General features: G+C 36.2%; 3 protein-coding genes across 3 annotated transcripts; 2 read left to right on the top strand and 1 right to left on the bottom strand.

The window, feature by feature from the left end:
- Nucleotides 1-7,632: 7,632 nt before the first annotated feature.
- LOC121407777 (palmitoyltransferase ZDHHC3-like) lies at nucleotides 7,633-90,761 on the bottom strand. Its single transcript, XM_041598973.1, has 8 exons — nucleotides 90,581-90,761; nucleotides 88,438-88,634; nucleotides 76,931-77,116; nucleotides 55,938-56,083; nucleotides 46,746-46,821; nucleotides 38,432-38,513; nucleotides 20,156-20,289; nucleotides 7,633-14,462 (listed from the first exon to the last, which is right to left on the bottom strand). The coding sequence occupies exons 2-8, from the start codon at nucleotides 88,597-88,599 to the stop codon at nucleotides 14,298-14,300; spliced, it is 951 nt and encodes a 316-aa protein (XP_041454907.1). The 5' UTR covers nucleotides 88,600-88,634; nucleotides 90,581-90,761; the 3' UTR covers nucleotides 7,633-14,297.
- A 3,180-nt stretch (nucleotides 90,762-93,941) lies between these two features.
- Nucleotides 93,942-96,857, top strand: LOC121407778 (transmembrane protein 70, mitochondrial-like). Its single transcript, XM_041598974.1, has 2 exons — nucleotides 93,942-94,261; nucleotides 95,596-96,857. The coding sequence occupies exons 1-2, from the start codon at nucleotides 94,055-94,057 to the stop codon at nucleotides 96,226-96,228; spliced, it is 840 nt and encodes a 279-aa protein (XP_041454908.1). The 5' UTR covers nucleotides 93,942-94,054; the 3' UTR covers nucleotides 96,229-96,857.
- Nucleotides 96,858-102,718: 5,861 nt separating this feature from the next.
- LOC121407779 (catechol O-methyltransferase A-like) lies at nucleotides 102,719-117,183 on the top strand. Its single transcript, XM_041598976.1, has 4 exons — nucleotides 102,719-103,063; nucleotides 114,098-114,262; nucleotides 116,184-116,377; nucleotides 116,731-117,183. Exons 1-4 carry the CDS (start codon nucleotides 102,901-102,903, stop codon nucleotides 117,037-117,039), a joined length of 831 nt encoding a protein of 276 aa, XP_041454910.1. The 5' UTR covers nucleotides 102,719-102,900; the 3' UTR covers nucleotides 117,040-117,183.
- The last annotated feature ends 1,370 nt before the right edge of the window (nucleotides 117,184-118,553 follow it).

Below are 118,553 nucleotides of genomic sequence, written 5' to 3' on the forward strand. Positions count from 1 at the left end.
TGGTAAACATTTACAGTACAGTCATGACAATATCTATTCCTGGGGTGATACCAATCGACCATTAGCACATCTGACTTCAATTGTTGCTGTGTAAACAAAGAAAGGCCTTGACTCCTTTAGCTCTCAGGTTTTTTAGTCTTGGTAGTTTCACCTTCCTCGTCTCTTGGATCTTCTTGCTAAAAACATCTGCAACAAACATCTTGACGTCTGTTTTCTCCTTGAAAATCTTCATAGGCTTCTTAGCAGCCTCCTCCCTGTATGAACCGAAGCTGACATGGATTGGATGCAGATTCCTTTCAACCTCTCACAGGAATTGGACCAGAGCGATGGGCTCGCTGTGGGCGGGCAGTCCCGTCAAGAAAGCTTTCAATGAAGCGCCTACAATCACCTTTCTCCTTATTCTCTGGGGCCCCCAGATTACAAGATTGTTTCTTGTTCTCCTGTTCTCTAGATCGTCTATTTTCTTGTTTGCTTTTAGAGCCTCTTTCAGCTTTTCTATGTCTTCCTTGCAGGTATCAACATTGAAGCGAATCAAGGAATTCTTTGAGCCCAGAATTATGAATTAAGTCTTATTTTTATTTATCTTCAGACTGTTGGAATTCATCCATCTCTTCATTTTGTGAATACATGTTGCAATATTTCCAAAGCTTCAGAAATTGCATCTAAGGATGGACTACCAGAGACAAAAATCTGAATCTCATCAGCGTAGCAATGGTAGTTATTAATATACTTCTTAATTATTGTACTTATCGTTCGAAGATATATAGAAAACCCCAAAAGAACCTTTTAGTACACTATAAGAGAGACAACACTTACCAGATTTAGAGTTATTTACAGAGACATACTGGGTTCTATTTTCTATGTATGATGTAAACCACATCTCCAGATGCACATTTGTGGCTTGTAAAGAACAAGTAACAAAATTGAAATCTTGCATGTCATGCCAACTGTCAGACTGGAAGGGAGAGTATGATGGCTCCCATTACCAGTAGTACTTATCTAAGTGCACACTCATGTTAGATTACCAGTGGTTGTTTTAGGATTTCCCTTATGAAACTCATAGTCATCAGATGAAACGACCTTCAAAGCTCTAGATGGCGTTGACCGGAAACTTCTTTCTAAAGGAAAAGTATGATGGTTCCCATTACCAGTAGTACTTATTTAAGTGCACAACATGTTAGATTAACAGTGGTTTCTTTGTTGATTTTGGATTGCTTTTGTGGTATTCATAGTCATCAGATGAAACGACCTTCAAAACTCTTGATGGCATTGACCAGAAACTTCTTTATAAAGGAAGAGTATTATGGTTCCCAATACCAGTAGTACTTATTTAAGTGCACACCATGTTAGATTAACAGTGCTTACTGGTGAACTGGGCTATGATTATGTATTTCCTTGCAGTGCCCACAATCAAGATGACAGATGCTTAAATCAGGTGTCTTCATCTTCACTCCTTCAAGCTGTTGAAGACATAATGGACACTTTGCACGATCGACCAGCTCCAATCGGTCTCAATTTTCCTTGGTTGAATTTGCTAATGATATTCCTTGTTCTGGCAATTCTCTGCAGAATGAAGCAAATTGTTGGCACGATGTGGTCTGTGGTGACTAAATCCGCTGGAGAAAAGAATGGCAGGTCATCCTCTAAAGAGATCTGTGCTGATCTTCAATGGCCATCAGAGTGCTGCCTGTAGCATCAAATTTGTAGATAAAGCTGACCTATAGCACATTGTCTCAAGCTGATCCCTACAGCAAAGGTGAATGATGAAATGGGTCAGCTGATATGTACTGCACAAAACCAGAATTATTTTGGGATATGACTTTTTTTAGAATGGTCATTTCCTGTACTGGGTCTCTGTGTCGTAGCTCAGTTGCGTTAACTTCGGCCACCGCTTTGTGTAGCACCTCTTTCGATGGACAGGTTGTAAAATTGCCTCGCTGAATTTGGTCTTCTGGGATCTCTGCAATGTTATCATAATAGGCGTTTACTGTCCTCTCCTTCTTTGTAGCCTCAGCAACTTCGCTCCTTTCCACTAAGTTGCCGTCTGTTTGGCTCTTCTGGTGAATGGGAAATCTTTCCTGTCCTTGATATTTGTATGCATACCGTGTCACCTGGCTTTGGTTGCACACTCATGCTGGAGCCATATAGAGGACATTGTTTAATATTCATGAAAGAAGGATTTTCATATATCAGAGTGACAACGGTAATACTGTACTAAGCGCTGGGGTTTTGTGTATTGGTCACCCCTGCAAACAGAGTTGCAAAAATTTCCCCCTTGATGGATGGCTTATTCCTCAATTCTTTTGTTTCATCAATGATTCCTTTGCTTTTTTTTCATGGTGTAATGGGCTATGATTATGTATTTCCTGCAGCGCCAATAACCAAGCTGACAAGATGCTTGAATCAGGTGTCTTAATATTCACTCCTGTATCTTTTGCCACTTACAAGACATCACCCGTGTTCTCTTTCGCCACATCTATCACACCACAGATCTTGATATTTTCCTTTCATTTATACTGCTTCAGCCTCTCCTATTCCAATTGGTTTTCCTGAACATTCTTCTTGATTTTTTAAATTTTGCTATGTTGATATCTTCTTAAGCTTTGATCAATATTACCTGGCTTGCTTGCATTCAAGTACTTCGCCATCTCCGCTGACTGCCTCTCAATCCTATGCTGAATGTGCAGATGATTGTCTAATCGCTGGACAACAGTTTGACATAGAGGACAGGTTTTTAAAGGCCTTTTTCTCTTTGGTGTTTTCTTTCTGCATACTGGTACCCAACAAAAATGGACATGCATTCATAAATAAGATTCAGTGGGTATCAATACTTCAGGAGGAATGAAGAAAAACTTGAGCCAATTGAATATAAAATTATGCAACGTCCTATATGGACACTGCTTTTCATCAATGATTCCGTTGCCTTTTTCCTGGTGAACTGGGCTGTGATTATGTATTTCCCTGCAGCCCTCATAACCAAGAAGACATGATGGGCACCTTGCACGATCGACCAGCCCCAATCAGTCTCAATTTTCCTTGGTTTGATTTCTATCTGCTAATGATATTCTCTCTTCTGACAATTCTCTGCAGAATGAAGCACATTGTTGGCACGATGTGGTCTGTGGTGACTAAATCCGCTAGAGAAAAGAATGGCAGGTCATCCTCGTTTCTGACTACCACCGAATAATAAAGAGATCTGTGCTGATCTTCAATGGCCATCAGAATGCTGCCTGTAGCATCAAATTTATAGATAAAGCTGACCTTTATATTTATAACACATTGTCTCAAGCTGTTCCCTACAATAAAGATGAATGCTGAAATGGGTCAGCTGATATATGTTCTGCACAAAACCAGAATTATCTTGGGATAAGTTTGACTTTTTTAGAATGGTCATTTCCTGTACTGGGTCTCTGTGTCGTAGCTCAGTTGCGACAACTTCGGCCACCGCTTTGTGTAGCACCTCTTTTGATGGACAGGTTGTAAAATTGCCTTGCTGAATTTGATCTTCTGGGATCTCTCCAATGTTATCATAATAGGCGTTTACTCTCCCCTCCTTCTATGTGGCCTCGGCACTCCTTTCCACTAAGTTGCCATCTGTTTGGCTCTTCTGGTGAATGGGAAATCTTTCCTGTCCTTGATATTTGTATGCGTATCATGTTACCAGGCTTTGGTTGCACACTCATACTGGGGTCATATAGAGGACATTGTTTAATATTCATGAAAGAAGGATTTTCATATATCATATGTTATTCTTTTGTTTCATCAATGAGTCCTTTGCCTTTTTCCTGGTGAATTTCCTGGATTCTTCTTTTGCCCAAAGTTATGTTATTTGGGGTAAAATTACGCATTTTCATGATCCAAATATACGTAGTCATCTGCAGGTCCATAACATGGCCGTATGACTGTAGCATTACCCAGGCCCTTTATCAGGGATGTAATTGGAGTTTTGTATAAAAACCTGAAAATGCGAAGCGGAGCGAGCGAAGCTCTCGTGCCTTACGGCCGGGGGTCCAGGGGCAACGCCCCGGTGGAGGTGGGGGGGCAAAGCCCCCCGAAGCCAGAGCATTATTGCACATTTCAGGGTTTAAATTGTAAAAAAAATTACCTTTTGTGTAGGTTTCTATAGACTCTTTCTTGCAGATGACAAGCTTGAGGATCGCTTTGGTGTCAACTCCCTAGTCCTCCTTGGTATCCTATTAGATGTGACTGAGCTTGAAGGTGGCTTTGGTGCTGACTTGGCTTCAACATTTGCTTTCTTCACTTTCATGAGTTTCTGTCGCTGGAAGATTTGCTTTTTAGCCAAGGCAGCAGCTTTGTGGACATGGGCTGTGGCTCTCTATTTGGGTTGAGATGACACTTCACTTGATTTATGTCTTTTTCTAATGACTGGTGGCTTATTGCTGGACTGCCTCTTCCTCTTTGCATTTAGTCTGGATTTTGCAGTGAGCATGTGGTAACAGACAGATTTGTCCACTGGGGATTTGAGTATGTTGTCTCTGCGGTAGAGTTCAACAGATGTCACTCCTTTATTCATTAGATCATATCTGACTGTTTGTATGGAGGCAAATGTTGTGACATCTAACCTGTTTGTCTTCTTTGTGATGATATTATTCATCATACTGAACGACTGTTCAATTCTTGGACCTGTGAATATGGATAATGCTGCACTAATAGTTCTCTTCAGAGCTGGGTAGTGCTGAAATACCTCTCCCCACCATTTATCCACTCGAGCGCCATCATTAAATGGTGGCAGTTTTGAGTCAAGCTGGTACTGGGTGCATTGGAGTTTGTATTCATCCATGTCATCAGCCTGAATATCTACATTAAGCAGCTTTGGAAGCTTCGTCATATATTCGTTTGTAACAGAATGTCCCCTGGCTTTTGGATCTATTGATGATAGAATTCGCAAGGCACGATTTGTGAGGGGCAGTTTTTGCTGCATGTACTTTCCAACCTCTGTATAAGCATCTCTGACTAGTTGCAAGAATGTCTTGACAGCATCTGGCTTCATATCCTTCACGATCTCTTCCGTACGTGTACCAATGACAAGTTGCGATAACTTACAAGTGATGTTCTCATTGATCTTGAGATTAGCTAACTGGTGTGCATTCATATCAACCAAATTCTCATGCTTGATGAAGCGTGCAAGGAAAGTCCGAAACAAGTCAGTAATAATAATAATAGGCATTTATATAGCGCCATCTATCTAGAAATATTCTATTCCGAGGCGCACAAGAAAAGAAAGAGAAAGTTTGGATGAGTGTCAAAGTGCCAATAACTAATACTGTTAGAAAAGATAAGATTTCAGTTTTGATTTAAAGGTCTCCAGTGATTGTATAATTCTTAAATTTAATGGCAAATTATTCCAGAGAGAAGGTGCTGAGGCAGAGAAAGCTCGTGCACCATATGCAACACGTGTCTTGGGAGTCTTAAGAAGTTGCTGGTGTGATGATCTCAGGCTTCTAGCTGGTGCATAAGGCGTGACAAGCTCTTGTAGATATTTTGGTGCCAAACCATTACACACTTTCCAAGTGAGAAGAAGTATTTTAAATTCTATACGCTTCCGGATTGGCAACCAATGTAACTTTTGGAGAATTGGTGAGATGTGTTGATATTTTGATGTACCAGTTAAAACCCTGGCAGCTGTATTCTGAGCATACTGAAGTTTATTAACATTGCGTGAGGTTATATTAAAAAGAAGAGCATTTCCAACATCTAATCGAGATAATACAAATGAGTGTATAAGCATAGCAGCAGACTTATGGTCAAGGACTTTCCTCATGCTGTTAACATTATGAATATTATAGTATACTGATTGACATATTTTCTTTACTTGTGCATCCATAGACATATGTTCGTCAAATACGACACCGAGATTTCGAACTGATGACAAGGCTTTAATCAAGGAGTCCCCAACCTGTATAGTCCGGTCCTTAATCAAATGACTTTGTGATTTAGAACTAATAATCAACAAGTCTGTTTTACTTTCATTTAATTTCAACTTATTCTTTATCATCCATGACCGCATATCATCTATTGTATTTTGTAAATGAAGCCTGGCAGACAACTCACTAGCAGGGTCAGTTGGATCAAATGACACATACAACTGTGTATCATCCGCATACATATGAATGTCTATGCCATGTTTATGCGCAATTTTTGCAAGAGGACTGGAATAGATGGCAAAAAACAACGGCCCGAGAACTGAACCTCATCATGTAGTTTATGGACTAATGGTTCCTTCTGTTCAAATATCAACACAAATGACTTGAACGAGGGTAGTACCGCCACATACAATTCTATATACAAGATGGTAAGCTGATAGAGATGAAACAATTTGTGAACAATTCTCTTCTTTTTAGATTCTGTGCTATCTGAAGAATTTGATTGGTCCAGTGCTTTGACCTGGCAATGGTCTTTTTATCTGCATTATCAATATGGGTTGTTCTTCTCAAGAAAATGTTGCAATTCATTCAAATCACAATATGGCCATCTTTTGGCCCACACCCACTCAAGAAGGAACAGGGATCCACTTTCAGTGACCAGCAACTCCAAGAACCAATTGCAATGGATGCTAAGTAATGTTATTTGTATTAAATGTTACTTGTTTTATATTTCATTCTTAAGTATCACTGGCCACCAAGAACATCTGGGGTGCAATGGCCAACCATTCGTGTTACTACTGAAATTAAAAAAAAAACTTACGGAAATCATGCCAGATTGCGAGGTAACATGTCGAAAGATGTAAGGGACATCGAGTTGTGACATTTTTCTGAGAGTGAATTACATGAAGATTATGTAATTTGTTGTGCCATTTCTGAACAACCATTTATGCATTCATATGGTCCTCTTGCATTATAAGTAACTGTGACATAAGATTCAATGCAAGACAGAATCCTTGCATTTGATTGCCTTTGTTACCATGGATGTTACTTTCAGATGAAAAAGTTACCAATAAACAGAAACTTTTATGCTTTGGGGCCCCAGTAGATGTATCATATTGTGCAACTGAATATACCAGTCATGTGTAATAACAGTCGAGCACTGTCATTTCTATTCATTGTATTGCATTTAAAACAGGTCATAATGATATACATGTATTTTATTTTACTTTGTTAACATGATGCAAGACTTATGTTATTTAATCATTGTCACAACAAAACCAGAATTGAATTAAATTGAATGAAATACCATACTGCTTTTGCATGCCTGAATTCCCATACTATTTATCATCACTCGGGCAGCAAGATCTGGGATCTCATGTTTTGGGGCGATTTACCAAATGTTAATTCTGGCCCTCAACCTGAACAAAGGAAGCCCCTACACCACGCCAAAGAGGAGATATTCTCATTGGATGCAGTGCCATGGGAAGTTTTTCTTCCTCGCAAAGCATTTACCTCTTAAAAACCAGAAGGTTTTGTTTTTGCATCAGCAGCAGATCAATTCATTACTTTCATTCATTCATTTTTGTATATCAATGTGAAACACGAGTCCATATAAAAACATTGAAAAACTAGTTGATGATATTTCTTAGAAATCTGTTTTATTACAATAGTATTGATGCAATCATAGTTTATGAACTTGTAAATATGAAGATCAAATATATACAAATCATATATTTACTGTATTTACTTTAGTGTTGAAATAAAATGTGACATACTGTATACTACTACTGGAATCAATCGTGTGACATATAGAGTGAATACTTAGAATATGAAATTTGAAATATGGTTTCTGAGATTCACTAAAAGTAAAATTGTAAAAGTGAAATTGTAAAAGTGAAATTGGTTACATGACATTCGCTTCGGCGACAATTGCTCTGATGTAAAATCTGCACGTTAAGCAAAACAGGAGACCTCGCCTCCAAAAGTAAATAAACCCTTATCTTATTCTTTACATTATTCTGAACCAAAAACTCTATTACAATCTTAGCTCTAACCCTATACCGTCCTAGATAAGACCGGAGCATATGTCACAGGAGCACTTGTGGTGTCACCGTGAAATCACATAAACCTTCACACATGTTATTCATATCCCAGGGGAAGGTGAAAGGGAAAGGCATTTCATGAAATAGCCCATTTCAAATTGGCCATTCTTGGTCACGTGTGTGACCGAAATAATGACAAATCTTGACTTTTAGTTAATTAGAAATCTGCATATTGGAGACAGTAAAAAATATTTCCAAATGATAGCTGACTACAGATGTTAATGTCATACACCCTTTAATTTACTAAATCCCTAATTTTTTTTAGATTTATAACTAATTAAAGTCATGATTTGTCCATAATTTCAGTCACACACCTGACCAAGAATGGCCCAAATTTTATTTGTTATTACATTCTATACCAGGATACGATACAATTCTGTTGCGTGACGAAGGAGATTGCAATATTTCTAGTTATTTTCACAAGTGGGCGAGACACAATATGCTAATGCCTTGTTTAAGAAAATTACAAAGCTGAAAGTTGACAGTCAATTCTAATAGAACAAAGATTCATATATATTATAAATTTGTCAAAATACTTTTTTTTTCTTCAAGGCCTATTTCACAAGAAGTTGAGTTTAAAAGCATTGACAAAAATAAATAGATAACAAATATTTCTTCAGATTTCATTAGTTCCATACTATTCATTGTCAACTTTCTACCAATCACTCTCTATTGCAGTAGCAATTCTTTGGAGTCCCAATTTTTGCTTTAATTTTCTTCTAGATATCTCTTTTAAAAAAAAAGTAGTTTTCAAAGATTGTTAGGATGGCTTTAGAGCTATTGAAATGTCACAAACTCAATATATCATTCTTTATACTAATAAATGATAATGAAATATTTCAAGAATCCTACAGGAAAATATTTTCTTGGCAGTAGCCAAATAAACATCAATATTGAACACAAAAGTATGAATAGAAAAAAAACATATTTCAAAGTAGTGAATTCATTACAAAGCTATTTTTTTATGCTACACTGAATAACCTTTACAAATTGTAGTACTATCCTAGAGACAAAAGTCCACATTTTCACACCTTGAATAGGTCAAATGTATTACTCGAATTTGAGGCATGATTTCTACTGTCAGTATTATGAAAATATTAGCATTTGGCTATTTTCATTTTCAAACAAATATATTCTCATTTTTTTAAATCACACTGATAAATATACCATAAAGCTAGATATCACAATGAAATGTCTGCATGTAAAACTATATTTACCAATTGTAATAATAAAGTTTTCATGGGAACATAACAATTCAAAGTTAAATAGATTGATTCCAGAATATGATGATATAGCTTTGCAAGAGTAGAAAAACTAAAGTGGAATGTGAACTGAAGTTATCCAGTTTCATTGTAATTTCAATTCTTTAGACGGGTTAAGAACCTTTACATGATGAAAATGAAATGAAGAATAAAACTATCTAAATATGTTTTAATCAATTATAAATTCATCTTTCAAACCACTCAGATATTTAAATTGTTCTATATAGTCAACTTTGTGATAAGGCAAATTGTGGGTTTCTCCCAATTTAGTTATACAGTCAATTCATTCTACACATTAATATACAGATATATATATATGCCTCTTGCATGAAAGACTGACGGCGATAGGTAACCTATCACAATAATATCATAATAAAACAAGAATAATAACACATCTTCGCATGGTTAAAGCCTTTCCATAAATGCTGTATAAGCCCCCCCCCCCCATTCTTCCTATATTTTTTTATACAGAGTCAAAGTACCTGTACATTATACAACAAAATTCTTTAGTTGCCAATCGTAAAACATTAGACATGTGTTCACAAGGTAATTTATCCAGCATTAATGTCTTCCATGCCAATTGTCATTAATTGTTTGCAACAGCTCTATCTGATATCTACTGTACAATGCCAACTCTATCATTACGCCAACTTGAGATAATCAACATGCAAGCCAAAGCACATGGGGATGAATGGCTCTTATCTATAAATACAAGCCAATGCTTTACTAAGGCTTCAGATATCAAAGTTGAGTGATTGCTTTAAGGTGAACAAATGCATAAAAAATATGTTAATAAAAGGAATACACTTCCATAAATTTCCTATTCAAGTGATACCTATAGTATAATAAAGGGTTTTGTCAAACCAAATTCAGTCCAAGTAACCAAATTCCTAATCAAAACTGACAGTGCAATTGCATGATAACTACTCTGAGCATTGATTGGTATTGGTTAGAATATCTGCAAGACACAATTTATTTTGCCCCATCAGTGAAATACTGTTCCTAAAGGGAATTCTGTTATAAATCAATATAATAAAGAAACAAATGAAATCACATGAATTTACAATAAAGAAAGAGTGTATTTTTTAGCCTGTATTTAGTTTTCAGTATCAAAGGCTGTGTACTTGCAAATAGATGAGATGACACATTGGTAAGTTGAATTGGGAATGTAAAACTGACTTGCAAGTTTTGTGTCACCTGCTGCATGTTTTCATAATAGACCAGTTCGGAGTTACGTCATGGGCAACTGACTTTCATTTCTTTCATTATGATAGGAAGATTTCAAAACAAGATATCATGTAAGTATTCCTTACATAGCAGGATGCAGAAATTGCACAGACCAGGTGACTAGAACAGCACACCAATGAAGATATTTGTTGCACTAATTTGAATGCATTAGCAGATTATAATAATGTATTTCGCTGTCAAATACTAGTGGATAGTTGACATTGTTGTTTTTTGTGGAAAAATAAACACAATTCAAAAGAATATATGAATAATTGAGACATCAAAGCTGGTGCTTATGTCATGAAATATTAAACCACCATGTCACTTTAGTACAAATGACCTTTGTCTGATCAGGCGTAGAATCTTCTGATCATGCGCATAATGGAACTCCAAACTAGCTTATTAGCTACAGGGTCTGTACGTACCACAAATTCATAACAAATGTTACATGCGAAATGGGGAGAGAAAAAGGGAAAAAAGTGAAAATTACTACACAGACAAATGCTTCAAACCCATCACCATCCAAAATATTATTATGAAACCAAAATTCAGAGAAAATACATTCTTCAGCCAATAATTCAGTAGATTTTGAAATGAAACACATTATAATCCTGCATAGATCTATTAATCACCTACGCAGTGGTTTGTATTCAAATATAAAATACCACTATTTCATTATTCATATCTATATATTCCCACAAAAAGGATTATTCACAAAATAAATTTAGTTTCCAAAATCTTGTTGGCACATTATTTGTTCGTGTAATCAAATAATGCACATTATTCCACTGCATAATTTTGATAAAGAAAAATATATTCTCAATCACGTTTTATTAGAGACATGTACATTGAGTCTCTTCTTGTATCTCCACCCACTATGGAGATGTTCATATAACTCTCAATATCAATATGAATAATAAAGCCTACATATATATTTCAATGTCATTTCTGCAAATTTCTAGTACAAAATATGTACATGTAGCTGAAATGACAGACGACATCAGGTCTATTTCAAATAAGTTTTTCCTTATAAAATTCTAAAATGTTTGGTCATTTTTTTTTACATTTCTATATCACCATTGCACCTCAAGCTTGTCATATACTTACATATGGCCACATAACACAAAACTTAGTGATCGATTGAACGGCTGATTTTATGAATGATCACATTTATTATTATGTGCAATCAATTATACTAATCAACGTTATGATCAATTGCTAAGCTTTGTGTTATGGGCATGACCAGGAGTTTGTGCATGAAGCACTAATCAAAATCAAATACATACAAAATGCTACATGCTTTTTCCCCCTCTACCAAAATGCAAAGTTTCAAAGCTCAAAGTTTGGTTCATAACAAAAAAAACTTCCATAAAACATGACAAATAGATAATCTTGAATTACTCTCTTCACAACAAAAGCTAGAAAAATACCATCTTCTGATATCCTTATTTCTGGTAAATTTGTTGCAAATGGATATAGATTCCACAAACTAGGGATGTCATATGAGTTGCCTAATTTACATGAAACTAAAAACTGTAATAACAGCCGAATCCTAAGGAAATAGTGTATTAAATCTTTCATTTGTGTATCATCAAAATGGTACATGTTTCACTTTAACTTTAAAATATAAAAAAAAATTATCATTTCTCACATCCTATTTTAATAATATTTTTAGCATTATGCTTGTTTAATATTTCTCTACTTATTCAAACCACTTTCTTCTTCTTCCATTACATCCTTCTTGTAGAGTATTGTCGGGGATGGCTTAACTTTTAAACTAGTTAGTTTATCTTTCTTTGCTATTATGAATTATTCTAATAAAGTGGTTGGCCTGAATAATTTAGTTCTGTGCTAAGAGATTAAAAAAGTTCCAAATATGCCCTCCATGCTGATCCCAATCAAGGAATCGTTCCCCCCAAAAGAGGGGAAGGGAATGTTAAGTCATGACATACATACTGTACATAACCCTGCCATCACTGCTACATGGAAAGATAAGAGGCCCTTTGCACAAAACTGACTCTCCTGATAACTTTTAACTTTATAACATTTATTGCAATTACCATTGAATCCCCCACTTCAATTTGTGACCGAGCCATGTTACCAAAGTCATTACCATCATAATTTTTATGTTTAAGCCCGAGGTATTACTAAAATAACCCTCCTTGGTATTAATAATATAAGTAAATTTTAGCATTTCAGTCTCAGGACACGCATACAAATTTCATGCCTCCGATTTGTTTTACTGGAGGAGGAGAGAACCGTTTTTTTTTTATTGCTCATATTCCTATTCACAGGCAAATACAACATTGACTTGCCAAATTCCAATACATCCCATAAGATGCTGAGTGCTATACTGATATTTCTCTTATAACTTAGTTCTGATGTTGTTTAAAGGTTTGCATGGTGGCATGTAATATGATGATTCTCTCACATCCTACATATCAAAGCACACAAATTTGCATCATGTTTGAGAGTTCAAACCACTAGCATTCATCTGCAAATTGTTATTATTTCCATTAGTAGACCATATATTTATGATGCAGGAGTACCGTAAGATACAATTTGAAGACAGTATATCTTGAGCCTTGTTCCATAAAACTTGTTATCAATAATAAATGCTAGAATTCTATTACAATTTTCTCTTGACCAATCAAACTACATCATTTTAATAGCTCGAAACATTCGCATTTAACTTGCCACTTGTAATGTCATGAAACATGGCAGTGCATCTCATCTTAATGAAACTACATGTTGTTTCATAAAGCTCTTTGTAAATTACAAAGGATTTTACAAATCCTTGGTTTTGTAAAATCCTTGGTTTCAAAATGAAGGGAGTGCATTTCCAGTAACCCTAATAAATTTTTTTAAAATATATTTTAATTGTTCATACAAATGCTGGATTACAAATTTAGTTCCGAAAGACCTGGGGCTCCCCTTACAAAGAGTTGCGATTGATCTGATCTGTCGTAACTATGGAAAGCCAGCAACATCAACATAAAAAAACGTGTTTGTTCAAAATAATTACTAGAAATGATGTACATCTACACATTATCTGTTTTCTTGACATTTCAGTATGCTTCTTTTTGTTTTCAAAGGACATCAACAAAATTTTCGGGAAAAAAAAAATTATGACATTGTTGGATTTCCATATATTTGAGAATGATCTGATCAATTGTAACTCTTTTTAAGACAGGACCCCGTCCTACAGAGGGTTGCGATTGCTCCTATCAACCGCAACTATGGAAAGCTAGCAATCCCAACATCTAAAATGCCTGTAATTGTCCACAAGGCTTTCTCAATATGATGTATACACATGCATACATCATTGCCTTGACAATACACAGTGTTCTTCCTTGTTTACAAAAGAACACTGTGCACATTTCATGTATGAAAGATTATGACATCCATGGATTTCCATTGTTGAGATTGATAGGATCAATCATAACTCTTTGTAAGACGGGGACCAGATTTCAAATTTAGCGGATGGAAATAAGAGGAAATGGTCACCAGTCATGCGCAAAGATGAGTGTAACTTACAAATAATTTAAACACTACCAAATATTCTCAAAGCAACCATTACAGGGCCAACCGAGGTCAAAGTTCAATGTCGTAGGTCATTCATTCATTCATTATCCATGACAACCACAGGCACTTCAATCGGTGTAGGAGAAAAATGTCGCCATATCAGGGTATCCTTGGACATCCTTCACAATGATCAGCTGGGCAAGGCTGCAATTCACAACATAATGGCAATGGGTCTATCCCACTGAAGCACGCACCCTGAGAGAAAGCGATGACTGCGATGACATCATCGGCGGAGGCTATACATGGTACAAGTAGGTGAGTTCCTTGCCTACATTATGGTTGGGTGTGACGAAAGGGTTGAGCCAACCTAATGACAGCTTACTGCCACAGACCATCCGGAATGCCAGGCATCGTGTCTTCTTCTGCCACGTGGCCTTCTGTTTCTTCAGCTGCTCAATACCCTGAAAGATTCACCAAAGGAAATAAATTATCACTGGAAGAAACAGACGAATGGATTAAAGTACATTGAGTTGAATATATTGCAAGGATCAAGTCCTAACTTAAAAAATTAAACAGCTAGTGTTGAAATTATATAAGATACTTTATATGAATTAAACCAGATTTAACCAAATTAAACTATAAAAAGTAAAAGGTTAGGATATAAACCATTAAAAACTAGCCTGAGATATGTAAATAGATGACCATCATTTCTAGCCATTCAATAGCAGTAGGGATTTATTCAGGAAATGGAGTTCATTCTCATATTTATGATGTGTGTGTGTGGGGGGGGGGTAGTTAGCAATTATGATTCCATCTACTTAAATCGCTCAATAATTATCCTGTCTGGAGATCCTCTCCACTTACAATCCCCTAATATGGAGGCCATAAGAGAATATCACCACAATTTTCTTATCATACAACAGCAGAATGGAATAAGAATGAATTGCCCCAATTTAAGAGCCACGAGATATATCAATTACACGATGGGTTCCCTTGCCAGTGGATGATGCCCAAAATATAAGACCTTCTGAGCCCCTAATACTTCTCAATCCATAAACCAATATTCAGAGTCATTTGTTTATTCAACTGAAAACCCTCACCATCACGTTTTCATCTGTTTCTCTTCTTCTCATAATTCTCTCTCTTTCAATCATGTGCATTTGCTAATTTATAAATATTAAAGACCTCTCTCTCTCTCTCTCTCTGTCTCTGTTTCTTTCATTTACTTATACTCTCCAACACAAATGCATTTGCTGACCAAAGAAATCTAATACATTGTCAGTATTATCACTCTCTCCCACTCTTTCCCGTACTCTTTTTAGTAGATCACTAGTCCTGATGACATTCATGCTGGCTTTTATGCATTTTACCCACTCACATCCTAGGTAAACATCAATAACTCGAAACATGATGTTGGTGTGGATTACAGTGCAAATGTCTTGAATTCCCCCCTTGTATGATGCTTAGTCAATGGCTAAACATACCGACTTGAATTCACACAAATAACTTCTACTTTCATTAATTCATTTATCAGCTATTACAATGTTTAAATCATGAGTAGATAATTCATGAACTGACTGGTTTTCAATTGGTTTGCAAAGAAAACAATGAATTCTTCAACAGATGACTGACAGCATTAAGTACCCTAAGGACTGGATTCTGGTGGTAAAAAAACACTCAACATTAGTTTGTTCACAAAACCTGTATTTTCAATTATGTCTCTAACCACTTTGAATTATGGATTAATTGATTGATTGATTTCTTTATTGATTTTAATGATTTGATTCATATCAGACAACTAAAAAGCAATAGATAAAACAATGTATTTGATTAACAGCTTTAAATCCTATCAGAGGGACTGGGTTATGAGGGCACCTACATACCAAATTTAAATTCCCACAAAGTCTTGTATTTATATATTTCTTAAACCACTTTCAATAAATGCATTAGATAAATTCTTGATTGATTGATTGATTGATTGATTGGCTGGTTTGATTCATATCAGATTACTTAAAAGAAAGCAAAATATGCTTAAAATGTACAAAAAGATGACTGACAGCTTTTGAGTCCTCTCAGAAGAATTAGGTAATGAGGGCAGGAGTGCATTGGATTCCACTCTAAATTCTTGGATCACACATCCACTGCTCCACAGAAAAGTATTGCTGATGAATGCGCCATAATCACACCTGACAAACACTACATTGAAAATGATTATGCTTTAAATCATCGCTAATGCTTACTTACAGAATGTAAACATGCCCAACATGAGGGGCACAAGGGCCTGTCAAATCAACAGACAGTCTGGAGCCCTTCTTAGCACCAATGTCTCATGACAATTTAAAGAACTACGAGCAAAAATTGACTATCGCTCTATATCTCTCGCCGTCTGAAACGTGACATTCTGAAAGAAGTGCAAAAAACTAGAAGCCGAGTCAAGAACTACTCCCGAGAGAGAGAAAAGAGGCTCATGTTACCCACATCTAATGTATGTAAATGAATGCCCAAGAGATTCAAATTGAAGGAATGGTGATGGTAGTCTATGAGATGGTGAGAAACGGTGAAAGATAAAGGATGGGGGGGGAGACAAACAGAACTTGAAACAAGGTAGAATTCAAGATGGCAAAACACCCAAACAAGAGCACAAAACAGGAGAGTGGATCTCATGAGAAGTTGAGACAATTAAGTTAGGTAAATAAATCATAAGCAATCTTGAAAAAATAGACAAAGAACTGTAAATTGCAGTCTTCTGTGCAGAAGAGGAAAGATTGAGAAGGAAAGAAGAGAGAGAGAAAGGAGAGTGAGAAATGAAAGGAAAGAAGGTAGGTGAAGGATGAAAGGAGATTGAGGGGAGAAGGATGGAGAAAGAGAGAGGGCAATTAAGACTATAAAAAGTATAAAAAGTGAAAACAATACACACTGTTATTGGACATTTGGAGGTACCATCACAAATATGGAGTACAACATAAGAGACTAAAAAAAGAGAGGCATGTAGATAGTGTAAAGGGGGGCCTAGATACAAATAAAAAAAAGGTCGGGTTGAAATTGAATGGAAAAAGAGAAAGTAAAAGGGAAAAATTCAAGTAAAATAAACAATCAACCGCATAAAAAAGAGAAGAAAGATGGTTGCAATAGAAATACATATATAGGGACTTTTCACACGTGAATCTTGAATCATCATTGTAATGATGACTGCTATTGTAATCATGACTGATTAACGTTCGTGATTCTAATCATGTTCTAGTTTGGTTTCACACGTGTTAAATATTCATCATTAGGGCGATTCCACACTAGAACTTCAAAAAAATATCATAAATTTCAACATGCTTTCAATAAGTCGTAAGTAGTGTAATATTTTACTATGATACCTAAATAAAGGGGCAATGCTCCTTCTGATTGATGAAAAGTTCATTTTTTTTATTCAGGCTGCCCAGTACAACACGCAAGTGCCTGTACAACACATAAGTGTCCCGTACAACACACAAGTGTCCCGTACAACACAGAAGTGTCCTGTACGACACACAATTGTCCCGTACGACACATTATTTTGTTTATGATATTTTGACAGAAATATTCAACTTATAGCGGTTTCTAACCTAATGAATGTCTTAGTTTGATAGGATTATCATTATCATCAGCCAAATAATGTGATTGAAGAAGTCAAAGTGACATAAAGTAAGAAATTTTGACTTCAATTTAGAGATGTCCCGTACGACACATTTTGAATGTCCCGTACGCCACAATGTTCTAAAAAATTATAATTTGCTTTATTTATTCATGAATGTTTATTTTGCTTTCTTTTATAAATGTGTTCGTTCTTGGGTAATTGAATGTCAATTTGAGTTCAGTTTCTATGAAATTTATCTGCCCAACTCACAGATTTTTGAGTACAAACTTGAGGTTTCTAAAAAAGCCACTTTTTCTGCGTCCGTACGACACATTACTATTTTAAATCTGTATTATACAGGATGTGAATTCAAGTCATGTTAAGTCTTGGTTGTTCTAACACTCTGGTAGTACTTGATGATCACCTATAGTTACTAGAATATTTTTTTTTTTTGGTCTGTCAAAAAAACTGTCAAATGCTCTCTAAATGTCCCGTACGACACGTATGGAATCACCCATTAGCCTTATTTTTCACTGGAATCATCATTCAAATTACAAATTTTTTTTTCGTATGAAATGGTGGGATGGTCATTGAAGATAACTTTTATCAATGGTTCCCATGCCCTTATCAAGACAGCATTGCCTAGATGAGGAATTTTCCTCAAGATTGTGATATTCAGGTTAATCAATTGAAGAAGATCTTATGAGAAGGGATTTGATCACAGGTAATATGAGAGAGCACTCAATTGCAGTTTAAAAGTGGTCACAGGAGTCATTAACTTCAATATAACGAGAGGTACTTCATCTATGGGTCAGAAAGCAAGTAAAAACTATGCTATGTGCACAAAGAACTACAAACAGAGTGTTTTTCAGAAATTTCAAACTGCCTATAAATTTGCGATCAGTTGCATCTCAAACTGAAACAAAAGTCTTAAACAAATGCCTCAGATTATTTAAAAGTAGAGCTTGTAACAAATTTCGGAGTTGTGTTTGAACTCAAAGTTTTTACTAACAGGCTACTGAATAAAGTATTTAGTGTTTCCTCTCACACAAATCAATCAGTTATAATTTACAGGTACATACAATACCAGTGACTACATTTCAATTTTAGCAAAATAGATTCTAACACTCTAGAGCATTAGATCTACCCGGTAAATAATATTTACTGCTTGCTTATTTGGGGGGACCAAAGTTGGAAGAATGCGGTGCCTATGGAAAATGAGGGGGGTAATATTGTATAATAATTTGTATTTCAGTTTGGTTGTTGTTGTCTTCTCAATCATTTATAGTGTTAGTGGTAATTTGGTTGCCAGACTTATTTGAAAATACTACTGTGTAATTATTCACAGCATAGAGATCTTGATTTTTTAATGAAAATATCCACACATCTGTACCACCATCACCTGAACAATATTTTTATTTTACCATGACCCTTTCAATATACCGTATTCTGAAACCAATGAATCTATGTGCATAGTGCAGGTAAGCTGCCTCTTCTTCTCAATGAAACATTCATGAAGCCAAAGCTTTCAAGAACATGTCTCCCCAAACAAAAGGACTAAAATTGGCTGCACCATTTACATCAGATCTCGTGACAATGTGATAGGGTTTACGCGAGACCGAGGTATCCTCTTGAATTCCGACATCCTTTCTGGATCTTCTGTAATGTGACACCTGTCATTGAAAACCTGAATGTGCATGAACAAAGTGTCATGAAGGAGGATATGGTGTACAGGTATTATGCTGACAGGTACAGAGACGGAAATGTGACCTGGCTAACTGAGCCTTGAGCTTCCATTAAACACGAAGGACATTCATATCACATTCTTAGCTTCTTTCAGGTATGACGTACTGTCACGCAGGTGTGACATGTAGAATTAAGTATAATTTTTGTCTCCTTTTTCAATGAATGTCATTTTGTCATGGCAAGGTGACTTTTTTATTCTTTGAATCAAAGAGAAAAAAATTGATATTTATAGAGTGAAAGAAGGTACGGCAGATGGCTGCAAGTGTGAGGTAAATCCATCTATCTCCATTCAAGGGAACAAAACTATGGAGTGATGACCATGATGAAAGAATGATAGTAAGATGTTTTGTAGGATTATACATCAAACCATACACATTTTTTGCACTTTCTCTGCTTTTCTTTCAGTTTGACTCATTCCATACTTTCCATTATAATGGAAGGGTACAGAGCAATTCTCGCCACTTCTTGTCATAAAATAAATCATCAAAACAAAAATGGAAGATCTTGGTATTATTGAAACCAGAAAAGGGATGGTAAATAATGAAGCCCAATACACCTAGAGCTATACTTGAAATCATCCAGTGAAAATTCCTATTCCAATGTTTAGGGGACACCAGGCGGATTCACAAAGAGTTAAGGTGCCTCAAAGTTTGTTATGAGTAATGCAATGGTATTTAATATGCAATCTCACTGATTGCTATGTAGCCTCTTTGCATGATCTGACTAATTCTACAAAATTATGTTTAACTTAACTGTTTGTGCAACAGCCCCCTGGTAAAATGTATAAATGGAACTGGATCTTACCGTTTCATCTGTACAGATAGCATGAACCTGTGTGCCAAACATGATCGCTGTGAAGAGTACAAATAGCATGGCTTCTACAGTCAGTGCTAACATAAATATAACCGTGGCTGGTGGCGAGTAATAGCTGCATTCACCTGATGAAACAGAAAGATAAAGTCACAAAATGGTATTAATTATTTAATTTGAAAGTGAAAAAAAAATTAAAATAGAAATCAGAATAGAAATTCATTTTGCCCAATTGATCTTGGGCCCGGCAGCCACTGTGCAGTGCCAAATCAACGTAGCTCTAACCCTTTTAACCGGTGTGTTGACTCAGTTGGTAGAGCGTCCGTCTCACAACCGGGAGGTCAAGGTTCAAATCCCGGCTGCGTCAGACCAAAAGATGTTAAAAGATGGGAGTTGCTGCTACCCTGTTTGGCATTCAACGATTAAAGGGATAGAGCCTTGTTGATCTGCCGGGCCCACGATCAATTGGGCGAAGCAAATTTTCGGAGTATTTCATTTCCAACAATAAAATATGGATTTTCATCATCATTTATTGTTGAACGTCAAACAGGATAGCAGCTACTCCCATCTTTGATGCAGCAGGTTATTGAACTCCCGACTTCACAGTTGTGAGATGGACGCTCTACCAACTGAGCCAGCACATTTCATAATGCATACAAGTAGGCATAAACATGACATGAACATAAATGGCATGAATCAAGAGCTAAGACCTGTAAACTAAACAGTAAGTTATTTTATTTTTTTAAAGCGAGAAAACAAAAGAGATGAAAGAATATTTGAGCTTAAATGTGTGAATTTGGCTGTGTGAAGTGGAGACTTTGGTACATGAAGAATTTAATCTGGAAGTCATATTGGAGGTACTATCACAAATTTGTGCATTTGAAACATTCAATACATGAAATGACCCATTTCATGTTGTTTATCTGTATTTCCAATTCCCTTTTCACTAGATCTTTTGTCGAATGCAAAAAATAATATTTATATCTTATACTTTATTATCTTTCTTATAATCATTCCATACTGTCCTCTTTCCTATGTAAATAAGACAAATGGGTTTTGGCTAATTCTGTCATCAATATGGCATGGAGAGATACGCGGAGGGGAGAGAGAAGAGGAGAAAAAGGAGAGAGGGGGGGGGGGATCTGATGGTCTATCATCCAAAAACAAAAGCAAGGCAAACTGAGCTTGTTTTGCAAACACAGTTGAAAGTTGATTCTTTGTATTTAAACTGGAGTCCCAGTAAAAATATAACTCAAAGCCAAACGGATCACATGTCTTGCCTCCAATTATTGTAAAGAATAACAAACAATGCAATTGCACTATGAGGTTGATACTCCAACGATCTATCTCTTTACTGGACTATCAGCACCGAGGCAGTTTGGGATACCACTTTGCGATCCCTCTCCAAATAACATTCATACGTGAGCGTCACTCTGACAAACAAAGCCTACTTTTCAATGACACTTTGGCTTAAGTGCCTCTACTCACCCCCCCCCCCCACCTCTCACTCTTTCCTCTCTCATTCACTCTCACTACCTTCCCATTCTATCTGCCGGACTAGATCTTTGCTATCATCCATCCTCAGGGCCTAGGATAGGCTGAAGCTGTCCTGGTTATTGCTCTCCCCGACATCTATTCCCCCCATTTTGTTCTTTTTATCTCCTTCTCCATCTTAACTTTAAATTTTCTCTCTCAAGTCTCTCATCATATTCAACTTCATCCTACTCCTCTCCTTTAAATCTCACTTTCTTTCAAATGATTTCCACCCTTGTTTTTTTTTTACTTTTTTTCTGTATATTCTTTTAAGAGCAAAACATTCTTTATTTTACATAAAAAGCAAAGCAAAAAAAAATCAATATGATCTAGTTTCATCCCAGTCGTGCAGCCATAATTCACACTTGCATAATCTTCACACCATTAAGCTTGTGAGTGGAATTACGTCTTCTTTATAAGGAAACAACAATTACCACACATCCCTAAAACCATCAACTCATCATTAAAAGTTAGCATTTTGATAATACCACCAACATCTCCCTGAGCATGATAACACGTTTTGCTTATCCATCCTGCCGTATTCAACGCAACCCGAATCTAATTGACATTAAACTAAATCGAATGATCTCGTAAAAGTCCATTAATAATATTTTACTTCTTCAAATGGCAGGCAAGCTTCCACCATCATCATTGCAAGATCTATCTAAACCCATGGCCCTGTGTCATAAAACTTAGTGATGGATCCCAAGCTGACTTCTATGTTTAAGTTCATTGATTATTGTGTACAATCAATCGTAAGTTCAGCCGAATGATCAATTGCTAAGCTTTATCATACAGTGCCCAGGTCTCATCTGTCACTACGTAGACCATATCCCATCCATCTCTAATGATCACATTTATCCCCTCTCATTAGGGGAAAGAAGACAAAGTATGGGATGAATAACAGATAATGGGCAGAAAAACAAGATGACGAGCAAAGATTTTATTCCAAGGCAGCATCCATAATCTCCCTCGGTAGAGGCATTAATGTCCCTCCCGTTACTCTCCTAATGAGCATTTTGTGTAGATGGATCGGAAAACAGCATCATGATGAAAATCTACAAAATATTACAAAAGCATGTTTGTACAACGGCGTGGGGTAACAAGGCCTAGACATAGTCAGAGTTGGTATACAACACATTGTATATCGTTGGAGTCATGGTGTCGTGGTTCTGACTCTTACCTTGCAATCAGAGGGTCGTGTGTTCACATCCTACAGTGACACATCCTCTGGCAAGGCGTTTATCTACAGTTTGCCACTCTATACCCAGGTGTTAACAGGGTGCCGATAGGATGCAAAGGTCAAATATGTGCCCTTAAGAAATTGATGATTTGAGCTTAGCTCTAACTGCAATACTCCCTAGGGAGTGTAGGAAGTGCTTGGATCATAATTATGCAAGCAACCCATAACCTAATGGCATGGATGATGATATATTTTGGTAAATTGCTTCAAGATGTCCCAATGTATAGGTGTAATAAAAACAACCAAGAATATTGTTTGTTATCATTCTTTTCAGTTATAATATACTATCCTATAACTTAGCACCATCTGCCATGGTGCAAACAACTATTCTCAGTTGACCACTGATTCAAATCAACAGATGGAAAGCCAGCATCAAAGTGCCAATCAGAAATAATAGCCCTATGGAATCAATGAGAAGGCAGATGCAGCTATGAACATCTTTCTACAGTACTAAGCTGAATCCTAATGACATCTCTGGCTTTCCATTGTCAGGACTGATTTGAATATATCACATTATTTAAAAGAAGGGATCCAGGGAGGGTTTCACAAAGACTTTAAGGTAAAAGAAAGTAGTTGCAAACAATTATTTCATCAGAAAGTCTTTTAAATTATGGATAATTGTCACCATATTATTATTTATCTAGATCTGGTACATGAATTTAAACTTATCTTTGTGAAATCATATCTTAGCTTAAAACCGGTAATTCTGATGATCACTGACACAGAAAAGGATATGTGAGACAGTGTATTAATATTGCTTGGGAAAATACCCGAGATTAAAGTTTAGATGAAATTCCGTGCTTATTTCGCTCATTTCTCAGCAATCACACATTTTCTTCCAAAGCCATTTGGCACATATTTTTCATTTATATAAACACTTGGGTGCAGGTAATTTCATTGGATTCTGTTTAAACTCATTTTGAAGAGCCAATATGCACATGATGTTTAACTTGTGATTTAACTAATGGCTGCATGGTAGCATGTATCCCCTGATCTTGCTTACACCGATCCCATTCACTGATGAAATATTCACAACAATGACACGCAATTCCAAATGCAAGTGTGATTTTCACCCACAGTCAGACTTGATCTTTGTGAAACCCAAGCCTGGTCAATGTTATCATGCATTCATGTCATAATGCGGCTGCACGGAAGCTTTCTTAACCTCATGAGTGTTTGCGTGGGTGGACGAGCCGCTTACACAAACAGAAAAATTAGAGTAAATGTGCGAAGATATGACAAGCCAAATGGAAGGGCGAGGAAACCCAACCACCAAACACATAGCAATAATTGAAGGACGGATTGAGGACTAACTTAACCAAAGTCACCTAACTGATCACTCCTTGGCGATTGACTGATGAAACAAAGCAATCACCCGGTGCTGCCGCAAGAATCTTCAGAAATGAAGAGGTGGTGTAACTCGATGGAGAAGAATGTAAGAATTACATGCAGAGGCCAATTGGCTTCACAGTTTATGTCATCAAAGAAAGATCTATATATTTGGTCTCGTAGGTCACAAATCAGTTTCTGCTTTGCAAGTTTAATCTTACGATTACGTTTCTAATAGGTATAGTGACCGTTCATGGCTGAAGAAAAATGCTATGTTAGTGAAGGATTGTAAATGAATCTTGTACTGTATTACTATTAGATTTTTTAAGTCATACTCAACAGTACCATGCACAATGTCAAGAAGAATTTGCAGAAAATTGTAACAGTTAAAAATAAGAGTTTCACTCAAGTAAGAGATCTGCATAAGATATGAACTCCCCCAAGATATATTTGCTTGAATAATATATCTTAGACTAATATGATATACCAAGTATATTTCAGCGCCTTAAGCACATAATCAATGTGGATTTGGCGCTTTAGAAATACTCTATATTATTATTATTATTATAAAACAGAAATACATATTTGCTGTTTTGAAATAAAGTACCTGATGCCTATCAAAAGTAACTGTGTTGAAAAAAAGTGAATCACGTGACAAATTGTAAATTTGCCCATCGAACACACACAGCAAAAACTGTGGTGTTAACCGGTGTACATAGAGGACCACACCAGTTATTTTACACCGGTGTTAAATTGGTGGTGTTAGTTTTACACCTAAAGGTGTTATCACAACACCTTTGGTTGTTACATTTACACTCTTTGGTGTTATGTTCAATCTCTAGGGTGGAATTTTAACACCTCAGGGTGTGGTCCTCTATTAACACCAATTTGTGTCAGTATTAACACCACAGTTTTTACAGTGCACTTTGATTTATTAGAGTCACACAACAAGCATTGAAACAATCCTTTTCAAACTAAAAGGGTATTGCAGTGTGTACTATCTTTGATAGAAGTGCATTCAACTTTGTTATCTGTCTTACTTATAAGTTTGCTTATATAAGCATCAGCAAATGTGCTTGACCACCATGCCTGATAAAGGAACAAAAGGGTTATTACTAGCTTTGCCTCATTTTGTCATGTTGATTTCATTTTAGGTGTCGTTTTTTTTTAGAGAGAGAAATATGCTCCCTTTTCTTTTATAATAAATCAGATCATTTCCAACGTGGATTGACATCTAAATAACCTAGAAAATGATGGTTTTCCTTCCATCACTGATGCCAATTATGTACTTACTATCTAAGCAAGATATGAACTACCTAAAAAGATACATTAGTTTTAAATAAAACATGTTCAGCAAGTTTTCAGAAAAAAGGGAACCATTTTCATCATCATGGAATATATATATATATATTCCATCTTTGAAATATAAAGACATGACACAGATGAAAATGTACTATATGAAGTATCTTGTACATGTAGGTAGCATCTGTTTGTGATGACATTCCTTTGTGATCGAAAGTGCAAGGTTATCTCCATCTAATTCTAAATGAATAAAATATAAATGCTCTAAGCTCTCAAGCTCTTAAAATGACTCTCCTCTTGAAGCATGTTCCTTTACATGTATATTTAAGTCTTTCTGCTCGACTCTTTGCGTATGTTCCAACTGTTTTGTACCCGTCCTCATTTTTAACATGCCCATGGATTTCTGATTAAATCCAACTTATGCCTGCTGACTTCCATCTTTATTTGTGTCAGCATCTATAACTCGCTAGCCGACAGCCTGTTACTTTTTTTTATTACTGTCTGTATTATTATAGTATTTTTTTTCATTCGATTACTGTCTATCTCTATGCTTCTCTATAAGTCTATCTCTGCTCCTTCTTTATCTGTTATATTACCCCTCTCTAACCCCTTCCCACTCTTTTTATCACTCTCCCTGTCCTCCTCTCCCTCCTTTTTATTTTCTCTTGTCTTTTCCTCAATCATCAGTTTTCCTTCAGTAAACCTCACACAAACAACAAAACGAGATCTCATGTATATATATATATATATATATATATATATATAAAGAGGGCGTACCATTTTAAGCAAACCAAGATGACAAATTCATCATCTGCATCTCAAGCTCCACCTAATACCTTCAGATTGTATAATTAACCCACTGCCTACTTAGTGATTCCTGTAGCAATGCCATTTTAGTGGGATATTTCACCACTTCAAATAGATCAAATTCTAGGTAGAAGACGTACCTACACAAAAATAAATAGAATACAGAATTAAAAATTCCAAAGTGGAAATTTAAAAAAATATAGATGTACAATTTGGATATTGCTTGGGCAATAAAATTATATACCCCATCCTTCGAATAATCCTAGTCCATGAAGAAGAATATCATGGCCATAAAATATTCAAGGGCACCATGTCTGTAGAAAAAAAAGAGAAGCGTATTTGGAGTGATATTCTACACCATCTGAAGTTTGAGAATAACAAGTTTAAGAGCAGATTCTTAGTGAAATCCATAATTTATTGTTTGACAGAGACATGAAATACTCCGAAAATTTACTTTGCCATTTGATCGTGGGCCCGGCAGCCGCTGTGCAGCACCAGATCGGCGAGGCTCTATCCCTTTCATCGTTGAACGCCAAACAGGGTAGCAGCAACTCCCATCTTTTGGTCTGACGCAGCCGGGGTTTGAACCACCAACCTCCCGGTTGTGAGACGGACGCTCTCCGGTCACCAGAATGACACTCCCCTTTCAAAGCTAAGCACACAGCTGCAACCTAACGATTTATTGAGATTTCATATTTCATTTATTCCACACTGACCATGATGGCATAAAGGGTTTCAAGATATTGCCTTTTAGAGATCTTGAAGCTGATCTGCAAAGGTTATGCTATAAAGGTCAGCAATGACTCAGGAAGGCTTTGGGGCTACTTCAGTTGGAATCAAGGTTGGCTGGAAGTAGGTTGATACTTCAAGGTTCTACACTGGACAAATGACAGCATATCTCCTGGCTGGGTTTCTGAACTTATTTGTTACAAACCACAATGAAGGAGTCTAATGATTTGTTTCAATGGCAATGCATTTTTTTAATGATATGATGGTTGATTTCTATTATGCTTCTTGATTTTATTCATTCTTTCAAATTTAATCTTATTTTACAGTTTTACAATTATATTCCATATCATTCGTCTGATTTATTCATTCAATCATTTCAATTTATTATCTTTTCATCCACTATTCCAAAGAAAGTCTAAATGAATTATGATCATGTCTTTTTCTTCACAATATCTTAGAGGTTTGATGTCATTTTCCCCATTTTTTGTAAGCAATACACCCACCTCCCCTTCTCCTCCCCTCCCCCCCTCTCTCTCATTTGTATTTTAGCACTCTTCTCTCTTTCCTTATGTAAACCTTCATTTAACAGATTGCCACATTCCACTGGAGGGTAGAAAGTGATACAGGTACTTCACTCAAGTTTTTCATTTTCTGAGTTGATCATTTCCGTGAGGTGGATTTCAGCAGATGCTATAAATCATCCTGAGGTCATTACAAAGATGTGCTTTCAAAAAACATTAATAGTCACAGCTCCAGGTGGGATTAGCTCCCTCAAAAATTAATGAAGCTCAATATTGATCCTAGTTAACAATGGTAAATAAATTGAATTAATACAATTTTCAAATGAAGGGCAGTTTAATTTAAGAAAGGTTAAAAGGCCAGAACTGTAGGCAATAGTCTGCAATGTATCTAATACATAACACACACTTATAAAACACACCTGCAAGTGCTGGAATTAAATGGAAAAATATAAGGTTTTATGTAAAATAATCCAATCACATCAATAATTCTATAACTTACAATTCATTATTCAGTTTTTCAACCATTCATATTTTTTCTCTTTGGTTGTTTCATTCTTGCAATAAAACTTGCAGTGCACCAAAGCAAATATCTCTACTGCTGTGTAATGAATGCAAAAAAAATACAAGTAGGACATATATATATCAATAACAAATATGGAATAGTGAAAATGGTTGTAGACCAAAAAAATAATGGTTGCAGAGATACTTAATATCAATCCATCTATCAGAGAGAATGAAAATAGGTATCTGTGTGTGACTATTATTAAGACAATTCCATGACAAAATATAATTCTATCCAATCAAATGTGATGATTATAGTAGTTTTTAACAGCATCTTGTAACTTACGATTGATAACAAGCTTTATGAAACAGGGTATACTGCTCACAAAGTTCTGCAAACTTGTAATACAGGTATGTGTTCAGAAAGTTTGACCAAAATACCAGTACAAACTTCCAAAACTTTTCTACCTCTGTGACACACATAACCATCTCTCTGTATATAAGCTGGTGTTTCTGAAGAGAATGAGCAAAACATATTGCTGTAGAGATAGCGATCATCCAATTCGCCGAGGGTGCCGGATATCAAATTTCCTCAGTGGAGCAAGTGTCTCTAACATTTCACCGCAAGGGGGCTTTTATCATTTCAAAATGTAAATGCATGACAACTTAATGGAGCTTAAAGGTGAAGAGTCTCAAATATATACTTACAAGATGGAATTTGCAGGAATTGAAGATGAAAATAAGGTTATGAGAAGTCTGAGGCTCAACTTTTAATGATAGTTCCTTTGCCTTAGTGGTTCACGAAAGTATATCATGAGTTGGAAGTATAATGAAACATGCCAGGAAGTTCACTCAGCAATATTAACAGCAGTCCCACCTATTCGGTTTATTGTCATTTTATATGGGCAGCAAAAAGGAAACTCATATTCAGTAATACCATGTTTTAATCATCAAACCAAATTCTAACTGAAAAACCTGACACTCAAAGAAATAATTTTGCCTGAAAAACTAAACAATTTTGTATGTAATGCTAGAATTCCACTGAGCCGGCACCAGTTGGTACCAGTTTGCACCAATGCAAAGCGGCCGTGGCGCCTAGTGTCACCAATAAGGTGCCTTTTTGCGTGCAGTGGCTCAAACTGCCCTCCAACTGGCACGTGGTATCGTGTAATGGCGAAAAAAATTCAAAACACACAACAGCGGCACAGATTGAATGTTCGAAATTTTTGTTGCACCAAATTCATTTTTAGGCACCATTACACATCACATACCAGTTGGGAGGCAGTTTGAACCACCGCACACCACTAGGCATGTTATTGGTGACACGAGGTGCCACGCCATTTTGCACTCGTAGTATAAACATTTCTAATCATTTGAAAATAACTATCATATTAACCACATAGCACTAATTTGCAACAAAGAAGTGCGACATGTCAAGAGCGAATCACCCTTATCCCTCATGTCTTTTTTATTCCTTCTATTAAAGTGGTTATATTCTATCTTTAGTTTTTTTTTAGAGAGGGGGGGGGGTGCTTAAAAGTTAAAATCATTTAATAGATGAGAAAATGATGAAAAGTGGCATTCTGTAACACTAAAATACCTTTATACATCTTAATTTGGTATATCAATCAGTTTTACAGCTCAATTACTCATGTTGTCTCTACACTGCCAGTGCAATAAGTACTTACAGCATTTATAGCACAGCATATTATACAGTACTTAACACACACCAACACTCTGATTGAACAACAAACAATCATGACAATGTCTGAAAACAATTTCCATCAGGGTTTAATTGTTTGAATAAATTTAGGCTTGGAAACCGAAATACTGATGCATGGCTCTAAGGCTTCTGCATCCTCCTCTTTATGTTACCGTAATTGACCAGACAAAATCAAATAAAAAGAGAGATATTCTCAAGCGATATTAAGATCGATGGTCTGAATGTCTAGAGACGGAGCTTTGGGAATCTGAATTCTAACCAAATCAATATTCTCCCGTTCTCAATGTCCGGAGGAGGTTGTAATGGGCGAACGTAATGTCTTTAACGCTCGAGAAATATCCCAGATAATTACACCCCATCGGCTATTTTGCCAAGTTTATCTTGCTAGACATGGAATTACCAAAAAAAAGAATATACATGTAGTGTGAAAACAATCTCTGTTTTTTCAGGTTTCATCATTAAGTATCGCCTATAACTACAATCATAGTTATGTTAGATTTTGAATGGTGTTATTGAATGTATTTCCCAAATGCTAAATATCTTTTGAAGTAGTTTGTCAAGTGTTAAAAGCTTGTCACGTCTTAATTGTCCCTATCAACATATAATACATGTATGGCCACTGTTACTCATTAATGCAAGCAAGTATAAACAAAATTGTGTATTTAACATCTAGTGCAGTATTCATTTAATATGTATTATTCTACATCAAATATAACATATCTTGTTGTGGGTTTTGCCCCTTTCCTCCTTCCAATTTCTTGATATCATGAAGTCAGTATAGTGGAAGATAGACTGGTACTGGTTATATGGCGATGTGTGGTTTCAGCAGGTAAAGGTATTAATGAGAGCATGGGCAAGTAAAGGATTGGTCAGGGTTAAACTTTTCCTTTTGGAGCTCCTCAGATTTCTGTAAATTTGACTTGAAAGAGTTTATGGAAGTGCTCTTCACAAGGGAGGCCTTCCAAGAAGCTCACAAATTCCGGTCCATGGTAAAAACCTCTTTGCTCGTATATATCTAAAAAAAATTCCTTATAAGATATTAGAATGATCTATAAAAAGTACACAAATCATTTAGTGGCTTGGATTTTTCCAAAGTTTTACAATGCAAGCTTTGGGAAGAGAGAAAGAAAGCACACACATCATAAAATTTACCAAATGCTTTTCTTTTTTATAGAGATGAATATTGCAAAAAATATGACACAACATCAATATGAATCTCATATCTCCTACCATCAAAACAAAAAACATATTGTGTTCCCATGGAACCTAAACATCAGAGCCAGGGAAACTGGCAGTTATTACATATTTCCCTCCAAAAGATAAGAGATGCCCCCTCATAAAGTTTCAATATTCTGCAATTTGTTTACTCAGGAAGATATGAAATAATATTTGTGGCCGCTTTATTTTCCATGTTGTCAAAGCTTTCATTTTGACCTGCTACAGATATTTCCAATATCTGAGAGCATACTTGTACCTGCTGCAATATTGAACAAAGACAAACTTAGTATCTGTAGATCAAAACGATTCAATCGAATATTCAGAGTTGGCAACACAGTTCCCGTACATGATTTTGACCAAATTGTCCCATGTTGGGGGTAATGGAAGCTAACATGGGAGGGTCTTCTGCAAATCACTAAAAGCCCAACTTCTTGGAGATGTGATAATTGAACGGTATAAAATTAACATGCATTCATACATAATGTCTACAATCTTAATATGCTTTTCAAACAAAAAGACAAAGCACTGTCCATTTTGTAGCATATAGCTTTTATCAAGAGACCATGCACACTTGACCAAAGCTAACTAGTGGGTACCTATTTACCATTTACTTAAATACAATATTCTTTGTGAAGAACGAATACCACATGATGGTTTACAAACAATCCCATTGTAAATTTCAAAGGGAATTTATTAATCTCATAAGAAATTAGAATTCAAAAGAAATTTGAAAATGTTAATAGACACAAGTTTCATGTTTTGAAACAATCATTCAGGATTTCAAATGCCATTGACATAAATTGCTAAAAGTGCATCAATATCCAATACCAAAAAAATTGCTAAAAAGACATCAATATCCAATACCATTAATATTAAACAAAACTTATTACAAGACCATATCCAAAAAGGGGCACCTCTAAAAAGCTCAACTTTTTCGTGTTTTAAGACAAAGATGTTTTATGCTTTCTAGGAGAGGAAAGAAAGTCAGCAATATCCTAACAAGCTTTGCAGTTTGCAGAGTACATGATACATTTGCCTGTAATAATGCTTCACTTGCACGCAAGCACCTCATTTCTGCCCATTAGCCGATTAAGATAAAAGTTTTTGCCGCCAAGCCTCTGTGAAAACATAAAACGTAATTGGTGAACGTTAGCCGAGTTGTGTTGATTGCAACACATGATTGATCAAGCGTATGGGACACAGTACTGATTATGGTGTGTTCATCGTCCACTGTTAGTCATGCCGCTGTATGCTCACAAGGAACACGGTATAACATGTGCACTATTTAATTTTTTTATGCCAATGAAACAAAAGCCCTATTATTTTTTATCTATAAAATCAAATCCAATACTATTGAGAAGCATGCAGACATATTACAGCATTGCCTAAATTTTGGAAACATCCCCCATATTGTTATTCATATAGTTTACCGTAAAAGATCTGAAAACAAACTGAGTTTCCTTTCACATGGGAAAGGAAGCCAGCTCCACTTTTCCGCTAAACTGACTACAGTAAATTTGAATTTGAAATGAGAGAAAATTCAAACAACACCTATGGGCTCTGGCCACATCATTACAAAAATGTAAACTTAAGCTTACTAAGTAGACTTGAGGGCAAGAAATACTCTAAAAGTTTTTATAAATGTCTTCAAAATGATTCATTTATTATGCGATTCACTGATTAGGAGTAGAAGCTTTACTGAATCGAAGATGCATTGCTAATGCAAAGTTCTCCATTTCAACGATAAAGTAGCTCAGTTAAAAGTACATAACCTGATCTTTATAGATTACCAAGCAAAATGACAATTTAAAAAAAAAATATTCAGGTCAAATATTCCTTGACGTTCCTTGATCTCCTTAAAGGTCAATGATGTGGAATTCATCGCTGATAAAAACAACAAATAATGCATGCACAATAATACAGAGTAATGACTTGGTTTCTTGGCATGGATGGCGACTTAGCCCTGGTCATGGGTAATTCAATTTGCCTCAAGATGGATAACTCATGTCTGAGCTGAATATATCATGTGCTCAACCCAGAGCAACAAGGACATTTTAATAGACATGTGCAGAGAAAAGAGATCCTTCTGCATCTAAATCATATCACATCAGCAAATCTGAAGTGCATTTTGGAAAAACAATATTGAATATTCTGCAATGCCAATCCACTGCTTGGCTAGAACATAAAGAAACATAAACAAACTGTACTTTCACGAATCCAGAATATACAGGAATCGGTTGGAAATTTTTTTAAATATGATTTTCTTTGAGAGACCGCAGAAGAAAGCAATGGCAAAGGGAGATTAGATAGAAGTTAAATGGACAAACAAGATGAAGGAAAGGAAGAGAAGAGGGGTAAAATAAGAAGAAAAAGTAGAAAGAGGACAAACAGGATGTGGAGGAGAAGTATATGTATAGCTTTAGCAGGGGGAATGAGGAGAAGATGAAATAATAGTAGGAAAAAGAAGAAAGGGGAAGAGGGGGAAGGGGAAAAGGAGGAGGGGAAGAAGAAGTAAAAGAAGAAAAAGATGAATAAGAAGGAGAACAAGCAGGAAGAGGGAAAGGAAGAAGAATAACAATAAGAAGAAACAGAAGAAGAAGAAGACAAGATAAGTGGAAGAAGGAGAAAAAGAAGAAGAGAAGATAAGTGGAAGAAGAAGAAAAATAAGAAGAGAAGAAGTGGGAGAGGAAGAGGTAGAAAAAAAAGAAGAATAAGAGAAAAAGTAAGGAGGAGAAGAAGAATTAGAAGTGGAAGATGAAGAAGGAGGAGGAGAAGAAGAAGAAGACAATGATAATGGAGGACAAGAAGAAAAATAATCAGAAGAAGTGGAAGAGAAAGAGGAAGGAAGAGAAGTAGAAGAAGTGGAGGAGGATAAGAAGAAGTTGAAGAGGAAGAAGAAGAGAAAGAAGGAGGAAGAGGAGGAGGTAGAAGGAGAAGGGGAAGTAATGGGAGAAACGAAAAGAGAAGTTCACATCTACCTTAGATGTTAAACATCCATGAAAAAGGGATATGATTTTAATGCAAGATGGTGAACAGGGGCAACAGGAGAAAAATGCAAATGCACATTCTTACCCCCCCCCCCCATTAACTACACCCCTATAAACCTGAGTACTGCACTGTATCTATTTAGTCCTTTGTCGATGACACATTTTGGCCAGATCTGCATTCACATCATCAAAGTGTATTAACCCCTAATAACTATACTCTCACCACTTGACTATGAGAGGATCTCATACATTCATGAAGGGAGATTTAATAAAAGTTTGATGGTGGGGGGGGGTCTGTAAACTTCATTACATGGGAGGGATCAGTTTAGTTCATTACAAAGAGATCTCTTCAGTGACTAGACAGGATGGCAATTATTCAACCGACTGAATGGATAGGACATGACTACTACCACTATGTACTCAGGCCAGGGTTATTATATTTGCATGTACAGAGAAGAAGAACCTTATTACCCCTCATCTCAAACCACCATATTGCAGGACATTGCTTGTAATTTGTTCAATGAAATCATTACAAAATACATTTAGACCATCTCGATTATTGATAATTATTCCAAAATTAATTCCATGTTTGACGCAATGAAGTATCGAGAACTTAATCAGAACTAATCATTAATATTCATGCATCTGAATGATACACTTCTCGGCAATGATTAAATAACAAGGTATTGAATCCAGAATTCTCGTGTTCTAGTACCCAAGCATTATCAACCCCAGGTTAATTTTTCTCTCATTACCGCCGAAATCACTTATGGAAGCGATCGCGCCAATTGCTACTTGCATATATTCCTGTGAAAGTCAATATCCTTTTTCCTCCATGATCGGGTGGTTAAGCTCCCCTGGCGGGTTAATATCACCCCGATCACATTATGTGTGCTGATTAGTTGTGGGATTATGGGGCAGCCCAATCCGCTAAAGTGCCCCCACATTACACATTCAAAATAGACATTTCTCTACATAGAGGAGAGTGGGAGTAAGAAGAGAGGAAGGAAGAGGGAGAAAGAGAGAGAGTAAGGGAAAATGAGCATGTGAGAGACAGAAAGAGAGAATTGGAATAGAGATGAGAAAGCAGGAGAAAGAAAACATGTCATTTTTAATGCAGCCCACATTTCATCAGCTGAGATTCAGAAGGACATCGATCCACTGGTATGTCACATGAGCTAACATCCTTCTGTCTCTGAGATTAGAGTTTTCCGTGCTCGAGGAATCATCAAGGGTAGTTACTCCGGGAGGTTAAAATTACTCAAATTACACGACTGAAATTGCAGGATAATAGGATAGGGGAGATTTCATCTGTACTGCTCTCAGGAGAAATTTAATACCGGAAGAAAAAGATTTGGAAAATGGATGTTTATCCGTTTTAATCTGCTAAAGGGATTGCGTTGATTTCTCTTACGCTACTTGCTGGAGACATGTTCATGGCAGAGGTATCGGTAGTACATACATGAAAAGGTAATGGTTGAAAAAATTTCTGAATCTATATACCTTTTACAGATCTCATTTAGAATGATGCCTCTGTATCATGTCATACAAAAATAATTAAAATTTTGATAGAATTTGAAATAATCCAGAATCCTTTCACCATTCATGACGCATATCGATGATCCTAATCAAAATCGTTGAATTCTTACTTGTTTCAATTCCCACACCCTTGGAACCTTTCCCTTATTTAATGTTCACATCTCCTCCTACCTCTCATCCTTTTTCCACGATCACACCCTTTCAAACATATTACCATGGTCCTATGTTCACACTTTCTGACCCTTCATCCTTATCCAATGCTCACATCCATCAGACCCCTTACTCTTATTCGATGCTCCACCCCTTCTAGCTCCTACCTTCCTCCATTTATCACTTCACATTAGTTCACAAACTCTCTCCCTCTCTCTCTATCTCTTATTTAATAATGCCCACACCCCTGATATTTCTTACAACTATCCATTGCTCACATCCCTCCCCGCCTACCACTCACCCTGGTTCAATGCTCACTGCCCTCAGAATACTTACCCTCATCAATTACTCACCACCCCCCATCCCTTGCCTTTATTACATTCTCACCCCTACAATACCTCTTACCCCTTTGCTCACCCACACCAACCAATACCTCACTTTTATTTAATGCTCACACCCTTCAAACCACTTTCCCTTATCCCACATCCCTTCAATCACTCCCCTTTATTCAGTGCCACACACCTCACATCCCTCCAACCCTTCATACCAACACCCCTCAACCTCCAACCCTTATCAAATCCTCACACCCCTCAGACTACTGTCCTTTATTCAATGGTCAAACCCTTCCAACCTCTTACCCATACCCAGTGTTCCTCTCCTTCAAAACAGACACCCTCTTCTGATGATCATACCCCTCATGTCTCTTGTCAATGCCCACCCCCCCCCCCTCCTCCTCCAAACTCTTCCACCAACCTCTCATCCCCCTTCCACTCTCTACATTATTCCATCCGATGTCCATTAAACCAGACAGCATTCAGAGGTGGTAAGTCATCCATGAAACTGCAGCAAACAATCGTCAGGCTTTGGTTTTAATTAAAATCTGCCAGACTTCCCTGACAATGGGAGCATGCACAATGCAAATGTTTTTTCTTCATGCTCTCAATATCCTCTCTCTGTCTTGGTACCATGCCCGATGAAGATGTCTTCTCTTTCGCTATCAAAACAGAGTGAAAAATCATCCGCACTGCTCTAGGCAATTATTACAAACCCCAGACTATCTCTTCAGGGTTTTTTAAAGGGCAGTCCAACCTTTTTTAATCACTTGACTTATACAGAAGCAGAATACTTAAAGAGAAACTGACCAATAAAATGGAATAAATTTGGCGAGTAATAAGGAGTTACAGATGCAAGAACAATGGATACATGCAAATCTCAAATTGGCAATTTGTTCTGTAGCTATATGATGCACATTAATCGTGGGATTACTCTCATTTGTCATCTGCCAAAAAAGGTTAGAGACATTTCTTTTTGTCCGGCGGCTTCTGCAGTGACTATTAACTGCATATTTAAACTAAAGACGACATATGATTGTTAGTCCTCCAAACGATCAACTAGTCCCCAAATCAGTATTTCATGGGAATGACATTTTCAACCACTTTGCATTTTGAAATAAAGTACTCTAGCACTTCATAACAAACACATATTAGTAAACTAGTAAATTAGTTAACTCCTTAATCACTAGTTCAATATATTAAAATTTAGTTACCGTTCTGTTTCCATCATACAGTTGTTTTTTTTTTAATCGATAGAAGCAATTTATTTCCCTTTCATGAAAGACAAAATGAGCTGAACTGCCTTTTCTTTGCATGGACACTAAATCATATTCTTGTCATAGATATATTGAAACTTAAGTACATCAGACTATTAGTATCAATATATGTTGGTTCCACTTAAGGTATATGTCCTTGTTTCAGAAGCCTTCTCAAATCTTGTTGCTAGAGACTTGGCCAAAGCTTCAATAAAAAAGTATATTTAGTTAACATTTAAATGAGCATGTTTACCCTTTCTGTGTACTTTCTGAGTAAAACATACTACTGTGAGTCAAAAAAAATCTTGGCATGAATAAAAATATGTTATGAATGCATAATTATTATATGTCGCCTGAAAGAGTATCTTCTCCCAATTATTTGATACCATATTTATGTGGTATGTCTTCACACTTCGATAATCAGTGAGCATTCTTTGTAGTGGTGTAAATTTTGATTTGTGCCAAAGTTAGACATGACTGCAATGAACGAATCCTGATGCCAATGACATCATAATCCTACAGGAGTTTGAATAGCAAACATATTTGCAAATTTCTTTTTTCAATGAAATTTAATTGAAAATTGATACTGAAAAGTGTTTATTAAACAACTATAATGCAAATTATTTGAAATGGTGTTGTGAAATGGATTTTAATCCAGCCTGTGTAGGATTATAACATCTCAATTCATTCACTGCAGTCATGCCTTACTTTGGCGCAATCAAAATTTACATCACTGCAAAGAATACTTCCTGGGGCCTGTTTCCTAAAGGATTTGCAACTTTGGTGACTTTGCCATAATGGTAACTACCATGGTAACAGGGTTCAGCAGCAATCAGAATCAAGGTTGCCATTATAGTTGCCAAAATGGCAAAGTTACATCAGTTGCAAGTCCTTTATGAAATGGACCCATGATCATCCAACCATTAACGCATACCACATAAATATGGTATCAAGCCATTTCGGAGAACAAACTCTTTCAGGCCATACATAATCATTATGTGTTCATGGCATATTCTTTCCTTACATTTGGGATTTGTCAGGTGTCAGGATTTTTTTTACTCGCACAGTATTTTTAATTGCAGAAAACTTGTGATACTCACTTGTCCATGAAGTATTGACACAGCTCATAAAATGTGAGATGACCAGGACAAGAGCATGACCAGACATCAAGGCTATATACATCTATAAGAAAACAACGTATAGATAAATAAGTGGATTAGATTTGGATGCTCAGTTGATTTGACAGCTTGTCTCTCTATGATACTTATATAGTCATCATTGTTCATGCATTACAAGCTGAAAGTTAACACTTTGAACCTGGAATTATGAGGGGCACATGTGACATACACCCTGAATTATTTGCACATAAATGACTTCTTGACCACATTCACACAATCCCCCATGATTCGAGACCCAACGGCACCTTCCCCCCGCTAGTACCCGGACCGAGCCTGCTGAAGTTGTTTGGCTTCTCGTAGACCTAGTCTACAATCAGAAATATCAAATTTAGTGTCTGTTTTGGGCTCAAAATAACTGTTTTCACCAAAGTCAGATATACCAATTGCTTCCCCATAGTAAGCACGTGACTCGCCGCATATTACACCGTGTGTTACCGCACATAAGACACGAGCAACCACAAAAAAGTGGCATATTTTGGCCATTTTTTAAGTTAAATCCTTCCGAAATCATTGCCGATATTGACTGAAATTATTGACTAAATATATTCCTACACGTACTAGAAAGATGACGTCATTTTAGAAGATCACCTGACATTTCGAATCCATGCTTTTGAAGTCACATGGCTGTAGGCTGGTATCCAGGCCTTTTCGGGTATTTGCGCGTCGGGTTCAAAGGGTTAAATACTTGTTGCATACATAGATATTGCTGAATTCACCATTTATATTCTATGCAAATATATTTTTACCAATATAGAAATACGGAGTGTTTCACAAGAAAAAATTATTTGCCTTTCCGTCATTTAGGGAAAACTGGCAGGTACTATTTTGCAATTCCTCTGAAATCACCGGTCTATAGAATGGATTAAAGTGGATTAAATAGCAGTTACCTGCTCCAATCATGATATCATATTTTCACTATAGTGTTTTCTTATGTCAGTGGATGAAAATATTAATGTGTCAAAATGAAAAAGTTCATTGTCAATCCCTTGCTGTTTCCTTTCTTCATACTAAATCATTTTTGCATCTTCTCTTATTACTTCTATGCTCTGAATTTATTTTGATGTTCGTGTTCTATATTAATGCTACTGTTGCTGTTTTATATATGTATTTTTTATGTATGTTTAAATTGAATATACAGAAATATTAAAATTGATATTTTTCCCCAGTTTTCTCTCATTTTCTTCCGTGCCCACTATTCCTTTGACAAAAATACACTCTCGACCTATGCCTCTCCTACACACATATTCAATGCACCTGTTCAGCTCACCTTAAGGGCCATGAAATAAGTCGCACACTTGGCTCATTTATGGAATACAATACAAAGCATTTTATATCCCTCTTTCACTGCTTCTCTGCTATATTCTTAAACTTTTAGTTAGCCATAGGATCAATACCCAGCTGCCATATAATATGGCTTTGATTAATGCATTAGTGTGCTTCCCTCCAGGCAATAAGAACAAACTACCATGCCGCAGTGTTTGCCTCAATAACTTTGAAATAGATTCTTTAACACAAGGATCTTCTGCATGATACACTGGAATAAAATTGATTCTATTTACTTATCTTCTCTCATATTTAAGAAACTGTTTACTGATTTCTTTTTTCTTTCTTTTCATCCCTTTCTCTCACTTTCTCTTCTCAACCCCTCCTCTTCGACTCCAATATGTCTATGTGTACATGTGTTTTTCTCACTCTTTCTCTCCAAGGGTGTAGACAGGGGGGTGCACTGGGTGCAGCCTCCCGCTGAGGTCGAGGAGTTATGACACTGGCAAGTAAAACAAAATTTGTACCCCTTCTTCTGCTTTAAACAGCTGATATTCCAAACTCAAGTTCCACCTCCCCAACATGTGCACCCCCATGCCACTTTAGTTCTACCTCCCAAGGATGTGCACCCCCCCCCCCATTCTCAAACCAGCATTCATCCTTGCTCCCTTTTATCCTCTCCATCCCTGTCTCTTTATCAAGAGAGAATTTCTGTTGTAAATATCATAACAAAAATTATTTATACCCAGATTCAAGACAATGTGCATTGCGCAGGTTTTACAATCAGTTGGAAATACCAGCTGGAATTCTCAAGACTGATGTCTACATGTAAATCCAGGTCTGTATGATTGATAGCTCCTTCTGTTCTTTTTTTTTCTTCAAAAAGTAGGGAAAAACTCTCAAATGAAAAACATGAAGATGTGATTTAAGCTATAGATGCAATGATTGATAACTCCATAGTGCTGTACCAGGACACCCCCTCCCCTTTCCTGGGGGCTATTTCTCTGCATTTTATGTAATTTATAAGCACGCTTAATCACCATTCACATATAATTTGTAAAACATAACCTCATTAACATCTACTGCTTAACACATCAAACCACCATTTGCAAACATTCAAGAAGATAATGGCTTAAAATAACATTTTAATCTATGAAAGGGGAAGGCATTTTCCATTATTACTATTACTTAAAGCATTGTCAAGAATATATTAATATGCCTTTGAAGGATTATTTTGGGACTTACAATTTTCAGACACTGAAAGATTACAAAACATAATTTCCTTGTGAGGAGGCGACACAACGTTTGCTCTGGTCTCAATATATCAGCGGGTATTAGAGTTTGGATTGTAATAGAGTCTTTGGTTCAGAATAAAGTTATGATAAGGATTAGGTTTTATTTAGTTTTGGAGGTTAGGTTTTATGTTTGGCTTACTAGTAATGTGCAGATTTTCTATCCAAGCAATGGTCGTTGAAGCAAATGTCATGGAACCAAAATTAAAGCCTAATTTACTGGAATTACCAGGATATGTTTCTTTATCCTAAAAAGTAAACTTTCATACTTGAATTTCAGAATTTTATTGAAACAGGGTTTACACTAATCCAAGAGCACCAAGGCTTAGGCTGTGTGGGCCTTTTTGATTGATCTCAAAGCCTCTCTTATTGACGTTGGGACAATTTTGTGTCCTTTCTAATCCATCCTGTTTGAGCTATTAGACAGTAATTTGCCCAGACAGAAAAAATGGCCTTGCTCTAAAAATAGAGAAATGTATGGCCTTTTATATTCTTGGTTTCAGTATGTAGTGTACAATAGTTTCTTTCTTTCTCCCTTTGTGCCTGAGCACATAGTATGATATATATTCTACATATCAGTGGTAGATATGAATGTAATTCATATTCTACTATATAAAACAATAACAAACATAGATCAACTTTTTTAATGTTATCTTTATTAGATGTGAACAGTTTTTTTTACTGTGGAAGAAAAAAAGACCTTGAAATTTGTCTTGTGATTTTGTGTGTGTGTGTAAATAAGACTATCAACAATCACTCCTGGCCCCGTCTTACAAAGAGTTGCGATTGATCCAATTAAACGCAACTATGGAAAGCGAGCAAACTGAACATATAAAATGCATGTTTATTTTTTTTATCTAGATATGAATGTATATCCATAAATTAATTGATTTCTTGACAAATGGGTGTAATCCTCTTTGTTTACAAGACATTTTGCAAATTTCCTGTATAAAAAATTATGACACTGATTGGTTTCCATAGTTACTAATGACTGGATCAATTGTAACTCTTTGTAAGATGGAGCCCAGATAGGGCTCCATGTACAACAGGCAAAAGACCATCAAAGAAAGAATGTGAATTTTGGAGAACTGCAGAAAGACATCCCTTGAGCAACAAATATAATAGGAAGTCTATACGACTCTTGCTTTTCTTTGTCACTCTGTTTTTCCTCTCTCCCTCTATCTTTCTCACCCCTCCCCTCTCCTCTTTTCTCTTTCTATCTCCATAATATCCTAGTTTTCTCTGTTATCTCTACCACAGTCTGTTTGTACCTTTCTTTCTTTGCTTTCATAATCTGCAATATAACCATCTGGAATGGATACTTCATGTAATCTGACTCTAGAATTGTTTAACTTTATGACTTCAAAACATTTCTATTTACACCCATCCAGTTGTATCAATTACAATGGAAACAAGAACACTAATGCTCTACCAATATTTACTCTGCTGTCTTAAGTGGACAAACAGCAATTATACTTCCATAAATGAAGTCATGTGCACAAACATCACCATGTCTATCCTCTAACTTCATCTATGCATCCTCCATTTTTTTTCATGTCATAGGAAAACATCATCTGAGGAAATATTTGTATAAGAAAAGCAGCATCGTTAAGCAAACAAACTGAGATAGATGTGGCACACACTGTGTGCTTTATGTGTAATGGAGAAGGGGAGGGAGACACATAGACTGAGGGCATATATATTCAAATCAATAAAATTCTGACTAAATCTTCTTGCAAGTCCATCATACATTCAGTGCCTGTCAATACCCAGATCCAAGAATGACATGTTTGTCAATTTTTATGACCACATATAACCACGTGCATAATTTCAATGTCTGTGGATCTTTATGAGTACATTTTAAACTTTTTTTAAAAAACAAAACCACATGTAAAGATAATAGGGCATTACATTTTTTAAAATTTTCAATTCAAGACATTTACACTCCCAACTTTGGTAACTCACATTAAAGAAGTTCATACAAGGGGGGAACTTATGAATAGGGGGTAATAATATATCTGTAGAGCGCTTAGACATGTCGTTCCGATGTATTAAGCGCTATATAAAAACGGATTATTATTATTATGAAAATAAATTCTAATTCAAATAATCCAACTTCCGATTTCTATCACAACAATTAAAAGATACTAAAATGCATCACTGCGGGAATGGAATATTACCCGAGAACAACTGGAAGAAATATTCTTACGCATGCATGTAAATGAAAGAATCCAAGGATCGATAAGAGTTGAATTAAAGGCCTGCTTCAGAACAACTCAAGAGTGAATGGCTGAAATTTGACCTAATTTGGTTCTGAAAGGCAGCGTTACTAAGAAATGCTTAGTTCAGGTGAGATGGTAATTGGGGAGCAAATTTGGTTTGAAGTAAAAGGGCAGGGCCTTGTTTCATAAAGACCTGTGTTTGTAGTAACTTATGATTACCATGGAAAGTATGGTTTTGATTGGCTGCTGAATCCTGCTATCATTGGTAGTTACCATAATAGCAAAATCATCACAATTTATGTTGTTTATGAAACAGGACCCGGTTTGATTGGTTCAGAGTAATGCTGTCATCCAACAATAAAAGAGGCTACGCAGCAGTATAACTGTCAGTACTGAATTGCTGCTGTTGTTTTGATGGAAAAATTTGTTTATTAGATTTATCCTTTAATGGCATATTGTTTCTCCTGAATAGTAAACTATATCCATGTACCTGTTATTTTACAAGTAAATGTCATATCAAATTTCCCTCATCTGCTAGATCTTAGATGTTTAGTATATAAAATTTTGTATTGTATCTAATTTCATTATTTGCAGACTAATACTTTTTACAGAATGATGAATAAATTTACTGAACTGGGGCCCGTTGCAGAAAGAGTTGCGTTTAAACGCAAGTCAAAAAATCAATTGCAAGTCAGAAATGCGCGCTGTTGATTGGTTGAAAATCAAGTTGCGCATGATTTTTAGAGTTGCGTTTGATTGCAACTCTTTCTGCAACGGGCCCCTGAAATCATCTAACTGCAATAACTTGACTGCAAGGACAGCTTCCTCTTATAAATAAGCATGTTGATGTCCAAACCTTGCTCTTCAACTAAACAATTCTACCTCCCCCCCCCCCAAAAAAAAAAAGACTATAGGCTTTGTTATTCTTGCAAGCCAGGCCACATAAAATTGCATCACTTGCACCTTATTCCTCCAAGCCATTCTAGAAACATCTGCCCCCCAGAGCTGGCGAAGGAAATTACCAACACATTCCTCCAAGATGAGGCAAAGGATAACAGCCTCGGATAGCATTAGCTTGATTGCAGTAGTCCCAGCAGAATATTTATGATGAAAGGTGTTTATAGAAGTCATGATAAGCTACAAAATAACACTGTAAATCACTCCGATGAGATTTAATAATCAGGCCAGCTGCTCAGTTAGGAGCTGTTAGGTGTCATTTCTTCATCAGAGCAGGGCCATGTACATCCAACATGATTCAAGAGCGTGGCTGAAACATCACCAATTGGGGAAGTTTAATATATTTATACAGACACTTATAAATGAGATTAGAGTTTTTTCATATTCATCAGATGGAGACTATTTTGCATGTTACATGGGCAATACCAAACAGTATGCTTACTAAAAGGTTTAGGCCTTGATATAAAATTGTTATAGATATAAAAGTATTGAAGCTCAAGGATAATAAAATGAGAATATAAAAAGAAAGAATTAACCAGAATTTCATTCACCACCTGTAAGTCCATTTGATAAAGTATGTTAAATTCTTTTAAAAACAATTTCGATCACAATTTACGAAGAGTGCCGGCTAACTTGGCACTTTGGACAACTGAAAAATGGTGTGCCCAGTTGTCCAATATAAGATCGCTATGTGGTTGACAAATATTTGTATTGAATGCAAATTAATTGCAATGTCTTCTACTATTATTTTAGTTTGTATGTTTCTTTAAGTATCAACCTTACCATAAGATTAGGATTAGGGTTAGGATCTGGGCAAGGATTAGGGTTAGTGTAAGGAACATACTTAGGGTAAGGATTATGCTTGGGGTTGGGATTTGGTTCAGGGTTTACGATGGACAACTCGGCACCTCATTTTTCAACAGGGCCGAGTTTCACAAGTACAGAGTTGACCTGGACTCTTTATACAATATTACCCAGAAATATCACCACACACAATCACAACAGACCAATGTCAGGAAATTACAACACCATGATATGCTAAGTTATCATGTCTTGCACTCTTTCACTCAGAAACCAATGTGTATATTAAATCTCATGAGCATTTGGGCAAATAAAGAGGAAGTAGTATGCTTTGCAATATTTTTCTAATCTATTGCTATAATATGTCATTATCATTGCAACACAATACCCAACACATGCACGTCCAATGTGTATGTCAAGTCTCATGGGCATTTGGTGTAAACTGAGAAAGTAATTTGATCCAAAAGATTAGCAACAGACCCATCCACTCTCCCAACACCCACTTGGCAGGGTATAAAACAACCAAATGAAAGAAGAACAAAAAAGGTTATTTTTCAATATTCAGAAACCATAGAAATGATTTGGATTGTCAATCCCTGCCATCATTGCTACACATTATACAATATTTGACCCTTTTTTTCTTCCTCAATGCATAGATCTAAACCTACTCAAATAATGAGTGTTGGCATAATGAAAAGACCTTGCATTAAGCATTCTTCCCGGGTGAAGTTCAGCCTAAATCAAGAGCAGCACAGAAATAGATTTCAAGGACTGTTTAATAACATCACGGCCCTGCAACATAAAGCCTCGCAATAGATCGTGGCGCAAGTTTTACAACTGATCATACACAATAATCAATGCAATCGATCACAGAAATCAGCTCCCGGATCAATCGCTAAGCCTTATGTTACAGGGTCCCAGGGTAAAGCTGAGATGTCAAAAGAATCAAAAGATAATGGGAGTCTAAAACCCCCCTGAGAGCATTCTACACCTACATGTGATACCGACCAAGCTTATTCGGAAACGAAGACATAAAGCAAGGAGCTTCGAACACTGGAGTCCCAACAGACAAGGAGTAAATGAGAGCAGCTGAACTTTTCCAAGGATACAGATAATCATCTCCTGTGTCCCGTAACACAAAGCATAACGATTGATCGTAAGCTTGTACATTGTAGTCAATGCAATAAATCGTGAAAACTTGTTCTACGATTATTGCTTAGCTTTGTGTTACGGGCTCCTGGTCTCCGTAACACAAAGCATAACGATTGTATCGTAAGCTTGTACATTGTAGTAAATGCAATCAATCGTGAACATTCGTTCTACGATCATTGCTTAGCTTTGTGTTACGGGCTCCTGGGCTCCGTAACACAAAGCATAACGATTGATCGTACGCTTGATTTTACAATTGATTGTACATTGTAGTCAATGCAATCAATCGTGAACATTTGTTCTACGATCATTCTTAAGCTTTGTGTTACGGGCTCCTAGTGAGTTGTTACCCTTGATGGCCAGAGTTCGATGCCACCATCCTCATGGAAATTTTCAAAAGGTGATTATTTTCACAAATGATATTATCTGATCTATTTCCATTAACAAAAGTGAATCTTGCAAGGACGAATTATCTTCTCGCATTCAACACAAAAAATTAACAAAAACAACAACAGTTCCAAACCCACCCGGGTTTTCAAAACATGAACTCACCGTAAATAAGACAAAATATTTCTGATTTGATTCTCCGACGCAGTTATTCACCCAAGGACAATGGTGATCCATTTTCCTGTTGAATAAAGATGAAAGAAAAAAATGAATAATAAAGCATAGATGTTGGAAAAAATTCTACTTTATCATAGAATTCCTATAATGCATGATTATTTAAGGATATTGATAGAAATTATAATAGAAAGCTACATCTTGAATAATAATGATAATAATCCATCCATCCAAACCTAAGACATATTGATGCCTGGAAAGTGTTAATTTATTTGGGGAGTTAAATACAGTTTTTTCACAATTCAATGTCACAAAAATGTGAATGAACATGATTTATGGAACTGATAATACCGACTTCCATGGAGCCTCAGTATTTTGGGGTAAAGAAGAGTCAAACAAACTGTACAAAGGGTAATGACTGGTATCTCTAACATTGTGTGGACGTGGAGGTAGTTCATACCATACATGTAGCACATGCCTAAAGCATCTCACTGTGGAATAAGTTTGAAAAAAAGAAGATATTTTAAAGGAACTTATAACAGATGTTGATATATCTTCATACACAGTCATGTATTGTCATGTGAAATGATTAAACAGAAATGAATATATTACAACCATATCTGGAAATAAAAAATATATCATATTCAAACGTATCCCCCAGAACCCCATTAAAACTGGGAAGGGGATAAAAACTAAAACCGACTTGAACATCAATAAAAAAAAAAAGAAGCTTCTTTCACTGAGGAATAAGATTGAACAACCATATGAAACAAGTGGAATGCCTCTGGCCGTCTCACCTGCATCACGCGGTTCAATATAGCAGCAGTGCTGACTTTGAATACTACTCTAACTCGCACAAGATGTTCAGTGATACATGGTTATTCTTATGTCCACTTTTTATGAACTAGACCAATAAACTTACAGAGATATGATGGTTATTCAACAAAAAACCCAACATGGCCAAAGTTCATTGACCTTACATGACCTTTGACCTTGATCATGTGACCTGAAACTCGAACAGGATGTTCAGTAATACTTGATTACTCTTATGTACAAGTTTCATGAATCAGATCCATAAACATTCAAAGTTATGATGGTAATTCAACAGATACACCGAATTTGGCCAAAGTTCATTGACCTTTGACCTTGGTCATGTGACCTGAAACGCGCACAGGATGTTCAGTGATACTTGATTACTCTAATGTCCAAGTTTAATGAACTAGACCAATAAACATTCAAAGTTATGATGGTAATTCAACAGATACCCCCGATTCGGCAAAAGTTCATTGACCCTAAATGACCTTTGACCTTAATCATGAGACCTGAAACTTGCACAAAATTTTCAGTGATGCTTGATTACTATTGTGTCCAAGTTTCATGAATCAGATCCATAAACTTTCAAAGTTATGATGGGAATTCAACAGATATCCCCAATTCGGCCAAAGTTCATTGACCCTAAATGACCTTTGACCTTGGTCATGTGACGTGAAACTCATGTAGGATGTTCAGTGATACTTGATTAACCTAATGTCCAAGTTTCATGAACTACGTCCATATATTTTCTAAGTTATGATGACATTTCAAAAACTTAACCTCAGGTTAAGATTTCGATGTTGATTCCTCCAACATGGTCTAAGTTCATTGACCCTAAATGACCTTTGACCTTGGTCATGTGACATGAAACTCTAATAGGATGTTCAGTAATACTTGATTAACCTTATGGCCAAGTTTTATTAACTAGGTCCATATACTTTCTAAGTTATGATGTCATTTCAAAAACTTAACCTCAGGTTAAGATTTGATGTTGACGCCGCCGCCGCCGCCGCCATCGCCGCCGCCGTCGGAAAAGCGGCGCCTATAGTCTCACTTTGCTTCGCAGGTGAGACAAAAACTGCTTGGATTTTTGAAGGCTTATTTTTTTTGGGGGGGGATAAATGTTGCCAAAAACTACATAGAATTCTCTCATTGTTCAAACACGTAGCTCATAAACTGAAATGAAAATAAGAAATTTTCTGGCTTGACAAAAAAGATGAAAAGCAAAATGTATTTCCTTTTAAGACATACTGTCTAAAAACAAAGAAGAATTCTTTGTGGAAACTCATCTGAATATGATCCATGCCCTCCTTCCCCCTCATCTTTCCGATGCATTCAAAATGAAAGGAAAGAGCATTTCAATCACTGTCATGTTCCTATATCAATCTAATTCATCCACATTATATTTCATATTCAATAAGACAAGCTTTCTGTAAATTGAAACCTGGAAAAGGGCACAGTCATGTTGTTGAATTCCGATAGACGTCAGATTTCACATTTATCTATTACACAGTCACAAGGGGGTTGGCACTGAGTGATTTATGTATTAGTAAGCATAAAGGACACTACTCAGTGTTGATTGGATGATGATAAACAAAAAGCTACAGGTAATTTTTTCTGTTAAAGCCATGCAGCGACTTCTTGAAAAATACTGAGCTGCCTAGCGCTACACAATCTGGTGGAAATCTATGCAAAGTTTCCATCATGGCCAAATGAAACTTCATGCATGCTAAATATTTTTTGTATGCATGTCACCGAGAGCGCATGAGCGCTGAAAGGCAGCTCGAGCTAAAGCTGGGGTAATGATAATAATAACAATGCGCCTCGGAATAGAATATTTCTAGATAGATGGCACTATATAAATGCCTATTATTATTACTATACTTCATCCAGTCCTTTTCACATCCTTATACAGAATATTTTGTTTATATCTGTCTTCTTCTGTAAAGATGAGAATCTGAAGTGTATAGATCCTAAATTAAATTGCTGACAATGCATGCTGTAGGCTAGCGCAATTCCAAAAAATGGCTCACATGACCTAAAACAAAGACAGTCACCTTTGCAGAGTGCACCTTGGCCTGTATTCTGAAGTCAGAACTTAGACCATGGTCTAACTCTGTGCTAAAATTATGGGAAGCCAAAAGTGTCACAAATTTTTATTAAGTTGTATGTTTCTTATATTTCTACTGTGCTCTTTCCTGATTCTTCAATGGTGAAGACAATCATCTATTTATACTTCTCAGACAATCATGAATGATTTGAGAGCCAATTGAGCTGAAATATGATATCTCTGCTGTTAGTGATTTATGTAACAATTGGCTATCCATACTTACACCACAACTTTAAACCTGAGTTTTTATGTTAAACCTGACTTCAGGATATGGGCCCTTGTGTCTGATGCCATTCACCATAATTAGTTTCACATAAATAGTAGGCCTGTTTATGCACCGTGATGTCAGATTTGACCCTCCATGGAAAATATGCTCACTCACACAAGGGATAGTGAAAAATGTACTTAAAGGTCAAGTGAAGTCCACCCAAGAAAAATGTTGATTTGAATCAAAAGACAAAAATCTAACTTAAGCATAACACTGAAAATTTCATCCAAATCGGATGTAAAATTAGAGAGTAGGGACAGTGATTTTCCGTTTCAAAAAATTGCCTTTTCCGTTTCAGAAAATCTCAAATTCCGTTTCAGCATGTAAGAAAACGGAAATTCTGTTTCCCCATAGACTTTGTACACACGGAAAAGTGACAATTCCGTTTCCACATTGAATAGCAAAATTACACGTAGATCTACACTCGCACTGGTCAAAATTGTATCTGCTACTGTACCAACAACACAATAGAATCCGTTCTAATCGGATCTATGCGGGTGTATATAATATTTTTACAAAGATATTTAGCATGCATACATCCTCACCTTTCACATTATTAGCATTATTTCACGGTGAAATGATATTTCATCGATAATTTTGGGGTTTTTTGACATCGTTATCATCAGTCAACGGCGTTTGCCAATCCGCCATCTTGGATTTTAAGACCACGATATCGTGCTGTTACATCTTCAAACGTAGAGGGCAGCAAAACATGACCGTGTAGTTGGAACGATATGATATGTGTACAGTGCAGTGAAGCCCAAATTAACCCGGCCGGCCGGGTACGGGCGCGGGGTACAATCGAGTGTGCTGATGTCGAGTGCAGTCACGATGTGTGAATTATCATGATTGTAGCGAAGTGAGATCGTGTTTTCTGGGGTTTTGTGGCCATTTAATATTCTCATTTTGTTGTGATTTTGAAGTAATTTGTGTTGCTATTCTGTGTATTTTGAGGGAAAATACGTTTTCCGTGATTTTCCGTTTGAAATGCTACTTTCCGTTTCAAAAGGCCCTTTCCGTGAATTCCGTCCGTTTTCCGCGATCGCGGAAAATCACTGTCCCTACGAGAGGTCTGATATTTTGAAGTTTCGCTCATTTTTCACAAAATAGTTATATGCACCACTCAATGACATGCAAATGAGATAGTTAATGATGTCCCCCACTCACTATTTCTTTGCTTTCTATTGTTTGAATTCTAAATTTTTTCAATTTTTACAAATTTTAAAATATGAGAACCAACTTGACTGATCCACAAAATGTTAAATCATAATTCCACATATTCAGGGAGAAATAAAATTCCTTTCACATCACAGTGAGGAGAAAATTAGAATAATTCACATTTTATTCAATAAATTACAAAACAAATAGTGAGTGGATGATGCCATCAGTTGCCTCATTTGCATACAGACCAGGATGTGCATATAACTGTATTTTGAAATTGTGCAAAATTCTAAAATGTTATAACTTTCTTATTTTACATCCCAAATTCATCAAATTTATAGTGTTATTCTTGTTGGATTTTTCTCTTTTGATTCAAATCAACTTTTAGTTGGGGTGGAATATCGCATGGCACACTTTGACCCAATCAACCACATAGATGATTATTCATATGACCGATATGATATACCATAAAGTTCTTTTATTAATTTGGGTCAAATAGTTCAAATGAACTGAAAAAAGAAGGAGTGTTTTAAAGTATAAAGGCATTACCGTGATCAAACGTATAGAATTACTTTTGTTTCAGTCCTTAGACGGGTCCCAAGGAATAGGGAAAATAGAGTATGCTACTGACACGTAAACAGATCCATGAGGGATGAAAATATATCTGACTAAACACACTTCACGGCCATCCACAGACGACACTGATGCAGCTGGCTACAAGCACTTCAACAAGTTATCAACAAAAGATGGAAACACATATCTGGGCCAGGCACACTTCATGGCTATCAACGTTTGAGAGTTGGGTTTCACTGAGATTTCAGAGTCAAGGATCTACTACCCAGGCTGCTGACACTGATGGATTGAATATATCAATTGCTGACCAGGAACAAACTACTTGTGGGAGTATGACAAAGAACAGAAAAGAGATGAGATGTTCAGACAACGCATAGACAGGAGAGAGAACTTAGAGTGATATCAGAGAGAAATGAGCCTTTTCCATGTATTCTATCAAGCATGGTGGCTCAGTGGTAGAGCGTCCGCCGCATGAACGGGAGGTCGTGGGTTTGATCCTCGGCCGAGTCATACCAAAGACTTATAAAAATGGGACCTTCTGCCTTCTTGCTAGGCGCTCAGCAATTAGATTGGAGAAGAGTAATAGTAACATATTATTATGCAGGGCCTGCTGGTAGAGCAGTTTCCTAACTGAAGAGGCTACCCTGGGTAAACAAAACATAGATAGATAGACAGATAGACAACTGGTTTATTGTTCTTATTATTATTAAAGCTCTACAATATTTATCATAAAGTTCAGACATTGATAGAAAATTGCCCCACAAATGATAATAAACATAAAGGGTTTAAGAGTCTTTATTATAAAAAGAAAAAAATCTTGTTTTGTCATCACTCACTGGTCTGGATGGCTTCCTATGGGGGCTGGTGCCCTTATATGCTAGAGCTCATGTGAGTTCTGAGCTGACCGGGTTTGCCTCTTAAATTGTAGTTGAATGGAGCAGCAGGTAGGAGGGCACCAGCCCAGCCCCCACCAGGATCTAGCTAGGAATTCCAGTGGGTGATGTCAAATTGTTCTTTTTGAAATTATGTACTGGGTTAATCTCTATTTTTATTTATTTATATTTGTTGTTGTTTGGATATCCAAAGGAACTGTTGCCGAGCCAGCGCCATGAGCGTCTCTGGATGGTGTGTGCACTCATTAAGATATCACAATTATCATTATTACATAAGACTCCTTGAAGTTGAAATGTTTCACTTACAAGATCATCATGATTTAATTATGATTTCATGATAAAGAGTCAATGTCTTTTCCTTTATGAGATTGTCCATTCAACTTTGGCCAAAAAACAATTTCAGTAACTTTTTAAAGAATTTAATTTTATGTACAGTGTAAAGTATTTGTTGCGTTGTAACAAAAAGCTCTTCAGACTCAGATACAATTATTAATGAAAAAAATATAAATAAAAAGGATATGAATAAAGCCATCTCTGTTTCTTATGAACATACATGCTGAGCTTGGTTTGGGCATCAATAACAATAATTTCCAAGAATATACCATGAAGGCGAACTTAGTGGATGGATGTTGAAATCAACCTCCGAACCAGGAGAATATACTCAGATAGTTAGATAGAGCTGGGATTAATAGGAGTTTATTCAGAGCACTAGACACTGGTACTATCTGTTACTATAATCTAATCATTGAGATCACTAGAATAGAAGCTAGGAAGATTTTATTTGAGGGTAAGGCTTATTTACATGTAGGGACAGTGATTTTCCGCGATCACTGAAAACATACGGACTTCAAGAAATCGACCTTTTGAAACAGAAAGTGGTTTTTCAAACGGAAAATCACGGAAAACGCTTTTTCCTCAAAATGCACAGAATAGCTACAGAAATTACTCCCATATCCTCATCAAAATAAGAATATCAATTAGCTAAAAACACAATCTCACTTCGCTACAACCATGACAATCTACACATCATGACTGCACTCGACTCCATCACTCGAAATTACATTCACGTCCACATATAAAGGCAGAAGCACAGCAGTGCGTTGCTACCCTCTGCGTTCGGTCATAACATCATGATCGCGTTACTCCTTGAATCCAAAATGGGGGATAGGCCAAGGTCGTTGACTGCTCAAACAATGTTCAAAAGATCCCCAAATTATCGATGAATTCTCATTCAACCCTAAAATAATAATGTGAATGGTGAGGATGTACAGTATTCATGTTAATTAATTATTTTTCTTTAGTTTCTGTACTCGTATCTCTTGATAAACTTTAAAGTGTTGTTATTACAGTAGCAGATACAAATTTTGACCTGCTCAAGCATTTTGACATTGATTTTCTATACACAAAGTCTATGGGGAAACAGAATTTCGGTTTTCAGCCATGCTGGAATGGAATTTATGATTTTCTGAAAAGGAAATGCAATTTTTAGAAACCAAAATCACTGTCCCTATTTATGTGGTTTAAAAAAAAGCTTTTTGAATACCAAAATAGCTGATATTGCTATAATGGGTATCAGGCTATCAGCCAAAAAATAATAATTTGCAGTTTGCATTGCATCGGTCCTTAAAACTATAAGTCAACGTCCTTCAGGTTCCAGACAGATAATATGTAAAGAAGAGACAACTCCTACAGACAATATACAGCATTAGATAGACTGACATTGAAGAAGCTGAAACTTGAAACTCGCAATCAATGGAAACAAATCAATAATAAGTCCTTCGTCATTCAAATTGCATTGGAACATGGTTGGGAGGAAACTTTCATTTTGGTCGCAGGATGTTGTATTGATTGCTATAAAGTATCATGTTCTAATGGTGCCTGGATGTTGGTTCTCTTTTCTATCCACTTCACAACTATCAAAACAAAGACAACAAATCAAAGTACAAAACAACTATGAAGGAGCATTATAATCATCTATATAAAAGAGAGTAATAATCAAAATAATGTATAAAGTATGTGGTGGAGTGATAAATATTATAACTACTAGTGTAAGCCAATTTTCTTTGATTAAGAAGGGATGGAGAGAAGAGAGAAGGAATGAAATTGAGAGATGTGAAAGGAAGGGGGAGAATGATATCTTTCTTGAGAGAAATTTTGGTGAAGTCCTAAGAAGAATTTTACATCAGAGGAGGAAGCGGAAGATGTCTGGAAGATGGCAAGGGGGTGAAAAGAATTGGCATTCTGGGTAATACCAACTGTCTTCCATGAGGATAATCTCAATTAAATATGTCGTTGGCGTTCATCCGAACTGTCGTATCAGTCAATTTTGGTCAAAAAATCTATGTTGAGATTTTTGCAGTATGAAACTACAAGTTACATAAGTAAATTTCTAGGCAGCAACTTAATTGAGTTTTGAGATATAATTGAATTTTCAAGGTGATGCCACACAAATTTTGATAAAATGCACCAATTCCATTGGAAACGTGCACTGTAAGAAAAAAAAGGACAGCAGCACGCACTTAATATGCAAATGCGTCGTCAGCCAAACCATCGCATCTGCATTGCATTGACTTTGCACGTGAAAGATAGGGAAAGGTTTTGCCTGATCACGCACATTGAAATCGCGGTTAGGGTTGTTGCATTCCCTATGGCATTTTTGAACATGGACAGAAATTACAAGCATGTAGCTCTATGTGATATCTTCTCTAATTCTTGGTTATGTGTAAAAATAAAATTATCAATATCAATCACTTGCCTTGGTCTTTCCTACTATGTATTTTCCTACCAATAAAAATCTTGTACGGCTTGGGAGAAAAATTGCAAATTATAGTAAACTTTGATTAGGAAGTCGATTTACTCTGTAATGGGTTTCGCACTTTCACCGCGATATATGACCTTTCACTATCAACTTGTTTTATCCCAAATCTACTAATCTGTGGAAGCATTGTGGAACAGTGGTTATGGCTATTGCCTTGCAAACAGAAGGTCTTGGGTGCAAATCCCAGCCAAAGTTTAATTTCCCTATGCAAGAAATTAATCCATATTATGCTGCACTCAACCTGATTACTTAGCGCATAAGAAAGGATCACTAGTCGTTCTTAAAGTCGCCTTAACTTAACGAACAGCTTTATGAAACGCCCACCAGGCAAGGTAAACAAGTACTGAAATAAAGGAATTCAACAAAAAACTATGTACTAAAGTCTGTAGCTCAGCATAGCTGGGGTATAATATGCCTTGAGTACCTAGCAAGGTGGACATGTGTGCAAATTAACTCCCTGTATCACTATCATTATCAATCCAACATTAACAGGGCTGTGACAGGGTATTTCATCTGCTCAGAAATAAAATGATGAAATTTTACTTACTTGATACATCTCTGACATATGCTACAATGGTGCGCCCTCTCAGGCTTGATACTGATACATTTTGGACACCTGTAGACGACCTGACCGACCTTTAACCCTAGTGTGCTAAGATGCTCTTTTGTTGCATTGCCCAGCGGAACTGCACCCTGAAAGTAGAAAATTGTAAGAAAGGAAGGACAAAAGAAAATACTGTTACTGTATTGATGTTAAACAGATTGTACACTTTAGAATTTATTATCAACACATTGCCATATTTAAAGAGTCTTTTGAAATAAACGTATACTGGTCAGTACAGGCGTAAACGCAGAAAAAGGGAGATCTCCCTCTTCTATTACATTCAATTTCAAGCCATTCATGCAATAACCTACAAATTTGGTGATCACTCAATCCACATTTCTTCTAGACCAAAACAGATCTAAATCAGAGATACATGTATATGTAACATCACATAGGCAAGAGGCATGTTATCAATTTCGTTGTCCGAGAACGATTGCTCAAACCACTTTACCAACAAATGGTTTACAAGTAGGTTTTTCCAAGATAAAGCATGACAAGGAATCTTTCGCTCTTCTCGAGCTGGCTTGGTATGTCGTTAGAAAACCAATTTGACCTTTAGGCACAACTTTGTAGCCATTCTTGGGTTCTCTTCTTTCCAATGACATAACCTAGTTTTGAGTTTAACTTGAAGAACCCAGAAACATTACAAATCTAGGACAGTGTACCTTGCTGCACTTTTTTCATCCTAGAAAATCAGTGTCCGGGTTAAATTATACAATAGTCAGCTTGCCCTCCCATTTCTTTCTGATAGAGCAATTGAATTTCATCCTGGCAGATGTTCTGCCCAGGAACACTGTCATCATTCAGGGAGAAAAATCTAGCCTGACGTTCCTCGATTGGAACTATACGTATGTACCTCCTTCTAGCTCTCACCGGTGAAATGCTTGTGAACATCACAAGGTATATTGAACCCTAGCCTATTCTGTAGCTCATAAGCACTGACCTTTTGTTTATGTGGTTTTATAGAGCCGTTTCCAAAGGGTAGTCTGATCTTTCAGTATTAGCATTTCAATACCCTTTTTTACGACTTGCTTCATTACTCATGTAATCACATAAACCACCTTTGTGAATTTGGGCCTGAAAGTTTTATCTTATGTGCACTCTCTATCAAAAGGAAGGGTAAAAGACACCACTCTACATAAAGTTACTTCAAAGTAAATAGAGAGTGAAAATGTTTTGTGCTTATTCTTTCATGAAAGAATTTGAAAAAAAAAATTGATAAGTGGAATTCTGTATTCATTACAAAAGCTACCTGTCTTAATCATCATTTCAATATTTTATCCTCTTTTTCATTTTTTTAAAGAGTTATTTGCTAAAGTATTTGCACATTCATATTCTTTCCTCTCAAAATCTATACACACAGAGCAAGCCATCTTTCTTCAAAATCTTGGTATCAACCGACATCACACGTATGTACCATCATCTAATGAAAGAAACCCTCATAATACACCCCATAGATCTCTGATGCTCCAAATATACTTCAAGCTCCACTGCACATGTCAGGTGTTCTATTCATATCAAACACCAGGCCAGACATAGTCAATACACACAACATCATTATGACCTAATTAGTCTATCCATTTAGACTACTGTAATGTGATGTACAAGCACCTAATATTTCTATAGACAGGTAATCATCTTCCTTCGAGTCTGAACTTCTGAAGGTTACCAGCAACTCAAATGAGGATATTAAAAATGGAATTACTACTTAACTTGCATTTTCACACAATTTGCAGTGATAATCTAACTATAGGTTTACCTTCCACCAACAATGGTTTTGAGAGCCACACAATTAAGAAGGTTATAAACGTGATTGGTTATATCAAAATAAATTAATAACTATAGTGCTTAATAGAGCACTGTACCACATAAAGGTTCATGAGAAATTGAAGAAAGTCAAATCAGTTTCAACAATGCAAAATGTATTGAAACATGTTTGTAATTAGTTTTAAAAAATATTGCTATATAATACCTTAATACTGACTTTAATAATGAAATTATTAAACTACTGAAGAAACTAAGATTCAAGTATCATTTCAAATGGGAATCTGATCAAGAGTATCTGAAAGTATGAAAAGTTGAAAACCAAATTCAAAATGCTTTAAGATCAACCAAGTCGAATGCTGGAACAAACACAATCAATGACCTATTCATCTAAAATACAAAATTACTTACATGCACTCAGAAACTTTTCAATTTATATTTATTATTTCATGGTTAGAGATAGAAAGATGTAGGAGTTTCGTGTGAGAAGAGACTCCCTGATGACCTAGATGTGTAATGCTGCATTGTCAGGTCTTCGTTAGTAACAGAGCATGATCAACCTTGACCTTCACAAATCTGCCAAACGCCCCTAATCAAAACTGTAGAATGACCCACTGCGGATGAACTATTTAAAGGGAATAATTTGATGTACATCTGTACAAACAATTTACTCGGTATCAATTTTTTTCTGTCAAAACCGGAAAACAATATGACACTTTAATATTATAGTTTTTAACTCGATCAAGTACTACACGTAAATAACAGAGTCAAGGTTAAACCAAAAAAAATTGTCCTTTTTTACCGTTTAAACAAGTTCAATGTACATTTTTCAATTTTTTTCCTTAAAATAAGTGAAAATATGGCTTAAATTTAATCAAAGAAGAGATGTGATATTAAATAGAAAAGAATCAAAATCAAAAACAGATTTTTAAAGAGGTTGATTATTTTTTATGACAGTGATATGACAGTGATAAATTGATAGGCATATTAGACTATGTCATTAACTTAGTATTTTTAATCCTATTCTACAATCATAAAATTTGAATTATTCATTTATCATGAATTGGTATAATTTCAACAAAGAAGCTGTTCCTTATGACCTTGTATCAAGATATATCAAAGCGTCATGATCCCGGTTGTGCTGGACTGTATAGAATTTTTAACCGTTTCACTGTCAACCAAAGAATAGAAATACATTGACAGTCATTCCTGCAAATAAGTCCGTAGAGTTATATTTCTTCATGGGCAGGAAGTTACCAAGGAACAACCTTCTTGAAGGAACCAAGCAAGTACCCCACACTCTCCTCCCCCTCCCCAACACTTCCAACACAACCTCACTCAGCAGGAGTTCCAGACTGTCCAAAAACAATGTCTGTACTGCTGATGCAATGGAATAACAATAAAGGCTTTTAATCAAATACCGCCCACTCCAGAATTGAGAATCTATGCCATAGCTAAGAGTCACTAACCCCTGTTGGTCCATTATATACCACCCTGCCAATGAACTTTTAGGGGTTTGTTCACATACTGTACACTTTAAAAAAAACTCAAAGGAAAGAAAGGAGGGTACAGGCGGAGGAGTGACAGCATTTTCTACTTCTTTTAACATGCTGTCACTCATTGGTCCTTTTAAGGAGTAACTTACCCCTTCCCACACATCCTTGTTTCAGAATCATATCACTTATGAACAATCACAATTAAAGTACATAATTTGTGCAATTATAAGGATGGAATGGTATTGGAAGGAGCAATAAAGGTAGAGAATATTCTCAATCTTTTCTTTTTCCAAACTACATTTTTTAAGAAAAAAAAGGATGATCATTCGAGTGAATATAAGAAATGCTCAGACATACATGTACAAGTACTCACTCCTCTCTGGGTTATGATATGAAAAAATGAAATACAAAACATATCAAATTACAAAGTCATTCAAAGATTTTGGTGATAAGCAAAATGCTTTTTCAATTCCAATATGAATGGAATAGAAGCAAGGATAAAGGGGAGTCAATGACTGCATGAACTGCACCAGGTTACATTCACATCTAACTTAGATCACAGTTGGAAAAAGCAGCTTGATATGGTTAAGAGCAACTTACTACATGTAGGCCTATGCCACCTTTGATTATTTTCTTCATCTCCCATCGCTTCCCACCCCCCCCCCCCCATTGTCAACAGGTGATGCCAAACGAGAACGGAGAATGTAATTCCATTTCTTATCTTTCACGGTCATGTGTTTTGTTTGATACCCGTTCTTCCTCGCTTAAGACAAATATCCAACACACCCACCGACTATATCACATGGAATAATTTCTTGGTGCCTGCATGTTAATGATCACAACAAATCCCCCCCCCCTCGATCTTGTTCCTCATACCCTTTCTTTTCTTTATTCTTCAACTCATTTTTCTCCCCTGTATCAATATAATCAATTTGACTATTAAATGTATGTCCCATTTCTTTCATATTTGTTTCTGTTCAGTCATTCTCTATGCTGCTCCATCCCATGGGATTTCTTGGTGCCTGAATATACGCACATTAATTTCCCCCTCCCAAACCCACCCCAGATCTGATACTTTTGCTTCTCATTCCCTTTCCATTGTTAATTCTCCTTTCTCTAGAGCTCCCATATCAATGTAATTAACCACGACTATGTCCCATTTCTTTCACATTTGTCGAACTATTCATAGTCATTCTCTATGCTGCCCCCAATCCCACATAACATGCAGGAAGAGTGTTAAATCCACGGCCAATCCATCCTAATTGCTTCCATTATTCATTCCATCTTTCGCCAACGCTCCATCTTCATATCATTCCAATTTCATGCGCAAGCATTTCTATCACCACACATGCTAAAATGGACATTCAATCAAGCATTTTCAGCTTCAATTACAGCGAGCCATCAGACCAAGTCTAATCAATCTCATCTAAGGAGGGCCAATTTACAGCTAAAAATACCACTGTTCTGCAGAAAGAATGAGTAACGTGGTGTCGTTGAGAGAAGGATATATCATACTCTGTTATAACGGCTCCATGACAGACTGGCGGCAATGGAATCAAAGGGGGTGCCGTGCCTATCATGATTTACCTGCCTGCAAACCAAAAACGATAGGGCACAACTTAACTTTTTATAGAATAATTTTTGCTACAGATGTAGAATATACCACAACCCTGCAATTCATATGTGTTAGTACTTTAACAACAATTGTGCTCAGTTGTTACACATCTGAAATGATGAAAAAGCAGAAACAAGAAGCAAAGAAATCCGGACAACCAGTCGTGGCATAACATTATGCACAATGTATCATGCAAATTGCAGGTGACAAAAAGAAAAATGTTTTCAAAAGCATGTACATGTACGTATACCCTAATAAATCCTCTTAGCAATGCTAATGGCCATGCATCATATAATTCAAAATCACATTTTCTCCTGTAGCGGAGACAGAATGAAAATGGCATTGGGTAGAGACGTCTCTGCCCTTAATGTGTATCTCTGTACTGCTCTATTATTGCTTATATCCAGGGATGCGCTCATCAATTTGTTTCTCCAGTGTAATATTACCGGAGTATCAATGGCATCATTTCCGCTGATCACTAAACTGTGATTAGTCGTCCAGCCACACAAATTGGCCCATCAGTTCGTTTGTTAGCTCTATAGAGAATAGAAAATGGATATAGGGGCATGTAGAATGGTTACCGAGAAGATACAATTCTTTTGATTTCCAAAGAAATATCCACTGGTGCCACTACTCGCATACACTAAATTACATGTACTGTACTGGTATGTTAGTCAGAACTAGCTCATCGAACTTGAAATTTTTGTGGAAACCTACCTTGACTAAAAAAAAAACGTTTCTGTTGAATTTTTTAAACTTTGGTATTTATTTATCAATGTACAAATATATATTTCAATTTCTTGTTATTTAAGTTGAAATATCAAAATTTTTTAGTTTTATGACATGAACAATCCAAAGGTAAAAATGATAAAACTTAATCTGGTTTAATAGATCAAATCAATAAATTTGAAAGTTTGGTAAGAACAGGGGCGGTATTCTGAGGTCATTTTATCTTTAAAATATTTTATTTTATCTCTTAAAATGAAATTGGTATTCTGAGATGACATTTTATCTCTCAGATAAAATCTAAAATTTCATCTTGCGTACAAATTTTATCTTGCGTATCTATGATACGCAACAGAGCGGTGGCAGCGTAGACATACCCATCGCGTATCTGGACATTGCAACGCGGATGATGTGCTTGCGCCCAATTTACTTTGAAGAAAAAATAAAATAAACTTAAAAGAGGGTAGGGGCTATTTTATCTCCGCGACGTTGATTTAGTCAATATTTCTACATGAATTAACTCCAAATATTGACATGAAAATGAAGAAAAATTATATATTCATTGAGAACAACACCTTAAAGTTATTCCTGTACAATTAGGAAGTATTTCATAAGACTTTTCTTGACTAATATTGTCTTTGAAACGATGCTTGAAAAGATGCGAAATAGACTTCGAAAAAAAGATGAGAGTATTGTCATTTTTGTTAAAAAGAAATCTCTGAAAGACGCGTATTGTGCAAGCGTATGTGAAGTCAATAAATTGACGCAATCTCACTTCTTTGCCACACCTCCTAGCGGAATGGATTTCCATTGGTTGAGTGATATCAGAGAGCTATAAAAGCGCGTTTCTAATTGGATATTGATTAAAAAATAGGTGTGTCTTACAGAGATAAAATGAAGATAAAATTGTTCTCAGAATACCAATTCGGAGAGATTTAAGGGTATTTTATCTCACTGATTTTAACGGAGATAAAATGGATCTCAGAATACCACCCCAGAACATCAAATTCTAATGATTTCAGCATGGTAAAATATATCAAAATACAACTGACCAACAAACAATGTCAACCCATTATCATTTCCTGATACAAGTCTCCCTAGATTTCAACCTCTTGACACAAAAAAAAATCTATAAAACTAAATATCCTGAAAAAATAATATTTTTCAGAGGAAATCAAAATATTTTTAAAAACACTCAACATTATAATATTGGGCGTTTATAATCATGAACTTCATTCAACTTTACAGATTTCTCTATTCAACTTTACAGATTTCTCTATGTATAGATCCGTATGTATTTAAAAAAAAAGAATTATGGCTGTCAAAGGCAAATCCTATTTAAACAAAAACAAATAAAAGTTGAATAATTTAGATATTTTACAGAATGAACAACATTGTGCTTCGTGGAGCTTGAATGATCTGCGTATCTGTCTTTTTTCCCTCAAAAACTGATACAGTGTAAATTCATCAATATTTGAAAAAGAAATAAAAATTTATATGGACATTCTGCGAACAATCATCAATCTCCATTCTAATCAAACTGTGTATGAACATCAAGATAACAGAATGGTTCAGATAATAATTAATGACACTTCACTTCAGTATCATCCCTAAACTACCTCATAAAGTCATCCATATATCCATCACAAAATGGAAAAACTCAAAGCAATTTGATCATCAATATCCATTTCCTATAAAATTCAAGGCCGCATATAAATATGTAATTCTAACAATTCTATATGAAGGCAAAAGAAAGACAGTTGTTTTAGGCTGTTAAAGTCAATAACTGGTAAAAGCAAGCGAGCCTATAAACCACTGTGACCTAGTCACCTAAGCAGGAGTATGCGATATATGCAATATCAAAGAAAATCAACTGTCAAAATGCATGCAGTATAAACATGTACATGGAATGGAATCGCATGCCTTTGTTCACCTTAAAAGTAATAAAAGCCACACAGAGCATTCAAGGCATACCGTACCTTGTCAAGTGTCATGTATGACTTGCAAAAAGTGCCTTTCCACAGATTCTGACTGAGACATTTTAATTAAACCAGGTTGATTTTCACTCCGCAGAATGAAAGAGCAAAATCGCAGCTCATAGGATTACACTTTCCTTCTGTTCTCTCTCTCTCTCCCTCTTGGTCTCACTCATTTTCTTTTTCTCTGTTTATCGAACAATAGTGTTATTACTTTGCAGAGTGTCCACTCGACCAAATGTATGTCTTTTTAATGTCAGTCTGTTTGGCTGCTCATCTTGACAGATTCTGCTCTTTAAGTATTAAGATTTAATACTGAGATTTAATCCACACAAAACAAATCAATAATCCTCAACCCCCCCCAAAAAAAAAGAGAGAAAAATACAGATACATATATTATATATATATATATATATACATGTACTACATATGTAAATACAGTCAAACCCGTCTATAGAAGGCCATCCAACGGAAATAGAAAAGGTGGCCACTGTAGATGGCCTTTATAGACAGGTTCTTTATCACATATTCCTTTTTAATATTGGACACAATTTAAATGGCCACTAAGGACAGGCTTCCACAATCAACATGTATGCATACAAATTTGTCCACACTTTGATAGTATGACCACTCCTCTGGGTCCTATTATTGCCATCTTGTTTCCTCATTTCTCATTGATCCTTAAGCACAGCCCCATGTTACCCTAAGGGGTGAATCTGAACTTGGTCATGCCTAAATCAACCATCCAACTATTGGCTGCCAATTCAATTATCAGGGGATATTTACCTACTGTATTAGCCACATCAAGCCCTAAATGCAGCTCTTAGTGTGTAAATTGAAGCAGGTCCCTGACTAAGAGACTGGGGTGCCTGTGATCCACAGGGCCATGACAGGGTAATGGGTAATGGGATAAAACCCTAAAGATCTCCCGTTATTTTTCTATCTATCATTACTCGACCTACTGCCTTTTCAGGGTAGTATAAACTGTCATTACAGTATTTGGAGGGGTCGTCGCCATGCAAGCATTAACTATTCATCTGCCATGCACCCAGCATGATAATTTCTTCTTAGTGGTGAAAAGTAGAATGAGATGAATTTCAAAAGGATATAATAAAGAATATATGAAGGAGAAATCAATGCAGCTACAGCAAAAAACCCTAGAAATGTAAAAATGAATTAGTTGCAATCCGATGCATTTTGTACATGTATGTGAATTGTGATGTCTTTCTGTCCTGAATTCGTCCATGATTTTACAAACCGGCACAAACCTAATTTTTTGTCATTTTTTTTAATTTAGACTTTTGCATATTTTGAAAGCCCATCTGTGAATTAATAGAGTTGCCAAAGATAAGATTAAAATTCTCATTATTTAAAGAATAAGAGCATATCTAAATTTTGCATGAAGCTGCACAACCCCCTCCTTTCATTTTACAAAGTGGCCTAAACCATTCTTTCTGTACCATAAAGTCTCAGGAATGGTGCATAGAGGTAAAAAAAACCTTGATGTTTCTTGTATGCAGTGGATATGCATTGAATGACTTTACACACTGTCTCAAACCATGGTTTATGCCGCTGAAAAACTATGTGCACGATGTGCGCATGATTTTACAGTGACCTAAACCCTGCATTTTTCATAAAAATGAGAAATGAATACCTGAAATTCATTCCTGTGCTTCACTTAAAATATTGAAAAACTTACTTGCCCTGGATCTTTCCATTCCAGTTTTATGTGACAACAGAACTGAACTATTTAGAATGATAGGAAAAATCTTTAAGAATAGGTTCTAATAAACAAAGTGCATTCAAATATAAATGGTATTGTCAAGAGAAAAAAATACAAATTTTATAGAGCTTTGAAAAGGAGTCCAACCCACAAGCTAAACTTGCTATTTGTTGGCTCCTCTCTATTTCACTTGGTCGTCTGTTGAATGTTTTGAATATAATTTTTTTATGAAATGAAATTATAAATAAGTGCAGATACTTTTAAAACAACTCATAACAAACAAAGACAGGCGCGCCGGAACACTTTCAGTTTTTGGGGGGCAAAATCCCAAAGGGGGAACAATATTTTTGACAGCGTTCTATGCAAATCACTTCTGAAATCAGCATTTGAGATAGTCCCTGATTATCCATGCATGGGCAATACATTTCATATTTTATAACTGAAGGAAAAAGAAATATGTCAAGCTTAATTGTCTAACAATTTAAAACTTTTCTGAAAATCATTAAAGTTTAAAACATTCATTACTCGATTTATGTGTTTCCTTTTGCATGTTTTGTATGGCTGGGAAGCACTTTTAGATGACCCCTTCAAAATCTTCTTTTTTCTTTACATATTTTCTGGGGAAAATGTGACCATAACTAGGAAATGATGATTATCAAATTCCAGGAAATATTCATTTGTAAATAATCATGAACTGATTAAAGGGATGGTCCGGGCTGAAAATATTCATATCTTAATACATAGGGTAGAATTCATTGAGCAAAATGCCGAAAATTTCATCAAAATCGGATAACAAATAATAAAGTTATTGACGTTTAAAATTTAGCAATATTTTGTGAAAACAGTCGTCATGAATATTTATTAGGTGGGCTGATGATGTCACATCTCCACTTTCTGTTTTCTTATGTTATTACATAAAATCATATTTTTTCATTATCTCATACTTGTGTGAACAATATGTCTCCCTTATAATGACATAAGTTGCAGCAATAAATATCTAATGCACTAAATCGGATGTCAATCCAATTTTTCTAGTTCTTGGAGGAAAAAAAATTGAATAAACCTAATAAAATACAAAAGAACAAGTGGAGATGTGACATCATCAGCCCACCTAATGAATATTCATGACGACTGTTTTCACAAATATTGCTAAACTTTTAAATTCAATAACTTTGCTATTTGTTATCCGATTTTGATGAAATTTTCAACATTTTGCTCAGTGAATTCTACTCTATTTATTAAACTATAAATACTTTCAGCCCGGACCATCAAACTACCGCAGTTCATAATGTACATTATGTAACATTATTAGAAGAAAACAATTACATTCCAATAGCGGATATGGTTGTCGGTACACCATGTGGAGTTTTCGAAAAAGTGGATAGAGGAAGAAGTGAAATTGATAGGGGAGGAAGTGAACAGTTGATAGTCGAGTAATTTTTTGTTTAAATGCGCGTAGTCCTGAAAAAGACAGTAAACCAGAAAAGGTAGAAGAGGATTGAGTAGTTGATAGATGAGTACTCCTGCTCTGCACTACATTCACCGACTCAGGCTAGCATCTTCTCATTTATCCAATAATCCAACTACTCAAGCCTCTTTAACTCTTTAACCTTTTCTGTTTTACAGTCATTTTCAGATTCCATATGTTGCTCGAGTAGCTAGCGTTCACGCGCGTTAGTGATATCGGGTCCGATCTGAGCGTTTCTGGGCGACCGCGCGTTTGTTAGCCGACACAGCCAGCATTGCATTGGTGAACCACATTCAATTTGCCATTCGGTTTTAGTCTGAAATGTATTCATTAAAAGGTTAAACGTTATCACACTGTAGTAAGATGGAAAAGGGGCTTATCAAAGGTATGTTTCACAGAGGGACATGTTCGTCAAAAGACGCGAGGCTTACTATGATTATGTAATTGCCCCGTCAGGGGCGAAATTTTTCATTTTTGACAATGGAAATGACAATTTTTAGGCAGAAAAGTGCCTTCATCGTTTACATTTGTCCTTGAATAATTTATCTTTTTTTTTTCTTTAGGGGGGCACATTGGGGGGGGGGCAAAATCTCGTTTTGCCCCCAAAAAATTTTATCTGGGGGGGGCAAGTGCCCCCCACCCACTTCCGGCGCCCTTGAACATAGATAGCCTTTTCTTGTCAGCCTTCATGTACATGGATACTTATACTGAACTGATTGGCTCTTTTCCAAAATTTGATCTTCCGGAAATAGAAAAAGACAAGTTAAATAAGAATTGAATATACAAGGATAAACATTCATGAAATTATAGACATATTGTGTTTACATCCAAAGATCGTGAACATATCATCATTCATTCTTAAGTACCAGTATAAATGAAGCTTGACTGATACCTTCCTTGCAGAGAAGCCCTTCCTACATTCTAGGGAAGGAGCAGACTTTGAGTATCAACGCCTCCCGCATGAAAGAGTATCGACCCAGGACTAATGTGAGGAGAATGACTAGAGGCCGCCAATCAATAGAAAAACAATCAACGCTAAGTGATCCCAATGTTTCGACACTGCCGTATCATCGTCACCATTTACTTCTGCCTCTGTGGCGATAGCCGCACCATCTCAACCCTAACAAATGCCACGATTTTCTTTTCTACAGGCCTATCGGTTTCTGTCCCTGAGCCTAAAACTGGCGAGTTGACCCGCATCATGCTTTCTAGCTTAATTTTAGGAGCGAGCCCGGAGGATTTGTTTCTGTGTTTCTGCTCGAGTGAAGGAGCATCAATAATTCATCAGTCTAGATGAACTTGATAGGGGCTCTAAGAAGAGTCTCTTTAAGCAGTCACCCAAGAGTCCAGGTGTGCAGATGTCACCCTCAGAAAATATGGCACCTTGATCATTTGGGAAGTCTGTTCTCCTTCTTTGACTTTATCTTTGTGGCTTTCTTCTATGCTTTAAGTGCCTTTCAACTCTTCAAACCATCATACAGATCTTGCATAGTATCATGCTTAAAGACATATTCACAACAATAAAATCAAGCCATAAACCAATTGAAATTTGATTAAAATTTAGAAATTAATGTGCTATATCATATCCCAAACTCAAGCAACTCAAGGAACACCCTAGCTGTTTTATACACTCTCCCGGTTTTGCACCAGCCTTTACTATTAAGGTAGCATTTGAATTATTCAGTGTTTACGTGTGCTACAGGATATTCCATGTTGCCATAGAAATTAAGCATGAGCTCCTGTTGCTATGGAAAGAAATTCTTCCATCAGCAACATATGCATAAAGATCCTAGGGCACTTTAGAGGAATTTGAAAACTCGTTGAATATCATATTTCATTGCTCCACTTACTAATGACAGGCCAGTTAAAAAAATTACAAAAAAATGAGAGTAGAGTCTATCTTGCTGGATTAAATTCAAGAATTTTTAGAATGGCTAAATTTCATATTTTCGTGATCCACTTCCCATTGCAAATGTATGAAAAGGAAAATATAAGTGTGCTGCAGCAATAACTTTCCCCTCCCCCCCCTCCAAAAAATATCAAATAAATAAAAAATTTAAAAAAAAAGGTTATACATGCACATTGGTTATAATTGAACAAAAAGAGTGGAAACAAAGATTTTCAATGGATAGATGACAAAATGAAACATAAAAAGAGGTAGGAATGAAAATAGTGAAATTGACACCACCATAACATCAGTGTATATAGCTTGTCAGTGATAATAAAAACTTCCAAATAATGGTGCAAAGAAATTGAGGGCCATATTTTGCAGTCAGGTTAAACTTAGACCACAGTCTAACTCCGTGTTAAAATTATGGGAGCCAAAATCTCAAAAATTCTGTTTACATCAAATACATGTATTTCTTATGTTTACTATATTGTTTCTATTTGCTTTCATAATGAAGAAAAATACTTTAGTTATCCTTCCCAGCAATTGCAAATGATTTGAGTGACATGTGAGTTAATACAAGGACTTGCACTAATAGTGATTTCTGCCCCAATCGGCTATCCATCTACTTATACCAAAACTTTAAACCATGATTTGATTTAAACCCGAGTTCAGAATACGGGCCATAATGTTTTAACATCTACTGAAGATAAAAGATAGTTGGGGAGACCAGGGGAGTAATTTATCAAGCTTTCTCTACTGAACTTGTTTTATTTCAGTAACCAAGTGTACTCATTAGATGGAAAGGAGCTAATCTGACCCCTAATCAAACCCCTCCCATAGTGAGATGAGGGACCAGTCCCAATGGAGCGAGAATTTCAATCCTTCAAGAGCAAACCTCCACATTTTTAGGAGTGAAAGTGTGCATCTTTTTCACATTTTCACTCCAAAAAAGGCAAAAACTCATTCTTGAAAGACTAAAACCTCACTCCATCAGGACTGGTCCCTCGTCTTACTCTAAGAGGAGTGTGGTTAGGGACCAGGGGCCCGTTTCATTAAGAGTTACAACTGTTGTAACTTCGCCATTATGGCAACTACCATGGCAACCTTGATTATGATTGGCTGCTGAGCCCTGTTACCATGGTAATTGCCATAATAGCAAAGTTATAACAGTTGTGACTCTTTATGAACGGGCCCCAGATTAGTTCATTTGCTTAAAGAGTAAAATTTTCAGTGTGATCGCTCATGGAATACTACCTTGTTCTTTTACCTTGAAATGTATATTCCATTATTATTAAGACTTAAGATGCTGAAAAACTTTTAATATCACTATAAAATAAAGCTTTATTACATCAACTGATCCCAGCATTTTCATAAACACACTATTTTCTAATTTTCATCCCTAATGAAAATGCTGAATTAAAATGCCATAATCATGTATTAAGAATTTTATTTGAATACTCAGGAAATAAATGAATATGACTGTTTAGGCAACTAAGTCTCACTTCATTTCTTTTCTTATTCATTCATTCTATACTAGACATGACGGAACTTGCATATATTTTCCCCTGATTCTCTGGGTATTACAAAACCAATTTCTAACATCGTTCTCAGGTTTTAATAAGGGGATAATTGACTCTCTAGCTTATCTGCTCACTTCGGGAAAACCCCTTCCAAACACGGTAACACATTATTCATCTTGATTATAAAACTGATTTCAAATAAGATTAATTTAATGCAAGAGGAGCAAATTACAAAATTGCAATATTGATAAAACATTATATCCCCTTCATTTACAAGAGAAATCCCCCCAAAAGTGTTAGAAATTTATATTGCAAGTTTTGTAGAAAATCGTATTTTGCTTTCATAACACCTTTTCAGTGGTACCCTGCATCTTATATTATCTTTTAGTAATATCACAACTGCCCCAAAAGCTTCTCCTTTTCTAAAACCTAGATCTTTCTCAACATATTTCAGCCAGTGTCATATTTTATGCCTCTTATAATTTTTTTCCAAAGAAGCATACTATATCTGATGATGAATTCAATGCACAGATAGTCAGAGTGAACTACCCTTTAAAATAGAGCTGGATCACATCATGTCCTTTATAGGGGCCATTAATGTAGAGCATACATTATGAAAGATGATAGATGGGTCATGAAGGGATATGTGACAAATTACCAGGGCTTATTAATTAGGAAAGAATAGATGTAGCTAGTCCATAAATTTCCCATCACTCACGATAGCATGGTCCCACAGCTTTCATCTTTAATGTGTTGAATATGGTTATAATTAAACACACAAGGTTAGACTTTATTTCATGATTAAAAAAGAAAAATTGAAAGAAGGAATGTAAATTACAATACACTTATCAAGATTTCCCCTACTTCTCTTCTCCTCTGAAATGCATGTAGGAGATTGCTGGTTTAAATTCAATGCAAATTCACATGAATATTTTTTGCAAACATTTTTCATAGTATTACACTAAACGTCTTCACCAAAGTCATCTCCAAAAGATACCAACTCTATAGTACAGATTCCTTTTCACAAACTGAAGCATTGCATGAAACATCTTTTCAGTAACGTTCATTGACAGATAAATGCTCCCAGCCAATCACATGCAACAATTTCAGTAGCTTTCCACAGTTATCGGACATAAAAACTGTTTTATGAACTTTACACAAGGAGAAATAACTCTGACGCTAAAGGATAATCATTTATTATATATTTAGATTCAAATCGAATTGACTATAAATATACCAAAGAACATGAAACCATCAAATTGTATACACAGAATTAGCATCAATATTGTATAGATATATCTAAACTGAGATGAGCTTTCCTGGGGTTTCCTGTAAGGCGAGTAGCCATACCAGGTATCTGGTTTCTCGAATAGCCTGGATACATCCAAAACAGGGAGCCTCGGGAGTCGTATAATAGGATTGAGCAATTTAGCGTGAGTTACCTACGAAGAAGCTGAGAGGGGTAGCTGTTTACTGTAAGGTGAGAGGAAAATCTTGATTAATAAATAGGATCTCCAAGGGCTGTTTAGGTAACAAGATGCTTGCTATGATGTGCACCATGGGACCATCATATCCGATAACGGTCTTTCCCCAGTTTAATCACGAGGGTAAAATGTGATTTTCTTCTATTTTCCCGACTTTATTGATGTATATCACTAGTGATTTTCCAGACTAGGATATGGAATTTACACCTGTTTTTGTTTGCCTCTTTTCTACATAATGTTTCTATCATAAATATTGCACCAACAAAATAGGGAGAGAATAAAAAGAGTAATGTATTCATCAAAATCAAATCAATAATCAAAATACACAAAGACAATTATAAACTCAATCAAAAGAAAGAGGAAGTACTATTGTTGCTACTTGCTACATTTTCAAAAGATTTCAAACAGCTGCGCTAAAACCGAAAAGTCCATAATCTTGCAACTTATTTCATCCTCAGACTTTGAAGTCACAAACCATATACATGCTTCACAGACAACATGCAATGATAATTCAAGTGAGAAATCAGAATAAGAATGATTTATGATCCAATCTTAAAGTATGAACATTTGTAAGAATGTGATCAATCTTCAGGATACATGTACACCTGAAAGATGGCACATGAACAATGCTAGAATGCAGGAGGTTGGATTCATGCTGCCTCCAAGCTTTCAAGGTATTAGGGCATACTGATGGGAATTCAAGGTAGCAAAACTTAATGATGAAATCAAAAACAAAATATTCTTGCTCAAATCCTAATGAGATGTTTTTGACAGCAACCTTCTAGGGCTTTCTGACTCCTAGCAGGCCAATAAGCATCAATGGATTAATGATTTAGTCAAACATGCCAAGTCTGATGCTGTTTAAAGCGTTAAAAAGAATTAAAGTCAACCCATTCCAAACTTAGTTTAAAATACATGTATGATACAAAAACTTACACTTTAATCTCAAATGAGTACTGTTCACAGACACTCTTATGAATACAATAGTCATCCATGTAACTGATGACGGCAAATTAATTTTTACGGTTCTATACAAGTTATTTTCATGTGTAAAAGGGCCCTCTTTCACCGAATAGAATCATCCATGACCTCAAAGCATAGCAAAGGGTTGTCACCAATGATGGGTGATGTGGCTCACTCTTCATCTTCACTAACACTATGAACATACAGATGCACTCTTATCAATCAAGTTGGGCAAATCCGAACCCTTCAAAGAGGTCCCCTTACGTACAGGACAAAGACCGCAAATCGCTGGAGTTCGGTGCTTGATCTATTTCTTGCGTTTACCCATCACCTCCTGAGCAAACCTAACTCCGTTGGAACAGTGCAGCCAAAAAAAGGGAGCTGATCTGACAGGGTCAGGCTGAATGGATGAGGATGAAATGAACAAAATGATAGTTGATACCGCCAAGAATATATCTACATGTACCACTGATGATAGTCAGGGGGTGGCTGGGAGTTTGAGCACTCTGGCTCAGGCTTGGAAGTGGTTGGACCGCATCATCACTGTCATCATATCTTGGGAGGAAGAAATCTGAATAATAAATAGTACTGTGTGGGGGGACCAAGGTGTAGTGGTTATGACTCTCGTCTTTCAATCTGAGGTACGTGGGTTCCATTCCAAGACATGGCGTTGTTTCCTTCAGCAAGAATTTACCCACATTGTACTGCACTCAACCCAGGTGGGGTGCATGGGTACCTGGTAAGAATTTATTCCTTGAAACGCAGAGTGTAACAGTTGCTCTGCTAAAGCCAGGGTAATTATGCTGCATTACAGTACAGTGCTTAGAAATATCTGAGAAAGTCAGTGTTTAACGCTATATAATAAATACAATTATTATTATTAAAATTACACGTACATGTACACGTTCATCTCAATAGCTATTTCAAATTTAAAGAGAACATACAGTAGATAAACTCATGGATTGTGAAATCATGATGATACAACCTACATGTACATGTCGATATATCTTCAAACTATGAAAACCTTTCATGCGTGTGTTTTTTAATACTTGGTATTCTGACATTATTAAGCAGAGCAGCAATATTTTTTAACAAAACCTTTTCAAATATGGACAGTTGCAGTTAAACTTATCGATAGGCCTACATGTAGTTATAGCTACCATTACAAAGATGTAGGCACAAAATATATGAAGGCAGTTGGTATTTAATAATTGATCTTCCTCAAATGAAACATATTTTGTATTAGATTTTTTTTTAATATTTCTTCTTTAGTTGTATACTTGTATTTAGATATTTGCAGTAGTACACAAATGAGGGACATTCCAAAGCATAACCTCACTGCTAAAACACTTTTTGTTTGTTGTCATCGGGAATAGTCGTTCTTTTCAGGTCACAGATGATTTAAAAACTCAAATTTTATATTTTAAATAACAATAGTTTAAAAAAACAAAGCACCTACATTGTAATATAAATCATATTTCATAAAGAGACCCGACAAAAGATATAACTTGGAAAAATCTGATTGGTTCTGATTAATAGTAAAGCATATTTTTCATGAAGTTTAATTGCTGGCGGCAAATCAAAGGTATGCAAACATGTAAGCAATCAAGTAGTATTTGACATCCTACAGATCTATGTAGGCTACATAATTGCACTCATTAAGTGCTAAATTACTGACAAATTCCTTGGTCATAAATGAACTTGAATCTGACCCTCTCAATTCTTGGCTGTGTCTAGAATGATACCAAGCGGCAATTAAACAGTAGCGGCATGCTGTCTATTGCTCATCATCAAAACAAAATAAGGATGCTCACGACAGTTTTACTCTTTATTGATTTTTATTTCATACCGACATGGACCACAAGGGGACAGATTTCCAATTAAATGCCATCTAGTTCACTGAAGTTATTAAATAAAAAAACTTGTTGTGTTTTCCATGACAAACCCATTTGGGTGATCTCCTTGATGATCCGCTTTTCCAGACAGCGTAATGTGTCTCCAAGGCCTCCTCCATAGATGTTAATCAAAAGATCTTCTTTCACAGACATGAACTACTAAAGTGAAGTTCACACTGAGCTAGAGTATAAAACTAAATTCAAATTGTACCTGTAAATTTTCTAAAAATACATTGTTCATATCTTTTTTATTATGATAATGCAGAAATGTGGACAAACTCTTGGGTTGGGAAAATTTGTTAAAAAATAAAAGTGATTTTCATTTTAATGGTAGGCCTATCAGACTTAGTATTGTGGTCAGAATTATTCCTAATAATTATGCTTTGGAGAATGGCCCCAACCTAATATTTGTGAACTTAGTATAAACATGTATGTATGTGTATTTCTTTTTACTTTTGGCTGTTATTTATCATTTCACATACTCATTTTTAAGGTATTTTATATATGTATAAGTTATGTAGCTGTTACTTATATCGAAATTGTACATGAAGTTTTATACTACTGCCCTGCATGGACAGTAATGCATCATGGCCTGAGCCTATCTTTATCTTTATTTTGTATTTACTTTGTAAATTTCTTCCCTTTATTGTGATTTCAACAAAGTGATATCAAATCAAAATAATAATAACAATATCTAAGTAACCACTGTATCCATTTCAGTTATGAAATGATAAATGATTGGTACTACTTTTCACACAGTCAATTTCAATTCAAGTATTTATTTCCAAATTCTTTTTAAGTAAATTATTGGAAATACATACCTGAATTAGAATTGAACGATTGTTGCATAAAGACTAACTCATGAACTTGATTTTTTTTTGCAACTTACACTTTCTCCAGTGTGACATCTTTCTTCAACTTTGTAATATCAGGTAAAGAAAGACAAAAGTGTATGGACACAAAGCAATGAAAATCATCAGAACATGGAACATACTGTATTCTTGATTTTCACTACTGTTAGGACTCTCAGTAAAGTGATAAGAAACCTAATGGAAATATCTGAGACAGGAACAGATGTTTTAGCAGGCAACATTGACTTTGAAGAAATAAAGTAATCCCACAGCCTTACTACTGGTGAATTAGAACAGTGTACTATCTCAGAAGCAGTGTTTTTTTGTTTTTTTAAATAATAATGATAAATAATACCCCGGCTAAGCTAGTCTACCGATTCTGGTGCGCACAGCTTTTAGAGGAATTACTTCCTGCCAGTACTCATTTACTTCACCTGGGTCGAGTGGAGAACAGTGTGGATACATTTATTGCTGAAGGAAAACACGCCATCGCTAAGATTCATAATCAAGACCCTCTGTTTGAAAGGCGAGTGTCAGAACCACTAGACCAAGATGCGCCCTTTTGCCCTTGTCATTAAAATCGCCTCATTATGTAAAACATGGTAACTGAGTACACTGGACCATGATGGGAAAAGGATTCTGCAGGAAATCTAAATCAATGCTAAAATGGTAGTCATAAAAGAGTCACCATGATCATCATTTTTCCTTGATTTATTACCATAATATGCCATTTGTGTGACTTGCTCCAAACATTGCTTTTCGCGTCAGGATGTTTCATGAAGCCATTGGTCGGTGATTTTTACTGACAGATCTTTAATATAGGTTTCTGATATCATTGCATCTCATCTGCCTGACTGAAATAATTGTTTGAGAAAAATAACTAACAAGACAGTGCTTTTAAAGAAACATTTTCTTTAACATTGCCTTGAGAGTGGTTTTCTACAAATCCTACTTTCCTCCTACAACGTAGATCTTGATGAGCCTTACTTTGTTACTTGACTGACTTGACTCGTAGCTGAAAACCTCCCCCATCAGTGGAGATTGTGCATACATTGTATGTGAGTAAGCCCAGATCTGATCATAAAATCTGGTAAAAATATATCTGTAAAGATCCTTACAAAGGCATATGCAGATGCACTTTTCATCATTGCTGTATGTGGACCACAGAAGAGAGGCAATAGCTCAATCGGTAGAGCAGGAGTTTCATATTCTGGTGACCCAGATTCAATTCCAACTTTGTGTGCTAGCTCCCTTTGGTAAGGCATTTTTCCTCATTACCAGAGCACCATTATGGTAACTTTGCCATGCAATGGTAACTTGAATTGAATCCTTGGTTTTGATTGGCTGTTGAGCTTTGTTACCATGGTAGTTACCCTTGGATGGCAAAGTTACCATAATAGTAACTTTTATACTACAGGTCCCTGGTCCTGAAGAGAGGACCTTATGCCTTAAGTCTTCTGGTTGCTTGCTTACAAGCATTCACGCTTTACTAGCAGTTGGGTAAACTAATCACCACCACCAACATCATCAAAAAAGACTTCTAGCACAATAAATCATCACTTACTGGGTCTGTGAGCATAGATCTGGCGTGAGAGACTGCAGCAAAGATTGCAAACAAATTGAAGATGAATCCATGGATGACTGTATAGGGTTGGATACCTGATGGCAATAGCAGCACCACGTTGACAGCAAACTGACCATAACCAATCAATAGATAGGTCATCACAGCACAGATGATACCACAAGGGTCCTGTAATTACAACAACAACAAAAATCTAAAAGAGTGAAAACTTGAACATCTTTTATATTCATTTAACCCATTAGATAGGTAGGTTATCACAGATAGGTCATCACAGCACAGATGATACCACAAGGATCCTGTAATTACAACAACAAAAATCTAAAAGAGTGAAAACTTGGACATCTTTTATATTCATTTAACCCATAGTTAGACAGAGCTGATGGAGGTAAAAAAAAGAAGAAAAATCATCTTTAATCCTCAAATTGGCAATATTTATTATTCTTAAACATTGAAATATAAATGCTACATGAATGAAATTGATATTGAAACTGTGAGAGGCATATCAAAGTAGTTAAACTTGTTTTACTTTCATTTCAACATCTTATATTATGCATGTATTATAATAGACTCTAAGTTTTCAGTGCATCCTCCTCTTTCTTCTCATGTATAATATTAATCCCTGAATTTGGGTAAATTTGGTTCCATGGCGACTGCTGAAGAGTCTCCTAAAGTTGAAACTGGAGAGAATGTCAGTATAAAATTTCGGACTATTCCCCAAACCTGTCTTATGTCTCTCACTCTCTCTCTCTCTCTCTCTGATTTCTATACCCCCAATAAAACCAATTATGTCTGACACTCTAAGACAAAGGTTAATAGCATCATGGGTCATTAGAGCATGTATCTATGACAGCAAAGCAACACTTCATAGTACTGTACAGTCAACTGTCGGGTTAATAATTGATATCAAACAAAATTAGATACTGGAGCAGTCTATACATGTACCTGTAAATCAAAATAATTCTTTGCAAAAACAGTCTGAATTCACATATGAAACAGAAATATTTCCTGATATTTCATTATACTAGTAGCTTCATACAATCTTTTTTGGCTTTAATAGATCATTTCATTTGAAAACAAAGAGGCACTTCCTAAATATTATCAACATTCACTTCCACTTTATAACAACTATTTTTTTCACTGTCTTTCTTCTACACTGTAGGATATTTATTTATTTATGATTCACTTTCAATGTGTAATTAACACATTTTTGTACATGTAGACAAGGGGAATCAAAGGGAAGCTTGTTCTTATTTAAATGTTCTCCCAAAAAGAGTCCCAAATGTATATAAAGCATAGAGTTTTTAGACCTACTTTGCTAGTAGGTCCATGTATAAAGTGTTTCAATATAATTATAACAAAAAATATAAACAATGAATCCAAGACCCATACAAAAATGTTAATGGGTCATCTTAAATGGGCTTCATCATGCACACACACAAAACTAGACAAAAAAGGTGTTTCTGGTTCTGTTGTTTTCAATGTCTATAAGGGTCTCCAATAAACGTGGGTGATAGAATCAGTTGGTATTTGATGCTGGAGAGGGATTCACCAGATCTAACTCTAATGGGAGAGTGATGACATTTGTAATAAGAGACAAATGTACACAGTGCTCTCTGCATGATTTCCCCATTTTCCTTTGACATTTTGCTTTCTATCCCTCTAACACGATTGTCTTAAAGTGTACGTACATGTATTGACAATTTATTATCTTTTAATTCTTTTTTCAGGAATGTCAGTGTCCCCTTTTTAAATATTTTCCTTCAACTAAAAGTCTACAGCAATCCATGCACAAAAAAGGATTGTAAATATTGATTGCATCTTACATAATGGCCTGTATTCTCAAAAGAGGTTTCAATTGTACCATGGTAAAAAACCATGGACAATGCAGATTTATTTCATTAACTAGACCAAAAGCTTCAGTCTCTGTATTTTGGTTGTTCCGCTGAACTACGTTGGCTCCACTCACCATACATAGACTGAAGGGGTTGGGGGTCCGTGGCTAGACAACGTATAGTGAACTAGCGTTTTATAGATCGCGATTTAAAACTGTTTTTTGAGTGAAATTTACAGTTTAATTATCAGGGAAATATAAATAACTTAAGTAATTGCATACCTTGGACCGGAGTTATTAAAAAAAATCCACTGGATGATTGAGAAATCTGTCATCTAAGACATTTTCTCCCGACCTTAACGGTTTTCCCTGAAAGTTGCCATCTTGAATGACGTCATTATCGTTAATGTCTCGATATATCGCGATTATAACTATTATCGTTTGTCTTCGTGAGTGTATCGTATCGTATTATTGCCTTGTAGGTGTGCTGGTGGAATGCAATATCGATATCACATTCGTATATTGTTGACGCCCTCCCCGTTCGTTTGTAAATATTTCATAGTTTGGCTGCCTTAATTTGGATCGATGAGCTGTGCTTTTCCCAACTAAACATCGGTAAGGTATAATTTTCATGCATTTTCATCTATATCGTTTAAAGTATTTTAAAATTGAATAATGAAATATTTTTAATTTGTAGTTTACATATCCTTAGATTGTAACCTCGATGTGTTATATAACCCCAAACTTTGGACTCTGGTCGGACAAAAGTGCTGGTGTTATAACAAATGGGAGCCCACACGTACACTTTACCGTCGGTGAATGGGGATTACAGTAAAATGTCAGAAATTGTTGAATAAATCCCCAGAAACGACGGATATTCCTGTCTATTCATTAACATGCTTAATTTTAAGCGTTCTTTGCTGAAAGGGCATGTTTAATTGGATTTAACTTTGTGTACGCGATAAAATAAGCATACTGTAATTATGTTTTAAAATCTGCATAGTACATGATTTTGTAACTTTTGTACCATGGTACAATTAAAACCTCTTTTGAGAATATGGGCCTATCACTGCACCACAAGGCCACTGAGCACTCTAAGCTACCATGCCCAAATTGCCCATGAATAATGAAATAATAAAAGAACAGATGAGCTCCATTTTTACATGGATCCACATGTAGGGCCTACATTTTTTGTTGTTTGTTTTCTATCCAGATAAATGTAGGCACTGTTCTTAGATTTGTGGTATATTTGACATGTTTCTGAATTCTAACAGCTCTTCTTTTATTGGGAATGGGGACAGAGTTAAAATTGACAAAATTAATTGGTTTGCCTCATAATTATGACAAACACCACTTCAGCAATTGTACTGGATAGTGGATCTACGAAGTAAGAGTACACCAATTAGAGGACTTATCTCAGTGCTCTAGGCAGTGTTCATGCATGTACATGTAACTGTACCCTTAAAAGGTTACCAAAATAACCTTGATGCTACCTTATTACCATGGCAACTATCTATTTGCAAGCGATTGGAACTCATCTTTTTGGCATTTCTGTGCACAGCCTATACATGTGCATGGTAGATGACCACCTGAATTGGTGTCATCTCCTTTCTAGTGCACATCCCCAAGGATATTTCTGCACATTTATTCACACTAATACTATTTCATTGTTGATTCAGCCCACTTTCGAGTTAACTGAAGAAGGGGAAAATTCATGGGTTTCACTGATGTATCCCCCATACCCAAGAAACAAAAATATTTCATGACATAATTGAATGGGCACCAGGTAAAATGTGATTATTATCCACTGACTTAAGCTTGATTCAGTCTGCATTCAGTACAATTAGTAAAATGTTTAGAGGTCATTCCAATGTATTAAGTGCTTAAGGCCTGGTCACACCGCCCGAGCGTTGATTGAGCGGTCGTGGAGTGGAAGGGAAAGAGAGTCAAATTTTGCTCACAAAATTGGGGGAAAAAAATCGAAAACAAAAAAAACACAATCGAAATAAAAAATGGTGAACGGTAGCGAGCGGTGATGATTTTTTTCTCTCCGCTCCAGTAACGCTCGGGGGGTGTGACCAGGCCTTTATATTAAACTCTAAGGAAGAATTATTATTTTATATAATTAGGTTTATATCCAACCAGGCAGCTACACTGCCACCACCCTCCACACAGTGCTACATGTACACAAATTTATCGCAAACACAGCCCTTTACTGAGCTGACCAGTTATAATCTGTGCAGGTCTGTGACTGAGTAATCATGTGGTAGGGTCCACGGTGTAACCCAACACATTTTCTTTTTTTTAGAAAATATTTTCAGTTTTAGGAAATGTTTCTTTCAGCTTCACAGTTTTCTTTCTAAAAAAAAAAATGAATCAAACAAATGGCTTTTCAATTAAGACCAAAACCGAAAGCGAAATTCAATTTTAAATTCGAAGCAAAATAGGCTACATAAAGTATGTGTGTCTTACTTCAAACTGAAATGGACATCAAAATTAATGGTGTATGAATTCTACTTTGAATATTCAGATGTAGCATACCACTTTCACAATCTCACAGTTGCACATTTGCAAGTGCCCTAGTTTCATTTCACAAACTGAATAATGGTAAAATTAGATTACGTGTCTAAACAGAGCTGTGAGCGTACTGCAGCTGATTGCAGTCATACGTTGCAGACTGCTGTTGTCACTATCTACTGTATGCCTCAAATGGTGAGTTTCATTCCAAAACATCACAAGCAGTGGGCTTTTAAGTCGTTCCCATGTAGGTAAAAAACTGATGGAACAAGTTTGTAAGTCGAGGAAACAAGTTAGTCAAGGGATCAACGTTGAGTTCAGGAAACGAGTTAGTAATGGGAATGAGTTTTGAAAAAAAAGCAGATTTCATAAACCATTATGGTCCGACTCTATAAAAAAAAAGAACTATGTTAGTACATAGATGTAATTTTGGAATTCAATCTTCTAATGTAAAACATACATCATGAAAGGGTGTGATCAACATCTTAAAAAGTAAAACTACCATCTAATGCTGTTTCTTGACTGAAAGAAATAATCAGAAAGGAAAGTACATCAAAACGGTCCAGGTTATTGCACACTTTCTGGAGAACTTTCTTGTCTACATCGTGCATATATGCTGGCACTGTAACACCATGATAAAACAAAAGTTTGTGTGTACATGTATACATCCAAAGAAAAGGAAGTGCAGTGTATAAGCCCTTCACAAGAGGAAAACCTCTCTCTATCTCTCTCTCGTTACTTTACCCATCGCTGCACAGACGTAACTGACATCTATTCTCATCATGTTAGATAAGTTCCCAATATTTCACCCAAATGGAAAAATGGATCAAGTTACTTATGAAATCCACGAGTAGCATGTAAGCCCTGTAACCAGAATCCATTTCATTTTGTTATCTCCTCATTTTGTCTCTCCTTAGATTGCCGACCAAACCCAAGATCCCATCTAAACAAATAACCAACAAGGAGAGGGCAAAGGGAAAACATATGGGGGTATATCACAGGAAAGTCACGTCCCTTGCCTAGAAATATTGTGAATTGGTGCTTAATATTCGGTGAAACAGTTAGGATTTCATCCTTGGAGTGAAATTGCCCTGCCACCAACAGTGCCTTGGAAGCATCTCGGCAAACAGGCAAGGCAATCTTCCAGGTCTAAATAATTGCTATTGAGCTACACGTACTGTGCATCTGTATTGACATCACCAACAACATCCAGTTTCATGGTCAAGACGGCATTCTTGCCCGTCTTTTCTAACAATGCAAATATAAGTTCTATTTCCAAATTAAGTTGGTAGCTCTGCTGAAAAGGAATCCCTTCATTTCAAGATGAGACTGAGATATGATCAAGATTTGGCATTTATGTAAAATATGCAACCTTAGATGACAAGTGTAGGACAAAAATAAGCAGGATTTCTTATCAACTTAATAAATCAAATTGGTAGATTCACAATACAAAATATTTTGTTTTGATTTGACTATGGTGGTTGTCAGTATCTGTTAACTATTGAGATTTTTCAACCACCCAATTCCAGTAATTCCTTACCCTGAATTGTTATTTGTCTATTTTAGGGTAAGTCCAAGAATTAACGCTTGTAACTATGGGACATTTCAGAGGCATTAATGACCTGAAAAATAGTGTTAAATGAAAAAATTACTTTGATTAGATTTAATACCATTATGATGGTTGATACCTAGAAGAATAATCATGTAAGAATGTGACATACATGTACACGTATGACCTTGATGTTGACCTGTTAGAGAGAAAACATGTGATGTTACTTCAGGGATGCAGAAAAAAAAAAAAAAATTTTCAAGTTGAGAATTCTCTAAAAGTGTTTCATTTGAAAACTTGTTACTCTGTGTGATAAAAGTCACAACACTCTACATGTAGTATAAAGGCAATTAAATGTCATATTAAAAGTAAAAACACTCTAATTACAGACTCTAATTAAACCCATTAATAGGAAGTTCACCCTGAAAAAAGTTTGTTGTAAAAATAGCAGAAAAATAGCAATATTGTTTTATTATTTTCTGCTATATTTACAATCAACTTTTTGTGTGGGTGAACTCCCCCTTCAAATGCCATGTTACGTATGGGACAGTTATGTAAGGGATATTTTGTCCCCATGGAGAACTTACACAATTTTCCCCATAATTTTAAAAATCAAAATGTTCTATTGAGACATGTGTGATACGGCTGAAAATGAAATGAGCCATTTCAACATTTTTTATTCTTGTTTTTTTATGGTTTCATGAATTTCTTAAGAGTACCGGTATTTCTATTGTTTGAAGTTTTATCACATTTTTCCATCTTCATCATTTTTGGGGTTCAATTTCATTAATCAATATAACAAATCAGTCTTTAGAAACGAAAGAAAAGGTGAATAAATCACTTTTAACACTCTGGAATCTTGTTTTTCTCCATGGACTTTGTACACAAATAAATGATATTCACTTCCCCATTGACGTTGTGTACAAATGTCCCATACAAACATGTAACATCTTCTTGTCCCATAACATTTTTAAAATTAAAGGACAAGTCCACCCCAACAAAAACTTGATTTGAATAAAAAGAGAAAAATCCAACAAGCATAATGCTGAAAAATTCACCAAAATCGGTTGTAAAATAAGTTATGACATTTTAAAGTTTTGCTTCATTTCACATTACAGTTATATGCACATCTCTGTCGGTATGCACTTCAGGGAAGTGATGACATCACACACTCACTATTTCTTTTGTATTTTATTATATGAAATATGAAATATTTTGATTTTCTTGTCATTGTCATGTAAAATGAAGTTTCATTCCTCCCTGAACACGTGGAACTACCAGTGTCTAACATTTCATGGTTCAGTCAAGTTGGTCCTTATGGTCAAATTCGTAAAAATTGAAATATTGTATAATTCAAACAATAAAAAACAAAAGAAATAGTGAGTGAGTGACATCATCGACTCTCTCATTTGGATGTAACTGGCTCGTTCATATAACTATTTTGTGAAAAATTACGAAGCTTTGAAATGTCATAACTTTCTTATTTTACTTCCGATTTTGATGAAATTTTCAGCATTGTGCTTGTCTGATTTTTCTCTGTTGATTCAAATCAACATTTTCGAGAGGTGGACTTGACCTTTAACTTTGTATCAAACTGCAAGATACATTTTTGAAACTTTTTATGGTATAACATTTTCATACTCAAATTAGAACTTCCTAGAGATGTAACAACACAAGAATTGTATTCTGAGAAATAACTTTAAAAAACATCCTCAAAATGTTACGTATACATGGGACATTCCATCCTTGGACGAGACCTAATTGGAATTGGTATACAGCGTATTTAATTAGATGACACCACTTTTTCCCCAAAAGTAATAAGATGTTGGGGGTCCATGTCCCGCCTATGACTATATCTCACAAGGTTTGTTTTGAATTTCTATAAGCTTTTATCATTATCTCATTAGGCCCATTTTACCAATTATGCAAATTAGGTGCCCCAAATTAGCACAAATTTGCACATTATCCATTTTTTCTTAATGAAATTTTAAAATTCAACATTTGGGCTTTCTTACCCCACCAAAGATAACTTCTTAAAAAAAGATGAAATTTTGTCTTCTAGGTTGACCTTTTCTTTGACTTGCCTTCTAATGTATTTCAGCAGCTTTTCTTGCCATTATTTACATCTGCTTTGTAATCTGTACTGATTTCTATAAGAATTTGTGAAATAATAAATTGAAATAAATTGAATTTCATTGCTTATATTCAATTCCCCATATTCCATTGAAGAGACTGCATGTCAAAACTACAGGTCATGTCATTAATGGAACAAACAGATAAGGTCATGCCATTAGTGGAACAAACAGATGCAAAAAGCATCTGAACATACAGTACATGTACCAGTCAGATATCTTTAATACCTGTTTCGAAGCTATAGAAAGTTATTGTGTGTTCAACACAGCACAGTGCCAGTCATGGAAAGTTCACTGACCTTTGACCTTAATCAAATTCAACTCACATTCAAACTTGACCTGCACCTTCAAAAAATGGACCTCTTGTATGAATTTGGCACTCCTACCTCAAAGATATAGAAATTTATTGTGTGTACAGCACAGGTGCCAGTCATGGAAAGTTCATTGACCTTTGACCTTATTCGAATTCGGCTCACATTTGAACTTGACCTGCACCTTTAAGAGATGGACCTCTGTTATGAATTTGGCGATCTCACCTCGAAGCTATAGAAAGTTATTGGGTGTACAGCACAGTGCCAGTCATGGAAAGTTCATTGACCTTTGACCTTATTCAAACTTGAACTGTGCCTTCAGGAGATGGACCTCTAGTATGAATTTGGTGATACCACCTCGAAGATATAGAAAGTTATTGGGTGTACAACACAATTGTTGACGACGACGACGACGCCGACGCTGGAAATAGCACTTGATACCTATGTCTCACTCCGCTACGCAGGCGAGACAAAAATATTCATATTCAAATTTAACAAATTGTATGAATCATATATAACATGGAGGATGGCCCATTCTAGCAGTATCAACAAAATAACACTGTTCTTCCATGCGGTCCTTTCTTCCATTGTATTCCTACATACTTATACTAATACTCAAAAATCCAATCCTGTAATACCAATTTCAAGGAATCAAACAAACAACATCATCCCTCAATAATAGCATTCTCCTGAAACAGAAAACAAACTTTAAAAATTCATTCTCTTAAAAAAAAATTACAAATCAGTCAGTGACAATTGTTTTAATATGCAAAGAGAGAGAAAGGGAACAGGTAGGAACCTGGATCGAAATGTAAATGCTTGGATAAAAGTAAAGTGCATTATTTACCCCCAGCTTCAGATTTACTTAGCTGAATTCACTAACTGGATATCTGAAATTGATATACAGTCCGACCTCTCTTATCCGGCCTCCCCTTATCCGGACGTACACTTGCCGAGATTTTTTTTTTTTTATTTAATCTAGTACTGGTACGTGAGGAAATGAGATTTTCAATCTAAACTCAATCCTATACGTAAACTCACTTTGATTACATATATTTCCCAACATAGTCACCCTACACCAAACTTTTTTTCATGAAAATATCTCACCAAAAGAACTTTAGGAATGATTTCCAGTAAATCAGGGTGCAGCGCAAACATTTCATCACGTTTCTCTTTTTGCTTTGCGGGAAAAACGCATGTCTTGCTCACTAACTGTAGGCCTCAATACGGACAGCGCCATCTATCATGTTTGAGCCTACAGTCAGTGTAACAATGGCTGACATTGCGAAGCTGCGATACCCGCCGCGATGATCTAATTTTAAAACTTGGTTTCATCGAGTCATTCTCTTTCTTTCGAGGTATGCTCGATGTATACCTCAGTCATTTTAGCAGGTAAATTATTCAAGAGTTTTGGCCATCGATCGATTTCATTTCCTTGAAAACACTGCCTATAACTTGCACTGACTCTGCAGTGAATATTGTCTTTACCGTATGCCCACTACAATCGCACACCTGCCAACATTTGAAAATGGAAAAAAGGAGTCCACGAATCGCGCGGAAAGCCGAACTCCCAACGGCGGGGGTCAAGGGGCCCGCCTTACTTTTAGGGCCCCTTGTGGGGTCCAGGGGCAAGGCCCCGGCGGGGGTGCAAGGGGGCAGAGCCCCCTTGAAGCTGGAGGACATTTAGGAAATTTCACCTTAAAAACAAGCCTTCTGGAGCCCTTCTTGAGCTTTTTATGCCTTGTCCTTTCTCTGGAGCCTTTCATAAGTGCCTTTTTTGGCACCATGTATTACCTCTCTTGAGTAAGTACAAGTATGGCATAGTTTCTTTCTACTCTCCATAGCCAATTTATGTACCATCAGAGAACTTAATGTTCTTGTGCTCAGGCTTGCTCTCTGCTTAGTTTTGTTCTTTACCACGATGGAAAATACTCTTTCACAGTCACTGTTGCTATGAAAAATTAGCAGAACTGCTTTCATTGTTTTGCATAGGATTAGGAGGGAGTCTCTGTGTGCCTTTAACAGACTAAAAAAAAATACAGCAGGGGTCTAAAAGTTTGCAAGAATCGGCACTGAAACGGCAGACTTGTAAAATCCAAAGCATTTAGCTCACTAAGCACAAAGCACATATAAAAATATCAGGACAAAATATTAGTTTAAAATGTTACCGTTTCTAAACCCTCAGCTGGCGAAACAATCCATTTCCCACACGGTATTCCAGAACGGTAGTAGTATAGTATAGCGGAGGCACGCAAGCGCTGCATCGTATGCATAGAGTTACATTCGCACTACACGCGCTATGAATCCTCGCGATCGCGGGCGAACTGTCCAATGTCAATACACACGATCGCTGTCGGATAAATAGCGCGCTGGCCGTGGCTTGTTGCGCTTCGTATATGCACACACGGAGCACAGGCCCATCACGCGTTCTTATCCATTGAACTCTGAACTCCACGTACGCGCGCGTAGTGCATGCGTTTAATTAACGTTACGCACGGTATATAGGTACGATCCGACACACGTGCGTACGTACGTAAATGTAACATTGAGAGGATTCAGAGAGGGAGAGAGAAAGAGAGCCGTAGGCAGACGGAAAGTGCGTCATTTCCCAAAGAAAAAAGAAAATCATCTGAAATACAAAGAAAACGGAGTTCTCCGCTTTTGGGCCGCTATAAATTCTGAAAACGGAGAAACTCCGGAAAACCCGGAGAAGTTGGCAGGCCTGCAATAGTGTAGCTACCGCCGGTGGCCTGGGGAGGCAGCCATCAGCGCAGCTGCGTGTATTTAATATTGGGTCTCCCAGATCCGGATAAATCCCTTATCCGGATTGGTGCTGGTCCCAACGTGTCCGGATAAGAGAGGTTGGACTGTACATGAAAATGTAATAAAAGAATTGGTCATTGATAAATAAAAACATTAATCCATTGACCTTATGAACTTTGACTTTGACGTGTAAATGTATCATTCACTGTGCTATCCAATAACCCTCTGAAAACTGTTTCCTATAATTTGGTTAAATTATTCTCAAATGATGAACAAATCATTTTATTCTAAATCAAAGTTGATTTTATGAAATTACTTTTAACCTTGATAATCCCTAATAGAAAAGTTCACCTACAATCCATTCACCAGAAGGTAATGCTACCTACCTTGATAAACCATGACTTGTCCAATCTTAGAAACCTGGTGAGTCCGCAGCAGCGACAGCATTTATTGCTTGACTTAGACCTAGCAACAGCAGCCCGTTCCACATCTGAGTTGACAGCACTCGGGCCAGGATGTAGGGGTTCTAACCTCAGACTCATTTTCATTGATTAGCTCATCAAAAGCCACTGAGTCTGAAATCCTGAATGAGGTGAAAAAGAGAAATATAAGTGAATTGATTTGAAATCCTGAGGATGATATACATAAAATAAAGTAAGCATTTACAAAAAAATAATAATTTTACAGATTATATTTTACGTGACATTTTTTAATTGAGCTTGTTGGAAATATCACTCACAAGGGTGTAAGATAACTTTGTAAAAAAATCAACATCCAACCTCTCTATTTGCACATTAGACAGGATAGATGCCTAATCAAAAATTGACAACTCCATTCTACAAGATAATGAAGTGGAGAATCAATTACATGTATAAAGTGTAATTGCTTATATCAATTCATTAAATAAAAAAATTAGGGAAGAAAACTCTGTATCCACAATCTTGAGCTACACCGCTTTACGGCCAAGGTTGTCATTATGTCTACCCACCATTAAATCTACTGCTCCAAGTAAATATTTAGTCCAGTTTCAATTTTTTTTCAATGCCTAAATTCAGTAATACGTTTTTTATTCAATGGAATAATAACACACAAGTGCACACAATGATGGAAATTGGCAACAAGGCTTGTCCCAGGGAGAATTGTCTACTGATTTTATTTTTATATCAACTTTTTTTAGTGAAATTAGTTATTATTTTATTGCAAAAAAATAATAGTAATTAATTATTTAGAACTAAAATGTGAATTTTGAATAATCATTATTTGTTAAAAAAAAATTTCTATAACTCTATAAACTGAGCTCTATGGCGCCTCATAATATACAGTAGCTCAGCTACGGTACATCATCATGAAGCTAGTCAAATAATAGGCCTACAATTTGAAACTTGATTATAGATATTTATTATAATATTATTTATAATCATGTATTAAATTTTATTATTTATTGAATAATAATTTTTATCTGTAAATTGTTCTTCAAAACGGCATTTTGTAACATTGCTTATCAAAGGTACGTCATAACGAAGCTGTTCAAGCCTATTGTATTTGTGTTGTTTCCAAATGGATCGAGAGATCTACACGATATCGGTCTGGTAAGAAACCTCTAATTTTTCAAGTTTAAACTGACAGTTTTTTTATACCTTCATATGCAGTAGGCATATGAAGGTTCATAGATAAATAAAAGAAATAGATACAAACCGATTTCACCCTCAAAATATGGATTTCCTTGGGAAATCCATCCGGGTGTATAGGTCTCGCTGTATGGGAAGGGTTTCAAGGCTCCGTGATGAAAAAGTGTATGTAAAAATATTTTTAAATATCATCACGGAGTTCTCAAGCCAAGGCTAAAGGAGGCAGATATAACCTGAAGAAGAAAAATTGCGCACCCTCTTTAGGCAAAAAATTGCTGTCCCCAAAGTGGAACAGCACTGACCTCAACATCTAGAATATATATATTTTTTTATTTTCATCACAAAATAAAGTCTAACTCTAATTTAAACAAGTAAAAGAAGCACTTGATCAAACAAAGGAAAGGGACTTATTGTTCGGCATGTTCGGTAATCATAGCACAATTTAAGTGAATTTTACATAGAATGTAGTGAATACGAATAGGCCTAATGCCTAATCCATAACTGTTGCATGTGTTGTGCCTGTAATTTTCATGTGCTCGGTGCATTGTCTGATGTAGTGTGTGGCTGATCTGATGAGTCAAGACTCAATGACTCAATACTGATATATTATGATGTCTTTTCAAATATTTTTGACTGTCAATTTTGCCATGACTAAAGTAAAACTGAACTAGTGACAATGAGCGAAATTGCCTACGACGACCTCATCTACGTTATTCACATTGCAGTGGATGTAACTCACTACATCATGACCACCGATCTACCACAAAAACTTCAATGTGTGGGTCCGGAATGAATGGCTCGCCAATCAATGCCAATGCGGGCTACGCTAGGCGACGCTAGCCTAGAATGGTCTTGCTGTAACTCAACTAGAAAAATTAGGGCAAGAAATAAGTTTGCTTACCAATGTATAGACAATTGTCTTTTCGATAACGCTTAAATGGAGGTTCGTTCAAAATGTTCAGAAAGTTCCTGTCTTATTCTTCAAAAAATGGCAAGTTACTGCTGTGTGAGCTTTGCCAGTGCCAGGAAGTTCGCCGACGAAACTCAAACTGACGTCATCAAAACAAGTACAGCCGAGCCGAGTCGTACAAGCGATCGATGTCCTTTTGATGTCGCTATCGGGCGACTCGGCGGCCCCGCTCGCGCGATGCGCCGCACGCGTATTGGGAAGTCATAGGCCTTGATATATCTCTCTGGAAAACTTTAGTTTTCTTTATTTTTAGATTGTATGTCCCAGTATAATTATTTTATAAATTCCCTTCTTTTGGTTCTACAATTTAAGACATCAAATTGTAATCCCGCTTCCATGCCGAGGAAGAGGAGATTATGTAAATTGCCTATTGTTTGTATAGGCATATATAGGCCTACTTATGAATTTTATGATTAGGAGTTAGGCCTACATTAAAAATTTGAAATGTCAAAATTCAATATCACCTGAGAGTATGCCTAATTTGCATCCATTTCGCCTGAAGTTTTGACACCTTTTCAAAGTTACATATTCTAAATCAGTATATCGAGTAGATCTATATGATACGATGTTGCAATTTTAATAGGTCTAGTGAAACATATAGTAATTATCTTAAGCAAATCAAAAGTGGGTCTGTGTGTGAATGAGTAGCTGAATATGAATAATACAAACGGACTTCTTTTGCAGTAATAATAGTCTGTCTAAAAGGGTTTGACGGATGCTGCCCCATACAATATCATGATAATTCAGCTATGGTAAGATCTAAAAAATGTAGCCAGTACTGAATGTAGCAGTGATGACGACGATATTGATAATGCCATCTCACAGGTATTTATAGGAAAGCTTGTTATCAACGTAACACCGAGAAATTGAATGAATAGGCCTATATATATGACACTTTCTAAATGATCTCACACAATGTTCATGGGAAGTGTATCAATGGCATTGCTATACTAGACCATGACTAGACTCTTATCGATCGGGTAATTTTTAAAAGTCCTCTATATTAACATTATTTATTATATGGATTTAACTGCAAGTGTGTACAGAAATAGTATTGAAAAAAAATACATTGATTATAATATAAACATTTGCATTTATCCATGATTCTTATAATTGGCGCAACCCATTTTATTTAAGACCGTGCAACCCTATAACTTTACTTGCAAAAAATTCTTTTGTCTTTTCTGGTCCCGTATATTGGAATTCCTTGCCCAACGCCTTCAAGGAATCCCCAAGCATCACAATTTTTAAACATAACCTTAAAAAAGATGCTTATTTGCCAATACTTTACACAAACAAGTCAATCTACCATATAACAAAAACCATATACAAAAAAACCTTTTTTTGTTTTGTTTTGTTTTTGTTTTTTTTTGTTTTTATCTCCCAGCTTACAACTTGCCTGCCGACCTGTTTCCGCACCTGCCATGCTCCTCTTTGCACCTCCATTTGTACCTGCACACCCTTTCTCTCTCCCTACATTTGTCTGTCTGTTCCTCCCTCATAATCACAATTATTGTAACCATGTTGTTATTTTTTTTATTATTTTTATTGTTATTACTTGTATCATTTATTCTAATTTGGTTCACTCTTTCGTTGTTACCTTCGATATTTTGTATAGCCTCCTTTTAAACTGTCTTCCGTCTCTCGTTTATACTATAGTTTTATACGTATAGAAACTAAGTTACGGGGGCTTGCCTCCCATACGAGCTTCGCTTTTCTTGGCAAGCCCCTCTGTTTTATATAGTTATTATAGTCAAAGTTAATTTGCATTAGTTCTTATTGTTTATACCTTATTTCGATTGATGTTGTACTTTAAATTTGACTATGTATTGTTTGATTTTGTTGTGTTTGCTTTGTGAACGGAAAATGAATAAATCTAAATCTATAGAGAGGTGCGCAAAAAAAAAGTGAAGCAAGCGAGCAAAAATCTAGGCTTTTTACATCAAAATTCTAGAAATATTCAAAAAGTGATACCAAATTTCAACCCACTTCACCCTTCGATCATCATTTCGTTTTCTCCTTCCTTTATATATATATATATATATATATATATATATATATATATATATATATTATATATATATAATATATATATATATATATATATATATATATATAAGCAAAGGAAAGAACGAATGGTGAAATATGATAATTTTAGATTTTTGTATTAAAGAAGACCTAAATTTTTGCTCGCTTGCTTCACTTTTTTGCAACTCTATAAATTTGGCCTGATGATCATATCTGGCCCAAAAAATTTGGCTCATTAGGCCACTCACAAATGAGGCAACCAATGCCCCTCATCTTTTCTTATAACCCTATCATCCATAGCATAAAATGACCAAAAAAAATCTTCTGAATTTCAATAGATTAGGAGAGGTTCTTCATAAATCAATGACCGTGTGTCAGTCCTTATCATTATACACTTATAGGGGAAAATGGAATTAAAATTGCTTCAGATGATAAAATAAACAAATGAATAATGACTGTGAATACCAACGGCTCTCTTACTTGTACATGCTATTCATATATAGGCCTAGGGCCTATATTGTAAAAATAAAAAACTTTTTAAAATTAGAATTGTACGTTTCATCAAATTATTATTGACTTAGAATATGTAATAAATCCTATATCGAATGAAAAAAAATGGAAAACGCAAGAAAACTATTTAGGCCCCATTCTGGAGGGGAGGATAACAATTTTGGATAATCACCAAAATAGATATCACCGCTCCTGTACAGTAAGGTAAAGTACCCTAAAGTAAACAAATCTGAACTGACATGAACTAAACTAAAATTAAAATAAACTAAACCCGGGAACCAAACCGAACAAAACCCGATATAAAACCAAATAAACTGACAAAAAGTTTATTGTAATAATAGCAGAAAAAAATGCTTAATAAATAAATATTGCCGAATGAATTAAAAAGTTATTAGAATTTTAATTATTTGATTTGTGACGTAGCATGCGAGGAGCTTTCCGACATATCAAATGGCGAAAAATCAATTGAAAAGGTTTTCTCAGAAAATTGGAAATTGTTTTTACTTTGCATTTACTACAATTCTTTCACACCCGTTCTTACAAAGAAAACAAAAATAAGTCATCACAAGCCATTTTACATTACATAACATATGGGGCAGCTGCTCGTTTATGACATTACAAGCCCCCAAATTTACAATTGTAATAATTTTCCTTAATCTTTAATGGATTTTCCTCAAACGTTCACCAATATTTTTTTATTATTTTTCTGCTATTTTATGACAAACCTTTTCTTCATCAGCCGAAGATGGAGACATTCACTTTGCCATATAAACCAAGATGGCAGCTTCCATGAGCAAAATGTGAGCTCTGGTTACGACTTCTGATTTCTCTGCTTTTTGAAAATCAGATAAGACTTGAAAAACAAGGATGAATAATAAGTACTGTTTAAAATCTTTGCAGCGGATTGCTTCTTCATGTTTTAATCTGAGGCAGGCTAAAGTACAATATTCGTCATGTCTACAACACCGGTGGACTTGCGCCCAAGCCCACCCCCAAATTGGGGCCCAATCATCGCTTGGCCACCGAGGCCGATCATGCACGCCTACCATCTCCCGTGGAAATGTTCTGTTCACGGTAAGTGTGCGCGCTTACCGGTAGGCCGAGTTGTTTCAAGACTAGTAGTAGCGGAAGACTATACTCTAGCCTGGCTTGAAGTTGAGGACTGCATGATGATGTTTTTTTTCAAATTTAATGTTTTGACATATGATATACCGGTACCGGTACTTCTTCATCATGAAGCCTTGAAGTTGAACCGCCTGCCATATACTACTAGGCCTAGAGACTCACCAATGCAAAGATGGATTTCCCTAGGAAATCCATCTTTTTACTTAGTTTAAAGATAAAAAATCACATAAATGGTAGTGATATTATTCATATTTACACCTTCATATATAGGCCCTACCCCTAATTTGATAAAGGTTTAAAAGAATTGGTTAATGAATAGGCGAAAAATTGAAGGTTTCTTACCAGGACGATCTCGTGTAGATCCATCATCGATATGCTTGTCAACAAAGCAAATAGTATACAATACATGTAGGTCTGACCCTTGAACCGCTTCGGTATGACGTAGCTATGATAAGCATTGTTACAAATGCCGTTTTGAAAAACAATTTATAGATAAAAATTATTATTTGACAAATACTAAAATTTAATATGTGATTATAAATAATAATAGAAAAAATAAGGACAATTGTCTTAGTTATATACAATAATTGCCACAGTATAATTTGTTATTTTATGAGGAAGACATATTCCTACATACATGTACAGTATGAAAAAAAGAAATAATTATGATTTCACAAAATAACTAACATATAACATAAGAAAAAGGGAAATTGGGGACATGACATCATGTTTTCTCAACATAGTGCTAAACATTATGATTTAATAACTACGCTATTTGTTTTCAGATTTTGATGAAATTTTCATAATTTTGCTCATTGAATAATTAGATGTACTGAATTTCAACCTACCCATTCATATTACATTTTTCTTTCAAAGTGATACATATAATTCTAATTGGGAATATATATTTTCAGATCTCTGTACTTTTCTGATAATTATGAGCAAACCACAAGTTAATTTTCAAAGGAAATGCTCATGTTTTGATCGTTGCAGTGTCTGAACATGATTAAATACATTTTTGTACAGCTGTTGCTTAATTTTAATACACTTATTTAATGGTTATAAATCTTATATTAAATCAAGTAACCAATTATAATTTCAATGTGATTGATGATGGCCAACTACCTACCAAATTTCATAATTCTCTAGATTTTTTCTTTTTAATTGGGAGTGCTGAATAGTTGTTCCCCTTTGTCTTTACATGTAGCTTGTTACAAGTGGAAAATACAGGTATGTTGATATTTTCATGTACATTGAACTTGTTTAATTTCCTCTTTCAAAAGGATAAAACAAGGCAGTGGGAGCAGGTGCTTCATCCTTACTTTATCGTCCCTGTTCGGCAAGCATCCTCCTCCACAGACTTTAGAGATCAAGAAGGTAGTCGCATCTCCAAAGCTTATCTCGGTGACAACTTGGGTATCTCGGTACAGAAGCATGATGGAAATCGCCTCATCTATGAAGTGCGTGGGCAGGCCATGCTCCGATTCGTGACCCTGTCGTTCTACGCTACAGCAGCAGTTGGACTGTACCTTGCGCCTGACTTCATCTCCAGTGCATTAGACAATGATGTCGTCAACACAGAGACAATCGTCAACCTGACAGCAGTGGGCTTTGCTGTGGTCGGACTTCCAACATTACTCCGCATGTTGTCTAAGAGGCTTGTCTTGAAACTGTACCACAATGAGGCCAGAGAGACGTACATGGCTGTCACTCAGTCTCTCTTGCTTACAAACAAATTTACAACTTTTTCTCTTGAAGATGTGGTGGTGAAAGAGAATAAAAGCATTTTGAGCAAAGTTTTCAATTTGACTACGTTCAAAGCAAAAAAAGACCCTATGCATGTGAATCCGTATAACTTCAAGCTTCCTAGTGACTATAATCATTTATTAGGGTACGATAAAGACTTACATGCTTGACTGTGGTGGCTTCTAAATAAGTGATCTGAATTTTGGATTACTTACACGTAACCCCGAGTGAGTGTTTTTTTAATATTCAGGGAGCCTTTATTCGATTTTTCGTATAATCAGCAGACATGATTCATGAATTAAGTGTTCTTTCAAAAGAGTACCGAAGCGTTCTTTCAAAAGAGTACCGAAGCGAAGACGTCAGTTACCATGGTGTCATGGTGGCCTGGTTCTAAACAAATGAATTTGGAGCGTGTTTCTCATACATGTGCATGAAGGAGAAAATGGCTGCTAACAGAATTTCATCGCTTGCAACCTCAGATGGTAATTTTTGCAAAGACAAATGTGTATAGACGATCATCAGCTGCAACTCTGTTTAGAACCAGCTGGTTCATTGTCATGACAGTGACGTCACACTTCGGTACTCTATATATGCATTGAACCAGTGTTGATGTCAAAGCAGTGCACATGTTTCTTTCAGAATGATGCTGCACTGACACTAGAGCTGCTCTGAGGCAAATGCCTTAATGTGTACCTTTTGATTAAACTGTTTATTCTTATTCATGTTTATTATACATCTGAGCAAGTGAAGAAAGTATCCCCCCCAAAAAAAAAAAAGTATCTTTTGACTTGAAATATTTCAAGATTTTCAAAGATTTAGCATTTGGAAAAGTGAAATTCATTCCCAGGTAGATATTCAAGGAAATATGATAAAAGAAGTGATGCTAAGAATGTTAGTGATTTCTGAACTAATTTTTATGAATTTCTCCAGCTCTTCCACCCCCATTGAAGTTCCCTTTACAACACATAAAAATGGGTCATTTACATGTCATTTTTAGTGTTCCCACTGCATGGGAATAGCTGTCTCCTGAACCATGCAATAACAAATTTTGTGCACATTTTATGCATTAGAGTGCAATATGCAAAATTAAATGTCTGATATATTGTGATTAATCACAATGCCTAAAATTATACTGGTGTTTCATCAAGCATTACCAGTGGTGTTTTAAACACTTTCTAGAACTTTCCTATTCACGATAATCAATAACTATGGATCAATATATATTCAAAGGTCAAGTCCACCCTAGGAAAATGTTGACTTGAATAAATAAATAAAAATCAAACTAGCATAGTGCTGAAAATTTCATCCTAATCGGATTGAAACTAAGAAAGTTATGACATTTTAAAGTTTGGCTTATTTTTCAAAAAACAGTGATACGCACAACTATAGGTGAGTCAGTCGATGATGTCCATCACTCACTATTTCTTTTGTTTTTTATTGTTTGAATTATACAATATTTCATTTTTTATAGATTTCACAATAAGGCCCTACTTGACTGAACCATATAGTATTAAACAATGCTAATTCCACATGTTCAGGGAGATTTAATCGTTGTATCACTTGACAATGAGGAGAAAAATAGAATATTTCATATGATAAAATAAAAAGGAATAGTGAGTGGTTTACATCATAGTCTCCTCATTTGCATACCATCCAGGATGTGCATATATATATAACTGTTTTGTGAAATTAAGCGAAACTTTAAAATTCATAAATTTCTTATTTTACATCAGATTTTGATGAGATTTTCAGTGTTGTGCTTCTTAGATTTTTCTCTTTTTTTTATTCAAATGAACTTTTTGTTTGGGTGGACTTGTCCTTTAATTTCTAGTTGATGCTGCAGTGTTTTTTATTTCAATTTTCAAGCCTACACTGTATGTGGAGTATGGACAGGATCAAGAGCAATGTCCTTTACTAAACTCACGACATGCATGGAGCTTGAATAAGCATTAATTTTCCATGCTAAATATGCCAAAATCAACCGTAACAAAAATTGCCTAATTTTTTAGAGTTTTTTATTTTATATTCTGTGACCTCTTCATAACTTCTTATTCTGTGACCTGTTGATAACTTTATAAAGAATGTAATTGTCAATGGCCAAATGAAATGCCCAAAGTTTATCCTGTGACACTGGGCCTTTGCACACGTGAATCTTGAATGATCATTGTAATGACGATTGCTATTGTTATCGTGACTGTGATTAGTGTTTGTGATTCTGATCATGTTCTAGTTTGGTTTCATGTGTGCTAAATATTTGTCAAATATTCGTCATTAGCTGTATTTTTCACTGGAATCATCATTCAAATTACAATTTTTTTACTGTGTGAAAGGGTGGACTAGTATTTCTTATAAGTTTAATTCATTGAATTATAGCAAATGTTGCAGTAAAAGTGCATTGTTACTGATAGTACTTACTTGATACTAGAGAACTTAAGGGATGACATCACAAATTTTTTTGTAACATTTCAGCATTTTGAATGCCATGTTGCATTGGATCATTATGAAAAACCTTCACAGCTCAGATTTGGTGGGATTTTTTTCATGGGGGATTAAGGTGGAGCTGTATGCATGCCTGTTTGGCCTGGGGTGTTATCATAGCTGTTCATTCACTAAGAACGACTGGTGATCCTTTCTTACCCTCTAAACCATTGTCAATTAATGTTTTTATCTTTACCATTTACCACAAGAAGGGATCACCCATTCTCAAAGTCGCTCTAAACTTAGGAACAGCTTTATAAAACACCCACCTGTTTCCAATCAGTTATGAACCAGGCTGATTCAAACTGATTTTGAAAATTCTGATTCAAGTGACCAAACTTGGCCCATCATGAGCCAACCATGTCAAATTTAAAGTGCAGAGTTTCCCCATCTTGTAGTTGTACATGTGTGGCCATGAAAATTTTGAAATTGTTTCTACTCAAGGCAAATTTGTTCTAAAACTTGAAATATATTTTATGTTTATTTTATTTTCAGTGTTATGCTTGGTGAATTCTTCTCTTTTTATTCAAATAAAGTTTTTGTTGGGGTGGACTTGTCCTTTAAATGAAGCTCTGGCACATGAATCATGACAAATGTATGAAACCTCAATCCATATTTTAACTTTGTTAAAATATATGTCTTTTGGAGACCCCGAAGTGGCAAAACTGCCTTCCCCGCGGCATTCCCGCTACTTTATAAAACCATGGCAGTTTGACGTGTATTATCGACTTGGAAGACAGATGTATGAGACATCAGTTAACATGTTTCCTGAAGATTTTTTTTTTTTCATTCAAGCCTAAGTATACGTCCACGGGAGCCCTCCGAGTTTTACTCCACCCCCTCTCTGTATTTCTACACTAAATAAAAAAATATCATGTTTAAAAGCCACCGGCAAGGCAAATTGCGTTTTGGGGTATAATAAAGCAACTTTTATATCTATATTTCATATTTATCTATATTAATATTATTATTAATGTTATTATTATTATTATTGTTCTGCAGTTTGTAATAATGCTCTAGCACAGTAAAGGCTATAACCCAACAGGAGCATGCCTAGGATACCCTTTTCCCTTTTGGTTTTATGTATTCAAAAATAGTTTATTGTCCTTAGAACTCTCAAAAGATTACTTTTGTTTGTATTTATATATGGAGTAGATTGAGGAGAAAATACTCTACAATTGACATGTAGAAGAGCTGTAGTACATTAAAAAAAAGAAGCCACACGTAAGCTCTATAATACTCAAACCCCGTTATTGCTTCCACTCTATGTTAAATTTAAATATTTTCAGAGCCCATTCGGAAGAAAAATATACATTTCTACACACAGTAAAGCCTCTTTACTTTCTCCTCTTGAAAAAAAAAAATAGAAGGCATTGTTTTATATCGCATAAAATAAGTTCGTGTACATGACGGTGGCCTGTCGAAGTTGCCCAACCCTTTATTTTGTTTTGACAATATATATTTACAATATCGTCTAAATGAAGCCTTCATTGGAAAGGGCACTTATTAAAGGCAGCATCTACATATAGATGAGCCCTAGTACTTGGAAGGCTGAAGCACAGTCAAGATACCACATTAGACTGCAACCCATACCTGTAGCATAGTGTTGTGAAGTCAACGAGCAAAGGCCCCTGTGAATTCTCGATAGATAGCATGGATTCCGATGTGACCAAAAAAAGAAACATTACCCCAAAAACTTCATTTTGTAGTGCAATCCTTTTTGTTTATTTGCCTGTAAAATTTATTGATGTAAATTTGAAAATCAAAAAAGGTTCAATGTAAAATTTTCGTCCCAAGAAATTAAACAAGCTTCAGCCCCCTCTTCCAGTGCCAAGGCCTCCTCTATATAATGTAGATGCTGCCTTTGATAAGTGCCCTTTTCCAGATGAGGGCTTCATTTAGACGATATTCTAAATATATATTGTCAAAACAAAATAAACGGTTTTGGCAACTTCGACAGGCCACCGTCACGTACACGAACTTATTTTATGAGATATAAAACAATGCCTTCTATGTTTGTTTGTTTTTCCAAGAGGAGAACGCAAAGAGGCTTTACTGTGTGTAGTAGAAATGTATCTTTCTTCCGATTGGGCTCTCAAAATATTTAAATTCAACATAGAGTGGAATCAATAAAGGGCCGTGTGGCTGTTCTTCAATTTACCACAGCTCCTCTACATGTCAGTTGAAGAGTATTTTCTCCTCAATCTATTCCAAGGTATCAGTACAAACAAAAGTAATCTTTTAAGAGTTCTAAAGAAAATAAACTATTTTTTAATACATAAAACCAAAAGGGAAGGGTATCCTAGGCATGCACCTGTTGGGTTATAGCCTTTACTGTGCAAGAGCATTATTACAAACTGCAGAACAATAATAATAATATCAATAATAATTATAATAATATCAATAATGATGAATGTAAATATAAAAATTTAGATATAAAAGTTGCGTTATTATACAAAAAAACGCAATTTGCCTTGCCGATGGCTTTAAAACATGATTTTTTTTTATTTAAAGTCAAAATACGGAGAGGGGATGGGGTAAATTCGGAGGGCTCCCGTGGGCTTAAATAAACAAAAATAAAAAACTTTTTTTCAGGAATCATGTTGTCTGATGTCCCATACATCTGTGTGTTTTCAAGTTGATAATACAAGTCAAACTGGTTTGTAAAGTAGCGGGAATGCCGGGGAGATGCAGTTTTGCCACTTTGGGGTCTCCAAAAGATATATATTGTAACAAAGTTATATATTGATTGAAGGTGGGGTACACCGTTATGATTCATGTGCCAGAGCTTCATTAAAGCAGTAACCTGCAAAGCAATGTCTCCTGTAAATTTTCCAAGGGAAAGAAATTAGAAACAAAATTAATAGTGTTTTACCGATACCGAATGCATTTTGCCTGTATATAGCATAGATTACGGTGTGGCAGACACACCAACAAAAGCGATACGAGAAGCCGATGGAAGCTATTGTGTTGAGATTGTGTTATCTCGAATGACATACCATTGATCGCTTTATTGTCCGATTCGTGAGTGTGACTGTGACATAGAGGTTGTTTTGGTCTCGTTTTAGCGCAAAATCACGTCATACATTTTGACATATTTTCCCTCTTTCTAAGCAAATTAAGACACTAATACTGTCATGAAGCATATCGATGTTTTCGCTAATATATTCTCTTTCATGTAGAATGTTGACATTTTGTATTAATTGCTGTTATTTATAAAACAGTTCAGGATTCTTGAAAAAATACTCTGTTTTAAATTATAATTTGCATAATTTATGTAAATTAGGTAATAATAAACAAGGATATCCCAATTGTTTTATGACAATTTTCTTCCCTGTCTTACCCTAAGTCTTTATTTCCAATTTTAGGGCAGTTCTGGTGAAATATATATTCTGAATTACTTATTTATACTATATCAACATAATATGCAAATTTATGCAAATTACTTGCTTATTTGCATAGATACAGCGTGTCTCTTTGATGAATCTTTTTCTTTTGACTCAAGGAACATTAATTTTGTGCCAAGTGGGACATTTGTACTCAAAAATGCAGCGTTCAACCTCTTAACAAGTCTACTAGTCGCTTTGTTTCCAAGAGTTGTCAAAGGTAGGGTTTCACACGCCAATACTTGTGACTGTGAGGGGTGCATTTTCAGAATACTTGTTTATTGTGCTTTTCGATACTCCTTGGTCGCGCATGGTATCCACGATCCACTAGTCAATGGAAGTGCCCCCCCCCCGGGACACCGAGCGTGATATCATCGTCGCGGGCGTATAAAAATCACTGACCCTCATCCACAGCGAGAGTCAGCATTGTTTTTCACCAGTGGTATGACACATAATGACCGGTGGCTCCAGACGGAACCCAACCACATCGCACTGCCGTATAGAGAGTATGGAAGGGTTGGGCCATGGTCTTCAAAAGTTTTACAACCAAGAAAAAAAAGGAGGGAAAAAGCTATAGAAAAGTGTAGGATATGATTTGTTTTACTGAATATAATGTCAAAAAATATCTCAGAGTTAAATTCTCATGAAAATGTGATTTTTTTTCTCTCTCGCTTCGCTCACTCGGTACATATTAAGCAGCTTTTGTCTGACCCTCTAAAAATCTCCGCCTCATTACACCATTAAGCCTGTTCATACCATGATATGAACGGGAAATTTGTGGCCCCTGCCCCCCCCCCCCCCCCCGGCCACCGACCCCTGTTACGCCGCTGTTTTATTCACCCGGCGTATATCACGGGATACATAGATTAGTGATACAATACAAGGGGATATATTTTGGTATTCCGGTGGTGTATGAGTCCGAAGTATGATGGTGAAAACTTGTTGGAAGTATAGGCCCTAACTTTCCATTTTTCTAGGATGAGCAAAGTGATGGACGGCTTACGGAGTTTTGCGAAAGACAGCAAGCCATGTCGTCGCATGGGAACAGCTAGGGCTGAAGATAATAAGAGGAAAGGACTACAAGTGGGCTGGTTCCATGCTATTCGTGTGACTGTATTTGAATCATTGTATTTACCAAGTGGTAAGAAAATTATCCACTATACTTGTTCATGCATTATGTTTAATACAGACGGCAATATTGGTTTATTTCTAATTCCCCAACTGCCAATATCGTCAAATAGCATATAATTGTCTACTCTGTACTATCATTTTGGTCTACCATCGGTTCGTCAACTATCTGCATGCTCTAATTGCCAAATCGTCCACTTACCATTTCGTCTAATAACCAGTTGGCCCAAGAGCCATTTAGTCCATATACCATTGCCAAGTGTTAAGTGTACAAATGAATGAAAATGTAACAAAGACCAATGGTTCTGGGACGAAATGGTCATGATGATTGCATTGGACCAAATGGTTGTTAGACGAAATTTTGATGGACAGAATGGCATTAGACTTAATTAAAAAAGACCATGTGGTGAGTGGACGAAATGGTAGTAGCTGCTGCTACTCGATACAACAACTAATATTACTACTACTCTGCTACTACCAGGCGCGGATCAGGATTTCGAAGGGAGGGGGGCCCAAATTCGACCTGATTTTGGCGCCCTGTTGTACTTTTCGGAAAAATGGGGCCCCCATAGGCGGCGGAAGCGGGGGGACGTGTCCCCTCCTAAATTTTAGACGGGGGACGGTCCCCCCTAAATTTGTTTTTGATAAACTTTTTTTTTTTTTTTTTTTGGCTGGGCAATTTTTTTTCTGGTTCCCCCCTAAATTCACGTGGACTCCCCCTGAAACGTGTGTTGTCCCCCCCCCCCTAGGTTGATGGCCTTTTTTTTTTTTTGCTTGTCAAAATTTTTTGGTTTAGCAACTCCTAAAATTTAGGTTGATAACCTTTTTGGGGGGCGCTTGTCCAATTTTGTACCTGTGTCCATCCCAAAAATTCAAGTGCACACCCCCTACATTTTTTGGCTTCCGCCGCCAATGGCGGCCCCTCCCTCCCCCCAGGCAATCATAAGTGCCTTAAATGCATGTTGAATTATCTTATTTCATAAGCACATGAATCAGGGGCGGATTCAGCCTTTGCCAATAAAGGGGCCACATTTTCCCCGATCGGCCGCTCGAAGATGTTTTTTTTTCGTTTGTTTCTTTGAAGGGGGTAGTCCTATAAGTCACCTCTTAGCTTTATTCTCTAAATCAACATAAATGTATAAAAAAAAAATTTTGAAATTGTATGTATTTTTTCCTAAAATTTGAACATTCTGAAAAAAGATGTGCCTGCAATACTGCGAACGCGAAGCGCGAGTATAATTTTTTGATAAACGTTTTGAACTGATTGGAAAGGTAGGCCTACCAGTCCTGTTAAAGACTGCATACAGATAGCCATGAAGGCGTTAAAGATTTCAACAATCAAATAATGCGAGCGCGAAGCGCGAGCTGAAAATTTTTGACATTTCTACATAAAGAATGGAAAACTTTAATCAGTTTTTGTAATCATGAACAGGATAGCTATACAGTATAACTAAACAATTGATGCGAGCGCGAAGTGCGAGCGGAAAAATTGTAGTTTTATACCTAGAACGGGACACTCTATTCATGTTTCCTAAATCATGAAAAAGATGAGTAATGCGAGTGCAAAGCGCGATTAGAAAATGTTTGTATACGTTTTGAACTGATCGAAAAGTGCCTTTTAAGGACTGCTTGCATTTAGCCATGAAGACATTACATATTTCACAATCAAATTATGCGAGCGCGAAGTGCGAGCGTAAAAAAAAATCGAGATTTCGACCTTGAACGGGAAACTCTATTCGTGTTTTGTAAATCATGAAAGGGATGAGAAAGGGGATCTTCCTATTACGAGCACAAAGGGCGAGCAGAATTTTTCGATATTGTGATCTGAAACTGGATAACTGAATGAAAATGCGCGCGCGTGTTTCAGATTTACACCTAGAATCTAGGCATTCTAAACAATCTTTTATCATGAAAATAAAAGCGAGCGCGAAGCGCGAGCTTAAAATATTTGATATTCCGATCTTATATTTCAAACACTTTGTAGGAAACTTGTAAGGTGGATATAAATCGCACTTGATAAAGAGCTGATATGTTTCATTATTACTTTAATTTTGAGACATAGGACCTTGACATCCTTAGGACATGTTATCATATGAATATGATGACTATATATCTTCCTATTCATCTTGCTAAGCGCGAGATAAAACAAAAGTGACAATTTAATTATTAAATTGATATCTTAGTATTAATGCATAATGAGGGCGCGGAATCTGATGATATTATGGCCTGAACACTGAACATTTCAAGCACCTTTTTATTCATGAATAGGATGCATCATTAATTAGTTGATATATTTTAAACCATTAATGCGAGCGCAAACCGCGAGCAGAAATTTTTGATAAACTGTCATGAAAAGGGGATTTTAAGTAGTTTGTTATACAATCAATATTGAGACATACATAACCTGCCAATCAAAAATGCAAGCATAGCAGCGCTAGCTGATGCGTTTTGACAATCAGACCTGAAAAGGGATATTTTGAAAACTTTGTGGAATACATGAAAATAATAGGTACCTGATAAATCAAATTCGCGAGCGCGCAGCGCAATTGGAAAATGTTAATATTCAGACCATAAAAGTAACATTTTTACAGAGCACTTTTTAAAAATCAATATGTAAATCACAAAAATTAATGAAAGTTCGATTTCCAAGGAGAAATATGTTTTGTATACTGACTTCTAAACTTGATATTCAAGCTCCGTGTTGAACAAGATATTTTGATCACTTAACAGCCAATGCGAGCGCGAAGCGTGAGCGAAAATTTTATATAGTGACATAAAATATTTTTTCCAAGTCTTCCTCTCATCTTATTTTATCATTCGTCTTCCTCCTTTTCTTTTTTCTTTTCCTTCCTTTTTCTTTCTCCCCCCCCTTTTTTTGCTCTACCAATAGGGGGTCCGGGCCCCTCGGGTCCCCACCTGGATCCGCCTATGCATGAAGAAGATGCAATTGAATAATGTTTTTATAATGATGTGTTCATGAATAAATGTAATATCACTTTAACAAATAATCGATGCGAGCGGGAAACTCGAGCGATTTCTATTTTAACCATTTGATGCTTTCAATTCGTTTAACTTCTCATCAGAGTAGGCCCTGCTAGAATTATGTGAGCGGGATCCAGGCGCGGATCCAGGATTTCTTAGGGGGCCCTAATTTCAAGTCAAGTAATAATCGTTCCGAAATATTGACTCCAATTGCCGAATGGGTAATGTCTAGTTCAGATACTTCTCACAGAAACCTCTCTTGCATTGTAGGCATTCTTCGTTCTTGTGGGTACTCCCATTATTTTTTTCTTTTCTACTTTTTGCTTCAGGGGTTGGAAATCTTACGGGGATGACGCCCCTGTATCGCCGCGTATGAAAACTGGTTGTGCAATAACTAAATTGTATATTCTGCATGAAAGAAAATTAATATTTTATTTTGGGTAAGATATTCTTGAAAAAGATATAAATTTACATGTTTTTTAATATAAAGGTGAGGTAGATTCAGTAGTCAGCACTCAGCATTTACTAATTGGGAGTGCACTGCCTACTTTGATCTGTAAGTGTTTGGATATATTATATAATCTTTTGTTATTCGCTTGAATTCCATTCAAAACAGTGAGTTGTCTTGTCAATCCTAATCAGCAAACATTGGCTCTTCCGCTCTTGCAACAATCATATAAAGTATCAAAAGGTTATGCATCTTATAATCTTGCTCAAATTTTATATACTCCAAATAGATTTTCAAAAGAAACAAAATGCGTGTAAACGGTGTATATCAAAAGAATATAAGATACTAAAGATAAATTACTGTAAAAATATACTTTATTGTCAGTGTCTTTATAAATATGAAAACAATGCTCTTAAGTTCGCATCATTTTGGACGATAAGTTCTTATCTCTCTCTTTCATACAATACTAGTGAAACATGAATGCCAAGGTCCCATGTATCTTGTATACATCAACTATTTCAAGATGTAACAATAAATGTAAATGATAGCAATGCAGTTTAGGCCTGAGTAAATCCACGTAATATTTTCAGTGGAATTCGTTTAAAAAAAATAAAACGTGATTTCCCACTGTAGGTTAGAAAAGAAAAGGTGTCGTATCATCAACTGTATATAGCTGTCTTATACGCGTTACTACATGAAACAAAAAATATAGGAACGATATAAACCATAGAGTTATTTCAGTTATTTGAGTATTTGACGATTCGTCAAAAAAAAAAAACGCATCCGAAACTTTCACCATTACAATGAAAGTATCATTTATTCTTTTACATATTGCACACTAAAAAATAAAGGTTCAAAATTGAACCCCGAAAGGTTCTTGCAAAATCAGCACCCAATGGGTTCAAAAATTGAACCCCTGATTTGGGGTTTAAAAATTGAACCCTGCGGTTGGGGTTCATTTTTGCACCCTGCGGGTTCAAAAATGCACCCCTAAATTTCAAATTGAACCCCTAGGGGTGCAATTTTGAACCCGCAGGGTGCAAAAATTAACCCCAACCGCAGGGTTCAATTTTTTAACCCATAGGGTGCTCATTTTGCATCAACCTTTCGGGGTTCAATTCTGAACATTTATTTCTTAGTGCTTGCAAGTAAACTTCAAAATTTCTGTAAATAATATCTATCAATATGTCCATCAGTGTTGTAGTCAAGGCTCAAACCTCCAAGGCCAAGGCTTTAATACCCAAGACCAAGGCATCAATCCCCAAGGCCATGCCTAAAAACCTCAGGGCCAAGGCATTTCAAACTTTCAATATATGGAACAATGAGCCAACAACAAGGCGGCAGTTCGATTATCAGTTCGGCGCCCCTACATGTAGGTCGATCATCAATTTGCCCCCCCCCCCCTTCGAACATCATTTCGCCCCCTAGTTTGAGTATCAATTTGGCGCCCCCTACCTCGAACATCGATTCGGCCCCCTCCCCAGTTCAAGAATCAATTTAGCGCCCCCACTCGAACATCATTTCGGCGCCCTCCTAGTTCGAATATCAATTCGGCGCCCCTACATGTAGGTCGATCATCAATTTGCCCCCCCCCCCCCCGTTCGAACATCAATTCGGCCTCCAGTTCGAACATCATTTTGGCATTCCTTCGAACTCAATTTGCCTTCCCTTGTTCGAATATCATTTCGCCTCCCTAGTTCGAGTATCAATTTGGCGCCCCCACTTCGGACATCATTTCGGCGCCCTCCTAGTTCGAATATCAAGTCGGCGCCCCTACATGTAGGTCCAACATCAATTTGGCGCCCCTACATGTACGTCGGTCATCAATTCGCCCCCCACCCCCCCCCCCCCGTTCGAACATAACTTCGGCCCCTAGTTCGAACATCATTTTGGCATCCCTTCGAATTCAATTTGCCTTCCGTAGTTCGAATATCATCCCCTAGCTCGAGTATCAATTTTGCGCCCCCCTAGTTTGAACATTAATTCGGCGCCCCCCTAGTTTGAGTATCATAGGTGCCCCCCTAGCTCGAACATCGATTCGGCCCCCCTCCCCAGATCGAGTATCAATTTGGCGCCCCCACTTCGAACATCATTTCGGCGCCCTCCTAGTTCGAATATCAGTTCGGCGCCCCTACATGTAGGTCGATCATTAATTTGGTCCCCCCCCTTCGAATATCATTTCGCCCCCTAGCTCGAGTATTAATTTTGCGCCCCCCTAGTTAGAACATCAATTCGGCGCCCCTAGTTTGAGTATCAATTTGGCGCCCCTACCTCGAACATCGATTCGGCCCCCTCCCTAGTTCAAGTATCAATTTGGCGCCCCCACTTCGAACATCATTTCGGCGCCCTCCTAGTTCGAATATCAGTTCGGCGCCCCTACATGTAGGTCGATCATCAATATGCCCCCCCCCCGTTCGAACATCAATTCGGCCCCCAGTTCGAACATCATTTTGGCATTCCTTCGAACTCAATTTGCCTTCCCTAGTTCGAATATCATTTCGCCCCCCTAGTTTGAGTATCAATTTGGCGCCCCTACCTCGAACATCAATTCGGCCCCCCTCCCTAGTTCGAGTATCAATTTGGCGCCCCCACTTCGAACATCATTTCGGCGCCCTCCTAGTTCGAATATCAATTCGGCGCCCCTACATGTAGGTCCAACATCAATTTGGCGCCCCTACATGTAGGTCGATCATCACTTCGGCCCCCCCCCGTTCGAACATCAATTCGGCCCCCAGTTCGAACATCATTTTGGCATCCCTTCGAACATCATTTCGGCGCCCTCCTAGTTCGAATATCGATTCGGCGCCCCTACATGTAGGTCCAACATCAATTTGGCGCCCCTAGTTCGAATACCATTTCGCCCCCCCCCCTAGCTAGAGTATCACTTTGGCCCCCTCAGTTCCAACATCAATTTGGCGCCCCTACGTCGAACATTAATTCGCCCCCCCCCCTGTTCAAACATCAATTCTGCCCCCAGTTCGAACAGCATTTTTACATTCCTTCGAACATCATTTCAGCGCCCTTTTGGTTCGAACATCATTTTCTTTCCTCCTCTTCCTCTTTTTTTTTTCTTCTCGTCCTTTCCCTCTTCGTCTCCCCTTTTCTTCTCTTCTTTCCCCTTTCTCTCTTTCTTTTTTCTTCTCTCCTTTCTTCCCTCTTCCTCTTTCTCCTTTTCCTCTCTCTTTTCCCTCTTCCTTTTTTTTCCCCCTCCCCTCCCCTCCCTCTTCTTCTCTTCCTTTCCCCCTCTTCCTCTTTTTTCTTTTTCTTTCCCCTCTTCTTTTCTCCTTTTTTCTTCTTTTCTTTCCCTCTTCTTTTCTTTCCCTCTTCCTCTTTTTCCCCCCTCTCCCCCTCCCTTTTCTTCTCTTCCTTTCCCCTTTTCTTCCCCCTTCTCTCTCTTTTTTCCTCTTCTTCCTTCCCTCTTCCTCTCTTTCCTTTTTCTTTTCCTCTCTCTTCCCCCTCTTCCTCTTTTTTTTCTTCTCCCTCCCCCTCCCTTTTTCTTCTCTTCCTTCCCCCTCTTTCTCTTTTTTCTCTTTTTCTCCCCTCTTTTTTTCTTTCCCTTCTTCTTTTCTTTCCCCTCTTTTTTTCTTCTCTTCTTTCCTCCCTCTCCCTCCCCTTTCTTTTCTTCTCTTCCTCCTTTTCTTTCCTCTTTTTCCTCTCTCTCCTTTTCTTCTCTTCCTTTCCCTCTTCCTCTCTTTTTTTTCTCCTTTTCCTTTCCCTCTCTTTTTCCTTCTCTTTCTTTCCCCTTTTCCTCTCTCTTTTCCTTCCCTTCCTTCCCCCTTTTCCCTTTTTCTTCTTTTCTTTCCCCTTTCCTCTCTCTTTTTCCCCTCTTCTTCCTTCCCCCTCTTCCTTTCCCCCTCTCCTCTCTCTCTTTTTCTTTTTTCTTTCCCCCTTTTCCTCTCTTTTTTTCTTCCTTTCTTCTTTTTCTTCTTTTTCCCCTCTTCCCCTCTTTTTCTCTTTCTTTCCCTCTCTCTTTTTTTTTTCGCCGAAGGGGGGGGGGCCAAGGCCCCCTCGGCCCCCCCCATGGATCCGCGCCTGGCTACTACTACTATAAAGTTTCGTTTTTTTTCACAATACAACTATAATTATGCTTAATTCAGTTAGGAACGCGTCGATGTTTTAAATTTTGTCTTTTTTTTTGCTTGTCAGTTTTTTTCTTATTTACCAAAATTTTTTTTTTTTGCTTGTCATTTTTTCTATACAAATTCCAGCACCCCTATTTAAAAATATTGTTCCCATGCAGGGCTCGGGGCGGGGGGGGGCACGCGTATACTCCCCCATCCCTCGGGGTCGCCTCCCAATTATAAGGGAGGAGGAGGAAGCATGATTTGTTGTCAATATCGAAAGCAGTCACAAACTCAACAAAGCTTATAAAGATGTATACGAATTCTCAAATGGCAAAGTAAATAAACAAAATATTGTTGAAGAGGTCCAAATTGAAGATGAAATATGTTAATGTCAAGTTAAATAGCTCTAATGGTCATTTGGGAGGTAATATAGAAACAGGTGATCTATATATTTTTATGTATTTATGAATTATGGTAAATTATGTACTTAATATCGATAATCTTCACAAAATGACCTATAAAATGTAGCTTGATGTAGCTTTATGGGATAAGTAGATTTGTCTTAGTAGTATGGCTAAAGTAAGGATAGCAAATTTGTGTTTGTATGGATATAAAATTTGTGCTTGTCTGAATGACTAGAAAACCTAGTAGTGAAGATCGAGGTTCGAATTTTGTTGTCGTTCGTTAATAGATATCTCAACCATCTCAATGCCCACAATGTATGGTAGTGAACATCATCAGTATCATTTACAAGAAATTCACACTTTCTGTTTTTTCTTTTCCTTGCTGTTTCGATATCTAGCCTATGTAGGATCACGAGCTTTCCTAGAAATTATATCTTTCTTTCTTCTGTATCTTATTCTACTTTTTAAACATGGCTAGGCTTAAAATTTAGGAACTTTAACAACATTCGTCGTCTTAGAAGTTGTTTGACTCTCTTCAAATCAAAATTAAAAACATATCTCTTTAGTTAAGAAAATATGCTGTGCAGACAAAAGTAAAACGAGCTCTGACCGAGCGCAGCTGAATATATCCATGAGCTGCGATATACAAATCATTGTTTGTTATTTTCCTATTGTACTGTTGGCACGGAAGCGCATCTGATCCATAGCGGAATAAAAGGCCTACATTGTCAATAAACTAGTACGTTTACATACCAATCTATCACAACAAAGATTTCATTTGTTATTCGTCATCCAGAAAGAAAGAATTTACAAAATACCATCTCCCTGCCTATCGACACAATATATCTTCTTTGTCAAGATGAATGGGGCGGTGCATGCCATATTTTAATGACTGCCCAGGACAATTTCCAATTGACCCATTAAATATCCAAATTGAATACCAATTGGCAATCGGTTTCAATTTAGAGTACATGCAGTAAAACAATGGGTACCCATTGAAACCAACTGACTATTGGTCCCAATTGGTCCCAACTGGAAATAAAGCCAATTGATCTCAATTGGTCCCCAATTGGTAAATTTGGACACCAATTGAAACCAAATGCAGTCAATCGGTTTCATCTGGGAGCAATGATAACTTTTTTGGCACAAGTGAAATTAGTATTATCTCAGTAGAAAATGAGGAAATTCCACCAATATTATGTGCTCACGCTACTGCAGAAGCATACATACTGTCTGTCTGCATATTGTGCAAAGTTTTACTACATCTGGTGAAAAGCAGTTGCTTAAAGCATGTACATGTATCTTGATATGGTTTGGTTATGGTTAGTGTTCTACTCAAACTTTTAATCTATTGCAATTGAGCCATCTATAATTAATAGGTATTTCATTGTTTGTTACTCATTCTATACTTGTTTCTTGAAAGTAATGTATCACTGGAAAAAGTAGATGATTAAAAAGTACATTGCAAAAAAATAACATTTATTACGCGTATATTATGCAAATTATTCGGATTACATGATCTAAATTGAATACCAATTCAAACCAAATGGAAACCAACCGGTGAGTTGTCCCAATTGAAATTAATACTGATGCGTTTCAACAATTACCAAATGAAATATTAACAAAATGTATTAAATGACAAGAGAAAAACAAACAAAGATGGAAAGGGTGATGTCCTACCCCCCCCCCCCCCGGGTATACAAGAGCACCCTCCCCTTTATGCCTATTCTCAACCGCGTAGCCAGGATTTCATTTTGGAGGGGGCGGTAAATGCACGCGAAGCGCGCTCCCTAGGGGGTGGGTGCAGGGAGGGGGAGTTTCCCCTCCCGCGCGAGCGCGAAGCTTTTGGTGTTTCATAAATTAAAATGAAAAGGACTATTTCAGCTCCAATTCAGTTGACTCATTGTGATTTTGAACATTGTTTTCATGAACCTTAATTTGTTTTCAAAAAGTGATTGTGAACGCACAAAAAGGAATACATTGGAGGAAATTAAAATAATAATACCCTCGCGCGAAGCGCGGAAGCTAAAGCGTTTTATCAGTTTTTTGCAATGAAAAGGGTCCCGACTAAAGGGTCTTCTCAAAGATATATTGAATACTTCCCTTGGAAAGATCAGATTTGATTACAAACAATTTAGCGACAGTGCATATCTTTAACTCGCAAAACAGAGGAGAAGAAGTGTATATATGCCGGGAGAAAGATTTTCAGCCCCGCGCAGAGCAATGAAACTGTGAAATTTCAAAGGGCGGACGTTTCATCAAAATAATGCAGATACGTCTAATACCACCATCGGCTCTAATTAAAATGATTTTCTAAGATTATTGAACTTCTTTATGAGGAAATAGTGCGCAAAAAGTTGAAACTTCTGTGATTTATTGAAATTAAATTAAAAAAAAGAGGATTCCTAATTTCTTTGACTTATCCTGAAGTGCTTCATTTTGAATAATAAAGAAACTTAAGTGTCATTCAACATTTCAAACTGAGGGCGCAAAACAGGGCAGGAGATGAATGTGAAGGGAAATGACATGAAGTTTAATAGAATTTGATAAAAAAAATATATTGTACTTCTTTATTTAATACGACGCAAATTTTAGGAACCTGTTTGCCCCAGAATTATGGTTGTTTGGTAATGAGCTGAAAAGCAGGAGAAGTTGACTTTATGGAGGTGGAAACTGATATAAAATTTTACCCGCCCGGAGCCGACCCGACCAGAAGCTGCACGATCAATTAAAAAAAAAAGATAACTTCATATACTTTGGCGTAGCCTTACTCTAATTCCATGCCCTAATGGATACATTTGAACTTTAACCGGTAAGAAACACATATACCTGAGGTGGAAAAACAGGGTTAGAGAAAGGGTGGGGGAAACAATGGAGAATTGCAATATTGTCATTTAACCGCGCGCAGCGCGGAAAAAAAATTCATATATAAATTTAGAGCAAGAGTGATGGAGTTTCTCTTTTAAGAAAAAAAAACACAAAGCTACCTTTCTCCCCTTTCCTCCCTTCCCTTTTTCTTTTCTCCGCTCTTTTTTCCTTCTTTTTTTTTCTTTTTGGGGACGTTTTGGGGGGGGGGGCGACCGCCCCCCCCTGGCTACGCGCCTGTACATGGAATATTGATATACAGTTATTTTCGATCTTCATTTCAGGTATTGTAAGCACTCTGTACGATCGATGGTACGGACCACTTCCGGATCGATTGTATCAATATATCACTGAGCATGCGCAGAGAGGTAATCCTGATAGTGTGATGTCAGCCTTTGATCGTTTCAATAACGAAAGACAATGGACATGGTGCCTTGGACCAGCAAAAGGTGAATTATACATACTGCAGCATACGGCCTATGCTATGGTTGCATATAAATAAATCAACTTTTTCGGCAATGGACATTGAATATTAAGGGATTGTCATTACACGTATAATTATAGGATCCTTGGGAATTTTCCTTTGGATTTTAATTGGCTAAGTTAGACGATGATAACTGTCACATGAAACCATAGAGATGTATACTTATTAGTATATATCTCTTTGTATAAAACATTCTTAACACCCTCAGCAAGCAAGAGTCCTTAAAGGTCAAGTCCACCTCATAAAAATGTTGATTTGAATCAATAGAGAAAAATCAGACCAGCACAATGCTGAAAATTTCATCAAAATCAGATGTAAAATAAGAAAGTTATGACATTTCAAAGTTTCGTTTATTTTTAACAAAATATTTATATAAACGAGCCAGTTACATCCAAGTGAGAGAGTCGATGATGTCATTCACTCACTATTTCTTTTGTTTTTTATTTTTGAATTATAAAATATTTCAATTTTACGAATTTGACGATTAGTACCTCCTTGCATGAAGCACAATGATGTTAAAATAATGGAATTCCACGTGTTCAAGGAGGAATGAAACTTCATTTTACATGATAATGACGAAAAAATAAAAATATTCATATTTCATATAATTGAATACAAAAGAAATAGTGAGTGAGTGATGTCATCAGTTCCTCATTTGCATACCGACCGAGATGTGCAAGTAACTGTTTGTGAAATGAAGCGAAAGTTTAAAATGCCATAACTTTCTTATTTTACATCCGATTTTGATGAAATTTTCAGTGTTATGCTTGTTGAATTTTTCTCTTTTTATTCAAATCGAGTTTTTGTCTTTAAGCCCGGATATGTAGTAGGCCTACATGAGAACGAAAATAAATAGCGAAAGTAAACTCAATTCAAGGAGGTACCCCCTTGCACTCTTGTTCCCTAAACGTTCTCATTTCGTACAATCTCATCAAAATGAAGATAGGTCTTAAGAAACCGCTCCAAAGTTACAAAGAAACAGCATCGAACCAGCAGCCTTAAAGGTCAAATCCACCCTAGAAAAATGTTGATTTGAATAAACAGAGCAAAATCAAAAAAGCATTTTTATGCTGAAAATTTCATCAAGGTTAGATGTAAAATAAGAAAGTTTTGAAATTAAGAGTTTCGCTTATTATTCACAAAACAGTTATATGCACACCTTACTCAGTGACATGCAAATGAGACAGTCGATTATGTTTGAATTATGCAATATGTCATTTTTTACAGATTTGACAATAAGGGCAAACTTGACTAAACCATATAGTACCAGAATAATGCTAATTCCTCAGTCATGTTCATGGAGGAATTCAAGTTTTCTTTCAATTGACAATGACGAGAAAATTAAACAAAGAAATAGTGAGTGGAAGACGTCATCAGTTCCCTCATTTGCACACCGACCAGGATATGTCTGTTTTGTGAAATTAGTTGAACTTTTTAAATGTCACAACTTTCTTATTTTACATCTGATTTTGATTTTCAGTGTTATGCTTGCTTGATTTTCCTCTTTCCATTGAAATTAATCTTTCTCTTTTTTTTGGGGGGGGGTGGACTTGTCCTTTAATAGCGCCACCTTAAGCAGCCCTCATATCTACTCACTGGCTAGCGGAATTCAACATTTCAAGCTCTATAGTCTTGTAATATATGCCCAACTGTAGGATAACATACTAATTCACCATAGAATACATTCACACCGCATGCACTAACTAACAATATTACCAAGTACCAAAAGAAGTTCTTAATTGCCTCTCTCTCTCAAAAGAGAGATGTTAGTCTCCGCAATAAATTGAATATTATATACCCATATTTATACATTTTTCATTATATTTAATATAACATTATGGATCACGGTTCATACATGATATAAAATATTTGTTTTCTATTTAAAGCAAAAATCATTGGAAACATCATTAAAGAGAGACAACCATTGGCGTGTCTGGAGCTGGGAACTTTTGTTGGCTACTCAGCTATTAACGCTGCCAGGAACCTACCGAAGGGAGCACGATACATCTGTGTTGAACCGAATGAACAGTATGCCCAAGTCTGCAGAAAAATTGTTGAATTTACCGGCTTGGATGATACGGTAATGTAGAAATACGGTCGATATCACACGAGAATCTTGAATTGTCATTGTAATGATGATCAAGGTCAAATGTCATTTATTGTCAATTAACGTAGTATTGAATCATTAAATGAATTGTATTGTTGTGAATATAGTTTTCAAGGTTATTACTGATGCTACATTGAATCGCGTGATGCAGATGAGACTGCCAGATGCGTTCCACATCTGTATATCATTGCATTCCTGGTATACTGTAATGGCCTGGTGAAAATATATGATGAAACAAACACATTTCCCTGGATTTTGGATTATTATTCTCCAATGGAAGGCCAATATTAATACTATTTTTATCATTGGTTGTTTCGTTATTATAGATCCACATTATGGAGGGCTATTCACATGACGTCATAAAACAATTTGGTGCCCAATCCCAGAAAGCGGAATTTGATTTCTTCTTCTTCGATCACCAGAAAAGTGTATATAAATCCGATTTATTACTCATGGAAAAGGAAGATTTGATTAGACCAGGAAACGTCGTTATAGCTGATAATGTCATTACGAGTGGCGCACCGGACTATCTCGAATACGTCCGGAATTCACCGAAGTATCTTTCGGAATTCATCGAGAGCCCTCTGCAGAATACTGCTATGATTGATGGTCTTGAAATATCTGTGATGGTTTGAGTGATGAGTTTAATGTATGAATATATTGAAATAGATACAACCCTGCAGCATCAAAAGCACTACACTTCAAAAAACTCCGGTGTTGATTTAACACCAGCCTGGTATCTATATAATATGTACACACCAGAGAAGTGTTAAACAACACCAGTTTCGTTTTGGTCTAAAACCAGACAGGTGTTTATACAACACCTATTAGTATTAAAACATCATCGGTTTGATTCCAAACTGGTGTTCCTTCAACAATTCTCTGGTGTGGACATTATATAGATTCCAGGCTGGTGTTAAATCAACACCGGAGTTTTTGCAGTGTACTTTAAATCTTCATCTACTCAAATCTAGCCAGGTTCATTAAACCCATAATGCAACATTCTTGGCCTTACTGGAGAGAACACAATATCCCACAGTGTGTGCCACAGAGTGTTCACAGTGTGGAACACTATGTGAAATCACCCGCACACTGTTAGATTTGAGCATTTCAACAGAGTGAATATTTTCACAAATCCACTATATGAACTCACTGTGATCAAACTGTGTGACTGTTTTCATTATAGCAGGGAATTGACATTTAATACGTTACGGAATGTAACTATGGCAGGTTCACAGTATACACTTTCACAACTTCCAGTCAGAGCGTTTTCTTTAGAAAAAATAAATCAATTTCTCTAACGTTGAAAACGCATGGCTTACTCTCTGCCGAAGATTTCATGACGTCATCTTAAATGTGGACTGTTAGAGTGGATGTGTTCGTATGTGTACAAATTTACCATTACTTTTCCTTTTCCTCAGATTACAATTTTTAATATATTTAAATGATTAGCAAAGAAATATGTAATGCTTGTATTGAACAATTTATTAATTTTTCAGTGTTTTTATCAGCGAATAAATTATGCAATTAGTAGTTTTTAATTACTAACAGTTCCCTTTTGATAACTTAAAATATTTTCGTTTGATTCATATTATCATTTAAGTAACAATATTTGTTTATTTATGTTACCAAGTATTATCTTTGATCTAGATTTTTTTACTTTATTTTCATGTATGATATGATGATTTTTGTTCTTTATGTTTTCATCAAGTCATTGGTGAAAAACAGTTTTATGCTGATCTTTTTACCTGATTAAATGTGTTCTAATAAAAAATAAACATAAATGAACGAACGCCTAAGACAATTATAGATCATTGTGTGTCATTTCCACTTATTTGACCATGACTGCTATGTCAGGGATATTCAATTCAATTCATTTATTTCCATATTCAAATTCAAATTGTACAATATAAAAACATAATAAAAATACAAACAAGAATTAATTAAAAATGACAAAATACATTTTTTTTGGGTAAAATAACCATTGCTGGTCTTCTTTATTCATCAAACAAAATATGTTCACAGAGCTAACATTTGCCTCCATTTCTGGAGGGAAATACATCGTTTTCTGGATTTCACATTTTCTTCTATCTGTAAACGATATCTTAATAGGTAAAACAATATATTAAACAGCCTTTGAATCGTTATT

The sequence above is a fragment of the Lytechinus variegatus genome, chromosome 2 (genome assembly GCF_018143015.1).
Source record: "Lytechinus variegatus isolate NC3 chromosome 2, Lvar_3.0, whole genome shotgun sequence".
NCBI lineage: Eukaryota > Metazoa > Echinodermata > Echinoidea > Temnopleuroida > Toxopneustidae > Lytechinus > Lytechinus variegatus.

Excerpts from the sequence above, each read along its gene's own strand:
- LOC121407779 (XM_041598976.1), top strand. The coding sequence starts at position 102,901 with ATGAGCAAAGTGATGGACGGCTTACGGAGTTTTGCGAAAGACAGCAAG. Across the intron at positions 103,064-114,097 it reads ATCATTGTATTTACCAAGTG|GTATTGTAAGCACTCTGTAC; the intron begins GTAAGAAAATTA and ends TCTTCATTTCAG. Across the intron at positions 114,263-116,183 it reads GTGCCTTGGACCAGCAAAAG|CAAAAATCATTGGAAACATC; the intron begins GTGAATTATACA and ends TTCTATTTAAAG.
- LOC121407777 (XM_041598973.1), bottom strand. The coding sequence starts at position 88,599 with ATGAAAATGAGTCTGAGGTTAGAACCCCTACATCCTGGCCCGAGTGCT. Across the intron at positions 56,084-76,930 it reads GATCTATGCTCACAGACCCA|GGTGCAGTTCCGCTGGGCAA; the intron begins GTAAGTGATGAT and ends TTCTACTTTCAG. Across the intron at positions 38,514-46,745 it reads AATATTTTGTCTTATTTACG|ATGTATATAGCCTTGATGTC; the intron begins GTGAGTTCATGT and ends GTTTTCTTATAG.
- LOC121407778 (XM_041598974.1), top strand. The coding sequence starts at position 94,055 with ATGAATAATAAGTACTGTTTAAAATCTTTGCAGCGGATTGCTTCTTCA. Across the intron at positions 94,262-95,595 it reads GTGGAAATGTTCTGTTCACG|GATAAAACAAGGCAGTGGGA; the intron begins GTAAGTGTGCGC and ends CTCTTTCAAAAG.